Source organism: Magnolia sinica, chromosome 4 (genome assembly GCF_029962835.1).
Source record: "Magnolia sinica isolate HGM2019 chromosome 4, MsV1, whole genome shotgun sequence".
Lineage (NCBI taxonomy): Eukaryota > Viridiplantae > Streptophyta > Magnoliopsida > Magnoliales > Magnoliaceae > Magnolia > Magnolia sinica.
The window spans coordinates 78948729-79092907 of record NC_080576.1 but is presented as its reverse complement, the minus strand read 5'-3'; the positions used below and the strand labels follow the sequence as shown (position 1 = coordinate 79092907).

The following is a 144179-nucleotide window of genomic DNA, read 5'->3' as shown; positions in this document are numbered from 1 at the left end:
CGAGTGTTACCATGTAATTTAATTTAATATAAATATAAAGAATAATACAACCTAAATATATATACACTATGAAGTGTATATACTTTGTAAAGATTTAAAATTTCATGCTAAAATGATACATATGTATTTAATGTATATAAGACATTATGAAAATAATATTATATTAAATAAACACAATGAAAAATAATTTCACAACATAAAATCAAATTTTAAATAATAATGTAGCAGTGAATACTTTTATATCTGTATGTATACAAAAATCATTACATATTTTAATGAAATTTTATATTTAACAATATTATTAAATACAAATATAGTTTTAATTAAATATAATATTGTATATTAAGAATTATGTAGATTAATGAATGTGTGAACAGCAGCATGTAATTAGTGGTGTGTTAATATTAAAATTATATTTATATATATGTATGAGATTTTAAATATTGTAATTATAGGTAAGATACAAAAATAATAAAAAATTATATTAATATTAGCATCGGTTAGTAATATATGATAAAAGCCTTACAAATGGGCCATTAAGACCTTTTAACCATTGACGTCCAACATCGGGATGATCTGACTGTCAGATCAATGAAAACTCCCAATTTAGAGGCAAAATCCGCATGTATGGCCCACCTGAGACTTGGGTCAACCTGTTCTTTGGTCAGAGACATTATGTAGGCCCATCAAGCGAGATGGTCGGATCAGATCTCCCGCAGACATCATGATGGGGCCCACACAAGGGTGCGCATGCACCACAGCCAGCGTGCAGGACGTGCACTAGTCCGCTCGACCATTCAAACCGGGCGCTGACCCGCTATTTCCTTAAGCGGAGAGAGATTCTCTCTCCCTCTCGTTGCGCCAGCTGACGGACAACGTCCGTTTTGGACCCACCATGGCCCACAAATGTGGACCCACCTTGATGATCCAGACCGTCCATCGTGTGCACGGCATAGGTGCAACCAAAACCTAGCCTTTTCCACGTGCTGTAGAACGTTTGCGCGTGCACCATCTTCGACCCAATCAAGACCTTCAAATTCAACATTTTCAGAAATGGAAACTGTCTTCCTTCCAGCTCAGCGATCCGCGTGCCCTCTCCCCTTCCAATCCCAGCCATCCTTCCGCCCGTTCTAGCAGCGGTTTAGGGCTTCGAAACCACGACCGGTCTCCATTTTACCCATTGTTTTGGAGGCAGTTTCGGTTGGAGGAGATCCGGACCACTTGCTGCTGATCCGACGGCTTAGGGTAGTTTAGGGCGAGCATATAAGGCGTGCGAATCTAGGAACAGTAACTCATCCTCCATTTTCGCAGCCACAACCCAAAAACCGACTGTTTCCCTCCAACCTTCGAACCCACCAAGGAGACGTTGTTAGAGCTCCACTCCGACTATCCCCCAAGCTCCATTACACCCCTAGAAATTCTCTCATGCGGTCGGATTGAAGAAAGAAGCATTCATTAGAGATCCACCATTAATGGCGGCCATCTTCCCCGCTGTTCCAATTGAGTCAGACTCAGTTCTGGATGCTGTTTTCAGGCTCTCACCATCTGCTGATGGTGCTGGGAAAGGAGATTGGAGAAAAGAGAGGAAGAAAAGAGGAAGAAATGAAGAAGAAAGAATAAGGAGAGTGGTGCGGCAGTTGCACCGCACCCGACCAAGTTCAGGGCGAGCTGGCCGAGTTGGAGCCACGATCAGACCGACTTCAGCTCGGGTCTGGTTCATTCCAGGCCTCCTGAAAGACCAGGAAGAAAATGGAAGGAAGGAAGAAGAGAAAGAGAAAAGAAGAAAGAGAGAAGAAGAAGGAGAGGCGGCAATGGTAATGCAGGCAGGTTGCTGCACTCGTCCGAGTTCAAGGCAGACCCTGCTGGATGTCTGGTTATTTTCGCTGGATGTTCAACAGGCAAAAGAAAGGGACAAAGAAATAGAAAAGAAACAGAGGGAGAAGAATCGGAAGAAAAGATGGTGCGTTGTTGCACCGACTCGAACCGACCCGAATCGAGCCGCTGACTCGCTCAGACTCAGTCAGGATGAGTCCTGAACTGGTTGCAACTGACGTCAGAGAAAAGAGAATAGAAAAAGGAAGAAAATGAGAGGAGATAGAGAGAAAGAGAGGGAGAGTATGAGAAAGGTACGGATATTGTTGAGTGCGGCCCTCCTAGCCCGGCCTAGTTGACTCGCCGAGTCATGATGGACAGCTGGTGCGTCTGGGAAGTTTCATTTGGGCCTTGTATGGCCCATGGCTTGCAGGACTTTGTAAAGGAGAGAAAGAGGGAGAAGCAAGAAGGAGAAATGAGGGTGATCGAGTCAACTCGGTTTCAAACTGAGTCAACTCACTGAGTCAGGGCTGACCGAATTCCATGCCATTCAGGGACCTTTCTCGGTCAGCGGATCAACTACATTGGGGCTCTCAATCCCGAGCATAATGCTAGGCACCGTCATCAGGTAACCTTTCCAACTGAGTCCAAATCGACCGAGTCGACTCGATGAGTCAATGCTTTCTTTCTAAACTAGGCATGTCTCATTGTATTAATATACTTGTTACCACTCTTCTTTATTGGGATTGTTAAACATGTATGTTAGGACTAACTATTATACACAAGTTTCAATTATTAAATAATAGTATTTTATTTACTATTCTTAAATATTTGTTATTGGTAGGGGATTGTGCCAATTGGGGTCATCATAATGATTATTAACTAATATTAATTATAATGCTAATGTTAATAAATATTCTATAATGATTAAGTTAGCACTAAAATTAACTACACAAAATCTAGCCTAGACCTAGACTCTAAGATAGAATTTTAAACCTAAGTTACTCAAACCCTAGGCCTATACTTAAGACATAAAAGGTAGGTTAAAGTATGAATCTAACCGTAGAATTCCACAATTCATGGTAGATCATGGTATCCATTTTTATGATTGGGATTGATAGTTATGATTTAAAATCATTAGGAAATATTATCATTTCCCTTGTGGGATTAGTCAAATACTTAGTAATGTAATTAGTAGCGTTAGTCCTTATTGTATTATCATTAGAAAATACCCTATTATTATTACTTATATTATCTAAGAGATTATTAGTCATTATAAAGATATTAGATAATGTCGGTATATTTGAACATGAACTTGTGAACCATCGATATTGATATATAAATTATGACACTAACATTAATAGTTATCTTATAATTATTAAGATTAAATTGTAACTGATACACCAACTAAAGTTCAAATCCTAAAGTCTAAATTTAAAACTAAACTCTGAGGTGAAAACCCTAATTCCACATTAAAACCCTAAGATAGATAACTCAAACCCTAGGATATGATCTTAAACCTAGGTAGTGCGTGGAACTTGGATCTAATGGTACAAATTCATGAATTGTGTTAGGATTCAATTCTATAGGCGCAAGCACCTTGCGACACTAGTAGGCGATTCCAAGTATAAGGTGATGATTCTTCCCCTTGAGCTTTCCATCTTCTCATTAGCTTAAGTTATAGTTTTTATTAAAAATTATAATTGATATCTCTCTCTTATAATTACATGTGTTAGCTGGTAGAAATTGAATTGTTATATTGCCTGCTTAATGTTCATCCTGTATATTTGTTCATACTAGTGGATTATTTGTGTATTGCTTATGGACTTTAAACTGGTACATTAGTGGGAAACCCCCACCTATAAATGTACACCCATACTTGGGATGTAACCTGACTGGTTGTGATTAAAATGGACCTTCGACTTAGTGGTTATTGAGTGGTGGTCTAAATGGATCATTAATGTGGGCCTACCATCTAGGGTTGTTGTGTCCAATAGTTTTCAAGGATGGTCTTTTATCGCATGATTTTCATACTCGCCCTATGAGGCCTATTTTGATAATTGTCCTATGTGGCTTGTTTGATATCGCCCTATGTGGCTTTGTTCTGATATTTTCCCTATATGGGTTCGATGTTTTATACTGTGTAACCATACGATGGTAAGCCCCATATATTGTAATATGATTGGCCACTAGTCGACGGGTTTCCATTAAACATCCTAAGATGGTAGCCTCATGAGCCGGGGATGGTGGTAATGGGACACTATGCCCGAGCTGTCAGCCTACGCTGGGCCATGTGCTCCCCGTAGTGACCTTTGAGCTTATCTAAATTGGCTGGTTGTAAATGGACTAATAATGACTTGGCTAATCATGCATGCATGGCATACTACGACGGCTTGGATCATTATGCCCATGCGATTACGCTGCGAGTTGCGCTAATGACCAGCCGATCGATTTATGATGATGACTTGGATCACTCATGCCCATACGATTACGCTGCGTGTTGCGCTGATGACCACTCACATCTTTGGGTGACGACCCCATTGCCTGTCTGGATGTTTTTCCTGGGGCTCCGACCGTCCGGATGATTTACCCGGGTCGATGATTGCATTCATGCATCCATGCACCTAATAAGACTGCATTTACTCTGTTTTGGTTGTCTGGATGTTTTATACTATTTCTTACCTAATACGGTGGTGTGTAATCTTGAGGAGAATTCACACTGAGTTGGGCACTCATCCATCAAATATAAAACCATACAGGTAGGTGGCTTAAGTGATATGCATGTTCAGACTTGATAAGGAGTAGTGTACGATCACCAGGAATGCTTGACTGTATGCTTGGAGGAGCTGCATGATCTTGCGGCTTATATTTATATGCTTTCTATTATTTCTCATGTATTAGATCATGTAATTCTTGTATTTGTTAATTTTGGAGACATTGGTTTGTATAAGTCATTATGGGCAGCTTCTTGTAAATTTGAATGATAATGAAATTTTTCTTTATGTCGATTTGTCCACACTACGCTCATTTGCTTACTCTGATGAAGGAAAAAAAAATATACACTTGAATTTGACCATCCTTTAAAGTTAACACTCGGGTTTCTGGGACACGGGTCACATACTCTGAGTTATGGTTCAAGGAAGCAGAAGACTCTTCATCAACAAAGGAGGAGATCTTCGACAATGAGCTAAAAGGGACTCATCTGCTTATCTGTAAGTTATCAGAGTCCAGAGGACCCTTGTGATCATTCCTTTGTAGGATTGGGTCTAAGGTGTTTCTCACCCCTTGCAAGTCCTCTAGGAGGCATCCAGCGGGAGTGTACGTGGTGAGTGCTATGTGTTGACCCTTGCTCTGAGGGGAGCATAAACTTCCGGTTAAAGGTAAACCTATTTAAAACCTTGGGTTCGAGGTGAACTGTGTGAAACCTCTGTTAGGGTCCTGTAGAAGATCCTTAGCTAGTGTGCCTAAAAGTGGATGCGTTGTGTTGACACTTGCTCGTGAGAGCATAAACAGTCAGCCTAGGTGTAGGTTGTAAAGGTTAAAGGTGAACCTGATTTAAAACCTTGGGTTTGGGATGAAGCATGGGAAACCTCCTTACTGAAATCCGGTACACTCAAGGGTTGAGTGCGGTTACCGGGAGTGGAGTAAACAAGTAGTCGAACCACTATAAAAATGACTATGTTTGAGATTGCCATTCTTTTGTTTGTGTGATTTACTTTAATATTTTTATATCTGAATATCTGTGATCCCACCTCACACACTTATACAGTCATATCTATCATAAACTAGTTTGCATATTGTTTACTTCTTAAATAGTTTGTGATTGGATCCTCTACTGGGCTTGGAAGCCAGTAGAGTTACCCTTGAGTAATCCTAATATGTGCCTGTTGTTAGAATTTGTGTAATAGGATTTTAAATAAACCATAAAACTTTAAAAAGTCTTATTCACCCCCCTCTAGGACATATTGGCATATTCCTAATTCAACTAAAGCGGTCTTTACCGCTATTTCAATTAGTATCAGAGCGAGTCTCTCTTTAAGGGCTTCACCGCCTAGAGAGTGATGTTGACTGAAGTTGGGAATATGGCCAAAGGAGAGGGCTCATCAGTCACCAGGCCTCCAATTTTTTGATGGCTCAAATTACGCATATTGGAAGGCTAGGATGCACTACTTTCTAAGATCTTTGGATCATGATGTTTGGGAGATAGTTAAAAGTGGATATGTGCTACCAACTGAACAAATTGTACTTAACAGTGGCACAACCATCACAAAACCCAAACCCAAAGAAAAGTGGACGACGTTTGATAAAGAAAAATAGACAGCTGAAGCTAAGGCTATGAACGCCATCTACTGTGTTGTGTCCCAAGAAATATTCAATGAAATAAGTATGTGTGGGACATGCAAAGAAGCATGGGATCTATTGGAAACAACCCATGAAGGCACAAGCACTGTGAAGAGATCCAAACTACAACTCCTTACTTCACAGTTCGAAAGTCTCAGAATAGAAGAGCATGAGACCTTTATGGAGTTTTTCACAAAGTTGAATATCATTTGCAACTCCATGGGTGTATTGGGAGAGAAAGTTCCGGTACCAAAAATCTGTAAGAAAATTTTAAGATCATTACCGGAACGATTCAATCCTAAAGTAACAACCATTGAAGAATGTAGAAACATAGATGAAATGAAAGTAGAAGAACTAGTAGGTTCCCTACAAACATTTGAACTACACTTCAAACAAACCCCTAAATCCAAAACTACTGTCCTCAAAAGTTCAAAGAAAATAACAAATGAGGACATTGAAAGTGAAAGAGATGATGAAGATGAGGAAGTGGCTTTGTTAGCTCAGCGATTCAGAAAATTCTTTTAGAAAAATCATGGCCATCCACTTAAAGGAAGAAGGATGGATAACAGACAGTCTGTAGGCAAATCTGGTAAAAAGACTAAAGAACCACAATGTTATGCCTATCAGAAGTTTGGACATCTGTCTACTGAATGCCCACACAGAAAAACTAAGGGCAAGGCAATGGCTACCACATGGGATGATACGGAAGAGTCAAACTCAGAATCTAATGACTCTGAGAGCGATGGAGACCAGAAATCCTTGAAAATTCTTATGGTCTCCACAGCCTCAATTATTCCTACTGAAACTAAGAACGAGTCTGAACCGCAAGCCACTAAATCATTTCTGTCAGACAATGAGGAAACGGAAAAGGAAGAAGAAGAAGATCAAAACAAACTACAAGAAGCTTACAATCAACTTTATATCCATAGCATCAAAGTAGTTAAAAGACTTGGAATATCTGAGAACAAAAAGGAATTGTTGCAAAAAGATTTGGATAAAACCCTAGAAATTAATACACATCTAATCAATGATTTACAGCAATATCACTTAGATAATGATAAACTTGAGAGAATTAACTCCTTCCTTAAATCCAAGTCCAAAAAACTAAACAAGCAGATTGAGCAATTAAAAGACAAAAACATGCTCCTTCAAAATGAAAATCATACACTATTGGTTGATCTAGAAGAGTCCAAAAAATTTGCTAAGCTAAACTATAAGTTTTCCCGGAGTTGTGAGAAGTTAGAAAAACTTTTAGGTATGGGAAAATCTGGAAATAACAAAAATGGCTTAGGGTATGAGAAAGCTAGAGCAAAAACTGAGTATGGAACACAAATACTTGAAAAATCTGATGCCTCCAGTAGCAACACAGAAACTAATCAAGTAGTTGAATCAAATAAGAAAACTAAATCTACTATAAGTAAGAATCCTGTCACAAAGTGGGTAATTAAAGAAAAGAAAAATTGTCTTGCTACTCACTCAAATCACTTAACAGGCAATGACACTAAGTGGTACCTAGATAGTGGTTGCTCAAGACATGTCACAGGTAACAAGTCCCTTCTTTCAAACTATAAGAATCTTTATAATGTAATAGTCACCTACGGAGATGGAACCACTGCTAAAGTAATTGGACAGAGAATCATAAAAGGGATTAATTTACTTAAAAATGAGAATTCTTTCTGCATAAAAGGTTTGGCACATAATCTCCTAAGCATATCTCAAATCTGTGATAATGGGCATGTGGTCAAATTCAACAAACAAGAATCCAAAATCCTAAACCAATTAGGAAAATCTGTAATGAAGGGTCATCGCATAAACAATCACTGATACATTATCAGAGGCAAAGAAAGGGTTGATGCCTAGAAGTATTGAGCATAGAAAAACAAGTCTAGGTCATGCATTTAGATCTGGACACTTGCTGAAATGATGCAATTTTTGCTGAGCTCTAAATGAAATATCTGAGGTTCCTAACCTCAATCTTTTGTATTTAAACATTCAAATGTTTATAATTTTGATGTGTGCATTGATTGTACAAAATTTTACTGTGTATACTGTTGATACATAGATATACTAATAGTATACATGGAAGATTGTCTAAATGCTGAAAACTGAAAACATTCACCTTTAAGACACCTATCGATAAATCGAGTGAACAGTTCGATTGAATCGACCAAGAATCGATACCATCAAAGATCTCTCGAAAAGCTGAATCGTTGGGACGGTTGAACTTCTTTCTGATCTTCATTGAAAATATCATTAAGGTACCCTGATGTCATCGAAATGATGATCGATGATATCGACGGTTACTGGAAAATTAAAAACGAAAGAACGGAAAAAGAGACTCACTGGTTGATCTTGGAATGAGATTACATTTCTCAGAACAGGTTTCCTTTCAAACAAAAATGTCTAAAAATCTGGTTCTTCCACAACAACCCTCAATGAAGAGCAAGAAAGGAAAGAATAAAGCAACTGGCTCATCTCCACTTTTCAACCTAAACCTTGTGGCAGAACAGTCAGTTCAGAGGAAGAGCATTACACCTTTTGGGATCATTAATCTCTTAGAACTAATTGGATGGGGGAATGTCATGAATCTTGGTGGAGGATTTCAGCATAATTTGGTGCATCAATTTTTTAGTCTAATCTACAATGTTGACAATCATCCTCCAATTATTTCAGTAGCTGTCACAAATTGGACCGAGCACATCACTCCTAGACTGATAAGCCGATTGATTGGGGTAGAGGTCACTAGAATACCTGTATCAGAACAACATATGAATGGTCTTGGTGTATGGGGTGAAGTTACTCGAGCGCTGTGTGATGGTGCCACTATACCGAGAAATGTAAAGAATATTCTTCATGTTAAATATCTCAATCCTGCATACAAAATTCTTCACAACATTTGTCTATCCCTGTCAAGTCTCTGGTAACATGCTTTCTCCATACATGCTAAATGTTTTATAGGATGTTCATCTCAGTATTCACATCTGCCTACCTACTCTTATTCTACAACAATTAATTTGGGTGTCTTCAGATGAATCCATCATTGTACTATCATTCCCATGTCTTATATCCAAACTATCACGTCAATTTGGGCTGCCTCCTACTAATGATATCCCACACCCGTGTGCCTGGTTCAATCTAGAAGATATCCACAAAATCGTTGCCAACGCACCTCGTGGGGGAAAAATTGATTCAAGCTCAGACAAAGGATATCCTGTACTCTGTCCCGTCTTTGTTGAGAACACTCAGGCTGTCCCCGAACAAGATACTATCCAGGATCTGCTTGAGAGACAATCCTACATAATGAAGCGGCTGGATGACTGTGAATCCTGTCTATTGGAGATCAAAACCATGCTGGTAACTCAACAACATGCTACTTAACAAATTTTTGATGCCTTACCAGCACAGTAAAGGTTTTTTATTGTCTAACGTATGACCAATGCATCACATACCTAGAGTCTCCCTGAAATGTTAAGGGCATAAATGTCTTTTTGAATGCTCTTCGCTCATATATATGTGTGTTATGCATTACTAATCTACCAAGTGTGAATTTTTTTTTATATCCTCTAAGTAAAGAATATACTTCGGTGTTGGGGGCCCATGAAGTTTACTACTGTTTAGGGTAGTATAAGTATTGGATATTTTCTTAAATATGGCTGCTTATAATTTTACTGCCATAATTATGCTTTGAGATCTCCTGGTTCATCAAGTTTGTGGTGGGAAAAGCATATGATATTTTGATCATTATTTTATCTGCTTCTATCACTACTCTATGTAATCTGCTATGCATACCTACTTACTGCAAATGATGTCTGATTAATCAACTGTTTGACCATTATACATCTATCTGTTATGTGCATATTCCTCTGAATGTTGGTTCTCCCACATATCTATCTACTTCAGTCAATTTCAACTGCTATACATTTGCCAATAACTGACAAAAAGGGGGAGAACAATTCAAACACCCCAAACAAAAAATTGTATATCTGCTTGATTGGTGTTACAGGTGTTAGGGGGAGCAGCTGCACCACGATAAGGGGAGTTTGCAGTTAGGGGGAGCAGATACTGGGTTATGTACATGGTTTCTCTAGAAATTGTAAAATTGTGTAAAGTGCACGTACACACAATTTAGGATGTGCTTGTCTAATTACTGTTCTAGGATGTTTTGGTATTTTGTCAAGTAATTGACAAAGGGGGAGATTGAAAGTGCCTTGGTTTGTCAATTAGCGTGAGTGTTGAGTCACCTAGACTGCAGAGCCTCATAGGAAGATAAATTCAAAGCGTCTACCTCAACCGGATGTGTGCAAGCTCGCCACAGGTAAATCTAAGCCTCACATTCCATGTCCCAAAACACCAGGTATATAAAACCTTTAAAACAAACTAGAACATTATAGGGTTTTTAAGTTATGAAAACTTTTTCAAAAATTAGAAAATTCTATAAGTTTTCTTGCTTCATCGATTTTATCGATACACATCCCGATATGATCGACCTGTGCTGTCGATTTCCTTGATGCTTAAACGATATCATCGACATGAGGACAAAATACGTCCAGCAACCACATATATCTCTGGACGGATTTATCGATGTATTGATATACCTATTGATATCATCAATATTTGAATCTCGAGTCCATCGAAGGTGAATTGATAATATCGACAAATAGATTTTCGGTGCCCCTATTTTTACTTAAGAAAATCACATGTGCATCGATATATCGAAGCCCATCTCGATACCATCGAAGTTCAAATCTCAATAATATCGGAAGGCCCACGATGTTATAAATCATGGGCGCCTAGTCTTCCAGCAATTATTTCAGGATAGTTTATCTATGATCGAGGGTCACTCGATAGAATCGATATTCAAATATCGATGATATCAGTACGGTTTCAATGGCATCGAACAGGGACAGAAACTGTCTAACAAGCTTTAACGAAAATCCCCTGGATTTATCGATGCCTTGACACATCTATCGATATCATTGACATTCGAATTTCAATGATCTCAAAGGTCCCTCGATCATCCTTGTAAACCTGAAATATTTCATAGCAAGTCTCTCTCATTTTTCAAAGTATCGATGAATCGATCCTCTCATTGATGATATCGGAGTTCAAAATTCGGTGACATCGACATGTATTTCGATTCCATCGACCAGCTAGCAAAAGGGTTCAAAAGCGTATGACATTTGAGTTTATGTCATCGAGCGGCAAGTCGATGCAATCGAGAGTATACGCTTGATGATATCGACCCTGCTCGATGATATCGAACTTGTCATAAATGTGACCGTTTTATATCCATTGGAAACCTTTGCCTATATAAAGAGAACTTGTCTATTGTTGCTGGCAGAGAAAGAAGAGAGTGCTTTTGAGTGTTTAACCTTAGATCATATACCCAAAGCCCTTTCTCTCAAGGGAGTTCATCCTCCAATTCACCTTCATCATTGATATTCAATAGAGTAAATTTGGGAATGAACTTCTGCATTCAAGGATCCTCCAGCTATTATCTTAATGGCAAATCATTAAGCTGGGATGCCTTAAATGTATAGATGATTGGAATCACTCTATCTTCTTTATAAGAAATTATTTGAGAGTAGGATTCCATCACAACCTTGACCCAACCCGTCGCCATATATTAGTACATCTTCTGAGTTGTGGTTCAAGGAAGCAGAAGACTCTTCATCAAAAAAGGAGGAGATCTTAGACAACGAGTTAAAAGGGACTCATCTTCTTATTTGTATGCTATTAGAGTCCAGAGGACCCTTGTGATCATTCCTTTGTAGGATTGGGTCTAAGGTGTTTCTCACCCCTTGCAAGTCCTCTAGAAGGCCTCTAGTGGGAGTGTACGTGGTGGGTGCTATGTGTTGACCCTTGCTCTGTGTGGAGCATAAACTTTCGGTTAAAAGTGAACCTGTTTAAAACCTTGGGTTCGAGGTGAACCGTGTGAAACCTCTGTTAGGGTCTTGTAGAAGATCCGTGGCTAGTGTGCCTAAAAGTGGCTACGTTGTGTTGACCCTTGCACGTTAGAGCATAAACAGTCAGCCTAGGTGTAGGTTGTAAATGTTAAAAAGGTGAACCTGATTTAAAACCTTGGGTTTGAGGTGAACCGTGGTAAACCTCCTTAGTGAAATCCGGTACAATCAAGGGTTGAGTGTGGTTATCGGGAGTGGAGTAGACAAGTAGTCGAACCATTATAAAAATGACTGTGTTTGAGATTGTCATTCTTTTGTTTATGTGATTTGCTTTAATATTTTCAAACCTAAATATCTGTGATCCCACCTCACACACTTAACAGTCATATCCATCATAAACTAGTTTGTATATTGTTTACTTCTTAAATAGTTTGTGATTGGATCCTCTACTGGGCTTGGAAACTAGTAGAGTTACCCTTGAGTAATCCTAATATGTGTCTGTTGTTAGGATTTGTGTAATAGGATTTTAAATAAACCATAAAACTTTAAAAAGTCTTATTCACCCCCCTCTAGGACATATTGGCATATTCCTACTTTAACTAAAGTGGTCTTTACCGCTATTTCAAAACCATCCAAATTTCAGTTAAAAGAATGGACAAACGGCTAACCCACAAGAGGCCCTTACTTAATTTTTAAATCAAAAGAGGCCTCAAGAGGATATGGTTCAAAAATTTATGTAAAACAAAGAGCTATTCAACCAGAATATAGTACAGGCATTCCAGGATCTCAAAATAACAATGAGATTGTTTACATCATCCATTCAAAGGATTGAGTCACACTTAGCAAGCAGGGAGAAAAGGATGCTTCCAGCCCAACCTCTCCCCAATCTAAAACCACAATGTGAAATTAGTAACCTAAGCTCTTCAAATCATCTGGAGTAGGCTAAGTCTATCACCACTCTTAAGAGTGGGAAGATTATTAACAAAACCATTCTGGTGAGGGCTGAAAAGTCTAAGGACCCGAATTAAACTAAAAATGATAGACCTAGTAATGGCCCATATGGGTTAGGACTGGAACATTAAAGTAAGCCGATTGTGTCATTCCCTTAACGGTTGATTGCACAAAAACCTCTAGCTAACTCACAAGATATTCTAAAGGTGTTGAAACAAGTGAAAGCCAACATCCCTTTGCTAGACATCATGAAACAAATCCCTTCATTGCCAAATTTCAGAAAGATTTATGTACAACCAAGAGACGACAAAGTATTCAAAATAAAAATTTTCTGACAGAAAAGATGAGTGACATCTTCAAGCAAGATGTGTCATAGAAATATAAAGATCCTGGTAGCCCAACTATCACCTGTATAATTGGAAATCACCAGATTGAGTATACACTTCTTAACTTGGGAGCAATCGTTAATTTGATTCCCTTCTCGGTATATGAACAATTGGGGGTGAATTAAAATCCACACGGACCACATTACAACTTGCCAATCGCTCACTTCGTGTACCGAGAGGGATGATTGAGGATGTGTTGGTCCAGGTTGATAAATTTTAGTATCCAGTAGACTTTATTGTCTTGGATACTCAACCCACGTAGATATGAGCACTCAAATTCTCATCATTCTTGGTCGTTCATTCCTTACTACATCAAATGCAATCATTAATTGTAGGAATAAAATTATGAATTTATCTTTTAGAAATATGACATTGGAGCTCAATATCTTTTTCAACATGAAGAAACAGTCAGAGGATGTTGATGATATCCACGACATTACCTTGATAGATTCTTTCATAGAAGATAGAGAACTTTTAACTCCATACTCTGACCTTCTAGAGACGTGCTTGGCCCATTCCCCCAATTTACATGATAACATGATTAGGGAGATAGATGCCTTTCTTGATGTTATTCCGATACTTGAAGTTAACCGGTTGAGGCCACAATTTGAGAAATTGCCCTAAACTGATGTAGTGCCTCCACAGTCTAGCCTCAAAGCACCGAAGCTTAACCTAAAAAATTTTCCACTGATCTTAAATATATCTATTTAGGTCAAGACGAGACATACCCAGTGGTGATTTTTGCCCACCTTGAGAAAGAACAGGAGAGTCTGCTTATTTCCACACTCATTGAGCATAAAGGAGCCCTTATGATGGTCGATTGCAGACCTCAAGGGAATTGATCCTTTTTGTACTCACCACATTCATCTTGAGGATAATGCGAAAACCTCCCAGCAACCACAACGTCGATTAAATCTAAATATGAAGGAAGTGGTTAAAGGTGATATACTTAAATTGTTGGATGTGGGTATCATATACCCTATATCCGACAGTCGATGGGTGAGTCCAACTCAGGTGTTTTCTAAGAAATTCGAAATCACCATCGTAGCCAATGCTAATAATGAACTCGTGCCAACTAAAGTCAATACTGGTTGGAGAATGTGCATTGACTACAGGAAGTTGAATACCATCACAAGGAATGACCACTTTCCTTTTCCCTTCATTGATTAAATTTTAGAAAGGCTAGCTGGTCACTCTTACTATTGCTTCCTTGACGAATATTCAGGCTACAATCAGATAGAGATAGTACTTGAAGATCAAGAAAAGACAACATTCACATGTCCCTTTGGCACCTTTGCTTACTGAAGGATGCCATTCGAATTATGTAATGCCCCCGCCACGTTTCAGCGATGCATGTTGAGTATATTTTTTGACATGGTGGTCAATATTTAGAGGTCTTCATGAACGACTTCTCCGTCTTTGGTCCATCTTTTGGCGAGTGTTTGAAAAATCTTAAAAATGTGTTGAAGCTATATGAAGAAAAGAATTTGATTTTGAATTAGGAAAAATGTTATTTCATGATCCCAAGGGAATAGTTCTTTGACATATAATTTCATCTAAGGGAATTGAGGTAGACAAGGCTAAAATAGATCTTATCTCTAACCTATCTCCACCCAAGAGCAAACGTGATATGCAATCTTTCTTAGGACACGCCGGATTTTATAGATGATTCATAAAGGACTTTAGTCATCTTTCTCGTCTTTTATGTAATCAACTTGAGAAGAATGCACTATACAAGTGGAATAAGCAACGCCAAGAAGCTTTCACTCAACTTAAGGCTATGTTGACTACTGCACCTATCATGCAACCACCTGATTAGAGCATCTCTTTTGAGATTATGTGCGATACGTCTGACTATGCTATTGGGGCAGTGTTAGGCCAGAGAAAAGAGAAGAAGCCCTATGTGATTCACTATACAAGTAGAACTATAAATTCTACCCAAGTGACCTATTCTACTACGAAGAAGGAACTCTTAGCCGTAGTGTTCGCTTTGGACAAATTTAGGTCCTACTTGATCGGATCCAAGATTATCATCTACACAGACCATGCGACCCTAAAGTACCTTCTTTCTAAGAAGGATGGTAAGCCTTGCTTGATAAGATGGATCTTTCTACTCTAGGAATTCGATATAGAAATGCAAGACAAAAAGGGATTAGAGAACGTAGTGGATGACTACCTCTCTAGGCTTGATCTCCCCAATTCCCTTGAGCCGACACCTATAAATGATATATTCCCTGATAAACAATTGTTTAGACTCTCCTAATTATCTTGGTTTGCTGACATTGTGAATTATCTTGCGATAGGTTTCACAATGACACATTAGACTGCATAAGATAAGGAAAAAATCTTCACTGAGGTACATAAGTTTTTTTGGTATAATCCTTATCTATTTAAATATTACCCAGACCAAATTCTAAAGAGATGTGTGCCAAATAATGAATATCAGAGTGTCATCTCCTTTTGTCACTCTCTGGCATATGGTGGTCACTTTTCTGCTAAAAGTCCACACCAAAATTCTACAGTGCAGCTTTTACTGGCCCGCTATGTTTAAAAATACTCATGAGTTTTGCAAAGCTTGTGTCAGAAATTGGGAGGATTGTCCCATCGAAATATGATGCCACTAAACCCAATTCTTATCACTAAAACATTCGATTATTAAGGCATCGATTTCATGGGACCATTCCCCCAATCATTTGGTAATAATTACATCTTATTGGCAGTAGACTAGGTCACTAAGTGGGTTGAAGCAATCCCCATGCCGGAACAATGATCATCAAACGGTCATTAGATTCTTAAAAGAAAATATCTTTCTCAGTTTGGAATGCCTCGAGCCATCATTAGTGATGGAGGTTCGTACTTTTGTAATAGGTCATTCGAGACTTAATGAAGAAATATGATATCTCTCACAAAGTGAGCACTCCGTACCACCCGCAAACAAGCGGGCAAGCTGAGATTTCTAGCAAGGAAATATAAAAAAAATTCTAGAAAAAATGTTAACCTTGACCGTAAGGACTGGTCAATTCGCTTGACCGATGCTTTATGGGCTTACCGTATAACTTTTAAGACCCCCATTGGAATGTCTCCCTTTAAACTCGTCTATGCAAAAACTTGCCACTTGCTTGCCGAGCTAAAGCATAGAGTCTACTAGGCTATCAAAAATCTAAATTTTAACTTGGACAATGCTGGCTCGCTGTGCAAACTTCAATTGAACGAACTCGAGCAAATCTAGAATGATGCATACAAGAACTCAAGAATTTATAAGGACAAGATGAAGGTATTCCAGATCGGAATATCCTTCGAAAAATCATTCACACCTGGTCAAAAAGTCATTATGTACAATCCTCGCTTACATCTTTTTCTGGGTATGCTGCGATCTCGTTGGACTGGCCCTTTTATTATTACGAACGTTTATCCTCATGGGGCCATCAAGATATAAAAAAATCTGACAAATGATAATGTTTTTAAAGTAAACAGTCATCGTCACAAGCTATTTGTTGAGAAGTTCAATTCAGAAGATATGTCCATACCTCTGATTGATCCTGTGTATCAGAATTAACTTCCTAGTCTGATGGAGGTGTAGCTAGGTTTATTGCTTTCGTAGGATTTAAGATTAGGGTAGTTTGTTTTTCAGTAAGTTTAATCTTCATGCTAACCCATCTACATGTTGAGAACTTTGGAAAAGCTTTAATTCTCCTTCTTCAAGTACTATCTTTCTATCACTTCTCCTTTCTTTTCGTTGTCTCATGTGCATTGGATGCTCCTATCTTTTATATTGAGGACAATGTAAATTTTAGGTTAGGGGTGTGGGTTAGGTAAACTAATCAGTGTTTTTCTTAGTCGTTGAGCAAAAATTTTGAAAATTTTCAATTTCTCAAATTAAAAACCTATTTGGAAAGTGATAGGCTGTGTAATTAGGAATGCCTTGAGTATAATGATAAGATGGATATTAAACTTTAAATTGTTAGAGTTTGATCGATTGAGTAAACTATCAATTAAGTTCTTGTGCTTAATTGATTAAGAGGAAGTTTGAATATTATGTTAATCTAAGTCACAAGCCACATTCAAATTGCTCTTTGTGAATTGTACTAGAATTTCTCATTGTTAATATGTGTATCATTGATAGATATTGAGAATTAAGTCTAAAGAATTTTATCCACTTTGAAAAGATGAAAAGAACCAGTTAAAAAATAGTGAGATCGACAAAAAGGTCATGAATAATGAAAAGACTGGAAAAGAATAAAAAGACAGAAAAGAATAAATAAATAAAAAGGACCATCGATATAAAATTAAAAACTGAAAAAAAAAATGGCATAAGTTCAGAATCAACACTTGATTATTCAAGTAATCCTGAGGTGATGAGCATGGCTAACATTATGAAATAATAGTATGGAAAGTAAGTTGAAATTCACTAAGCACATTGAGAAAACTTGATATATGAACTTATGCTTTTAAATGATCGATGAAGAACATACCTGATTGATTGCTCGTGTGATTTGGCTCTAGGTTTTCAATTTTTCACTCTCACCTCTTTGGATTATACTTATTTATACTTGTTTACACAAAAGATTGTTTTCTGAAAGAGGATTGCAATTCGAGAATTGAAAATTATGTAACGCATGTTTTGCTCGGGACTAGCAAAATGTTGGTTGGGGTGTTTGTTAAGACTCAAATATTGTATATTTAACCCTTCAATTATATTAGTTTTCTTAGCATTTAATTGATAATTTGATTTAATTATATACTTTTTTAACATGTGAGGTGATTCAGAAGCTTATGATAAATATGCACTTAAAAGATTGGATTTAAAGCTTTAAAGAAAACAATGAAGAACTGTAGATTTGGAAGTCATTAATGAAGAATTTACATGCCAAAGATCCAAGGAAACTGAGCAAGGAATGAAGAGAATCAAAGATATGAAGTGAAGAAAAAGAATCCTAAAAATTGTCCTGAAAAAAATATTCTGAAATTCCGGGGCCAGAAAAACATAGTTATGAAAAAGTGCCAGAATAAAATTCGATGGCATCGAAGGTCCAATCGAACTATCTTCGATGACATCGATAAATTGAGGAATTTCAGGCTAACTCGTTGGACAGTTCTAGATGATTTTTGATGATATCAAAGGTGTCATCGAAGGTTACGCAGATTTTACGCGAAGTGCGTAAATATGAGGCAGTTTGCCGATTTTTCCAATTCGGTGCAAAAGTTTGAGTTGTAAAACTATATAAAGGAGTCCCTATGCTATTCCAAACCATCTTTTAGGGTTTGGAAAGGGAGAGGAGGCCTAGGTGGAGTGCCAATGATGTCCTTTTACTTCAATTTCTTCATGAGTTCTAGTAGATTTTCTTATTTTTCTTATGTTTTTAGTTAGCTATGACTATCTAATCTCTTAGTTAAGGCTAAGAGGTAAAGCTTGTAACGTGTTGGGATGTTTATTTTTCTTTGATTCTTGTTTTGTTGAACTTTATTGATTTCTAGTTTGAATTTAATGAATATTTTTAGCTTTTTATGGTTTATTGTGACTCAAATTACAATAGACGCTGCAATAGCTTTGAATATCTTCTTTTTCCATTATGAGATTGTGAGATTGGTAAATCTTGTTGTTCACCATCGTCTCGTGGGCATGGTAGGATAATAGAATCCCTTCCAATTATCAAAATACTCCTTCATGTGTGACTAGGTCAATGAAAAGTTCAGATTTGGTTTAATTGCTTCATCTTCCAATTGGACAGGATAGGACTCCAATTCTAGTTATGTTTCTTGAATCAAGTGAGGTAGCAACCTAATAGTTACAAGTGGATCCTTGGCGCTCTAGTTCCCTTTTGATATTTGATACCTTATTCACAATTACTCTTGATTATTCTGGATTTATATTTTGATCTTCTTCTAGTTCTAGTTCTAATTATTTTCAGAATACGCACAAGTCTAGTCCCTGTGGATTCGACCTCGGTCTCGTCGAGTTATTACTACATCGCGACCCTACACTTGGGGTTGTGAACACCTTACAAGCCGTCCGTCTTGGGATAGGACGTTGGTGAGCCATCAGGATTGGAAACCCTCTTTCATTTCCATCATTTCTCGAAAACCCTAATACTAAGGTTTAATCATGTTAGGACTTGGGGTCTCAGAAATGGATTAGAAGCAACTCATGCTATTGTGAGAGCCATATTTGGGCATGGCCCCGCGTGAATGTCATAGTAAGTCAATCCCGGGCCCTTATTCGTCGAATTGAGTTGGGATTTGCTCGAACTAAGTTAGGTAAAACCCTTAACCCTTGGTTAAAACCTAATTATATTAAAGTTCACATCACTAATAATGAAATTGTCAATAAATTAGGGTTTGTAGCATTTTCTCCAAATTCTCAACGCTAGAGCCGCATCCGAGTTAAGCATTTTAACTCTATGGTGAAGATCTACTCCTAAGCTTCTACTTGGCATTTTAAAATAATTAAATACATTTATTTTCTATTTGATTGATAACACGTTCAATGAAATGCTTGAATAACATGAAGCTCTTAATATTATAAAATTATTGGATATGGAATACTTAGAAATATTAGGATTATTGAATTATATTGTTACGGTGGATCGATCTTCGCAAATTATATAAATATGCAGATAGCCCGCTTTAAGGAGGTTATCCCATGCTTATACGACCGACCAAAGTTGAACACAGACGATCGATAGTAGTTGGAGCTACATGGGATGCTTTGCACTCAATGCTAGTTTGCCCAAGGTCCTTCGTAGTCAATCACATCAGTCTAATGTAAGCTCGATCATTCTTATACCTGATTATTGTATAACATTCAATAGAATCTGGGATACTAATGTTACCATTGATTTAGTTTACTTATAACCATTAGTGTGTTACGATCCCCAAAGACTCATGAGTCGAGCATGGTGGTATGAGATATCATGTTCGAGTTGTCTGCCTATGCGGAGGTGACGAGCCTCCTCATAGTGACCATTGAGCACTGATAGAGGTGATAGTATATTTTTCAAATGGCCCCCATCAAATTACCCTATTGATGGTTCCATGCCAGAGTACCGTTCGAATGACCGAGCATGAATGGAATTGGGTGACAAGCCCTTTCATTTGTATTGATTTAGTTTTAAGTGACAAACCCGCACCTCTAAATTGATGGTTCATACTCGGTATTGGGTGACAACCCGTACCTTTTTATGCTTTAATTTGGATTAAGGGACACTGGTGAGGAGCCGCCACATGCCGCAACAAACCACGTGATCCAGATAGTGACTCGTGATATAATGGTAGTATCCTAGCTTCGCCAACCTGCTATATGAACTGGGACTAATAATCACTTGGCTAATCATGCATATTTTAGGATAGGTTGCGATTTGGCGTTAGAGTCGCTTGTGAGGGAGTGTTAGCATTTGCGAAATAGGCGTGGAAGTTGCTTGTGAGGGAGTGTTGGATTGTAAGCAGCATGCATCATTTCATCATCGCATTAATATACTTACCAAATATATTAAGAAGCTGTTTGTTTATTATGTTATTATTACTTGCACTCTGTTATGTTGGTAATATGTGTAACTTGTTAATAATTATGTGTTAAAGATAACATGCTTGAGTATATAAAATGTATTTATTGTGAACCTGCTAATCACTAAAATGTCTCAAGTAACAATCTTGAAAATATTTCTTCACTATGTTGGTGTTTGACGCCTCCTATTTGACATATACAGATAACTCAGGAATATGACCAGTCGGTTGTGCACTCGGGGTGCCCAGTAGATCTCTAGCTTCTTCCCGATTAGTAGTTGTTCTTCTGACCATACTGTAATAATTGTGATTTATATAATTCTCACATGGGTGGTCGCCACTTTTAGAACTATAACTCCTAGGTATTAGCCATATATTATTGGATATTGCTTTCTCTACCTTGCTTTGGTTCCGCTAAATTGAAATGCATTGCTCTGATTATTTATGTGTAAAATAAATGTGAATTTGAATTAGGACACATGTGAATTTTATTAAGTTAACACCCATAAATCGGGATCAGAGTCTATGTACTTGGGTGCCGATTGTCGAGGTGTTACACTCGGGAAGCGGAGCCACGACGTATCAGTTGGTGCCGCGTAGTACTAGAGTGGTTGAAAGCAAAGAGGTCAAGTTCGAATGATCGTGTAACGGATAGCGTAGAAAAAGGCAGTCAAGCTTGAGTGATCTAATGACAGATGGCACAAGCAAAACGTAGGAAGCATCCAGAAGCCAAGTAATGGAGAGCGGTGACAGCAACCGTTGGAACGTGGGAAGGATCCAGAACGGCTGGATCAGAACTATAAATAAAAGAGAATTACAGCAGAAAAAATTGTCTCATACCAACCCAAACAAGCCAAATCTATCTTTCCATTACCAATCAATTTATATTCCATAGTGTAATCCTTTACTTTCCCTGTCAAGCAAATTACATTTCTTAGTGTAATCCTTTACTTTCCAGCCTGTTGTTTACATTCCGTAGTATAATCCAAAGTGGTAATCAAATAGCTGATAATCTTCAGCTGTAATTTGAGTTCATGCCCACGTGCTGGATTCAGTTCATCTATTGGAAAGGAGTTATGTAGCTTCTCTTTGCGACCGACTGTAAGTATTTCTTTCTCATTTAATTTCATCTGTATTGAAAATTCCTTTCGTACGGAAGGCAATGAGTAACCCATCATCAGAGGATAAACCCCACCCTCTAAAAATCGCCTGATCTAATTTACACATCGAGCGGGTGGCTAAATAGGTGACCGATCTCCTCAGACCTCGATCATCCACTACGTGTCTGCCTACCTTGGCGCTTAGGGTCATAGTCGTTCGATTCGAATTGGAGCCACAAATTCAATTCTGACACGCCTACATACTAGTGTAGAAAACAACATCGAACACCAGCTACATTTGAAGAGAGAAAAGGTTGAGACTACTCACCGTCATATGTTGTGGCCTACCGATATAGGGTAATTGAGCGAGGAGAAATTTCATCCATCAATAGGTTTCTCTATGGAGAAATTTTTGGTTATAGGATAATAAGAAATAACTCCCTCTAAATTAGTAAACTATACTTCTCTTTAATTCAAATGTGTCTTCATATCCTTTAACTGTTAGAAGTTCAATGCTCTCAAAACTAATCGTGTAGGTAAAATTGACCCTGCTACTCCCCTTATAGTAGAGATGCAAGCCCTACATCATAGCTCCCATGCAAGGACGCACATGCATCCAAGATTCAGGCCATCGATTCCATGGTGTGCATGGTGAACAAGCCATTTAGAAAACTATAGTAATTAGTTGTGTGGGCCACACTTTGAATATCACGTAGGGTCTAAAATCTGCTTGACCCAAGTCAACAAATGGGCAACTTGACCCAACCAAATTGGCTTAGGGTTAAGGATCTCATATCCCTAGTTGGGCTCCACTTGGACAACTTATACTAGGTCAGGCTTATTCTTAAGGATGGGTTCAACTTGGATAACCCTCAACCTAGCTCGACCTACCCAAGTTGCATTAATGTGATTCTTGTGGTGCCCTGTGAAGAGACTAATCTAATACAATCAGAAGTAGCCAAAGCAATGTGTGGTAATGATCCAAGAAATTAGGTAGCATAACGGCTTAGCCCAAGGCTCATGAATGAAGCACGGGCGTAGAACACCATAAAATGCATGGAGTGAGCCGAGATTAAGGCGAGTAGGCCAAGTTTTGAGGTAGTCCGCCAACTTTAGAAGACAAGAATGCCAAATTCAGAAGGTAGTACACCAAGTTCTAAACTTGGTGTGTTGGTACCAAAATGCGGTGCACCGACTTTTTAAGTGCAATTCGGCAAAACTTCAGAATCACCCAGATTTTTATAGTTTTAATTTATAATTATTAAATATCTAGTCGAGTCAGGTTTATTCTTCGAGTTGACCTGACCTAGATGAACATCAAGTTGAGTTGAGCTTTCAGGCTTTTAAACCATGAGCAGGGTAACCATGCAGTAATGAAAATCCAAATCGCATGGTTCTGAGTTGTCATCCAACTTACCCTATCAAGCCAATAGACCGTGCGAGGATGAAGAGCCCGTTTAGGTATCCAATTTCGATTATCTCGTCAATCTCTTGCTTGTTGAACATCCCACTGCCGGCTAGGGCTGAAAGTCAGGGCCCGTGATTGACCCGACATTGGGTTAGGCTCGGGCCTGGGCTATACAAACACCAACCCGATAAAACTTGGGTCGAGCTTGTGTTGAGGTCTTGGGTTGCCCGACCCAACCCGAACTCGATTGATATATAAGTTACTTATAAATTATAATTGAGTGTGGATTGTCTGTGTTAAAGTAACGGGAAATTCTAGTGTCATCGGGTCTCATTGGTCTACATAATTTCCGATGACTCGAGCTAACAAGATATGCCGGATTTCTCTCTCCCAAATAGATTGTGTCTTATATTTTAGCTTGTTTTTTTAGAAAAAATAAAGTTATATACAATAAATAACTACATATATAATTAATAAAATCATAGGTATAAAAAATAAGATGTGTATTGAAATATAATAGATTAATGTAATAATGAAAATATTAGCATGTATCCACCTGACCAACCCGACCAACCCCGCTTGAGTTGAGAATTCCCAACCCGAGGTTGGGTTGGGCTGGATTAGAGTTGAGGTACAGTAACCTTGAGTTGGGCTAGGGTTGAGCACTAACACGACCCAACCTCCCCGACATTCAGCCCTACTAACAGCGAGAAGATCCAAGAAAAGCAACCTTATCGCACAGGTTATTTGCCTTCAACAGAGTGTAGGTCTCAACCTGAAATGCATATTCCATGTACTTCATGAATGGGAAATGTGTGTGGCGTATTTCTGGAGCAGCTCTACCCTCTTGTCCCTGTTGTCTAAATGTGTGTGGGCGTATTTCTATAGCAGCTCTACCCTCTTGTCCCTCTTGTCTCCTCTCTTGTCCCTGTTGTCTAAATGTGTGTGGGCGTATTTCTAGAGCAACTCTACCCTCTTGTCCCTGTTGTCTCCTCTCTTGATCCTTCCAGCAAAAAGCAGTGAACATTCCAGATATTAGAAAAAAAGATGTTTCAAGACTCAAAAGGAAAAGATAGAATTCCAATATACAACTGACAGATCATATAGAAAATCAGTCATATCATACAAGTAATTCAAAATAAATTTTCTGAATTATGGGCCTAAGTTAAGAGTGCATTGAATAAAAATTATGTTTATTTGATTATCTCACTGTCAGATTGGTGGACAATTATTTGACGGTTAAAAATGAAAAAATATCCAATGATTCTCATCCCAACAAGTGTCCACGAATCAGAGGTTGTTCAACCAATATGATTATGGGACAATGCTTAGTGTTAGTGGGTTCCACAATTTAGTCCCTTTAACTCAAGTTAATATGCTAGGTGGACGATTTCTGAGTGCCTGAATATCAAGCATCATACTCTGCTAGAGTATCAAATAACTTCCCATGCACATATACCTAACAATTTAGTCAATGATACACGTGGCTTTGTGATTCAAATTTCATTTTACAACAGGTTTTGAAATTATTCGTAAAGTTATATACATGTGTCCAATTATGGGTACACAAATGCCCTTCTTTTTCATACCCTCCACAAATTCGCAAGGATTAAGACACTGAGAACAAAACAGAGTTGCAAACATGTTTTAAAGAGTCCATATTTCAAAGTCACCAAAAGAGCACATATCCTCTCTTAGATCTTGGATATGGCCATGAAAAATCATCCATGTTGACCCAACTCACCGTGTCATAGAATATGAGGCTTAGGATGTGAGATATGATCGAGGATTCACCAAAGCTTCAATTGAACCAAAAACACTTCAAAATGCTCAAAGACCGGATATCATTTATAAAGGAATCGAGTTCCAATGATCATAAAATGGGCAAAAATGACTAGTCTTTGGTCACACCATATTTAGGTTTGGTCACACTAAATTAGACAGGAAAGTCATTTGACAGACTTGGACACTTTCAGTTGTACCGAAGGTGGTCTTCGATTACATCGAAATGGTCTTCGGTAAGACTGAAGATGTCACTCAGTTGTAAGCAAATTACTCAGAATGCTACCTTAGCATGTTGTCATGTTTTAGCCATTTTTTGTTGTACTGAAGGTGGGTTTGATGGGGCCGAAGGTTGCTGAAATTGTGCAGTTTTTCCAGTAACACGAGATCTTTAAAGCCAATCTAATGATGGTCAATTTAGGCTCTTATATATTAAGGGATGATCAATAAAATGTTTACTTATTAGGTTTAAGATCATCCAGAGATTTGAATTGTTTTGGGTCAATGGTTAGCGTCACCAAGGCACCGCATTTGCTTGTTTTTTGTTATTTAATGTTCCATTGCATCTTCTGTCTTCAGCTTCTAAGGGCTCAATTGATTACATGACATAAAAACTCATGTGATTAACAAATATGGTATATAAACTTAGTACACTAACATAAATGATAGAGAAAAACATTAATTTTATAAGAGATGATTTTTGCACAGGGCTTAAGCCCCCTATCAGGGGTATGGGAATTTGTTTTAATAGGGAGCTATGTCACTAGTAGGGGTGTACATCGAGTCGAACCGAGTTGAGCTGGCCTTAGCTCGACTCGGCTCGATCACTAGTTGACCTCAGCTCGAACTCGACTCGACTTGACTCGGTCCTTGAGCCTGACTGGCCAGCTCGGCTCAGTTCGGTTAGCAGCTCAGGCCAGTTCGAGCCAAGATCGAGCCGAGTTCGCCATTGCAGCATTTCCACAAACACCTGGACTGCACCTTCAAAATCCCACTATTTGTAAAATAGAAACAATGGTTTTACAGGTATTTTATCAAACACCTTCTAAGTAACATAAAAACCAAGAAAAAAAAAAGGTATTTGTTTTATGTACATACCTTCCTTACCACCAGCCACACTTCATTGAGTCATTTCATCAAACACTTGGTGAACAACATCAATAGCAAAGTAATCAAGTCACCGAACTGGTTCGATTCGAGTTCAATTCGAGCTGGGGTCAACTCGAACTCGGCTCGAACTCATTTTCGAGCTAAAAAAAATCAGCTCAACTCGGCTCGAACTCAGCTTCGAACTGAGTCAAATCAAGCTTTTTCAAGTCGAGTCAAGTGAGCTACCGTTGTGATGCGGTTCACGTAGGGCGGATTTGGTCTTAAGCCGAGTGACTAGTCACATCTAGACTCAAACATATTAGTGATATGTACTTCTAAATTTTCTATTTTATTCAATATTCTGTTTTTGAATATTATCTACTATTTTACAGGCACATGTTTTCTAACCTTACACCATGCGAAATGGTAGTGATAGAATATCCACAAATAAAAACTTCCTAGGGGCCACCAGATAGTTTATTTGCCATCCAACCTATTGGTAAGGTCACAAAGACCTTACTTCAGGATCACACAAATATCAGCTTGGTGCAAAACTTTCGTGGCCCGTAAGAAACTTTCAATGGTCAATCAGCACTATTTTATGTGGTGTGGTCCACGCGAGATTTAGATATTTTTCATTTTTGGGACCATGCCCTAAAATTGAGCTGTAAAAAACGAATGAACGGAGTGGATGGAAGGTACATAGATCAGGGTGGGCCCCACAGGGATCCAAAGCTGTGCCCGTTTTAAGCGCAGTGTAAAACAGGTACCGTAGGCGATTCCGGTCCTCTAATCTTCGGTGGGACTCAACAAACCAATCCTTCAGATTGCCAAACAGTGGGCCCCACTTATCATAAATTTCATCTCTTTCAGGGGGACAAAATGGTCATTTCCAGAAAGTGACTCTTCACATGAGTCATGACCCTCTCCTCCCTCCACCATCCGAGTCTGAAACGCAAACGGTAGACCAGACTCTCTCTGATATGATTTTAAACCCCATTTCCCGCCAAAATCAAACCCTCTTCTCTTTACCATCTTTTCTCATTTCTCACCTTCGCATCTCTTCATCTCTTCCACTCTCCTCAAACCTCAAACACGCCCCTAAAAACCCTAACCCTAATCCCAGCAACAGCAAGAAGCAGAAACCCTCGTGTCACCCTCCATCATCGCTCGATCGGACGGCCACAAAGCCTCTCCATTCGGACCTCCCCTTTGATTTCAGGTACAGCTACACGGAGAGCGGACCGCTGCCGTTGACGAGGCCGATCCGACTGCGGGAGCCCAAGTACTCCCCGTTCGGGCCTGGGCGGATCGACCGGGTCTGGGACGGAGCGTGCGCCCCGGTCCTTGTGGACCCGGCTGTGAAATCCGTCGGCGGGGATCCGAATTTGGATGATGCGGATTCGGCTCGGAAATCAAGGGAGAAGATCCTCGGGGAGCCGCTCTCTGACGCGGAGAGGAGAGTTTTGGTGGAGAGGAGTCAGAGGAATAAGACTAAGCAGCAAGTTAATTTAGGTAATTACTTTTGCTCTTTGATGTAAAATGGTTGATTGGATTGTTTCTTTTATGTGGAGATATTTTGGGGCCCACATGGCGTGTGCATCAGATCCACCCTGTCCATTAGGTGTGCCCTTCGATGTTAGGCCATGTCAAAAGCTCAGGTGGGCTGCACCACAGGGAACAGTTGGGAGGAGATGCCCAAGCAATTAAACCTTCCAGATTGTATGTGGATCCACAGTCTTGTGTATATGCCATCCAGTTCATTCATCAGACATCGCCCACTATGATGTTTGTGGATGAAATGTCAGCTAAAAAACTTACACTGGTTGGATGATCTTAACCATTCTAGTTCCCACCTGTTGGATTTGACCTGCCCATTTGTTGCCCTCTGGTTGGATGTTGAGGATCATTGCATCAGTGGGATCTTTTGGGCTATGCTTCATCTGTGATGGTTCCCATTGATTTGAACTATTTTTTTTTTTTTTGAAGACACATGGTGTCCCCACCTCTTTTTTGAAGTGAGATTAATCCTTACGGATACACGCAATCACCCACAACCACGTGTATCGGGTAAAGCCAAGGAGGGGAATCGAACCCTCACCTATGGGGAGCAAACCTATGGTGAAGACCATTCGCCCAAACCTCGTTGGGTTCTTGATTTGAACTATTTGGAAGCTGGATTGACATAAAAGCATGCATGTGTATTGTAGATATGTAGCATTGCTCCTTTAGGGCATGTTTGGATGCCTGTAAGTTCTTTTAAGTTATAAGTGATTTTGATGCATGACATATGATTTAATCCTAGCATGCAACATGGAAATTATAAAAGAGTCCATAAAGTAATTCAATTGACAAAAGAAGCTAACCCAGTAAATAATAGAAAATAAAATCCGGTTTAACTTAAATCACATGCCTGCATGCTAATAAATCACATAAATCAATTAAAATTAGGCCCGATGGAAGGATAGAACTTTCAATTTAGGATAGACACGTTTCACACTTAAGGGACTGACTTTTAGGCTCTATAATTAGGGTTAGGAATGGGAAAATCTGAAATTTGAAAAAATAGGGTTCATGGGAATTGAGAAATTTTGAATTAGGATTTTTTAGAATTTGGTGAAAAGATGAAATTAGGAATAAATTGGGTGAATTGGTTAAGGGGGCTGATGGATTTAGGTATTGGTAGAGGAGAATTAAGGTTTTGGATGAAGGGAGGTTATGGAACACGCTGTAAGGGCCACCTCAAGCTGGAATATATAGAGGCTTCTTCCTCACCCCATTACTCGACACTTGGAAGAAACCAGAGGGTAAAGAGGGGACCGACGACAACCAGGTTGCCGCTAGTCCCCCTTTTGCTGAAATGACTTGGCCCAACTCTCTTCCCTTGGGAAGAGAGACCTTAGGAAGACCTCCTTGCAAGGAATCTTGCACAGATTGTCCATGGTGAAGTGATTGAAAAGAGAAAAGAGAGTAAATGATGAAAATGGTGGGAAAAATTCAAATTTTAATCTAAAATCCAATAACTTATCAAAAATTGGAAGGATGATGTGGAGTAGAGAGAAAATCCCATGCATTTTCAAAAGTTTCACAAAATTCCAATAAAAACCAACATCGATTGCGACCATCAACTTGCAATCCGATGGACTGGATCCTTTTCAAAAATCCCAAAAAAATAGCATCAATCGCAATCGTTGATTCGCGATCCGATGGACTGGATCAGTGAGGGTTGAAGTTGGATGATGAAAAGTTGAAGAAGAAGATGATTTACATGGTTTTGAATAGGAATGGAAGAAGAAAGATGAAGTTTTTGGGAAAATACCTCCTTTGGATAGAAAGAAAGAGATGGAAGATGATAGATGGAAGCCTTAAACCTCCGTTGAATGGGGAATAAAATCATACCACACTCAAGCTCCAAGTCACATGGAGTATTCTTCAAATCACATGAAGAAAGAGAGAACGCAATGTTTTTTTTTCCCTTCAAAATAATGGCATTAGGGCTCCACACACCCCCTTTTCTCTTTTATAGTCTCAGAAAAGACTTTTTACAAAAAGGTGCTCTCAAATAAGATTCTCAACATAAATACGCTTAATAAATTAAAAGTTGTTCTTAACTCCATAACGTCAACACAATTATAAGGTATACAAAAAATAACGAAACATGTAAATAATCTAAACAACTAAATTATTTCGTGGCCCACGGGGTTCACGATCAAGATGTCCGATGATGATGATCCAACGGTCTGATCATCGTTTCCATCAAGCTCCTATATGCAACCCATGTGCATCTTCCCAATGTGGGGTCTTCAAAGATGCATGGACATGCACACGGGGTTTTCAACATGGCTAGGAATGTGAATTGGGCCAAGTGGGCCCCATGTAATGGTCGTTTAGCCATAAGGAGATTGGCTCAACCCTCCTCTAGCATGGTACTCGCATGTCCTCATTAGATTTACCTGTAAGTCACTTACATGTAACCTGCTTGGCTGTGAGTTGTAAGTAACTTACAGGTAAGTTAGTTTTTTGTTTGGGTAACTTGTAAGTACTTACAGGTAAAAAGTTGTATATTCACACTGAGCAGAGCTTGGACTAGGGAAAATATTATGATCATATAAAAAGCATGGGATCAAATATGTCATTTTGTTAGGCCCATCAAGATGAATATTTGAGCTAATTCTTAGGCCAAACTAATCATCAAGTGGGCCATAAAAGTGGGCCCACGAATTCAAAATATATATGATATGGAGCAGTAACTCAAATTAAGCATTGAGAAGAAACTTAAAACATTAATATCAAATCTAATAATCAAAGTACATTAACAATGCCTTCTTTAACTATAGGAAGTACATTTGAAAATTATCACTTAGGAATCATCCTCTCTAACCATTCATTCATTTGGATAGGACTTACATGATCAAGGAATGTAGATGCAAAATGCGGTATTTTCGTAAAGAATGTGTAGGCCCGATACATCATGTTGGAATCAATGGTTGTCATATTCTCCAACTCGTCCCACAATCTCCCTGTCATTTTAGTTTTGAATAAGACATTTATTTACTATTTCTTGAATGCTTTCAAACTTTTCAATAACAGTCGATGTGAGAGAGGCATTCTTCTTCTTCTTAGGTGGCCTTGGAGCGGAGGTTCTCACATTCCTTTGACCACTTCATCATATTGATATTGAAATTGTATTCCGTTGGAATATGCATCATCGGGTGGTGCAAATAGTGTATATGATCCAGAGAGGTATGGGGACAATGGGATGTCATCCATGTAATTACATGAATGGAGAACTTCTTCCTCAAGATCGGTTGTAGTTCGTGCTGCATTCCCTGTAGTAGAATAGTCCCCATATATTATATCAAACTAAGCTAGCAGTGGGAATGACTTGTTTATGATATGAATAGCTTCAAGTTTTGTCTATAAAATAAAAAGAATTCAGTTAGTTTTCACTGTATATGAATGGCTTCGGGTTTTGAATGAACTTCACCTTAATGAATTCATCCCAAATTCCTGGCTTAGCAGTCACACATTTCTTTTCTTCATCCCAACCGAAGCCACTTTTGCTAAGTTCAAGCTTTGTCAAGTTATATTTCTTTTTAAGCATTCGTAATTGATTCCTGCACTTTTCGCCATCCACTTACACAGAAAATGTCTCCACCACTATTTATGCTTTCACTACTCCAAAAGCTCATTTTATAGCATTCCGCAATGAGGAATGTCGGAAATTAAACAACTCCTCATTCGTCCTAGGTTAACAACCTTGCCTAAATTCTTTTAGATGATACCGAACTCCATGGAATGATGCTAAAAAATTATGCGCATTCGCAAAACTAGTATCTACTAAGTAATATTTTCCTATAAAAAACACAGATTGAAAGTTATTTAAATTTAATATACTTATTAATGAATAAATACATATCTATAGGTCTACTTAGATTAGTACCTCTCGGGACAATCAATGTGTAGTTGGTTGAGAGCGTCTGCTAGTATTCGTGAATCTGACGCTGATCCCTCCTACCTCACTAGTATATATTGAAATGTTAAATCAAAAGAGCAGCTTGTCAACACATTTTGGGAAATAAAGCCCTTTTGATTATGCCACTTGGCATGCTCCTTTACGTTGATTATTGCTGGAATATGTGAGCAGTATATGGCTTCAACACAATCCTTAAAGTACAGGAAAAACTTCGTACCATTCATTATTTTAGGTGATACATTAGTTTTTGGGTGGTTTTATGATATCGCGTTGTGGAAGTACAATTGCATTAAGCATTCTGTTAAAGTGACGACTAATTGTTTCGCCGAAATGGTTAAAATAATGTTGCATAGCCCGATTCTTAATATTATGGTTAATTATATGAAGAAAAATTACTAACTCTTCTTCTAGTGATACACTAAATGTGCCTCGTAGGTTACTGTTTTTTTTGTCTCATGTCGCGAGGGCGAAAGAAAGCATCTTTGTGCATATGAATGTAGTCGAAGCACGTTGGCCCCGTTCCATTAATAATTGCATTAGTTGCTTGTGCGCCTGTATAGTTTCATTGTTGTTGTTGTGATTCTTCTAACATATTGTTTTTATCAAGCCAAATAGTCATTAATGCACAAGCCATGGTCATTGTAGACATCATATGAAAATCCATATTGGAATTCGAATCCATTTCGCAAACAGATTTAAAAATCGAGGAATTATTAAGTCAAAGAATATGAATCCATTTCTCAAATAGATCTAAAAATCAAGGAATTATTAAGTCAAGAAATATAAAAGCAAAATAAAATAGCATAATTTCATCAAGTAATAAGGGTACGAGAGATATGAATGGTTTTCAATCCTTTATTACCTAATATGCTAAGTGTATGAAAACCTTCCCATGCATGTAGGTGCAATTAGATTTATTGGATAGTTTAGATCATTGGATCTCAAGGCAGTCTATGTAGAGTGCATTGGACCTAATTGATGGTCCAAATAGATAATGTGGATGCCACAAAATCCAAACAAAACTATATGCATGGATAGTTCCCATACATTCATAGCCTAATCAATTTAGCATTTGCCATTGAATTCAATGTAGCAATTGATGCAGGACAATTAACCACCTGCTCTAAAAGCTCAAACTGATAGAGCATGGCAAATCAATCCCTTCGCCTCACACTGGCCGCCCACCCCGAGTGTGCCCCTGCATTCCACAGGCCACTCCACTCGAGCCCGGTGTGAAAATGCTCTTGCATTAATCACCCTCGATGAGGAGTCTCGAACACGAGACCTCCTACTTTGATACCACTTTGATGCGGGATAATTAACCACTTGCTCTAAAAGTTCGAACTGATAAAGCATGGCGAATCAATCCCTTTATCTCATAGCCCAGGCCCCACATCCAATGGATTAAGACCTCAGCTGAACCCTCCTCGTGGGGCCCACTTCACATGGGTTTTGCTTCACACAAGCCACCCGCCTCACAGGGGTGGGGCCCACCTCACACGAGCCACCCACCTCACACGGGCGGGCCGCCCACCCCAAGTGTGCCCTTGCATCCCACAGGCCACCCTACTCAAACCTAGTGTGAAAATGCTCCTGCATTAGCAATGTAGCAATGGTCATCTACTCATATGTCAGTTCAGCGTTTGAGAAGATAATACCCTCTTATTAAGTGCTCTGCATCATACGGCACACAATTGGTGCCTAGCCCATCCACACGTAAGCACACATTCTAATATGGCACGTGTGTATGATATTGGAGGTTTCATCAGGTGGGCCACATTGTTGAGATCTTCTGATAAAAAAATAAAGGCATTTTGTTCCTCAGGTGGGCCACAGTTATAAAATAAATGGTCTGGATCACTTAGCTGTGAGGCTCACTCGTCCATATTCACTGTCGGAGGACTTTTCCTTTGTACTTCCTACCGTGGAAAGACCTTTACCTCGAGCATAACTTGATCATGCAAAGTGGGCAACTGGTGACGGTGATCCAAACCATTCATCAGGAATGTCCTAGCGTGGATGGTCTGTATACATGAGAAAACATTGTGGGACCATCGTGACAATACTAACGCATCAAGTGTGTGCAAAATCTATGTCATCCATTTGGTGAGCCAACTGGTTTGATTTTTCAACTAACGAGACAAATAGAGTGGGACCCACCAGATGAGGGCTCCAAAAATCTCCCAGGTGGGAAAATCCTAACCATTCAAGGTGAGGCCCATCATGTGATATCAACGTTTGTACCATTGAACATAAATGTTCCATATAAAATTCTCAAACATATATAATAAAAAACGAAAAAAGAAAAAATAACAACAACATTATGCACACAATAGTAATAAAAGGATGCATGCAATTTTCACTCACCATCAAAATTACGTCTACTCTCCATTTTTTAGAATCCAAATGCATGAATAAAAAATTAAAAAAATAAATGCATTAAAAGAATCCAAGGGAGCAAATTAGTTGTTACCTGGGTGTTTCCTAACCATGTGTGGCCCAACTTAATATATTTTTTGTATATCCAGGCCGACCATCTATTTTCCACCTCATTTTAGGATGAGATCCCAAAACTTAAGCAGATCCAAATCTCAAGTGGACCACACTATTAGAAATAGCCTATGGCTCCTTTAAGCTAGTCACAACTGTTTCCTGTGGTGGGGTCCACTTGAGATTTGGATCTGCTTAATTTTTGGGATCACATCCTAAAATGGGTTGGAGAAATAGATGGATGGAGTGGATATATAACACATAGTCAAGGTGGGGCACCCACTAAAGCGTTATCCGAATAACACTTTTTTTTTGGGGGGGGGGGCGCATGTAGGAAATGGTCTAGCAATGCTAGGATATTGTATTTCCATGAGAAAACAGAAATTGAATATTTTCTGCAGCTTGATTTATTGATTTTAATGTCTTAGATAGGATTCATAGGAATGGCTGGCAAAACAGAATTTGTGAAGCTGAGATCTCAAGGCCATGATGATGATGATTTTATTGAACTAGCATTGGCAATGTGCTTTGTATAGGAAGGGATGGCCTGACTCACAACATGTTGAATCTTATTCACAATCACTGGAAGCATGCTGAGGCTATCAGGATAAAGTGTATGGGTGTACCTACAGTTGACATGGAAAATGTATGCACGCAGCTTGAGGTATTTCTCTTCATGCTTTATCTTCTTGTTGAAACCATTTACATAAGAACATATACTAGAGAAGGACCATCAAACTGATAGAACATGATATCTGCTTATCGTTTGATTGTAACTGCTTCCTTTCTATTAGAGTTTCTTGAAAACCATGTACTTAGATGGATATTAAGCAAGGACTCATTAGATTTTATCATGACACCAAAGAGTAGGGTTTTGTGCTGAATATTTGTACTTAGGGCTTTCCTCTTAGTCTTCATCATGGTTATGCACCATATTCATTGGGAGAAAAATAGTTTGATTACAATTTCATGAGGTTCTACAGTTTGGAAAATCATGGTCCCTTGATCCCTCTGTTGTGCACCCCTGTTGTTACTTGTTGCTTCTTGTAACCAATAGCATGATTAATGGGGCTATAGAGTTGGGCTCTGTGTCATGATGGTATGCAAGTAAGTTGCAGAATTTGGGTAATTTGTAGGATAAGAAATTATTTTCCTTTAGCTGTTTGATGGATTTGTAGACATTTTTTCAGCATAAAACTGGTGGTCAGATAATCTATATGCAAGGTGGTTTAATTGTGCTGTACAGAGGCAGACATTACAGTCCCAAGAAAAGACCTGTGATTCCACTTATGCTGTGGAAACCCAGTGAACCTATTTATCCAAGGTTGATCGGGATACTAATTGATGGCCTAACCACTGAACAAACCAAGGAAATGAGGAAGAAAGGCCTTGCAGTTCCTGCCTTAACAGCACTTGGTAATGTTCCCTTCTTAGAACCCAATTGTTCCCAACACTATTTGTTTGCATGGATCTAATTGAATGAACCAAACTTGCAGCAAAGAATGGTTCTATGGTAATCTGGTACCAATGGTCCAAGGCGCTTTTCTCACTGATGAGTTGGTTCGTATAGATTGCAAGAGCCTGGATAAGAGTGACTACAGGAAAATAGGCTGTAAGCTCAGGGTAAGATTTTAACTTATGTCTGTCCTTGCTTGAGGTCCATTTGTTTTATTTATTTATTTATTTATTACCAATGTGAGAAGTGTTACTATGTTTTTGAGGAATGTGATGGCAACTCACAAGAGTAAGATTTTACATCTTGCTCCCTGCTTTTGTGTGAACATGGTCCAGTCATCAGGTGGGCCATGTGTATGAAAAATACGAAGGTTTGAAAGGGATTGACAAACAGGCCACACTTGACATAAGTGGCTCATCTGATGGAGGGGAGGGCCCACCTGATGAGCAGTGGGATCTCGCACAGCATCAAAATTTACATGAGAGTAGGATTTTCTATTCAAAATCCTATGCTTGTTAGAGAGAGAGAGAGAGAGAGAGAGGGAAGCTTTCGAGGGAAGCTTTCCATGTGTGTAGAGGCCATGCATGTAGAGCAGTGGAGGAGCACATCTCTCTCTCTCTAGATAGTATCAAACTCGGAACAATACTACAACTACTGCATGTATGACTTGGACATAACAACAAGGCTTGGGGTGGGTTCTTTCCTCTTCTTGTTGGTGAGCCATGCCCTCATGATGGTCGCTAGCAAGCGCTACTGCGGTCATGATGGGGACATCACCCGTACACGCACGCCCCCCCTACGCACGTACGCAAGGAGGAGGATGGCCCCACCATCGATCTGGATCGATGACGACGTCCAAGGAGGGCCTCCTAGTTAGAGGACTACGTTTTGGTTCATTGGAGTGGACTTGATAGTCATTTGAATCTCACCATGGGTTCTCATGATCGTGGCCCACTATTCCAATTAATCTAGTACTTTGGGTTTTACTTATTATTGTTATTAGGAATATCATGGACGGTTTAGATTGCTTTGATTAATTGTTATTTTTTATTACTTCGTCTCCAAGTAATAGGTTTGCGCACATGGCGCAAGTTTTGGGGTATAAGGTTTTATTATAATTAGGCACCCCTTGTATTCTTTTTTCTCATTGAAGATTAATAAAATTTCTGCGTTTTTTTGCTCCTCTAAATTCCTAAGTTGTGGACATTCAATTGGGTGTGAAACTCTCCCTTCATCGAAGGGCTGACTACAGTGGTGCGAAGCCACACCTATCCCGAGTTGCCCCCACCTTCTACCATCCATATTTCTCTTCTCCTACAATCATCTATGCTTCAAATCCATCCTCTATTGCAGCCGTTTTTCTCTCTACAGCAGATTTCCAGAATCTGGCCCTGTAGGAGGGCTGAAACTTCGGCGAAGCACCATGCACAGACCGTGCATAGGATCAGGTTGAAATTTGGAGGTTTTGTGGCCCACCCCTAGCTAACCAAGGCCAAGCTGGCTGTTTTCCAATTTGTGGGCCCCACACACATGCGGGACACCTCCAGCGCACGTGCGTCTGGGCCTTCACCGCTGTCCACGCGTGCGACACTTCTCTGGTTCGTCTCTCTCCTCTCTTTCACCCCTCTTTCACCCCAAATCCCTAACCCTAACCCTCAATCACTCAAATCTCCAATTTTGTGCCCTTTCTTCAACCTTAGGGTTTCTTAGACTGAAATCTATGAACCCGTTGAATTGAGGAATTATTTTTGTGCGTGTGTGGATGAATTTACCCTCCTTTGATATTCTTTGATCTATAATTTTGATTGATCCAACCTTAGCTTGTGTAGGCATGAGCCTGCATAGATTCTGCTTGATTGAATGCTTGAACTTTTGCGTGGGATATGGAATTTTGCGTAATTGTTTTTGAACTAACGTGATCTAAAGCCTGAAAATCTTGCACATCATATTTGAATTTCATGTCCTGCATCAGGTCATGGTTTGATTCCTGGTGGTTCATGTGCTTGGGCCATCAACCTCTTCATCACCTGCTGGCACTCTCTCTCTCTCTGTGGGAATGGCCAGGTCTCGTATATGCATCCCAGGCCAGGCTTGGGCTCGACTAGTCTGGCCCTTTGGATACCTTGCAAAATACTGGTCGGGCTTGGACAGAGCTTGGCTAGCCCTAACCCAGCTCGTTGGCACTCCTAACCGTCTTGCACCTAATTATGTACACCTCCCCTCTCTTCTCGCATTACACGCACAAACACCTTATCTTCCCCCACTATGATGCAGATCCACTTTGGAATCGGCAACTGCTTGTTCCTCCTAATACATATTATGGTAGCCAGGAGCTCCTCACATCCTTCTGTGTCTGGGTCGATGGCGATTACTTCCTCGATGCATGATCCCAACGTTGTGAAAACTTCCTGGATCTAGAACTCCAGCGGAAGCTCCCAGATCTAGAACCAAACATCTTACCCAAATGCCATCCACTTAACTTATTTATAGATTAATGAAGAGATTTGCTAGCGAGAATGATGCTATCTATATTTACCTATGACCGAAGTGATATCCACATCTCTGTCCCACTGAGGTGTTTGAGGACCTTGTCTTCTTCCTCCAAAACATTGTTTTGTACCACCCACTCTTCCACCTAGGATCTCTTCCTGCAAATGCCTCGTTAACTCATCCATAGGCAATGCAAAAAGGTACAGGCTTAATGTTGACCCTCGGTGTAAGCCTAGTAATGCAGGGGCATTTTCACACTAGGCCCGAGTGGGGTCGCCTGTGGGATGCAGGGGCATACTCAAGGTGGGTGACCCATGTGATTTGGGGCCCACGAGAGAGGTCTCGTGTTCGAGACTCCTCACCAGGGGTGATTAATGCACATTTCACACCGGGCTCGAGTGGGGTAGCCCGTGGGATGCAGGGACACACTTGGGGTGGGCGGCCTATGTGATTTGGGGCCCACGAAGGGAGTTCAGCCAAGGTCCTAAACCCATGAGATGTGGGGCTTGGGCTATGAGATAAAAGGATTAATTCGCCATACTCTAACAGTTCGAGCTTTTAGAGCAAGTGGTTAATTGTCCTGCATCACCTACAGTAATTGGGAACTCATTTATTTCTCCGCTAGTGGTTCTTACATTTGTTACCACTCGTATGTATACTTAATCATGTCAATATATCCTCTTGAAAATCTTTTCTTTCCCAACACCTTTTAGATTAATTGTCTAGGGACCTTATTATATGCTTTCTCTAAGTCAACAAAGACCATGTGGAGATCCTTCCTCTCTTTATATTTCTCTATCAATTGTCTAAGTAGAAAAATAATTTCAGTGGTATACCTCCCAGTCAAACTAATACATTCCTCTCATGGCTTAGTTTTTGCTCAATTACTCTCCCAAAGTTCCATAGTATGGCTTATAAGTTTAATCTCATGATAGTTACTGCAATTTCGTATGTCTTCTTGATTCTTATAAATAGGTACTATGGTACTTTTTTGTCTATTCATATGGCATTTTCTTCAATTTTACGATCTTGATGAACAACTTTGTCAACCAAAATAACCCAGTATCTCTCATACACTTTCAAACCTTTATTAGTATACCACATGGTCCAAGATTCTTTCTTGTTTTCATCTTTCCCAAAGCTTCTTTCGTTTTAGATATCCTAATCCTACGAAAGTATCTACAATATTCAATATTATTTTAGTTCATGGTTCCTTCTATCCCCAAGTTCTTAGAGTGGCTATGATACAGGACATGAAATTTTAAACATGATATGCGAGATTCCAGGCTTTAGATCATACTAGTTCAAAACAATCACACAAAATTCCACATCTCACATAAAGTCAAGCACTCGATCAAGGGGAATCTATGCGGGTCCAAGCCTACACATGCTAGGGCTGGATCAATTAAAATTATAGACCAAACAACACTCAAAGGAGAGTAGATTCAGCCACACATGCACAAGAATAATTTCCCCAATCCAAGGGATTCACAAGTTTCAATTCGGGAAACCCTATGGTTGAAAAAAAGGGCAAAGAAATTGAGAGTTTAAGACAATCTAGGGTTAAGGTTAGGGAAATCAGGTAAGAGAGGAGTGAAAGAGAGGAGAGAGTAAACCTGAAGACCGCCCTCACGTGTTGACAGGAGGCCACGCCGGACGCATGTGCTTGGATGGTGGCCCGCACATGTGTGGGGCCCATGAATCTCAAATCGGCCAGCTAGGGCCTGGTCGGCCAGGGATGGGCCACCTTCCCTCCAAATTTCAGGCCAAACGGATGATCGGTTTGAACACGGTGCTCCGCCAAAATTTCAACCCTCTTGCAGGGTCAGATTCTAGAAATCTGCTGTTGGGGAAAGATTAACTGCAAACGTGGGTGGATTTGATGAGGAGATGGTTGTAGGAGATGAGGAATATGGAGGGTAAGAGATGAGGGTGATTTGGGATGGGTGTGGCTTCGCACCACGGTAGTTAGCCATTCAAAGAATAGAGGGTTTTGCACCCAATTAGGTTTTCCACAACTCATCTTTGCGTTTGGGGCAATGACGCAACTAGTGAGGTTATAACTGAAGCGCGTCAATTGCTAGTTGAAAACTATTTCCAAACCCCCTCTTTGGCCTAGGTTCAGCTTAGTGCCATGGAGAATTTCTGGAAGGGCTCCCTCTAATCAAGGTTTCCACAACTCAGAGAATTAGATAAGCAGGAAAACACAGAATTTTATTAATCATCTTCAATCAGAAAAAGACTACAAGGGGTGCCTATTTATAATAAAATCTTATACTCCAAAACTCGCGCCATGTGTGCAACCTATTACTTAGAGACAAAGTAATCATAAATAACAACTAATCAAAGTAATCTAAACCGTCCATGATGTTCCTAATAACCAAAACTTAAAGTACTAGATCGTTTGGAATAGTGGGTCACGATCATGAGAACCCATGGTGAGATTCACATAACGATCGGGTTCACTCTAAGGAATCAAAACGCAGTCCTCTGACTAGGAGGCCCTCCCTGGACGTCGTCATCGATCCAGATCGATGGTGGGACCCTCTTCTTTGTGTAGGAGGGGCGTGCGTGTGCGCACGATGTCTCCATCTGTCATCTAACAAGTTTTGAAAATAATTTCTCCACCTTTTGTTAATCACATTGTCCTTTACTATTACCCTTTGGTTATTGCTCTTAATGTATCTAACATGATATGACTCCCCTACCTATCCTCTCTCATTTTTGCAAGTTTGAAGGCATCTTTCTCACCTTCTCGTCCCCAATCTATAATTGTAAGCCTTAAGTTTAGCATCGCCACTAGGCAATTTTTTATTGGTGTTTCTATGTTCAAAATTGTCATTGTTTCTAATCCCTTACTAGGCTTTGGAACATGGACATTTCTCATGAATAGCTTTTTGTATACAATCATTTCACCACCAAGTTTCCTCATATAAATTGGCTTTTTACCTCTAGATACTTTTAAAACATCTTTTGCCACTTTCCTAATGCAATCAGCCATCTTATTCCTTATACTTCTTCCTCAGCATTCCACCATCCTTCTATCAATCTATTTCTGAATGACATTGTTTTCTCTTGTTTTAAATTTCTCATAATTTTTGGGCACCTATGAATTTCATTTCTTCCATCTCTTAATGTAAACATCAATAATCATCAACCTATGTTGCGCAATCAAACTCTCCCGGTATAACCTGTGTAACCCTTACATAAGAAGTCTATTTGCCTGTTTATGATCCATGTTTGAAAGTTATTCTCTCTCCACATATATAGTTCATTAATTCCACCGCCTTCTTGTCTTAGTTGAAGACAAGATATTCAAATGGTTTTGGGGTTTCCTTGCAGGACTTGGTTCCCTGTGTCTTAGTGACATTTGAGGAGCAGCAGATTGTGATATGGAGAGGGAAGAACTGTCCTAGTAGAGCAGAGCTAATTTCCGAGGATGGATAATTCTTCTGTGGCTGTACAGTGAGATTGTGCTGCAGAGATTTTAAAAAAAAGCTCAAGTATCAACCGACAAAGCTAGGGCGATGGATTGCTTTGTGCACGCCGGAGGAATGCCAACACCATTTGGGGAAAGAAAAATGCATGGAACAAAAACACATGGAAATCTTGTATTCTGAAACACATGCCTGCGGCTTCATTGGTGGAAAGAGTAAACAGGTTGCGGGCGGTGGTGGCTTCTGAGTGATTGGACAGGGAGTTGCATACATGCATGTTTTATCTTCTTTTTAAATATCTACACAACACACTGGTTCTATACCTATGTTATAGAATTTTGTACGTGTGTACAAGAAACAGGATGAAAATGTCTCTAGTTTAAAACATCAGCTGAAACAAGAGCTTTAGTACAACTAACAACAATATTGATTGCTCATGTGATTTGTATTAATCGAGGAGAAACATTGATGACTTGAGTGGGATTTGATAGAAATTTGTATCTGCTGGCCCCCACTTTGGATGGGTCATATACTAGAAAACAGATTGGACCATCCTAAACTCCCATAACCGTTTGGAATTTTAAAAAAATTTCATTTTTTGATTTCTCATTTTGCCTGTCCATTTATGGCCTGTTTGATTTTCCAAATCCTCTACAAGTAGCTAGTAAATAACCAATTATTACTTTATCACCCTGTTTGAAAATACGTTTGTATTTCTGTTTCAAAAACCAGTCAAATGGACCGGTTTAAATTTGTGGGCCCCACCATGATATATATAACATACATGCGCCAGCCATCTGTTTTACCAGATCATTTTGAGGCATGAGCCAAAAAATGAGGCAGATCCAACATTCAAGTGGCCCATACCAAAGGGAACAGTGGCCCCAGGAAGTTTTTAACGGTAGGTGTTTGATTCCCTTTTTCCTGTGGTGTGGTGCACTTGAGGTTTGGATCTGCTTCATTTTTGTGGCTCATGCCATAAATTCAAATGTCACAGCAGATGACTGTGGATAAGCCACATACATCACTGGTGGGCCCCACATACATTTCACAGCATACTCAGTTTTAGCATTCAAAAAGTAGGCTGTTAAATCAAGCATCGGGAACGATGTGGTAATTACTAAAGGAAATAATTATTACCCATTTGCAGTGTATTTACAATGGATTTGGAAAATCAAATAGACCCTTAATGGGCTGCAGATAGGGAAATTAAGATCCACTGTGGCATGTACTTTTTATGCATGCTAATACAGCAAACATGTACACTTAAATGGATTGTTGCCCTGCTGGAGTAACATCGCTAATCAACGGCTAACAGCACCTCAGTTGCCATTGACAATTAATGGTTGGCAAGAAGAATGCCCTTGATCCCTACTTTGGAAAATCTCTCGCTAATCAGATTCTTTTTTATGTAATAAAAGAAATGAACATATACCATGTTGTATGTTAACTTAAGATGCACCATTTTTTTCTGCTCATAGCATCTGGCTGTGCAAAAGGTGGGACGCCATCATGAAGATCACCTGAGATGAAAGCCAGGGTTGGTCCATTAATCAGACTGGCTACACCATTGGATCAATGTGGCAGATGGTCCAAATCAACAAGTGGCCTACCTGATTAGTGGACTTTCAATTTCTACTTCACATGATCTTCATAGTATGCTCCACCCTCTTCACGGATCGGATAATCCACTGAAGCGGCACATAAAAGAATAATGTCATATTAATACAATTTAATGACCAAAGAGATTTCTGTTTAACCAACCCATATTCACCTTCCGCTGACAGAGGCATGCCGCATTCCTATATCACTGAAATCAGTGGATATTTTGGAATGTTGCAAGTGCAAGATCTCAGTTTACTCCAGATTGCAGTGATGGTTCAGAGAACTTCCAATTTTGTAACACATCAGCCAGCTTTCTCTTCGTCATCTCAAAGATCACTGCAGAAATATTCAGTTGCTAATCCAAATATCAAATGCCACGAGGGACAGTCAATATGAGAAAATAATAATACTCTTTGATTGAAACATATGATCATCTTTATGGAACCAAATTTCACCATGTAAATAGAGATGCATGCTGCTGGGATTCCAATGCCCCATTTGTTATTACAACACTCATACTCTCCTCCATAGCAAATTCAGCAAACTACTGAAGAAAGGCCCTCAACACCCGTGAAAAGGACTAAAAAAATACCCTCCAAATTGTTTACATGGCAACTATTTCTCTGGCATTTTTTTTATTTTTTATTTTTTCCAATTTTACAATCTTGATGAACAACTTTGCCAACTAAAATAACTAAGTATCTCTCATACACTTCCAAACCTCTATTAGTATATCATATGGTCCAAGAGCCTTTCCTGTTTTCATCTTTCTCAAAGCTTCTTTCATTTTAAATATTGTTATCCTATGAAAGTATCTATAATATTCAATGTTATTTGAGTTTATGGTTCCTTCTATCCCTAAGTTCTCATAGCACTTGTCATCGAACAAGATCTGAAAATAGTTTCTCCACCTTATGTTAATCACATTGTCCTTTATTATTACCCTTTGGTTATTGCTCTTAATTCATATAACATGATCCAACACCCTACCCATCCTCTCTCTTAATTTTGCAAGTTGCATCTTTCCCACCTCCTATCCCGAATCTATTGCATAGATCATTGTAAACCTCACTGCTAAACAATATATATATATATATATATATATATATATATATATATATATATTTGGTGTTTCTATGTTGTTCAAAATTTTCATGAGGTTTCCTCATATGAATTGACTTTTTCTTCTATATACTTTTAAAACATTTTTTGCCACTTTCTTAATGCAGTCAGCCATCTTATTCCATATAACATTACTTCTTCCTCGGCATTCCACTATCCTTCTATCAATCTATTTCTGAATGGCACTGTTTTCTCTCATTTTAAATTTCACATAAATTTTGGGCACCTATGAATTTCATTTCTTCCATTTCTTAATGTAAAACATTCATAATCATCAACCTATGTTGCACAGTCAAACTCCCTTCGTTTAACCTTGTAACCCTTACATATTGATAGTTATGTTTTCTGAAGTCGAAAGAAATCTATTTAGCATGTATATAATCCATGTTATTAAATGTTCATCTCTCCCCACATATGTAGTTCATTAATTTCACCTTCTAGTCTTAGTTGAAGATGGAGATATTCGAATGGTTTTGGGGTTTCCTTGCAGGACTTAGTTCCTTGTGTCTTAGTGACATTTGGTGAGAAACAGATTGTGATATGGAGAGGGAAGAACTGTATTATTAGAGCGATGGACAATTCTTCTGTGGCCGTATAGTTAGATTGTGCTGCAGAAAAAGAAAACTATAGTAATATCAGCTGACAAAGCTAGGATGATGAATTGCTGCGTGTGTGCCAGAGGAATGCTAACACCATTTGGGGGAAGGAAAATTTATGGAACAAAAACACACGAAAATCTTGTAATTTGAAACGCATGCCTCGGCTTCATTGGTGGAAAGAGAAGCAAACAGTTTGCAGGAGATGGTGGCTTCTGAGTGATTGGACAGGGAGTTGCATCCATGCATGTTTATCCTCTTTTTAAATATCTACACAACAAAGTGGTTCCATTCCCATGTTATAGAATTTTGTACATGCATACAAGAATAGGATGAGAATGTCACTACGAGTTTAAAACTTCAGCTGAAACAAGAGGTTTAGTACAACTAACGACAGTATTGATTGCCCACGTGATTTGTATTAATTGAGGAGAAACATTGATGACTTGATGACTTGAGTGGGGATTTGATAGAAATTTATATCTGCTGGCCCCCACTTTGTATGGGTCATATACCAGAAAATAGATTGGATCATCCTATATTCCCATCAATGGATATCCTCATGGAATTTGGATTTTATATATATATATATATATATATTATTGATTTCTCATTTTGCCTGTCCATCGGATGGGCTGCAAATAGGGAAATTAAGATCCTCTGTGGCATGTATTTTTTATGCATGCCAATATGGCAAACCTGTGCACACTTGAATGTATTGTTGCCCTGCTGGAGTACCAAATAAGTCCATCTTTTCACAGTGCCTCAGTTGCCATTGACAATTAATGGTAGGGAAGGAGATGCCCTTCTTCCCTACTTTGAAAAACCTCTCACTATTCGGATTCTTTTTAATCTAATCACGGAAATGATCGTAGACAATGTTGTATGTTAACTTAAGATGCAACATTTTTATTTTTTTATTTTTTTTTTCTGCTCATAACATCTGGCTGTGCAAAAGGTGGACCCCAACATGAAGATCGCCTGGGATGAAAACCAGGGTTGGTCAATTCATCAGATGGGCTATAATATTGGATCAATGTGGCAGATGGTCCAAATCAACATGTAGCCTACTTGATGAGTGGACTTTCAATTTTTTACTTCACATGATCCTCATAGTATGCTCCACCCTCTTCATGGCTTGGATATTCCACTGGAGTGGCACATAAAGAATAATGTCATATTAATACAATTTAATCACCCAAGAGATTTTCTGTCTAACCAACCCATATTCACCTTCAGCTGACAGAGGCAACCCCGGATTCCTAGATCACTGAAATCAGTGAATATTTTGGAATGTTGCAAGTGCAAGATCTCAGTTTGCTCCAGATTGCAGTGCCGGGTCAGAGTACTTAGAATATTGTAAAACACATCAGCCTGCTTTCTCTCAGTCATCTCAAAGATCACTGCAGGAATATTCAGTTGCTAATCCAAATATCAAATGCCATGTGAGAGTCAATATGAGAAAATAATACTCATTGACTGAAACATAAGATCATCTTTATGGAACCAAATTTCACCATGTAAATGGAGATGCATGCTGCTGGGATTCCAATGCCCCACTTGTTATTACAACACTCATACTCTCCTTCATAGCACACTTAGCAAACTACTGAACAAAAGGCCCTCAACGCCTGCCAAAAGGACTAAAAAAAACACCCTCCAAATTGTTTACATAGCCAAGCAAAGTACCAAGGTTCTTTTTTACTCCCTTAGCATCAGGCGTGTTACTACAAACCCCACCCATCCCTGTCGCATCAGCCATGACTAGACTGCCTTCTTGCTTGAGGTGGTCTGCTTGAGTCTGCAGACCACCTCCTGTGTTAAGGTAACTGCCACATGGCATCCCTTAAACAATACACATAATCAAGAAATGATTGCAGATTATACAATGGCCTGCAGATTCATATATACACAGATTTTCTCAACTTGTTGGGCACAGATGGGCTTTTATAGATGGCACAGGATGCAAGTGAAGAAAAATAACATGGGTAAATAATTCCCCTTGCCTTCTTCTGTGGTGGCGATGTTACCTTGGGCCGGATAACTCGAAGGCTCGAAGATCATTGGTGGAGTCGATGATCCACTCAGAATGGTTCCGGTTGGGGAGCAGCTCGACTTCCTGGCGAACCACCTCCACCTTCTGCCATTCCTCCCATCTCTCTGCCAATCCATCACCTTCAAGCATCCTCACCACGTCCGACATTTTGGGGCGGTCAACTGGGGAGCCCTGAGTGCAGAGCAATGCGACCTGGATCAGCTGCTCCACCTCGGCTTCCACATAGATGCCTTGAAGATCAGGGTCGACTAACTTCTCCAACTGCTTCTCTTTCAGAAGACTTTTCACCTGCAAACAACACTCAGTTGGGCAAGCAGCAATCAATTTATGAAACTTTTTTTTTTTTCTCCAGTTCTTTTGTTGATATGCACTGCTACAAGTGCCAACCTAGCATCCGTGTGGGGACATCCACAATGTGCATCAGGTGAGCCCACCATGCATGTGGCCTGGCAAAAAGAGTATGGCAGGTCCACATGTAGGTTGAATGTGAAAATGGCCAATTTTTCTAAGTGAATCCACTGTTTTAGAAGTGATCCCACTTCGCCAGTCTTCACGAAATTCAGGGTATCCACTGAAATCAGCTACACAACTTGAATAATGATTTTTTTAAGGACCCGAAACAACTTACCCTTGGAAATAATTCAAAGCATAGAAAGGCTAGCCTTAATTGCAGTAGATGAAAGATAAAGTTCACAACAAAAGCATGGCCAATATATATGGGGTGAGCTCCAGTGGTACCAGTACCACCATAGCCTTGCAGTGGTACTGGTAGCTGTACCAACTAGATGAGAGGTCTAGTAATGTGTTCGGGGGATCCAACCCATTTGTCGGATGTGTCACATAAAAAATAAGAAAAACCCAGAAAAAGCAGCCTGATCCAAAACTAAGGTGGGCCAATAGCACATGGAACACGTTAGGAGGGCATGCCCATTGTTGATTATAGTGAGGGCCTACTGTGCTGTGTATATAGAATATAGGCTGTTCAGACCCTTCATCCGGGTCAGATGAAGGGTAAGGCCAAAATGATCCTGTTTTACTGCTCAGGTGTGCCCCTGTGAAATTCAAGGGTTGGAGTTCCCTCCCTAGTTGTTTCATTTTCCGTAGCCCAATTCAGATCTGGACTGGGCTGAGTATTGGGATTTAGGTTTTTTTTTTTAAATTTTTTTTTTTTTTAATTGTTATTAATGAGGTGATGCATTTGATGGATGTGTTGGATGGTGTGAATACATCACGTAGGCCCCACATGTGGCTGTTACCACCATAAGGTTATGGTAGTACCAGTACCACCAGAGCAGGCCCCATGTAAAAGTGGGAAGAAAGGCTAATGAGATCCTTCTATCGGTTCTTGTGCTCGGGTAAGGATCATTTTGACATTCCGACAACAGCATCCCTTTGGCATTATGGTGTTCCTATGAAGCCAGCGGCTTTTGGTTGGCTACTAGGCAGAAACAAAGTGCTAACAATAGATGACCTTTGTAAGTGAAACATGTATCTCCCAACTGTTTGCTTGATGTGCTTCAAAGATGCGGAATTTGCAGATCATCTATTCATCCATTGTGTATTTGCTAGGGAGGTTTGGTATCTTCTTCTACAATTTTTTGGAGTTCTTTGGGTGTTCCTGAAGATGATTGATGAGTTTCTCACAAGTTTGCATGGAGGGGGGGATAAGTTAAAGGCAATGACGTTTAAGTTTATTAGCGACTTTATGGGCTTTATGATTGGAAAGGAACCAACGCTGCTTCAACAACAAAATGAGTGGGCTGGTGCAAGTTTTCAGTAGGGTAATTCTTAATATCAAGGATTGGGTGGAAGCTTAGATTTTTAAATCTTCTCTTCCTTTGCATTTGGGGGAGTTCTGCTGGGAGGGGTTGTACTTTTTTGTATTTTTGTATAGTTGTCTCCTTTGGCTTCGGCCTTTTTAATATATTCATCATCGTTCAAAAAAAAGAAAGAGTTTAGTGTGGTACCCAGTCAAGAAGCATAACATCGTCATCATTTGCAAGCCGAGCAAGATCAAATGCTCTCTGTCCAGTGATCAGTTCCAGAAGCATGATCCCGTAGCCAAAAACATCAGTCTTCTCTGAAGACTTCCCTGTGGAGAGGTACTCAGGGGCGATATGCCCAATTGTGCCACGGACAGCAGTTGTCACGTGGGTATCCTTGTAGTCCATAAGTTTAGCCAAGCCAAAGTCACCAACAACCGCCTCATACTCCTCATCCAATAAGATATTTGCAGCTTTCACATCTCGGTGAATGATCTTTGGATCACAGTGATCATGCAGGTACGAAAGCCCTCTTGCAGATCCCAACGCAATCCGCTTACGGTTTGGCCAATCAAGTGGTGGTTCTGATTCCGGACGCTCTACAATAAAACATGAATGTAAACAGTTTCAATTAGAGCATCTACAGACACAAGCACAATGATCACAGCTGTCCTGTTTCAAAGTCACAGTTCCAACCAGCTGTTTAGATTAATTCTCCAGTAACAAGAAGGATTAGGCATCGCAAAAGGCAATAAGAAAGTATATCATATTAAGGGTGTCAGAAAACATAGTAAATACCTCTTAAACATGATGCAACACTTCCCTTGGCCATATATGGATAGACAAGCAAGCGTTCCGTGGGTGTCATGCAAAAACCTCGTAGCCTGAGGAGGTTCCGATGAACAGCCATGCTGATCATCTCTACCTCTGTCTGAAATTGTAGCTCCCCACCCGGTGTACGCTCTTCCTTGAGCCGCTTCACGGCAACAAGCGACCCATCTGCCAGCCGTCCCTTGTACACCTTCCCAAATCCACCTCTGCCCAAAATGTTCTTGTTGCTGAAACTATCAGTTGCAACTTGTAGTTCTCGTAGAGAAAATCTTTTGAGCTGGCCCAGATGAACTTCTGGATCCTCTTCAGCTGCAAACAGAAAATATGATTGAGGTTACTGATGCAGGACAATTAACCACTTGCTCTAAAAGCTCGAACTATTAGAGCATGACAAATTAATCCTTTTATCTCATAGCCCAGGCCCCACATCTCATGGGCTAGGACCTCGGCCGAACCCCCCTCGTGGGCCCCAAATCCATGGGTACTGCCTCACACGGGCCGCCTACCCCGAGTGTCCCCGCATCCCACAGGCTACCCCACTCGAGCCTGGTTTGAAATGTGCATTAATCACCCCCGGTGAGGAGTCTCGAACACGAGACCTCCCCTGTGGGCCCCGCCCACCCCGAGTGTGCCCCTGCATCCCACGGAGACCCCACTCGAGCTTGGTGTGAAAATGCCCCTACATTAGTTACCACAAAGAAATATCTGGTCTATCCATTCTTGGTTGACCTACTAACCGGGCACATCGAAGAAATGCTCTTGCGGCTTCCGACGTCGCCACCATGCGAATGCAATTGCAGGCGCAGCAAACAGTAGAGCAGCACCTGCCGCCACTCCCCCAGCAATTGCTCCAGTGGAGGCACTATTTCCTCCTGAATTGATATTCAACAACATGAGGTTAGGAGATGATAAATCTTCTTTTGCATTGATCTTGTATCATAAACACAAATAAAGCATCTCCCAGTACAATTCAATCAGATCACAACTAGGTAAACAGTGTTTAAAGCAAAAATTTATGGGGTTCCTGGAGCAACTAGACTGCAGGAAGATCATTTACCAGTCCTATTTAAATCCCAAAACTGGAATTGATAGTTTTATCCATTTCCACCCGGAAACTTCTAGAAATGTAACAAACAAAATTACAAGACCAGTGCATGGAATAATTCACCACATGCATCTCCCCAAACAAAATGGAAAGCAAGTGCTTGATGCTTGTGCATTAGGGGGCATCGGGGTTAAAGCATGGTACGAAGTCTTGGTTGGTTGTGAAGCTGGGAATATCCCATACGAAAACACTTTCATTTTAGCAAATGAACTATCCTAGCATACAGAGGTTACAACTGGGTCAATAGAAAAAAATAGGGCAGAGGTGGCACAGAATGTGTAAAAGAATGACTAAAGGTGAATTAGGTATTAAATAAACCTGGAAAAACCAATCCGAGCTCAGCCAGGTAAGAGAGGGCCAAGATAGGCTGAGCAAGAAAGATATTTCCATAACATGAACTAGGGCTGCAACTTGGGTTTGGCTCCAAAGCCGATTGACCCAACCCAAGTTTGGGTCGCATTATCAAAATCCCCTGGTCATGTTAGGGTTGGAAAATTCCAACCTGATTTGAAATCAGGTTGCAGGTTGAGCGAATTCAGTTGGGTTGGGAATAATCACATGTATTTGGGTCGGTTTGGGTGGGTTCTAGTAGGGTTGGGTTGGTTTAGGATTAAGTATGGATGATTCAAGTTGGAATTCAGGTCGGGTCAGGTTATCGTTTGGGTCGTCTTGAGGTTGGTCGTGCTTGGGTTGACCCTCAGCCTAGCCCGACCTGCCCGAGTTGCACCCCTAACAACCAGGAGAGGTTGAAAATAAAGGTCATCACCTTGAGATGAAATTGGCGGTGGTGGAACAAATGGAGGAGGTGGAGAAAAAGGAGGAGCTCCTGGGCAAGCTTTTCCAGCAACCGCGCCACATAACTTGTTATTATTAAAACTGTGAAACAATAGATTTTCAATCAATACCATTCTTAATCATAGTTACGCAGCTCCTATAACTCCTACAATAAAACATCAAGAGACCTGATGGGGGTGAACAGTGAGAAGGAGCCATTTGATGGAACTTCTCCCGTCAACTGATTGTTGGATAGATCCCTGCACACCACATTACAAATGGTTAATGGTAAGATCCTATCAAGCTAGGGCATCTTCAAACTAATAACCACATATTTTATGTATGAAACAACAGCGATGTACTTACAGAACTTGCAGTGCAGTAATCGCCGTTAAAGACATAGGAATTAGACCCGACAGGCTATTGTTATTAAGCCGGCTATCCTTCCACAGACATGTCACGGAGCAAGAAAATATTAAGTTCAGCAATCATTAGTATGATAAGATATGATGTGCATATAAAACCCTCTCTTTTAGAAATACAGTATATATATATATATAAACCCTCTGAACTCATCATATTTGTAAATCACCCCATTCCTTTTTTTTAAAAAAGTTCAGCAATCTTAGTATGATAAGATATAATTTGTATAACCCCTCCCTTTTAGCACCCGTGATGTTAAATTCCATCAGAGGATGACACCATAATGTGCGATGGATGCTACTTTCAAGTTGTTAGCTTTTGTAACTGAGCACTTTTCCCTCAATTTGATGACATGCTTTACCCTATACATGGCACATTGATGTTGTGCCAAGCTTTAGGTGACCCATCGAAGGCAATGTGGCATGTGTGGATGCGATCTGACTGCTCATCTGGTGGCCCCGCTTTGTAGTTTTATGTTTCATTTCCAAATATAGGCAGGTGAGCAGGTCAGAGAAAAACAACCATACACACGGCACATGTGTCCCACCTTTTGACTACGCCGGTCTGATTTCTCGACCACAACACATACGCAGTAGGGCCCACCTGATAAACCAAATTGTGGCCCACAAAGTGTGGGATGGACATTAGTTCAGCTGAGTAGGATTGTTCAACCAGTGTCATGTTTATCCATTAGCCCGTCTACAAGAGGGTTCAACAGCTGAATAATTCAGATCATAGTTTAAGAGCCACAATAGAATTTGCTCATAACTGTATTCCCACTTTGAAGATTATGCAGCCCCACAAATCAGGCCGTTCTACTCATAAATTTTTCCTCATGTGAACAAAAGGAAATAAAGTGTTAAAAGAGATTCATCTATGATCCACATTCAAGTTACATGTATGGCCCACCAGGTATGAAGCAATACCATGATTTTTTATCCATAACACACACAAACACAGAACACACACACACACACACACACACAAACAGAGAGAGAGAGAGAGAGAGAGAGAGAGAGAGAGAGAGAGATATCTGGCCCATGTGATGAATAGCTACCAGAAAAGTGCACTCACAAGTCACAACTGCCTTTCTTGCATGGGTATCAATATTGTTGGAAGTGTTAGAAAATAGGGTTGGGAGATGATGCAATGCTCTCGGAGCAACTCAAATTATAGTCTTCTTAGGTGCATCAAGACACTAGGACAGTCTGGATGATTTGATGAGCTGTCCAGTAAGTCTAGAACATACCTCAGGGATATCATGTAAAAAATCACATCGAGGCCTAACCAAGAGAAATCTATTTGCTGCGACCCATCATGGATTAGTTATTAGTCTAATAGTCAAATAAGTCAAAGAATCCTAACCATCCAATCCATGGGTTGGAAAATGGACACTATAAAAATAAGGCCAACTTATGGATGATTGGATTGCTTTCTCTGAGTTTCAGGTTGTGGCCCATGAAATGTATGCTGAATATATTGGACAGTCTGTATCGAAAGAACAGGCTGTCCAAGTGTCCTGATGGAACTAGACCACAACTTATAGTACTCCTAATCGCAATTGATCATTTCTCATAAATGTTAGAGTGTAAAATGCAAAATTGTGCACTGCCATCTCTCAATTTAAAATGAGTTCTTGTCCGCCTCTACGGATTCAATTCATTCTTAGGGATGTTATTTGATACTCTTCCAGATGCTCCATAAGCCTGTTCCCAGAAATTGTATAGGGCATAACGTTAATTCAAATTAAATTGACTAAATTGTAGAACCATAGTCTGTCAGTCCCAAAATCAGATTTGCTTGAATAATCCTCACACTAGATTCATGGACACTTGTACCTTGAAACAGGACCATTGGATATTTTTCATTTGTAATCATCCAATCAATGTCCACCAATCTGGTACTCGGATAATCAAATAAATTTAATTTTTGGTTCATGATAATTGATACATCTAAACTAGGACCCATAAGTTCGACAGTTTAATTTGAATTACTTGGATACTGTGTATGGTGAGAGTATCAAAGTTCTCATCCTCAAAACGGTTGTGATTCACATAGTCCACATATTCCACCTCCTCAGATGAGGGGCTCTCACTGAATCATGAACCATCTTTCTTTTTGGGGACACATTGCTCAAGAAAATTGCAGAGATGTTATTTGATTGTTGAGCTTTGCTATGCCAACACACATGCACAAGGTAGCTCACGTACATGCCACCACATGTGCCAGCGTGGCAAATAAACATGAGGTCCAATCTATCCATCAGGGGGGATCCATCTATGTGGATACATTGTCTCAAGAACCAGGCTAGACCAGTAATCAGGTTTGCAACAGTTCAAGAACAGAATATGGAAGGAAGAAATTAGCTGGTGCGGTCCGCTTGATGAGTGAACTGGCATGATTATTAGCTCAAAACATCTTCAAGGTCGAACAAACTTGGTGGATGGCTTGGATATTGCACCTATCTACCAAGGTGGCACTTGTGATGGTGTGCAGATGGTGTCCCTTGTATATGCATGTGTGGGCTTAGCAAACCTGTCGGTTGTCTAGATTAAGGGATTAGAAAGACATATCACTTTTAGCCTAACCACAGTTAATGATTTGTGATGGAATGGGCTCTTTTTATAACATTGAAAAAATGTGAGGAGTTGTTGACGATTATGAGTGAGGGGTTTCTTTATTGTATAGCATTGGAGAACAATGTTAATAAAATCATACGATTTACAATCCAAATTTTACGATTTGGATCATATCGTACACATGTACGATTCAAATCATACATGAAAATCGCAACTGGGTATGAATCGTACGATTCATGCTTGAATTGTCGACAACACTTGAAAAAAAAAAAAAATCTTTAGAAAACAGTACTTACGATGGAAAAAATCATTTTTTTTTCTTTTTTTGTGAAATTCTTTAGTTCTTTTGTTTTTAAAACCTATTTAGGGCACACATACATTAGAATATCACTCGTTTTGCTTCTTTTGAGGGAGTTCGTAGACTTTTGAAGATTGTGGGGCATAGAAAGCCTAGAAAAAAAAAAGGTTGACATATCTTTTTTGTCGCTAAATGGAATCGAATGCCGCTTGTTGGATTTGATTTCTACATTAAAATAGGTAAGAATACATATAAATAGTCCTTTAATCTTTTCTATTAATTTTTTTTTTAAGAGGTGACAAATTTTATTGAGAAACTCACCACAACAAGAAAAGAATACAAAGCCCAGAAAAAAGAGCAACAGCAAAGCCCCACAAGAAACAAGAAGGAAACAACACCGCTAGCCTAATTGAGCTGGCATTGCCAATTCCATAACAAGACCACTGACTTTACAAATGACCTCATTGACTCCCATGTCCACATTCCTAAAGCATCTAGCATTTTCAAGCTTCCTAGATCATCCAAAGGCCTGCCATGAGAGTTAGTCTCCAAAGGATTTTCCTGGACTAGTCTGGGCTCCCACCATGCCAAGCCCAAAGCAGCTCCCCAACTGATCCCGGGTCTAGATCACTAGAATCCCTAGTGTCTACTGAAAGATCCCTACACATCATCATGCGTGCATGGGATATTGTGTCCCCTGCTTTGGTTTTTGGGTGGCTGCCTAGGTGCCTTACTCTTGAGCAATGTTTTAAGTATTGATGATATCGGCCGATATATCCCATGATATATCTTTTATCCCACTTGTGCAATACGAAATGCACAAGTAGTGGGATATGTCTCACATGTTTGATCTGGTGAGCATTTTTTATCATTTTTTTCTGTAAATCATGTTAAATTAGTGTCCAATTGTTACAAATCCATGATTTTTCGTGTTTTGCATGAAAAATTATGGATTGGGAGCTTCAATTTCGAGATTTGGAGGAAATGGGCCGAGTTGCGGAAAATTGAAAAAATAAAAATAAAAATTTCCCAATTTCCCGCAAATCAGTTGCAATCTGTGTCCAAACATAAAAATCAAACATGTATGTAACTTGATCTAGTGATTCTTCTTTTGTTTTTGAATGTATTGCTTGTGTTTCCACACGTCTTCTTACATTTATAAATTATATGAATAGACTTTGAATATACTTCCATCAATTCAGTTAGATAGCGTATAGATTAGGACCCCATACAAAGAAAACCTATTATGTGCACTTGTTTTTTGTAATGTTTTGAATTATAAGTGTGTATTGATGTCTTTTTTAACAATCATTGAAGTTTCATTGAAAAATTTGACCAATTTCCCAATGTTTTCCCATGTTTGCAACAACAACAATACAATAAACGATACAACCGATATATCTCAAGTGATAACCAATAATTATCCATATCCAAAGGGTGCAATACGTGATGCGATACTGATATTTCAAACACTGCCCTTGAGAAGTATTGGTGATGCTACAACCTATAGGTTTCGGTAGCCGGGGATATGGAAACAATATGGTTATCATCGATTCCCAAAAATGTGGGGAAACATGGGGGAAATGGTGGATTTTTTCAGTGAAACTTCAAGAGATGCAAAAATACACATATTTGTATATTTAAGAATCAAATGATACCGAAAAAGACGCATATTTGCATATTTAGGAATCAAATAATAAGTTACCCTTTAATGGAACCTAAAGCATGCATTGTTGACTTAGGGAAACATTGGGGAAACATGGGGAAAATGGTGGATCCAACCATCCATCCATGGATGCACATACATACATACAAACACAAATGCATGATCCATCCACCCATCCATGCATGCATGCACACACACACATCCATCCATTCATCCAACCAACCATCTAACCATCCATCCATCCATGCATGCATAATATGCACACATACAAACATGCATTTCATCATACAACCATGCATCTATAAAAAAATTTGAAATGATTTTTTTTTTTTTTAATAAACAAATTTTTGGCGATATCGAATATTAGAGATACATTGGCGATATTATCGAATATATCACCAATGCACCAGGGATGCAAGGGACACATGGAATTTACACGGTTGAAAATATTGGCAATGCAATGGCGATACAAGAGACACTTGGAATTTACACAGTCAAAAATATTGCCAATACTTGGTGATATATTGCTGATACCTGGAATTTCTGATACTACCAGTATTATTGGCATCGCTACCAGTGTTATTGGCATCAGCGAGCTGGAGATACGGATAATATCAGGGATATTTCGATAATATCGAAGAAACTCTGAACAATGCCCTTGACAACACAATCCTAAAGAATTTTCACTGATAGCAAATTCCATTTATGAAAGCCGCATCTATAGCTCCATCCTATTAAATAATTATGATCCCAAAAATAAAAGCTAGTTAGTTATTTCTTCCATTCATATTTGCTCAAAGAACTATCCTTGGGATGTTAGTTGGGAAAATGTAAATTGGTGTGAATGCATTTTGTGAACATGTAATTCTCCTGAACATCAACCACAAGGAGCAGCAGCCAAATTACTGAGAGAACCTAATTAATGATAATAAAACAACAAATTCCAAAACAAAACCATGTTTAATGTAGTTGCTCTGGAAAACAGTGATTAAATATATAAATAACAGAACGTATCAAAACTATCTTACCTGCTACCTGCTGATCATGCCTTCTACTAAAAGTAGAGCCAAATCAAAAGACCAAGAACATGCAGAAGTAAACTACAATATCAAGGGAATAAGGAAAAGGATGATTATTCGTACAGGAAACGGAGCATTGTTAGCTTGCCCAATGTATCAGGTATGACACCAGTGAATTTGTTTAAATACAGATCCAAGCTCACCAAGTTGGTCAAATTTCCAAGCTCAGTAGGAATTATCCCACTTATGTTGTTGCTATAAAGTTCCCTGTTAAGACAAAATTAAATCATAAGTTGTAACTTGACATGGATTACTTCATGATACAAAACAACATAGTTGACTAAAGAAGAAACTAATTTTTCTTGATTTCTCTAACCATATGCATTTTTTCCTTTTTGATCAATAACGATTTCATTAATGAAGACAAATGCTTAAAGTTTAGAAATAACACACCCATGTATGTTTATGGTAAAAATGTTCCTTTGATATTATACATATACAAAGCATAAAAGAAAGCAAGATTTATTTTAAATACAAAGTTTCAGACATAAGAACATAAATTGTATAAGCAGTGTCATAAGGTGTGGAGTTTGCTTATGCAATTTCATGACTGTCATTAATATGTTTATGATAAAAATCTTCCTTCCATATTATACATATACAGAGCATAAAAGAAAGCAAGATTTATTTTCAATACAAAGTTTTAGACATGAGAACATAAATTGTATAAGCAGTGTCATAAGGTGTGGAGTTTGCTTATGCATGTTCATGATTGCCATTAATCCCTTTAGTTATAAACTGTTATTTTGTCTATCATGTTAGGTAAACAATTATTTGCTATGAAAAAATGACCATTATGACAGCGCTTTTTTTTTTTTGGGAGAGGAAGTAACTCTTCTTACATTTGATAAGACCAATTATCCTAATGGCACTGCTTTTCTAGAAGACATTTTGATGAGATAGTCTTGAAAAAGGGACCCATGCCAAAGATCACATACAGGCAATCAAATTTGTAGGTGTAGATAAAGCTAAATCCCATCCAGAAGCACCCATCTAAAGATCTAATATAAAGGACAAACCAAGGTCACCTAAATCATTGGTCATTCCAGTACATGGCACGAGAATGGTTTGGCAGAACACTACGTCCTCTAGTACATGGTTGCTAGAGGTAGGATCATGTGGGTTGGCCTAGAACATCTACATATACATTATATATCCAAATCAATATATGAAGTGATATTATTCTAGAAATCTCTCACGTGTGGTATTATATTGTATATGCCTGATATTAGAAAATCAAATAATAAATCTCTCTACATTTTTTAATATAAATTTAAATTAAGACCTAATACAATAAGATTGACCATAATATCATGTTTTAAAAAACAATGATTTGGATAAAGGTATCCCGTATCGGTATCAGTTGGCGTAACGGTGCCCTCTGATACCGATGTAGATACGGGGGTGTAATGGCGATATGGGAGTGTAACAGCCCATAACGGTGCAATTTTATTTTATTTTATTTTTTTACCAAAAAAATATGAAAAAATATGGATTAAATCCAGAATATTCTAAGCATTCCAAATATGCATTCATTTATAAATTGGAACATGTTTATGGTAGCGTAACGATCTACGCTTTGGTGAGAAGTTGTATCGGACTGTCTGATGAATTTATGAACCAGATAACCTGAATTTGACTACAAATTTCATATATTTAATTTTCTAAATATATAATTTATATACTTGACAATTCGATATTATTTCTCCCAATAGTTCTTTAAAAAAATGAAATTAAATTCAGGTAGATGGCGTTGCCAATTTGGGGCTGACTTGGAGGACCAATCCATGCCTTAAATCAGCCTCAAATTCATGCAATTTATCGGCATTATCCCACTTATGAATTGGTGGACATTTATTGGATAGTGAATCATGAAAAAAAATCAAAAGGCCCTATTTTAAAAAATAAGCATCTACAAATTAACAATTAAAACTATTCCAACAATTTGATTTTGGCATTGTGAGTTAGCAACTACAGTTCATAATTTAATTGGTAAATTTTAAGTTAATGCATGTCTCGTGTACATTTTTTAAAGGGCCCGAATTAGGCGGGACTCGGATTGTGGAGTGTAGCAAACGAGTGTCAAAGTTTTTTGGGCCCCATTGTGATGAATGTGCTATATCCACGCCGTCCATCCATTTTGCCAAATAATTTTATGGCATGAGCCCAAAAATGAGGCAGATCCAAAGCTCAGGTGGACCACACCATAAGAAACAATAATAATTAAATGTCCACCATTAAAAATTTATTGGGAGCTTCAAAAGTTTTAGATCAAGCTGACGTGTGTTTTCCCTTCATCCACGTCAGTGTGACCCAATTAACAGGTTAGATGAAAAATAAACATTACAGTGGACCGTGTAACAAAATAGTGCAAGCACATTGTTCATGGGGTTGCTGTCGAGTTGGCTCGTGGACTTGGGACGAATCGCTGACTCGTTTGGAGCTGCTTGAGCCTAGTCGAATCAGGGCGAGCTGGCTGGACCCACCAGTAATGAGAAAGAAAGAAAGAAAAGAGGGAAAGAAGAGGGAGAGAGAGAGAGAGAGAGAGAGAGAGAGAGAAGAAGAAGAAGAAGAAGAAGAAGAATCCGCAGCTGCGGCCGCAGCCACAGCAGTCCAAGAAGAAGAAGAAGAGGAAGAAGAAGAAGAAGAAGGAAGAGGAGAAGAAGAAAAGAAAAAAAAAAAAGTATGTTTTTTTTTTCCCTTTTTTTTTTTTTTTTTTTCTTTTTTGCCCATAACAACCGTTACAGGGAGGGGAGTGCCCGTTTCGACCCTGTATCACGTAACGGTGTCGGCCATTACCATTACGTATCGGCCGATACAGCCGTATCGTAACGGATACAGGACACCCTGATTTGGATCCATAATCTAGATCATGCAATTTAGGACGGAAAATGTACATGATTGGTTATTTAGGTTACCTTTGTATAAATTCCCCAATACAAATACAACCAACACAAGCACCGATCATGTTGCCTCAACTCTAAGGAACTTTGCGCACATTGTGTGAAATGGTTTTGAACTCCCATCAGCAAGGAATTCCATAAGACGGCTGTAACCAGGGTGTGCCGTTTTGGTTTCTGTGGGAGTATTGGTGCCCACCAAAACCAATAAGCATATCAACAGTGTGAAGGCTGTTATGCCCCCTGTAATGGTTGTTTTTTTTTTTTAAAGAAGAAGAAGAAAAAACTCCAGAAAAATATCAGATAATTTTAAAATATTTAGAGGATTCCAAATATTATTCTTTTTGTGGTTTCCAACATGTTTATGATGGTGTAATAGTCCACTCTTTAGTAAGAATGTTACCTCGGCATGTTTGATGATTTTATTGACTTAACAAGCTTGATTTACCCCTCAAATTGGCCTGAAATTCATGCAATAAATGGCACTCATCCCACTAATGCATATCCCTAAGCATTTGACATCATTCCACCCCCAAGTAACTATAAGAAAAAATTAAAATTAAATTAAATGAAGAGTTTGATGATTTTATTGACTTAACAAGCTTGATTTACCCCTCAAATTGGCCTGAAATTCATGCAATAAATGGCACTCATCCCACTAATGCATATCCCTAAGCATTTGACATCATTCCACCCCCAAGTAACTATAAGAAAAAATTAAAATTAAATTAAATGAAGAGTCCCCAACTTGAGGACCACTCACAAGCCCCCAAATCGACCCTAAATTCATGCAAATATGACATTCATCCCACTAATGCATGCCCCTAAGCAGTTGACATCATTCCCCCTAGAAATTTTAGAAAAGAAAAATCCCTGGAAAAGATTACCATTAAAGGGGGTTATCACCCAACCAGTACTAATCACATCGAGTCAACTCCAATAGAGATCTGAGTAGAAGTGGGCCCCATGTGATGTGTGAACGACATCCAATCCATTCATCAGACATGTCCTCTGATGTTGACTCCTAAGGAAAAAAATCAGTCCAATCCATGACCCAAGTGGACCACACCACCGGGAAGAGTTGAGAGGGGATGCCTATTGTTCACACTTTAGGGTTCATCGTGCTATTTATATGGCCACCATTCCATTCATATGACCCGTCCACCCTAGATGAAAGTACAGCCAAAAAATCAGGTCATTCCAACACTCAAGTGGGCCCCTAATGCAATCAAGGGTGGACATACCCTCTCAACTGTTTCCCCATGGTGTGGCCCAGTTGAATCATGTAACTGCTTGAATTTTGGGCCTCTAGCGAAATACAGGAGTAATTGTTTAATGGATAAATTAGATGTCATGGATATCGCATAGGGCCCACTTTTGCTGACTCCATAGAACCTCTAGTGGAGTTATCTCCATGTGATCATTCCTACACACATACAATAACCTGCAGTGCTGTTGAGTTGTGTGGGCCTCGACCAAGGTATTTCCTGACAGAAACGGTGGCCATAACGGCCACCACTGTTACCATTACGATATGGGCCGTAATGGGACAGCCTTTTTTGTTTTTTGTAAGAAAGCCTGTATCAGCCCCATAACAGACCATTACAGCCACTACAGGTCATTTTTTTCCATAATGGCCATTAAGACCTAGTAACACAACAGTTGCCACCATTACTGTCATGTAACGGCCATTATGGTACATCATGGCCTCAACGTGATGTGTCTACGGATGCGCGCACCCTTAGGTTCACCTTGGAGCCCAACAATCAGACCAATCCAAAACTCAGGTTGGCCACACCATAGGAGAAAATGTAAAATCATGCCTGACCCTCTATATTCACATGGTGTGGCACACCATCCACCTATGTTCTGAAATGGTTTGATTTTTTGGATGTCCCTTCAATAGTGTAAAGTGTCTGATGAACGGATTACATGGCATATACACACCATGTTGGACCCTACACACAATCGAGAAAGTTTTAATGGGTGGGTATCTCCTTACAACACTTCTTGAGTTTTGAATTAACCAAAATTTTGGGCATTGGGCCAAACATAGGATGCGGCGCATGTGATGGTCGAAGTGGATGTGATGCATAGACTCCAAATTGCTAGACACTACTGCCCAAACAGTGGATAAGTTCTAACCTACCACGTGTGTGATATCCAAGCCTTTGAATAGATGGCTCCACCATGAGTACCATCTAGTGCAAAAATTACCACGATCCAATCATTAGGTGGGTCATACCATAGAAAACAATGCATAACCACTAATATAATAAGAAGATATGGGTGTGGCCTACAGAACAAATGAATTGAACTGATATTTGCATTAGGTGATCCTCATGATAGGAAAACTTTTGGATGCATCTCTCTCTCTCTCTCTCTCTCTCTCTCTCTCTCTCTCTCTCTCTCTCACACACACACACACACACACACACACACACCTCTGCATGTGTGTGTTTGTATCTAAAATTCTATTTAATTAAACTAAATAGAAAGGGAAGATATATATTTCTTAGATATGCACATTAAATATAGAGAACCGATTGCTTACAACTAGTCATAGGTTAAGTAAAATTGGAAGCAAAAATTCAGAAGGCACAAAAATGGATTGGTTATAGCTAATCATTCACGTCTCTACTATATATAACAACAATTTTGAGGGACAAAAATGTAATGCAATTAATAATTCGAAAGAGATAAGCCATGCAACATTAAAGTAATGCAATTTTATTTTATTTTTCTTTTACAAAATTAAAAGAGCATTTAGGTAATGTAACAGAAGCCACGGTAAGCCAATCCACAACTCCTCTCCCCAGTCCCCACCAATTGAAACCTACTTTCTACAACCACTTTCTTTCACCTCTCATTCTCCCAAGACCAACCATCTCCTTTATTAGCACATGAATTGTGCATGCCATCATTTTTACTTGTGTGTGTGTGTGTGCACAGTATGTGGGTATGCAAATTAATTTCTCATCCTCTTTCTAAAATATTGTCATTAAAAAATCAAACAGATCAGATCAAATATCATTACACAAAAGTACAACTTACAAGTATTGCAAATTTTTAAGCAGGCCAAGGTCCGAGACCAGTGTACCAGATAAATCTGCATTTCCTAGATCACTGGAGAAAGATGGTAAATACTGTCAAATAATCTGTCATTCAATGAGCATCTAGGGTCCAAAAATTAAGCAGAAGGGATCCACTTACACTCTTATAACACTATTTTCATTGTTGCAAGTGACATGGAACCATGTGCATGGATTGACAAGGGTTGGATCCCAACTTTGCAGCACATTATTAGGATCACTTAAACTGGAGCGTAGCTTATGCAAAGCATCACCTGTTGTAAAAGCATTGAACTAAAATTAGTATCCAGCAAATTCAAGAATAAGTAGACTAGAAGTAGAATCCAGCAAAGTCAAGAATAAGTAGAGGTAAATAGTCGTAAATCTTGGAGGTAAAGATACATAACATTGACAGAATCCATTGCGATAAATAGATAAGCTTATCATATTCTTTCAGCAAGGTCCCATGATAATTACTATCTAACGACAACATATGGCTAGTTTGTAACTTCCAACTAATGGGATGATGCCCCCTGTCTGGAAACAGAGAATTACCACATGATTGCCCAATGCCCACAAATGGGAGGAAAAAGTAAAAGTTGGGGTGAACAGCACACGGTACTTTTTTCCACTTTTCTCGGAATTTCATTAATATAAGTCCAACCAGTGTTTTTTTTTTTTTTTTAAGACAATGAAAATTCAGTAAAAGAGGCCGAAACCAGAATATACAAATATACAAGAATACAGCACTGCCAAGAAAACGAAAGGCAAGGAAACTATGTTTCCGCCCACTCCTTCAAGTTGTGAAGAGCTGAAAAGAACACTTGAAGAGGACCATTCTTTTTGTTCCTAAAACACCGCTTGTTTCTTTCCCTCCATAAAGCCCAGAAAATCGCTAGCATGCCTAATCTCCACAACCTTTTCCCTGATTTCCCTATCCCCCCACCAGGCCAAGCAATGATAAATTCGCCTAGTGTTTGGAAACACCCATAGAACCCCCAAAATCTGTAGAAAATGATCCCAAACCTCCCTATTGAAAGCACAATGAATAAATAAATGGTCCATCGATTCCGCATCCATTAGACACATCAAGCAAGCGTTTGGAAGGATCATCTTCCTCTTACAGAGATTATAAATAGTTAGCACTTTATTCCTTCCTGCCAACCAACCAAAAGCCGCCCACCTCCTAAGGAGCTCCATAATGCCAAAGATATGCCGTTGGAGAAACCGAAAATTTTCAACTTCAGCTCACAAAAACTGATAACATGCCTTGACTAAGAAGGAGCCTGACTTTGCCTTTAACCACAATATAGAATCCTCCTCTGATAGCACTAGAGAAACATTTGCTGACACCTCAAACAAAAGAAGAATCTCTCCGACCTCTTCATCTGAAAATTTCTTCTAAAGACTGGAGCCCATACCAGCACCCCATCCCTGACTAAATAACAGCTACCCACCTTCACCCCTTAGAACCCCATTCTCGGATCCCGACACCCATTTACCAGGTTCCGATCCTGGGATACTACAAGGAGGGTTTCAAATCATTAGTCTGATTCATAATGAGCATAACAAAAGCATAACCCACAAACAATAAGCACAAGAACACCACTACAAAATCCACTATGATCAAAAACTTTTTAGTACAATGCGACAGAAAGGGGAAATACAATGTAACAAAAGAAGCAAAACTCCAGAAGCTCAGCTGCACGCTCCAACTACGGCGAGACTATAGCTGCGGCTGCGTCCTGGCGTCACCTGCACGCATCAATCGTGCATAAGCTTATGGAAAGCTTAGAGGGTGGTGTAAGTGTGTGCGCAATATAAACGTGCTCAAAATACAAGGTCAGAGTGATGCGAAAACATGGTAATGAGCACATGAATGCAATCAGCCGTACCAAGGCTATGCGGTGCAAGATATGAATGCCATCGCCATAACCACGGCCACGCGATGTGAAATGCAACTCAAGCATGCCAATCCTCAACATGTATCGGTACAGTTCTCATTCGGGATAATCAGGGGTTCAATACACTCCAAATGGCACTGTCGCTCTCCTAGCCGCACGCCCAAGTGAGCGTAAGAAACCTCACTATCCGCCTAGCCAATAGTCGCCAATACCTATCCGGAGCACGTCGATAGCGAACCCATTCGCGAGTTGGTTAAACTCGACCTAGTATTACCCCTACCCTCGGGCGAGTAAGGCCACACTCCTTTTCCAACCGACCACGACACGGTGGGAGACGCGGCCTCCCGGTATTCGGCCCTCATGCGCTCGTACATCCACTCGGTCTCGGCGTTGGAGTCATCCTCCGGTACCATCGGGTTTAGGGATTTTCACCCGGGGACGTCTATGGCGCCGTATGCTAGAACCAAATATTTCGGTATCCCATCCGACCATCCACGATGTGTCTATGGAGGCTATGGCCATGATGTCGTTAGGGCATACGGTAACTACAATCACACAAATGCAAATGCATGAGTCACACTATCATTCATACAATCCTGTATATACCATGCACTTATACGAGGCAACTCCGCCTATCAGGGAGCCCATAAATAGTCTATCCAAAGATATATGCTATGATCGGTCACCCTCACATCAGGCATACATATGGTGCGAATGATCATGAATCATGGATCTATACTAAACATGTATAAAGAGATGGGCTCTAGATATAATGGAGATGGGCCTAGACGGCCTACTTACCACAAGTTTGGGCCTATCAGTGGGCCTTAGGGAGAGTTATAATGCGGACATTTAACCAACATTATCCGTTCAATGTGGACATCAAACCAACATTGCTCCCAAGGCACTATCGCTATAGGGGTCAACACATAAATCAAGAAATGGGCCTCATGTACATCCCATTGGGCCTCTAATACATCGAATGGGCCCCATGCATGGGTCTCGTATGCATATATCAAGGTAGGCCTCAATGACGGGCCACAAATGCATCCACGTGGGCCTAGTCACATGGGCCTGCATACATCACAATGGGCCTCATAAAATGGGCCTTAAATTATCTCCAAAAATGGATGGACAGTTGGATGAAACACATGCATCATGATGGAGCCCAGTCTAATGGAGGGTATGGTTTACAACACATACATCAGTGGGTCCCATGAGGGGCCTACCATAATGTTTATTTCCCATCCAACCCATTGTTAAGGTCATTCAGACCGGGGCCCACAGAAATGTTTATTTTTCCAAGCAACCTAGGGCCCAACGTAATGTTTATTTTCCAACCAACTGTTCATATGGTCATGTGGACCCGGGTAGGGCCCACTACAATTTTTATTTATCACCCAATCTATTCATAAGGTCACGTGGGCCCGGATCATTTGACATCCAAACTATTCATGAGGTGATATGGGCCTGGATAGGCCCACTGAAATATTTATTTTCCATACAACGTGTTGAGGGGTTGTGTGGGCCAAGGGCCCACTGAAATACTTATTTTCCATACAACCTGTTGAGGGGTTCACGTGGGCAGCGAGCCCACTGCAATAATTATTTCACGTCCAACCTGTTGAAGAGGTCATTGGACCTTGGGGCAGATGTGGGGCCCACCGAAATGTGGTTCACAAATCCAGCCCATCCATTATGTGAGTCCCACCTAACTGACGGTCCATGCCAAGTTTCAGCGACATCCAAAACTCAGGTAGGCCCCACCAAGCGATTTTATATGTTTAGACATGTCTTCACATGATTCTAGATGGTATGGCCCGCCTGAGTTCTGTTTACGGCTGATTTTTGAGATGGATGGGTGGTACGTGGGGACCCACCGAATGCATGGCCTTGATGTTCGAAACACATCACGTGGGGCCCACAACTGGAGCCGTGAGGCCCCAGCGTCCGCCCGCTCGTCGCTGCTGCAGCAGCAGCACTGCTACTTTGAAAAAAAATTTTATTACTATATATATTTTTTTGTTTTGAGGCCCACCGAGATGTGATTCACAATCCAGCCCACCCATCATGTGTATCCCACTGTTCTACCCGTCCAGAACTAGTTTCACCTGCATCCGAACTTCAAGTGAGTCCCACCGAGTACTTTTTTATGATCTGGCATGTCTTTACATAGTTTTAGATGCTATGGCCCACCTGATGATCAGATCGCATTAAAATTTTGGTTCAACGCCTAAAGAAGACTGGAGAATAGATTGGACGGTGTGGATCACATACATACATCAAGGTGGGGCCTGCATGAGCAGTCCACTAAAAAGTAACCTTTTCTTCCTTTGCTTTTTTTTTTGTTTTTTTTTTTTTTTTTTGCTAGCCATGCCATACGCCTACGTCCAGCGTCTCTGGACGCTGGACGGTTTGGGTATACACTGCCTCATGGTGGGTCCCACGCGTGAGTGGCCCATGTTCATCAAGGTAGGTCCCACATGATCATGGCCTACCATATATATAAATATTAATAAAATATTATAATATATCATTTACTCTAAATAGGGGGGGGGGTGGATCTTTCCTAAAATGAGGTGGGCCACCCTATTTGATGGATAGAGTAGATTTAATATATTGGTGGGGCCCACTTCATTCTAAGGAAGAGAGAAAGAGAGGGAAAGAGAGAGAAATAGAGAGAGCTACACGGTGAGATAGAGGAGGGACCCCGCCACTATGGGCCCTCCATTTCATACATGCATACATCAAACGGGTCCCACCACATGTGGCCCAAAAATATAGGAGAAATGACGGTGGATCACCCACCTTTAAGCCTCCTCCTTGCTCCCTTGGCTTCAAATGCACCTTTCCTATACCTTGGATGGTGGATGATGGGGGATTAATGGTGTGGATGAGAGATGGGAGGGTGTAGATGGATGATGGAAGGTGGACCACACTTGTGGTTTGGGAGAGGAGTGTTGGACGTGAGAGGCTTGGTTGCTTGGAGAGATTTGAGAAAATGAGAGAGAAAATGAGAGGATGGGAGTGATATGAGGTGATGGAGTGATGGGTGTAATTAATGAAGCATGGGTTTGTTTGAAAAGTGTGTAAAAGAGGGATGGGTGAAGAGAGAGAGAGAGTTGACTTTGGAGAAAGAGGGATGGGTTGTTGTACTTGAGATAAGGTTGCATTTAATGTTGATTGATGGGACTTATTGTGTAGAGATTCCCTCGATATCCGCAACGCGCGGTGTTTCTTCGGAATAAACGCTGATCGGCATCTTCTTGCCTGGGTATCGGTTCGGTGCGCAAGTCACGGCGTTGAAACCGCGGCGATGACGCGATCGCCAAGACATAAGTTTCGGATTGAGCCGACGTCGGTGCGCGGGACCTGGCCTAGGATCGTGCGCAAACACCGAATACGGTGCGAAGGTTGCCGAAATTTGACCTGAAAATTTCTTCTAAAGACTGGAGCCCATACCAGCACCCCATCCCTGACTAAATAACAGCTACCCACCTTCACCCCTACTTCTCTAGCTAAACCTGCTAATGATGGGAACCTATCTTCCGATTTGACCTCTCTCATCCACATATCCTCCCAAAATCTAATCATCTTACCATCCCCCAAATGAAAGCCTATACCCTCCCATACTCTTTCTTTAAGGGTTGTTATGGACTTCCACAAGTAAGATGATTGATACAAAGAAGAGGCCTTTGTCCACCACCCCCCTTCCTCTACCCCATATTTTCTCGAAATCACTTCCCTCCATCTCGCCTTTTCCTCCACCCCAAACCTCCACACCTATTTTCCCAACAAAGCTAGATTCATCTTTTCCAAGGTATTCTGTATCGGTAACGGTGGCCATAATAGTCACCATCATAACTAACACGGGTATTAGCCGTAACGGCCAATATGGGGGTGTAACAACTATTACGACCCCGTAGCGGTTGGAAATTTTCTTTTGCCCAAAAATTTTTGAAAAAAAAATCTAGAAAACCCAGAATAATGTAGATATTCCAAATATGTATTCATTTTTTGTTTTGTAAACATTTATGGTAGTGTAATGGTCCACTATTTGGTGAAAGTGTTGTATCGGGCTGTCTAGTGAATTTGTGAACATGATTATATGCCTCTAATGTTTACACATCACAATCAAGCATTGAAACTAGAAATCATTAAAAAATAAAAAAATAATAATAAAAAGAAGAAGAAGCATAAATACTACTTCAATTTTTATTTTATTTTTTTAAAAAAAAAAGGCCACCGGGAGCTTCTATTCACTCAAATTACTTCAATTTACGGTTTTAATTTTAAAAACTATGGTAAGAGTGGTTGAAATCTATTATAAAATGATCTAGGAGAGTTTTTGGAAAAGTGGAAAAGAAAAAAGAAAAAAAAAGAAAAGAAAAAAGGATTTGAATAGAAATAAAAAAGTGTTATTTTTCGACTGTTACCGTTATGCCCCGTAATGACTTTTACAGCCACTACAACAGTCGATACGGTCCCAAAAAACCAACTGCCCAATTTCACTCCCATATTGCGTAATGGTCATTGCCATTACGTATATGTATCGGCCTTCACGGGCGTATCATAACGGATATGAAACACCTTGTCAAGGTGTACCGTTACGGTAACGATGCCCACCATTACTAATACAATTACAGGCCATATCGACCGTTATGACCTTGTAACAATTGATATGCCCCACAAAATGCTCAGAAATTTTTTTGTTCTAAAAAAAATTCAAAAAAGTATCTATTAAATCCAAAAAATTCTAAATATTCCAAATATGCATTCATTTATAATTTTGAACATGTTTATGGTGGTGTAACGGTTCACTCTTTGATAAGAAAGTTGTATTGGGTGGTTTGACGAATTTATGAACCTGACAGCCTGAAATTGACTGCAAAACTCATAGATTTAATTTTTTAACTATCTAATACTATATATATATATATATATATATTAGAATGAATTTAATATCAAAATATCTCACAAGTGTAGGTGTTTGTTAATTTTAAAAAATTGATCAAAAATAGTTTGAAAATAAAATTAAAAAATAACGAAAAAAAAAAAAATCAGTTGCATAATCTGTAAAATGCATATTCATATGTTCTAATTTGAATAGCGCATCATATTCAACCTTAACAACAGAGATTATAAAAAGAAGGTAAAATACCTATTTTTTAAGATTTTTTCGAAAAATGGTCCATAAAGCTTCGATTCAACAAAATCCTTAAATAACTTATTTTGATCCTCAAATTCAAGCTGAGAGTAGTCAAAATTTGCAATAGAACAGTTTAGGAAAAAATATGGAAGAGAATTGCTAAAAATGAGAAAAATTGCGACTTAAAAAGAAAAAGAAAAAGAAAAACTAGTCATTTATGACTATTACATCCTGACCGTTACGAGATAGTAATGGCCATTATGGGCATAGCAGCTGTACGGCCCCGTAATGGCCGATCTGAGAAAAAAATTGATGGGTCATTGTTTCAACCCCTGTACCGCATAACGGACTCGGTCGTTATCATGGTGTGCTGTAAAGGCCGTTACATAAAGGTAACAGTGGCAGCCGTTACGTAAAATGGCCGTAACAACCGTTATGGAAAAAAATGACCTGTAATTGCCGCCAACAGCATGTTACATCCCCTATAAAGGCCATAATAGACATATACAGGTTTTTCATACTTTTTAATCAAACATTATGGGGTAGTATAGGTTTTTCGGGGGTTTTTTCAATAAATAAAAAATATATTTTAAAAAAAAAGAGAGACCGTAACGGCCATTACGAGACCGTAATAGTCATTATGCCCCATATCATAAAGGTAACAGTGGTGGCCGTTACAGCCACCGTTACCGTTACGAAACACCTTGGCCATTACCATTACGTATCGAACGTTACAACCAATATGTAACCGATTAGGTACACCTTGATGCTATAAACCTTTATAAAATAATTCACCTTCATCAAAAAATTCTTGCATGAAAGGAACCACATCTCCCTTAACACTCCTAAAATTTCTGGAAAAAAAAAAACTAACGGAAAACCATCTGGCCGTGGAGCTTTATCACTACCCAATTATGCAACTGCTTTCTTAATTTCATCTTCCGAAAATGCTTGCTCTAACGAAGCCACCTCTTCTCCCAAGATTGTTTCAAATTGCAAATTATCAAGAGTCAACCTAGAACCCCTTTCCTTAGATGATAGATCTTTGTAGAATTGGACCACGAGGTCGCAAATTTGATCTTTCCCCTCGATCCTTTGCCCTTTCACTACCAACAGGATCTTATTCACACGAGCTCTAGCACTCATTGTCTCATGGAAGAACTTGGTATTTCTATTGCCCGCTTTTAGCCATATTGACCTAGATCTTTGTCGCCATTTAATCTCTTCGTCCCTCAACCTTGCGTTATATTTTTCTTTATGAATTTCCCTCCAAGCCGTTTCCTTTTCTGAAGATCTTCTTCCTCTTCTTTGGAATCTAGCCTTTGAATATCTCGGAGCATGTCATTCTTTTCCTTCTCCCAGCTATTGAAAACCTCTTTTTTACCATTCCCCTATCTTTTGTTTGAGCATCTTTAACTTTTGAAATAGAACAAACCCAACACCCCCTTGAACTGAAAAGGATGATCACCAATCGACAATCTTTGAAATAGGCCAACCAGTGGTTCTCTATCGTCTCCAATCAAATCAGTTACTAAGCACGATGGCCACGGAGACAAGTGGAAATGTGCAGCTTCAACAAGCTGAACAACATTCATTGACTCATAATAGAGGTGGGATTTATTTATTTTTAAGATCAGAAGATAAGAGGTGGATGGTACCACAAATAAGACAATGCCCACCTACGATGAGTGCTTATTGAAGCAACCCCACTGCACGGTACATATTTCCACAACATCACACTTTTCCATAGGTTGCCCCCTCCGTGAATCACCAGGCTTTTCCATATACGCACTTGGTGCATCTGGGACGTGAAATTAGTGCACCATCAATTTATTCATTGTAGGTTCTCATTGTTTGCTTGGTGGAGGTTCTTCAACCTTTTGAAGGTTAAATGGTCAATGATTTGCTTGATTGAGGATTTCTTTGGGGCATGGCATAAGGGTTGTAGTGGTCATAGACTCATAAAAGGAAGGTTTTATGGAGGCTAGCTTTACCTACTGGACTTTGGTTGATGTGGTATATGCATGACACCAGGACATTTCAAAATAAATAGAGCTTGCCAGATGAGGTGTTTATGAAATCAAGTTGAAGTTGGTCAGTTGGGCCGAGTATACTCATGTATTAGCTAATTGGCCTGAAGGTGCTTTTGATGGCCAATGGGGAGAGAAATCAATGAATTTTCATAGATATCAACAAATTCTATTAAAAGAGAAGGAAAAAAGAAACAAAACAGTTGAAGTAAAACACAAGGGCTTGAAGCACCTAAACCCAAGAGCCCAAAATAACCCACTCTACAAAGGGTTACATAATAGGGGCATAGGTTGTAAAGAGATCAAGCTAGGGGCCTATTCAAATCCATGTTGCTTTGCTTGGCCCTAGTTCCTGCACATTGACAGCCCTAGACGTAGATCTAGACAAAAACTCGACTCCTACATCTAAGGCCTCTAAGTTACAAGAATATCCACTCTCAAAATTGTCTTTTGCTAGCCTATCCGCTTCTACATTTGGCTCCCAATGAATATGAGAAAATACCACATTACGGCCCATGCAACAATCGTGAACTCTTTCATAAAATTGGTCACCTTGCAAGCACAAACACCCAATTTGGCTTAGCTAATGGCATTTGTCAAATCCCTTCGATAATCAAAGAATAAATTTTTTTTATCCCCTAGCAATAGTTATCTTGTGGAGCATAGTAGTAGCTTTTGGAACATTAGACAAACAAACTCCCGAGTCCCAAAGATAGGCACTCACATGGTTCCACCCACTTGAATGGATAGACTAGATCACACATACATGTGCTGGTTTGACGTTGTTGTGTCTTGGCAAACCTCATTTTGCTTCTAGAATAACCAATTTATACTAAAAATTTATAATTTTACTGATACAGAACCTCATTTTACTTGGGTCTTGGATGGTGGACACGGACCTAGACCCAGAAACCCAACCCAATTGTTAAACGAGTCTAAGAAATTGGACCCACAGGTATTAAAATCAGGTTGGGTCCGTCGGGTACCTGCAAGCCCTGAATTGCCAGCGAACTTCAAGAAAAATTCAACTTAAACCAGCCTTCAAGGGGAGTGAACCTTCTTTCCTTCATGTTTATGGAGCCAAATAGCCAAAGCACACTTGGATACTTCTAGTAGTTCTAATCACCTGCTTAGAAACACCATTGAATTTCTGATCCACCCTGCTCTAGTCCAAAGTCAGCTCACGTGCCTGCTCGAAGACTTTCCACGCACTTGTAGATTTAGCACAAAAGATTTTATGCTTATGTTCTAAGCAACTATGCCTACATTCTAAGCAAATGGACCATAAATTTGAATATCGAGCTATTCTCTAAAGACAATAACTGATGGGGCCAACTGCACTATTACGCCAACAAGAAAATACCAAGTCTATTGAAATTGAATCATCCCAGACACCAAACCGATTGAACATCATTGCTTCATATTTTCCTTGCAAAATCACAATGTAACATTAGATAGGGAATCGATTCTTCCTACTTGTACACGTTGAACCATGTTTGGGGAAGGAGTCATCATATTTTTTAGATGGTTGAGCATGTGTGGATTTTGTTCATGGCTGCAGTCCAAAAAAAAAGCATTAATTTTTTACAAGATCGATGTGTATCATATCTGGGCAAACATAGCATCTTTAGAGTGAGAGTCAGTTACTTGCACCTCAAATAAGGAACAGACAAAAATGACTCCATTCGCTTCAAGCTCCTAAATCACACTATCATCACCCCAATTCAGAATATAAACTACTTCAAGCATGGCCAAAAGTTGATTCAACAATGGGAGTTCCTCATTGAGTAAATTTCTTCTATACTAGGGAGATCAAATAACTTTTCCTACTATATTGAAGAGGCCACGCACCACAACTTCCCTATCACCCGCAACATCATAAAGCTCTTGATATTTTATGGGAAGTGTCATATCACTGCACCACCTACCTTCCCAAAAAATTAACTCTATCCCCTTTCTTCACTATGAATTTGATAAGATTTCTAAAGAATCTCTCGCCTTATGAAATGGTCTCCAAATCACAGTCCCTTTCTACAATTTGCACAATTTATCCCACAACCATGAGTTGGTTTCCTGTATTTATATACAAGGATGTCCTTCCAAAGTGTCGTTCGACCAACCCGTTATCTCCACAACCGATGTGGCCCAAAAAGGAAAACTTTAATTTGCTTTGAGTCTTTAACTCACAAGCCACCATTCTTCTTAGGCTTAACACTTGATTCAGCACAACCAAGTAGTATTTGTGACTTTATCCTTGTCATTCTAAAGGAACTTTTGAATAGATTCCAATCTATTCAACACTTTTATTGGGTGTAAAATTCTATTGTCAAGAGAGCAGAACTTGAGGAAAGAAAAAGTGAAGCACGAGAGAGAGAAAGAGATGAGAAGAGGAGATTTGGGACAGAGATGATAGGAGGCATTCTAGGGTTAGAAGTCTCCTCCCTCTTTTTATTAAACCCAAAAGAGAGGAACAATGCCAGCTTAGCTGGGCCCAAGCCCAAATAATGTATTCATACATATCTAACCCATTTATGTGCTTACTACAACTTAATACAAGACTTTCAACACTCCCCCTAAAGCTAGTGTATATTAGTCAATCATGCCCAGCTTCTTACTGATGAATGAACCTTGAGAATGAGACAGTGGCTTGGTGAAGATGTTTACCAAGCTTTAGAAGGCATGTGCCAAGTGATGACTTCCTTAGATGCAAACTTTTCTCTAATGAAATGACAATTACCTCTAAATGCTTCATTCTTTCATGGAAGACTAGATTGGTGTCTATGTGAGTACTTGCTTGATTATCACAATAAAGGGTCATTGGCCCACACCACATAACTAAAGCTCCTAAATAAGTGATTGGCCCACAACAATTCCCAGACTGCGTGACCCATAGCCCTGTACTCTGCCTCTGCACTGGACCTAGCAACTACGGTCTGTTTTTTTATCTTCAAGGTTACTAAGTTTCCTCCAATAAACATACAATACCTAGATGTAGATTTCATATCTGTCATTGAGCCAGCCCAATCTACATCTATGTAGGACTCGACACAGAGATGTCCATAAGATCTATAAACAAGTCCTTGTCCTAGAGCCTTCTTCACATAATGAAGGATATGCAAAACCACATCCTAGTACGGTACCCTTGGTAGATGCATAAACATGCTCACTACCCCAACTGCAAAGGACATATCTAGTCCATAATATAGTCAAGTAAATAAGCTTAGCAACTAGTTTCCTATACTTACTGGGGTTGCCAAGCAATTCACCTTGATCCTCAGACAATTTGCTATTGGGGTCCATTGGGGTTTCACAAGGTTTACACCCCATTAATCCAGTTTCTTCCAACATGTCTAGCGCAAATTTCCTTTGAGATAAGTTGATCCCCACGGCAGACCAGGCTACTTCAGTCCCAAGGAAATACCTTGGAGCTCCAAGATCCTTGGCTTGGAATTATTCCTTAATGTGACTTTTGACTTCCAATATGCCCCCTTCATCATTTCTTGTAATGACCATGTCATCTACATAGACAACTAAGGTCACCATTATTTTAGAGTTTTGCTTTACAAATACAGAGTGATCCACATGACACCTGTGAAAGCCAAAGTCCGCCAATGCTTGGCTGAATTTCTCAAACCATGCCCTAGGAGATTGCTTCATTATGTAAATTGTTGTCTAAAGTTTGCACACTTTCCAACTCTCCCCCTGAGCAATAAGCGTAGGAGGTTGCTCCATGTAGAATTCTTTAATTAGTTCACTATTGAGGAAGACATTCTTGACATCCGATTGGTAGATTGGCCATGACTTGTTAGTTGCCACAAAAATTAAACCTCGCACTGGATTTAGTTTAACAATAAGAGAAAAGGTCTCTTCATATCTAGGCGGGTGGTTTTGGTTACCCTTTTGCTACGAGTTTCGCTTTGAAGCATTAAATTGACACATCAGGTTGGTATTTGACCATTGACAACCATTTTTTCGCTTATCGAGAGAGAGAGAGAGAGAGAGAGAGAGAGAGAGAGAGAGAGAGAGAGAGAGAGACCAACGTCCATGTCCCAGTACAGTGCGTTGCCGAGATCTCTTCTTCCATGACTTTCCACCACCCATGATGACCCAACACATCATGGTGTGAATTGGGGACCACTTCCGGTGCATGGCGAAAGCATAAGTGTGGGAGGTAAGGCTTAGACAATGGTATGGCTTAAATAGTGGTAGGAAACGAAGTTAGATATAGGATACCAGGTGCAAGAGCAGATACCTTTCCCGAGAGCAATAGGTAGATTAATATCTGAGGAGTGAGGATGAATGTGTCTATGCAGCAACCTCGTTTAAGGGTGAGAGTGGTGAACATGAATTGGATGTTCTTTCATCGTCATCTTGGATGTTGAGCAAAAGTGGAGACAAGAGTGACTAATGGTCAAGGAGCTTCCCGATAATTTTCAAACACTAACTCCCCCTCACTAAAAGAGGTAGAGAAATAAGGAGTGTCTTCGAAAAGGTTACATCAGCACTAGTGTGAAGTTGATTGGTTATTAGTTCAAAACATCCATAGCCTTTTGTGTGTGGGAGTAACTAAGAAAGACACGCTTGACAGCACGTGTAACTTATTTGCCTTCAGGCTACTTTTTCTAGACAAAGACTGCAACTGACATGAATCCATAACGGGAATGGTGAAGCATAAGAAAACGGCACGGAAATAGGTCTTTGACCTTTTAGGATAGTTGACGATTGTGGATTAATTAGATGACAAGCTATAAGGATTGCATAACTCCAATAGTCAGACATCGATGCGTTGGGACTTTTTCTTTTTCTTTGCTTACTTTTCTCCCTTTTTGCCAACCTATGCAACTGCATAAGCCACAATTATGTGACTATGCCCTCGCATATGTCCCAATAGTTAGATTTCAAATCGTTGGGACTTTTTTACCTTTTGCTTTGCTTACTTTTCTCCCTTTTTGTCAACCTATGCAAATAAAATCTTTGCTCTCTCTTTCTAATACTCTCATACTCTTACTCTCTCTCACTCTAATACTCCTATTCTCTCTTAGTCTTAATAATCTCTTTCAACTTTCTAATAGTCTAATCAATGTAATAAAGAGAACTACTATTTAATAAAATTGGTAATAAACTATAGAAAAACAATTTCCTACACTTGTAGCATTTTTACATAATTTTTTTCCAATTTCCCTTGATTTTTCCGATATATATATTTTTTAAATGGGGAACATGTAATCGCATATGTGCACAACCCCTTTGGGTCCCATGCGATAGATGCTATGCCATCGCATAAGCCACAATTATGTGACTATGCCATTGCATATGTCCCATTAGTTAGATTTCACAGCGTTGGGACTCTTTTTTTTTCTTTTTTCTTTTTTTTTTCTTTTGCTTTGCTTACTTTTCTCCCTTTTTGCGACCCCCCACCACCCCCAAGCGAAAAAATTTTAAAAAATCCTTGCTCTCTCCTTAATATTCTCATATTCTCCCTCACTCTAATACTCCTGTTCTCTCTTAGTCTTAATACTCTCTCTCAACTTTCTAATAGTCTAATCGATGTAATAAAGAGAACAAATATTTAATAAAATTGGAAATAAACTATAAAAAACAATTTCCTACACTTGTAGTATTTTTACATAATTTTTTCCATTTTCCCTTGATTTTTCCAATATATATATATATATATATATATGGGAAAAGGTACTATGCGCTCGACCTCACGATAAGCTCCCGTGAGGTTGAGTTGTGTGGGCCCCACCGTGATGCGTGTCGACCATCAACACCGTGCATTTGATGGGTCCCCTTTAAATTATGGGATATCCCAAAAATCAGCCGTATACGGAACTCAGGTGGGCCATACCATCTAAAATCACATGAAGACACCGTTAAAACATATAAAAGCACTTGGTGGGGCCCACCTAAGTTTTGAATGCTGCTGAAACTTGGTCTGGACCCTCATCCAAGTGGGACACACATAATGGATGGGCTGGATTTGCAAACCACATCTCGGTGGGCCCAAAAAATGATTACGAATGTTTTAATGGTGCACAGCCCCTCCCCACTTTTGTATGTGATGTGGCCCACACAAGTCACGAATTGACTTGATTTTTGAGACCTAGGCCCACGATGGAATGGTGCATCTGACTGATGGGGTAGATGTTCGAAACGCATCACGATGCGGCCCACACAGCTCGACCTCATGGGACGGACTCGTGAGGTCGAGCGCATAGTACCTTTTCCCTATATATATATATATATATAATGGGGAACATGCGATCACATATGTGCACAACCCCCTTGGGTCGCATACAATATCTTATGCTATTTGACAACATTAGCCCCTAAGAACCATTTTTTGTCTAGTTAAAAATACTCTAGTAAAGATCTCATAGAGATTCCATACCAAACTAATTAGTCTGAAGTCCTTAACTTCCTCTACTCAAATTTTTTGATAAGAGCGGTGAAGGCAACATTAATGTCTTTACTTATGATTTCGCAGGACATATTTGATACGCGAGAAGCAAGAAAAGAAAGGAAAAGAAAGAGTTTTTCCATGGACAAGACATTTCAAACTATTGATATGCAAAGAAAACTGTGGACAATCTTCAAAAAGAAAAAAGAAAACCATGGACTCCACAAAGCAATCATTAGCCTTATATGTACCCACATTTCCTGGGCACAAGAAACAAGATCATCATTGTCTAATGAATATAAGATTTTCACTTGTAGAACAAACCCAAAGAAAAAAAAAATTGTAATCCATTTTGTAATAGTACCAATGGAAATCATAATTAAATAATTATTATGATTTCCTTTCTTTCACCATGGATTCCTCCATATCAAATAGGTCCCCAGTAGAAGTCATCAAAAACACTCATAAGGCCTTCATGGATCACATCCCAACATACTTGGTAGAATGTTGATGAGAAAACCATTAGGGCCAGGTGCATTTTCCCCTTTAGCATTCAAGACCACTTCTTTTATCTCTTTCAAGCAAAATCTCTCTTCTAAAATGATTACACCAAGGTTGGACAACACAAAATTCTAACCCACTAATAGAATTTTTTTATTTATTTTTTATTTTATTTTATTTTATTTTTTTGTGAAAGGTAACAAAATTTTATTAAGAGGTCACCCCTCAAAAGGGAACACAGAATTACAAGCCAACAAGGCCAAAAAATTACAAGTGTCCATAGAATTTAAGTCAGATTCCCACACCACTATATCTATACTAATTCTCCTAACAACCTCACTTACTGAATCCCAACGGTTGCAAAAGTACCATTCCTTTCCCCCTAAATGGCCTAAAGCAATGCCACAAGAACAAGACGCCACAAAACCTTTTGCCTCTTTGCTAACACTGTCACCATGCCAAGCCCAGAGGAAACCTTCAATAGAATCCAGCATCACCCACGCTTCCACGTGCTCCAACTTTGGTCTTAGGATTCCCTCCATGCAGGAGCTCTCCTACTTGATTAGTAAGATTGCCTACAAAATGCATGAGTTAATCTACTCGTTCTATTTGTGTGCGGATCAATTAAGCTACTTGCGCGAACTCTTCCTGTGTCACCCGACTCAACCCTTTGGATGTCATTAAAAGATAAGGTGGAGTCAAAAATCCCCAAAGATGACCCGCTTTGATACCAAAATGGTGCAACTCAATTATTGAATCAATGAGATATCAACACCAAATCATAAAAAAAGTGGATAAGAATTACACTCATAGGAATATTTGAGTAGATAGGGAGAAATAACTTTATTGATATCAAACTTCTTCTTACAATACTTAAGAAAACTCATACTTGGAAAAACTTAGAATAACTACTTCCTACAGCACCTTCCATTTCTAAAAACTCTTAAGTGAATCTCTAACACCCACCAACTAAGAGATTGATTCCAAATCAATCTAGTCTATTTAAGATGGTAAAAGCCCAATAATAGTAAAAGCAAATATAGAAAATAATCCCAATTACATCTTTAAATCAACTCCATATCTTTAATCACAATCCCCTCATATCTTCAATCATATCTTTAAATCAGGCCCCATATCTTCCAAAACTAGTAAATTGCAATCCTTGATTTAGGCCCCCAAATATATAAATAAACAGTCCAAAAATCAACACATGTTAAGCCTTGTGGTGGGTTGTGGGCCTATGTTGTTGTTGGGACCAACAACGGGCCTAGGTGAGCTGTGGGCCTGTGTCAAAATAAGACTCCAATTGGAACTCTACAAGCAAGCTCTTCTTTGACGGGGAGTGGAATTGCTCTTGGGTTGGACATCAACACCGTGTCAACAACCCCCAAGATTCGTTTTCATGCATAGATTTAGGCCACACGTATGAAAATCACTTCCTACCTCTGGAAATGGGCCATGAGGTCCACCAACCCATCCATACATATCACGTCCTGCCTTTCGAATTGATTCATAGAGTCCGCCAGCAGTTTGCAGTGTCTAATCAGTGTGGAAGTTAGTCACTCCCACCTATGAATGTTTGTCCTTCTAGTTGTCCTTCAATCAGGTCAAATGTGTGGGACCCACTGACTCGACATAGCACAATGGAGACAATGATCTAGCTAGCTTGGATTGTTTCATTCGATCAAGATAGTGGACCACATCAATATCCTCCCCACACGGCCTGTGGTGGTCATGTTGGGAGAAAATTCGATGATGATCCGAATTGATGATCTCATTATTTGTTCCTTAATTATCTCTTTTGCATATCCCCTTGCTAGTCTTTGATAAAATTTTAGTTTCCTGTCAAAGAAAAAGAAAGAAGAAGAAGCATGTCATTTCTCCAGGCAGAAAGCATCACTTGACTAAAGGTGCAGTTACCCAAGGTTGACTTCTTTGGAATGAAGAAGAAGGCGAGATGGGAGGAGCAATTGGTGGTGACAGGAACAGACTTCCACAACATACAAAGTCATCCCCAAATGTCCACGATAAAAACAGACCTCCAACAACATCACCAGTCCAGGACACAATTACCTAGTTCTTGGACACTTAAGTTTATGCTGTTCACAGCTTGCTGCATTCCGAGGGAAATGAAGAGGAAGCAGCCTAAACTGCATCATTTGATTGCCTTATTTAGTAGGTCAGAGTGGATAGGAGGTGGACTATAGGAAACTTAGTACATATGGTTCATGAAACCTAAAAGTATTACACATCCCAAGGTAAACCCCATATGCTACGGTCATCAAACAGAAAGTTATTGATTATGGAATCTTTCTTGGAGTATCCCTTAAAATAAGCAATGGTTACTAATTCAATTACCAGTCTCACTTATCAATGTGCCAACCAAATAATGAGTTAGCTGAATGATCAAAGTGCATAAACACAATTATGAAAGCTGCTTCATCAAAGTGATCTCATACAACTTTTACATCATGCCACTCAATACCTCCTCTCTGAGTTCAATGTCATGGTTAACATCACACAAGATGTAATGCTATCAGCATCTAATCTTTGAGTCTGCTAAACCCAATTATTTCATTTTCTCTCATTTAATCTTGACCTAGGAAATAATAATAATAATAATAAAGTTTGCTGTGTTTTGGAGATGACCCAGTTCTTGGGTCCAAGTTAGCACGAAATCAACAAAAACCAAAGAAATGAAACCAAGCAAACAAATCAGACAAGTAATCATCTAACCAAATCTTGGCATTTGAAGCTCTTATAATCTTATTCCCTCAATACAAATCATTCAAAAGTAAGCCGGCGGCACACCTAAAATACCTACACCTTTTTTTTTTTTCTTTAATCACATTACAACAAGTCTAACTTCACATGGTATAATCAGTCACATACACATAATTTCCTCAAATCAACACCGGAAAAAACATAGAAACGGCAATCTAAAAGCATGAAAAGCATGCATACCTTCAACGTTCGCATGAATCTTCGTAAGAGGATCAAAAACCAGGATCAACCAGACGAGAACGGAAGCAACAATCTCCCTTTCCATCTCTACTTCTACTTCATCAACCTCCTCAGATCCATAGAAAATTCAGCTCAAAAAACGCGTCGGAGAAACCCTAATCTAAGAAAACCTAGCTCGAGCTCAAAACCCACCAAATCCTCCACCATTTCTCTTCCGAAGAAAATCAACCGGATCAAAATCTCTGGCGGATATCATCAAAAGCAAACGGATTCGAGAAAAGAAAACAGCGCAGTTTGAGGATATTCAAGAGCATCTACCGCTCTGCTTCTTCTCTTCGTCTTTGTCCTCTCTCACTCTCTCTCATCTGTCTGCTGCGAAAATCCTTTTGCTGCCTTTCTGGTCATTTTAAGTGAAGCGAGGCTGGCGTGCACAGGTCTCCGCTACCCGATAACAGCTGCCCGCTGCCCCGCCCTCCTAGTCAAAATCCCCCCACACACGGAGTAATTACTTGGAATAACTCGATAGTTTCACCACTACAGAAATTCGCACACCACATACCTGACGTGGCATAACACGAATAAAATATCACGGATCAGTACCGTCCATATATTATAAAATATTCCTGATGGAAAGATAGTTGAAAACCATATCATGTTACAATGTATTTATATCTACAGGGAAATGAGTGTGTTTTTCTGTACATTCAGAAGGAAGATATAATGCATACCATGTTCTCATCATTTTTCGTTTTCAGAATGCATTGTAGTGAAATTTTATGAAGGGTCCTGTTTGATTTCTATCCCTAATACGTGTAAAGCTAAGGTAGGATGTATGGAAGTTACAGTACGTACGAATCTACTGAATGTTTTCCTGCAATGGCCCCGGATAGAAAGTGACCTAACTGCGAACGGGGAGCCGTTCGGTCATGGACACACGGGCCCACAACTCGCCACTATGTCCAGTCAAAGCCACGCCCTTGCCTGCCGTAATATTCAACGGAGGATAATATGATACTCGGGCAGCATATGGCGCTTGATACCCAGGCATTCGGGATTGTACACGTGCCATAGATTAACTAAACTAAAACAACTAATTTGTGAAACAGGTATACCAAGTTACGGTCCATTGGTTCAACCACCCTAACCTCTCACTCGGGAAAATTTATTTGCTGAAATAAGATTATTGGGCGTTTTCATTTTTAATCGCCCAATAAATGCCCACCACTAAGAAGTTTAGATTTTTAAATAGCGTGTTTTTTTTTTCATTTTTAAAAAATTATTATACCTCTCAACTGGACTGAAATTCATTTAAACGTGGAAGTGGATTTGCACGGTGCCACCAATGTAGCCAGATTTAATTGGGCGACATGTCGTTGTCTGATAACAGCCTCGCAAACGACTTACTTGACTTGACGGCCATTTGGGCGCTTCTATTTGGAATGTACTAGATTCCATATAAAATGTGATTCTAAATTCTCAGTTATGTTTAGCAACTCGTAATCTTAATAGGCAAGAATCTAATAATAGGAATATAATGAAATTCTATAATATATTAATGAGAATTTAAATTTAATCACAAGATAAACTTTAATATCTCTAATATACATATATGATCAATTGATAGAATGGTCATAAGAATCCTACTGCAGTATACTTTGGCAAACAAATAATAAAATTCTGTGCCACCAATCAGCACAAGCATAGGATCATCACCAGGGGCCAATGTATTTTACATGTTAATTTACAAGGCCAATGTTTGGATTGCTTAATTCACTCTATTGTTGTAACTTTAAGGATGCAACTGATAATTTATTTGTTTTGGAGTATAATTAGAATGTGACATGCACAATCAGGGGAGTACATGAACTAAGCTAGCTTGGTTAGCTCGCTCGACTTGACTCGAAAAAGCTTGATTCGACTCGATTCAAAGTTGAGTTCGAGTTGAGTCGAGCTGATTTTTTAGCTTGAAAATAAGTGCAAGCCGAGTTCGAGCTGGCCCCAACTCAACTCGACTCGAATCGAACCCAACTCAAATCGAACTCGAATCGAACCAGTTCGATGAATCAGTTACTTTGATATTGATGTTGCTCACCAAGTGTTCGATGAAATGACTCAACAAATTGTGGTTGATGGAAAGGAAGGTATGTATATGAAATAAATACCATTTTTTTTCTTGGTTTTTATATTGCTTAGAAGGTGTTTGAGAAAATACTTATAAAACCATTGCTGTTATTTTACATACAGTGAGATTTTGAACGTGTAATCCATGTATTTGTGAAAATGTTATGTAAGCGAACTCGGCTCAATCTTGGCTCGAACTCAGCTCAAACTTGTAAGCCCCGTATCCTAAACCGTACAGTTCCGTAGACTTCCGCGGTTTTTCCAGTCGAATTCCGACAACCGTCGACCCTTAATCAGTATTTGTGCGCAACCCTGAGTCACACGCCGTCAACCCGAGTCAACTCAACCCTAGACTTGTACCCTAGCGACCGCGCCGTTATCGCGGTTCAGATGCCGCGTCTCGAGCGTCGAGGTGATACCCAGGCCAGGAGATGTGGGCCCGCATTCGGTTCAAAGAAAACGTTGCGCGTTGCAAAACTCAAGAGAATCTCTACAACATGTCACTCAATCCATCAATCAATCCTATTAAGGGTCAAGTACATGTCAAGTACACATCACCTCTCACCCTTCCCCAAGCAACCCCTAAAGTCAAAAGTTTCTTACAAGCCCATACTTTTCTTACACCATCTACCACAAAAGTAAAAAAAACTTCTTACACATCCATCACCCATCTCTCACTTTCTCTCTTTACAACCCTCTCTCTCTCATTTTCATTTCTCAAACTATCTTTTCCAAGCAAGAAAACACCACACGTCCAAGCTCTTTCTCCTCCAAGAGAGCTTTGTGTATGGCCCACTTCTCGCCCTCTCATCTCCCATCTCAACCATCCAAACTCCATCTCCTCCATTAGGATCGAAGCTAAGGAGCAAAAGAAGTCAAGGGAGCAAGAAGAAGGCGGTGGGTGATTTAAATTTTTGTCTCGCATTCATTTGTTTGATTTAAGGGTCCATATATGTGGGACCCACATTGATGTACGCCTTGTAACAAGAGGGACCCATAGTGGCGGGGCCCCTCCGTTATCTTCGATTTTTCTTTCGCTCTTTCCATCTTCCTCTCTCTCTCTCTCTCTCTCTCTCTCTCTCTCTCTCTCTCTTTCCTTGATCATGGCCCACTATGATGTGTGTATTTTAGCCATGCCATCCAAAACGGTGCGGCCCACCTTGATCGTACCCTTTTAATCGGAGCCGTCCATCTATTTTATCCAGGCCATCCAGTGGGCCTAAATGATGAGCAAACACAAATATCAGGTTGTTTTAAAATAGGTGGGCCATGTGGGACCCCACTTGATGAGGTGTACATCCACACCATCCGTCCAAGGGTGCTGGATGTAACCGACAGTGGGGGGTGCTAACAGTGAAGTATGGACTGACAATGGGGTTGCTAGCAATGAAGTAAGGACTGACAATGGGTGTCCTAATAGTGGAGGTGTATTGAAGGTGGGTGTGTGCTAGCGTTAGGTGTGTGCTGATGGTGGGGTCCATGTGACCCATCCATGCCGACCACCCTTTTTGATGGGCCACACATGGTGTATGTGCTTTATCTAGACCGTCCACCACCCCAGGACGGTGGGACCCACGTCCGTGTGGGGCCCTCCCTGACACACACAGATCCATAGCTCAAGTGACAGGCTGAGTGAAAGATACCTCGTTTCAACGTTGGGACCCACCCAGCTCCATGTCTCACGTGGTAGGCTGAGTGGAAGATACCTCATTTCAACACTTAAGGTCTTGGTATCGATCCCTGTGGAGGTGGCTAACATGGAGTTTGTGTACTGACGTGGAGTGTTGACTAACGGTGGGGTCCATGGGACCCATCCACGCCGTCCATACATTTTGGTGGGCCACACCATCACGTATGTGATGTCCACCGTCCAAGGACGGTGGGACCCACCCCACGTGTGGGGCAACACCATGATGAATGTCATTGTCCAGGGCGTTCAAGGCCTGGACGTTAGATATATATAATATATATTATATCATATTATATATATTATATGTATATGATATATTATATTATATAATATATATATTATATATATGTTGTTGTGGTGGGCCCTACGTGGAACCCACCTCTGCTTCTCTTAAATAGCAGCAAAAGCTACCTATACTATGTTGTATATACACATATATTATATTATATACAAATATATAAGGGTGGGCCCTACATGGGACCCACCTCTGCTTTCTTAAAAGCAGCCAAGCCGCATGTACGACAGCTATATATATAGCTGCCTACTAGACGTCAGCAGGTCTAAGGACCGGCTACTGTTCACGATAGTAAGTGGGCCCACCACCAGCTGTTGTACAGGGCAGCAAGTTCCATGGGTCCCACCTGTTCCATCCACACTGGCAATCTATGGGACCCACCATGATATATGTGTTGTATCCAAATCGTCCAACTATTTGTGAGATCATTTGATGGCATGGGGTAAATGAGTGAGATCCAAAGTTCAAGTGGACCCCACCATTTGCAATAGTAATGGGGTATAATGACATCCACCGTTTAAAACTTCTTAGGAGCCACAGTGGTTCCCACCCAAGCTGATATTTGGTTTTCACTTCATCTATCTCTATGTAACTTATGAATAGGTCGGATCTCAAAATACATAAGGGTGGGCCCGATTTGATATACATAAGGACCATTTGAGTCGGCCCATTCGACTTGGCCCATTGATCGGCCCATTTGATTTGGCCCACTGGTTTGGCCCATTGATTCGGCCCATTGATCGACCCATTTGATTAAGATTCCGCCATGATGTATGTGATGATGTTTTTGGTGGTCATGCCTTAGGAGCAATGCTGGTTTGACATCCACATTGATGGGCAATGATGGTTAGATGTCCTCATTGTGACCTTCTCTTAGGCCTTGTTAGGCCTATTCTCTGTGTGGGTTAACCAAAATAAGTGGGCCCCATTCGCCGTATGTGATTATTGATTTCGATTTTTGATTTTGATTATGAGTATATAACAACATAACATCATGATACATGTTCATACACATCATCTGCATGCTTGTGATGAAATGAGTGATTGATCATTGCACATGTCATTAGGCAGATTGTTATAGACTCCCTGGTAAGGGAAGTTGCCCGCACAAGCGCACGGTACGCACATGTTTGCTGTGTGATTGGATTGCGTGATTCATGCATCTTGCATTGCGTGACATGGTTACTGTACGCCCTAGCGATATCAGGGTCGTAGTGGCCACAGGCATATCGTGGTTGGCAGGATTGGATATCAAAAATCTTGTTCTACATGGGGTGCTATAGATATCCCTGGGTGAAAGTCCCTAAACCCTTATGGTACCAGGAGGTTGCTCCAATATTTAGACCGAGTGGGTACATGAGCGCCGAGTGCCGATTACCAGGAGGTCGCGCTTTCCACTATGTTATGGTCGGTTGGAAGGAGGTGCGTCCTTACCGCCCGAGAGGAGGGGGCAAAGCTAGGTTGAGTTTGACTAGCTCGAGGAATGGGTCCACTATCGAAGAGCCGAGTCCAATATTGGCAGGTAGATAGTGAGGTCTTTTCTACTCACCTTATTGAGCGCGATGGGGGCGGCAATCTGGCTTGGAGTGTACTAGACACCGGTAATATTCCAGATTTGAGCTGTATTAATATGTGGACTTAGATGAGGATTTGTATGCTTGAGTTACATCTCGCATCGCATGGCCTTGATACGGCCGACATCATTCATGCCTTGCATCGCATAGCCTTGGTACGGCTAACGGTATTCATGGATTCATCAGTATGTTTCGCATTACTCTGATACTGCATAACTGTATTACTACCTTGCGCACACACTCTCACCACCTTATAAGCTTTCCAGAAGCTTATGTACGACCGTTGGGTGCAGGTGACGTTGAACCGTAGTAGTGCTGAGGCAGGAGTGCATAACAGATCATCTTGGAGCTTTTGTCCATTATCATTGTATTTCCCTTTATACTCATTGTACTTATAAAGTTTTTGATCATAGTAGAAATGTAATGAAGTTTTTAGTTATTGTTTGTAGGTTATGCCTTTGGTTATGCTTATTACGAATCAAACTTGAAAATCCTCTTCGTAGCATCCTAGGATCGGAACCTGGTGAATGGGCACTGGGAGCCGAGAATGGGGTACTATGGAGGATGTCGGTGCCGAATTCGGCGATCAGGAATTTTGTGAGCCCATTTTCTGAGTTTGGAGCGTAATAGAAGTTGGTATCAGAACATAAGTTGGGAATAACTAAGAACAACATTACATGACTGCTATGAATGATTAAGTCCTAAGTTCGGATAGCCTAGTAATCTTTTATTACAGACCCTTAACGTGGGTGCCTTCGAGAGTTTTCAAAGTTAATAGGCGCCTTTGCTCTTTTCTGTAGGATAAGATGCCTAGGAGAGTGACCCGATCGACTCCTGTACCACCACCTAAGACTCCTGCACCACCACCTAAGACCCCCAAACTACCACCTACGATCCTCGCTCCACTATTAGAGATTCCTATTGCCTAGCCTATGGATGCTGCTCCTCTACCAGAGACCGGTGTAGATCCAACCGTATCCGTGAGTGCCTCCCAGTTACAGCAGATGTTGCAGGCTGTGACGGCCGCACTTCAGGGGCAGGGCAGGCACCCTGTTGTTTCACCTGACCAGGCCGAGCAAGAGTGCGCAAACGCCCTTCTTAAAGAGTTTCGACGGCTCAATCCCCCGCTTTTCCAGGGTGAGCCAGACTCGACGGCAGCTGAGAGATGGCGCGTCGATGTGGAGAAGATATTCAATACGGTGGGATGTACGACCCAGTGGTGAGTCCGATTAACAGTATTTTTTCTCCATGGTGAGGCTGAGCACTGGTGGACATCAGTCTCTCGAGCAACAGGCGTCGATTTTGTATGGACCTGGGAGGATTTTGTGGATCGATTTGATCAACAGTACTTTCCTGATCACATCCGATGACAGCGAGCGTTAGAGTTTGAGGCCCTGGTGCGGGGTGATATTGTAAGACCCGTATCCTAGTCCATACTGTTCCGTCGACTGTCGCGATCCTTCCTGTCGAATTCCGGTAACCTGCGACCTATAATCGACATTTGCACGCGATCTTAGGTCATATCTTGTAGATTTGAGTCAGCTTAACCCGAGACCCATACCATGGCGATCGCACCTTCGCCGTGGTTTCAACGCCGCGTCTCGTGCGCTAATCCGACGCTTAGATCATAAGATGTGGACCATGCATTATAATGGCCATGGACCGCATATTGCAGGACCCACCCATCCCATGTGGCACCAATCTCTAGGTAATCATGAGGGTGATGGATGACATCACCCTAGCTATACCCACCCTACCCTAGCCTTAGCCACCCTACCCTAGCTATAGCCACCCTACTCTAGCCTTAGCCACCCTACCTTAGCTATAGCCACCCTACCCTAGCTATAGCCACCCTACCCCCTAGCCTTCTTACAAGCATTTATTGTTAGCCACCCTCCCTTACAAGTAATCATGGCCTACCTAAGCTGCCTCTCTCTCTCTTTATAACCCTCTCTCTCTCCCATTTCTCATCACTTTTTCCAAGCAAGGAAAATCCCACGTCCAAGCCTTCCCATGGAGAGAAAAATGTGATTTGGTGGCCCACTTTCCAACCCAAAAATCCTTCATCCAAGCCATCCACTTCTCATCTCCCTTCATCAAAGTGAAGCACAAGGAGATCGGCTGTCCAACGAACCAAGAAGATCGACGGTGGGTGCTTGTTAGGATAGATTTTTCATGTTTTTGATGATGGGCCAAGTGAGGCCTACCGATTGATGGTATGGTTCTCACTTTGGACCCTAGGTGTGGCCAATGGCCCACCTTGATGCTCATGATCATTCCCTGATGGGGCCATTCTCCATGGACCCCATCATGATGTTTATTTTCCTTACATGAAAAGAGGTCATCTAGACCTTACATTTGGTGGAGAAAGGATCTCCACCATTGATTTTTATTTTAGTGGGCCTACATGTATTAGGACCCCACTTGATGTATGATTGAATGCAAGGAGGGCTCATAGTATCGGGGTCCCTCCATCACACGTGTGTCCCACTCTTTCTCTCTCTCCCTCTCTCTTTCATTTTCTTTATTTCTATTTTATGTGATGATGTGGCCTTTGGCCCACCCGGATGGACCCCACCATGAGGCGTGACTTTTACCCAAGCCATTTATAAGTGGGGCCCACCTTACATGTGTTGCACCCACACCATCCTCCACGTGGTGGCCCACCTAAGCCGGGCCCACCTCGAATGTATGTGTTTCGTCCAACCATCCAGCGTCCAGGGACGCTGGACGTGGTCTGGGAAAAGCACAAATATTAGCTTGGTTCACACCATTTTGGGGTGGTCCACTTGTGTAAGCTCCACATTAATGTATGAGTTCAATCCATGCCATCCATCCTATTTACCAACTCATTTTAGGCGTTGAGCTAAAATGTGAAGTCCATCCGATCTTCTTACGGGCCATAATATGTAAAACATTGGTTTTTACCGTTGAAAGTCACCCGACAATTTTTATGCGCCAAAAAACATCAGATATTGGACTCATTGGAACGGTCTTGAGCCATAGAGAGCAATGGACGGGCTAGATTCAGTTGATGCGGGTCCCATATACGAAAAACCGCAGAAATACTCGGTTTCAAATATATATATATATATATATATATATATATATATATATATATATATATATATATATATCATATGATATATTAATATCAGGCAGCGCCTGCTGTTGTTGGGCGAGTGGACGAGAGCAGACCCACGGCCCTAGCCGTGGGCCCCACCATGGTGTATATTTGTCATCTAATCCTTTCATTAGGTGGGCCCCTGCTTGAAGTGGGCTCCCTCCAAAAATCGGCCCGATCTGAAACTCAGGTGGCCCACATCACGGGAAACAATGGAATTGAACGTCTGCCCTTGAAACTCATTTTCTGGGCCACAGAAGTGTTGGATCAAGATGAATTTTGTTTTCCTCTTCATTCCAGGTCCGTATGACCTTCTCAATGGATTGGATGGCTAGTAAACATGATGGCGGGCCCCACGTGGGACCCACAGTGATGTATGAGTTTCATTCTCATCGGTGAAACCCACTTTGCTTACGTGTTTTATCCGCACCATCCACCTTGGACGGTGGGACCCACCCCACGTATGGCTGTGTTGTGTGTTTGTGTGTGTGTGTGTGTGTATACATACATACATTATATTATAGTGTATATATTATATATATCATATATAGATTATATATTACATTATATATAATATATACATGATGGTGGGCCTTCATGTGGACCCCCACCATGATACATGTGTTGCATCCAATCTGTCTAACCATTTTGAAAGCTTGTTTTAGGGCTTGAGGCTAAAAATAAGACATATATAGTTCAAGTGGACCCCACTTGATAAATATAAGGCCCATATAATGTAGCCCATTTGATGTACTTATGGGGCTCAATTGGTGTGGCCCATCTGATATACATAAGGCCCACCTTAATATGAATATAAGGCCCATGTTATAAGGCCCATTGTGATGTATTCAAGGCCCATGGGTTGTGGCCCATTGCAATGTGCACAAGGCCCATTGATGCGGCCCACTTGATTTATATAAGGCCCATATGAGGTAGCCCACTTGATATATTTAAGGCCTATGGGTCGAGGCCCAATAAGATGTATATAGGTCCATTGTAATGTGTGATTCCCTATGGGTTGGGTAATGATATTTTAAGGTGGGCCTTGCCTTGGGAGCAATGTTGGTTTGACGTCCACGTTGTAAGAATAATGTTGGTTAAATGTCCCCATTATAACTCTCCCTAGGGCCCATTGGTAGGCCCATACTTGTTGATGGTTCATCACTTTGTAACATGTTTAGTATATCTCCATGATTCATACCCATACGCATCATATGTATGCTTGATATGAGGAATGTTTGATCATTGCACAAGTCGTTGGGCTGAGACATTTACGGGACTCCTTATGAGATGGAGTGCCCCACGTGAGCGCGTGGTATGCGTGAGATTGCATGACTAACGATGTGACCCATGTATTTCGCATTGTGTGTCGTGATTCACTGCATGCCCTAGCGACATCAGGGCCGTGGCCTCCACAGGCACATCGTGGATGGTCGTATGGGATACCGAAAATATTGGCTTTAGCATTGTGGGCACTTAGGATGTCCTTGGGTGAAAATTCAAGAACCTTTTTGGTACCAGGAGATGCTCCAACGTCGAGACTGAGTGGATACACGAGCGCCCGAGTGCCGAATACTAGTAGGCCGCGTCTCCCACTGTGTCGTGGTCGGTTTAAAGGGGGTGTGGCTTTATCCGCCTGAGTGAGGGGGCTATAAGCTAGGCTGAGTTTGACCAGCTCGCAAATGAGTCCACTATCGACGAGTCGGGTAGGTATTGGCAGACTACTGGTCAGGCGGATGGTGTGGTCTCTTCCACTTGCTTGACTGTGCAGCTAGGGAGGAGGCAGTCAGTGTGAGGTGTATTAGACCCCGGTGATATCCAGAGAGGAACTGTACTGATATGTGTACTTGATGAGTACTAGCATGCTTGCTTTACATATCGTATATGACATTTGGCTACATAGGCCTCGCATCACATGGCCTTGGTATGGCCGATAGCATTCATACCTTGCATCATATAGCTTTAGTACAGCTGATTGTATTCATGGACTTATTGTATACTTCCGCATTACTCTGATATTGTACACTTGGCGCTTGCCTTGCGCACACACTTATACCACCCTCTAAGCTTTTGTAAGCTTATGCACGATCATTGCGTGCAGGTGTCGTTGGACAGTAGCAGCGCTGAGGCAGGAGTGCACACCTGATCATTTTGGAGCTTTTTGATCATCTTGTATTTCCTTTTCCGTATTGTACTTAGAAGTTTTTGATATAGTGGATATGTGGTGATGTTGTTTTGTGACTTGATTATGCTTGTGGTTATGCTCTATTACAAAAAAAAAAATTATACTGAAAATCCTCCTTGTAGGATCCCAGGATCGGAATCTGGCATGCGAGTGCCGGGATCCGAGAATGGGACACTACGGAGGCTGTCAGCGCTGGATTCGGTGATCTGAAATTTTGTGAGCCCATTTTTCGAGTTTGGGTCGTGACAGATATGACGATGGCTTAGTACGCCGCTCATTTTGTAGCACTATCCAGATTTGCACCATACTTGGTAGATGATGAGGAGTGGAGAGCCCGCCGATTCGAGGACGGCTTGCGTTACGGTCTTGGAAACCGTGTTATTGGGCATGAGCTTCTGACTTTCGAGGGGGTGGTACGAAAGGCTCAGATTTATGAGGTTGAGTTGGCCGGTTCTCAGTCTGATCGTGGTAAGAGGAGAGACTCTAAGAGGTAGGCTCCTTCCATTGACTCCTAGCAGCGTCGACCACAACAGCAGAGGCGCACAGGTTGTCCAGCCTTCCTAGCGCCAGCAGCACCTCCAACACCACCTCCGAGGCAGTTCACTGGCACCTATTTTAGGTGCGGTGTGACAGAGCACCGTATATGGGAGTGTCCCCACCCCCAGTAGTAGCAGCAGCAGTTGAGAGGTCCACAGTAGCCTCCACCGCAACAGCACTAAAGACCCCTAAAGCAGTAGTGACAGCAGCCCCCACTACCGAGGCCACCTCAGCAGCAGCATCAGCACCAGCCTCCGAGGTCGCAACAACAGAGAGCAGTTTTGACCGCCTCAGCGACCCCAGCAGTAAAAGAACGCTTAGAGGGGACAGGCACCTCCCTAGCCGGCTCAGGCTAGATTTTATACGGCTTAGCAGGATCCACAGTCATCTGGAGGAGTTGTTGAGGGTACACTTCCAGTCTCTACATACATCGCTTGGGTTCTATTTGATTCCGGTGCTTCGCACTCGTTTATGTTCGAGGGATTCTATCATTCGACTGGATTGCCGACAGAATCTGCTCGAGAGGGGTTAACCATATCGACACCCTTGGGGAAGACTATAGTATTAGGCCGCTTCTATTCGTCTTGCATCGTGTTAGTAGGAGAGATTTTCTTACCTGCTGACTTGTACGTGCTGCCGATGTCAGATTTCGACGTTATCTTGAGCATGGATTGGCTTGCCGAGTACCACATCATCTTGGTCTGCTCCGCGAGGACAGTCACTTCTGTATACAAGGCTTGCCACAGTTTTAGTTCGTTGCAGAGCCCCGAAGAGAGCCATTGTCTTGCTTGATGTCCTGCGCCATTGAGGAGCCTATTGCTGCTTGTATTAATCTGTTGCCTGTGGTTTGCGATTTTCCCGATGTGTTCCAGGAGATTCCGGGATTGCTGCCTCACCGACTCACCGAGTTTTAGATTGATCTCGTACCCGGTACCGCGCCTATTTCGAAGGCCCTGTATTGTATAATACCATTGGAGTTGTGGGAATTGCAGAAGTAGTTGGACGAGTTACGCGAGTTGAGCTTTATCCGTTCGAGTAGTTTGCCGTGGGAAGCGCTGATACTCTTCGTGAAGAAGAAGGATGGCTCGTTGAGGCTTTGCGTAGACTACCGCGAGCTCAACAAAGTCACGATCAAGAATAAGTACCCGCTCTGGATTGATGATTTGTTTGATCAGCTGCAGGGTGCACAGTTCTTTTCGAAGATTGACCTGCATTCCGGCTATTATCAGATTCAGGTCCGAGAGGAGGACATTCCGAAGATGGCTTTCAGGACGCGTTACAGTCATTTTGAGTTCCAGGTCATGTCCTTTGGACTGACCAATGCACCCGCGGTCTTCATGCAGTTGATGAACGAGGTCTTTCGCCCTTATCTCGATCAGTTTGTTGTAGTCTTCATCGACGACATTCTGATTTATTCGAGGACCCGTGAGGAGCACGAACAACATCTGAAGGTTAAGTTGCAGACCCTCCATGCACACCAGCTGCATGCGAAGCTGGAGAAGTGCGAGTTTTGGCAAGAGGAGGTAAAGTTCCTTGGTCACGTGGTGACGAGAGAGGGCGTCGCAGTGGACCCCTCGAAGGTTAAGGCAGTGCGTCAGTGGGGCCAGCCCACGAACGTGTCTGAGATCCACAGTTTCCTTGGTTTGGCGGGCTATTACTGGCGTTTCATTGAGGGCTTCTCTCGTATTGCAGCCCCACTGAACAGAATGACTCGGAAGGGCGCGGAGTTTATTTGGAGCGATGCCTACGAGCAAGCATTTATGGAGTTAAAGGACCGTCTGACGTCTGCTCCTGTCCTCACTCTTCCTTCTGGAAGTGATGGATTTATTGTATTTACCGATGCCTCGCATATTGGTTTGGGTGCTGTCCTGATGCAGCACGGGAGACCACTGGCCTTCGCGTCTTGTCAGCTCAAGGTCCATGAGCTGAACTACCCCACGCATGATTTGGAGCTGGCTGCAGTTGTCTTCGTACTGAAGGTGTGGAGGCACTATCTCTATGGGGTTAGGTTCGAGCTCTTCTCCGACCATAAGAGCTTGAAGTACCTCTTCTCACAGTCTGAGTTGAACATGAGGCAGAGGCACTGGATGGAACTCCTGAAGAACTATGATTTCGACCTCCAGTACCACCCAAGCAAGGCGAATGTGGTGGCGGATGCCTTTATCTGTCAGCCACGAGGCCTGGTGGCGCAATGATGATTCAGGAGTGACGGATGCTTGAGGATATAATAGATTATGACTTTGAGTTTAGTCTGCAGTCTTCTATCGTACAGTTATTGAGCCTGTCGATTCAACCCTCTCTTGTCGTGAGGGTAATCGAGGCTTAGCAGACAGACGAGTCATTATAGGATTACCGAGCAGAGGCAGCATCTGAGATTCAGACAAATTGGCAGATTGGTTTAGACGGTGGACTTCACTTCAGAGGCTGATTATGTGTCCCGGATATTCCTGAGTTACGCAAAGATCTTATGACCGAGGCACATCGATCGCAGTTTTCTATCCACCCTGGCTCAACGAAGATGTATCATTATATGAGGCGATCATATTTTTGGGTAGGGATAAAGCGCCAGATCGCCATTTTTATGGCCGAGTGTGACACATGCCAGCATGTCAAGGCCGATCATCAGAGACCTCCTAGTCTATTGCAGCCATTGAGCATCCCGATGTGGAAGTGGGAGCACATGTTGACAGATTTCATTATGGGCTTACCGAGGAATCAGCGCGGTCATGACGCCATTTGGGTCGTCGTTGATTGTCCGACGAAGTCATACATTTTCTTCCGATTCGTGTGACTTGGCCTTTGGACCGGCTTGCGAGGTTATTTATCGAGGAGATTGTGAGACTGCATGGCGTTCCAGTCTCGATCGTTTTTGACAGAGACCCAAGGTTCATGTCTCAGTTTTGGAGGAGCTTTTAGAAAGCGATGGGGACTGATTTAGCTCAGCACTGCCTACCATCCGCAGACCAATGGCCAGACCGAGAGGGTCAACCAGATCCTTGAGGATATGCTTCGGGCCTACACGATTGATTTCGGGGATAGCTGGGATAAGCATCTACAATTGGCTCAGTTCGCATACAATAACAGCTATCAGACGACCATCGGCATGATTCCTTTTGAGGCACTATATGGTAGACCATGCAGATCACCAAGTTGTTGGACCAAGGTTGGAGAGCGTCGTCTCCTAGGTCCCGAGCTTGTGTAGGAGACGTCAGAGGCTATTGATATCATCAGGCAGAGGATGCGCATAGCTCAGATCTGGCAGAAGAGTTTTGCTGATCGCCGGCATCGTCCCTTAGAGTTTGATGTAGGGGACCATGTGTATCTCAAGGTCTCGCCCATGAAGGGCGTAGTTTGATTTGGAGCAAAGGACAAGCTTACCCCAAGATTCATAGGAACTTTTGAGATCACTAGGCGCGTTGGTACCGTGACCTATCGGCTTGCCTTGTCATTTCATTTATCTGACGTCCACAACATTTTTCATGTCTCTATGTTGAGGAAGTGTGGGTCAGACACCGTTCCTATTATTAATTGGCAGCCGTTAGAGGTTCGAGAGGATGCTTCCTATATTAAGCAGCTAGTCTGTATCCTTAATCAGAAGGAGCAGGTCCTCTGGACCAAGGTCATTCTGTTGGTGAAGGTTCAGTGGGGTCACCATTCTGTTGAGGAGGCTTCTTGGGAGCGCGAGGCCGAGATTCGAGAGCACTATCTCCATCTCTTTGATGATTGATTATGTGTTGTATTTTGTATATTGTCTCTGATTTTATATGATGATGTTATGTTTCTTCTTCCTCATGAGTTATGACTAGTTGCGATGATTGTGTAAATTTTGAGGATGAAATTTTTATTAGGAGGGGAGAGTTGTAAGCCCCGTATCTTAGATCGTACCGTTCCGTAGACTTCCGCGGTCTTTCCGGTCGAATTCCGGCAACCTTCGACCCTTAGCCGGTATTTGCACGCGACCCTGAGTCACACGCCATCAACCCGAGTTGACTCAACCCAAGACTTGTACCTTAGTGACCGCGCCGTCACCGCAGTTCTGATGTCGCATCTCGCGCGTCGAGGCGATACCCAGGCCAGGAGATGTGGGCCCGTATTCAGTCCGAGGAAAACGTCACGCATTGCAAAACCCAAGAAAATCTTTACAACATATTACCTCAATCCATTAATCAATCTCATTAAGGACAAGTACATGTCAAGTACACATCACCTCTCACCCTTCCCCAAGCAACCCCTAAAGTCAAAAGTTTCTTACAAGCCCATACTTTTCTTACGCCATCTACCACAAAAGTCAAAAAGCTTCTTACACATCCATCACTCATTTCTCAGTTTCTCTCTTTACAACCCTCTCTCTCTCATTTTCATTTCTCAAACTCTCTTTCCCAAGCAAGAAAACACCACATGTCCAAGCTCTTTCTCCTCCAAGAGAGCTTTGTGTATGGCCCACTTCCCACCCTCTCATCTCCCATCTCAACCATCCAAACTCCATCTCCTCCGTTAGGATCGAAGCTAAGGAGCAAAGGAAGCCAAGGGAGCAAGCGGTGGCTGATTTGGATTTTTATCTTTCATTCATTTGTTTGATTTAAGGGTCCATATATGTGGGACCCACCTTGATGTATGCCTTGTAACAAGAGGGACCCATAGTGGCGGGGCCCCTCCGTTATCTCTAATTTTTCTTTCCCTCTTTCCATCTTCCTCTCTTCTCTCTCTCTCTCTCTCTTTCCTTGATCATGGCCCACTATGATGTGTGTATTTTAGCCATGCCGTCCAAAACGGTGCGGCCCACCTTGATCATACCCTTTTAATCGCCGTCCATCTATTTTATCCAGGCCATCCAGTGGGCCTAGATGATGAGCAAACACAAATATCAGGTTGTTTCAAAATAGGTGGGCCATGTGGGACCCCACTTGATGAGGTGTACATCCACACCATCTGTCCAAGGGTGCTGGACGTAACCGACAGTGGGGGGGTGCTAACAGTGAAGTACGGACTGATAGTGGGGTTGCTAGCAGTGAAGTATGGACTGACAATGGGTGTGCTAATAGTGGAGGTGTATTGAAGGTGGGTGGGTGTGTGCTGACGGTGGGGTCCATCGGACCCATCCATGCCGTCCACCCTTTTTGATGGGCCACACATAGTGTATGTGCTTTATCCAGACCGTCCACCACCCCAGGACGGTGGGACCCACGTTCGTGTGGGGCCCTCCCTGACACACACAGATCCATAGCTCAAGTGACAGGCTGAGTGAAAGATACCTCGTTTCAATGCTGGGACCCACCCAGCTCCATGGATCACGTGGTAGGCTGAGTGGAAGATACCTCATTTCAACACTTGAGGTCTTGGTATCGATCCCTGTGGAGGTGGCTAACATGGAGTTTGTGTACTGACGTGGAGTGTTGATTAACGGTGGGGTCCATGGTACCCATCCATGCCGTCCATCCATTTTGGTGGGCCACACCATCACGTATGTGATGTCCACCGTCCAAGGACGGTGGGACCCACCCCACGTGTGGGGCAACACCATGATGAATGTCATTGTCCAGGCCTTAGACGTTAGATATATATAATATATATTATATCATATTATATATATTATATATTATATTATATTATATATATATGATATATTATATTATATAATATATATATTATATATATGCTATTGCAGTGGGCCCTACGTGGAACCCACCTCTGCTTCTCTTAAATAGTGGTAAAAGCTGCCTGTACTATGTTGTATATACACATATATTATATTATATACAAATATATGTGGGTGGGCCTTACATGGGACCCACCTCTGCTTTCTTAAAAGCAGCCAAGCTCATTGAATAGCAAATTTGTGTATTATAAATACCTCTAAATCCATGCTCAAAGGCTTGTTGAATTCAAAATGTACTCAAATATGCACAAATTCTACCTTTAACTACTTTCAAACATGTATTGCATGGGCTCATCTTTGACCGTGGATGTGACCCAATCAAATCCTACCAACTCATGTCACCATGGAGGTCCATGTTGTCAGGGTCGCCACGCAATATGCATCAGTTTAATGTACCTTATATCTATGCCTAGGACAGAATTCCTAATTGCCTGCACATGTTATCCTTCACACTATCCTAGGGTATCGAATTTTTTATTTGTTACAACCTCCAAATGAAAATGCTTGCACAATATTCACTTCACTAACATGGAGAGATCAACTTCATGTGATGAGATCCCATCAGGTGGGCCACTGTGTGTTTGGACTAGAGCATAACAATCATGATAACTCAAAAATTAGGTGGGCAACACTATGGGTACCAGTTAATATAGGAAATCCCGCTATTATAGTCGTCCAAATTGCGTGGGGTCCATTGTCTTATTTATATTCCATCTAATCCTCTCATCTAATGCTACACACCAAGATGGATGGATTACCCTAAAGTTAGCACATTCAAAGTCTCAGAGGTGGATTGCCTACAATGATAGTCTTTGGGAAGGTCCTTGGAGTAGGACATGGCCCTAGCTTGGTGGAGCCAACAGTGACATTGTTTGCACCTATTTTTGATGCCTTGATGTAGTTTAATACAGAACTGCCATGTGTTGACACTAGGTGTTTGGTGTGCACCAAAGTCGTACTTGCACCCAAAGAGATCTTTGATTAATCTTCCTTCAATGTTATGCATCTCGTTATTAATATGATGGCACAGACCCCTATGCATACCATTAAGGGGATGAATCATCACATGCGATGTGGTCATGATCAATGAGCCCATTAATAAGGCAACATACTAGGCATGTTTATAAAAGACCCACCAAGAGACTGATCTAATCATGAATATGGCCATGATATTCTCGGTAAGGTCATCTCTCACAGTCATTCTAAAATGGGAGATTTTCCTGGATATGTTCAAAGAACTAATAGCGCTTGAGAAGGTTCTGAAGATCGGGGGGTCAAACCATTGTCCAAGCCAATCTGGCTTTGGTTCGAACCTGAGTCAGGAGATTCAAACACATTGATTTGGTCATGTTCCCCATTATTTACGTTAATCAAAATTAAGAGAATGAGAAAACTATATCCATCTTGGCCCAATAATAAATCAATATCAGGTGTCAAATCCCATTTCATTCAAGGCCATCACCTTATAGATGGTTAAATGTAAGAGGTGGTTTGATTTGAACCGTCCAACACCTTGAAGTTAACAAGGTGGGCTATCGGTAGAGATGTTGATTAACCATACATGATCGATCCAAGTCTATCCATTGAGGTTCACAGATTTTGATATGGTTGTCTTCATCCGAGGAACTTTGGTGGTTCCAAGCTTGATCTTTAGTGGGCCACAAATATCTCTCCAAATGATCAGCCACAAGAAGAAGATTTGAGAAGCCAACAGGTTCAAATCTATCTAGAGTCATTTCTTTCTAATGTAAGCTACGAGTTCTAAATCAATCAAGGATATTCTTTTATCCAGAATTATGACATGAGTAAGAAAAGATCCAAAAGCAATAAGGAAGCCCAGCGATGGGTTTCACCTCCTTGACAAGCAATAAAAGGAGAATACGAAGAAGAGCTCGAGGCCCCATGCCAACCACATCTATTTACTTTACACTTAGTTTAGCCTAATCTAACATAGTAGCTACTGCATAGCAACTTCCGCTACAATATCTTAGGAGTAGGAGTAAATATCCTCAACCTTAAGTTGTTGGATCATGTTTAACTGAGTTCTAATTCAGTTGTTATATCAATCTGGTCATATCTTGCTAACTACCTGCCTCAATCATCTGTTATAATGGACGTTCACATATTTATCTTTGTTTTACTTTCTTTTGTTTATCTTTCTGGTTGATTATTACTTTGTTGATTTTAATGGACCATATATTTTAAATATCAATAAAGTCGATATTGTTTATCCTTATTTTGTTTACTTGTATATTCTTGTTCATTTGAGAGGCATACAAACTAAAGACCACTGAAAGAAGAAGTCCTTAAGGTTGTATGCTCACGTCTATTATCATAAGGAAAAAAAAACTCATTCGGAGGGGCTAACTCCTAACCATTCACAAATCTCCTTAATAGAGCGCAAACCAGTGGTTGAGAGGATAACTGCATCTCGATCTAATCTCTAATCTATCCACCTTGTCGCAAGGTACACTAACGATTCAATCAAAACCTCTAAGTCAAGAAGACTCTGTCATGCTCATGCATCTTACTCTCATATAAACAACGAATTCAGGCCCCCGCTTACATGTGTGGCTCAGTTTGATTTAATTTGCAACTACACTCTTTTAGCACGCCCGGTGGGACCCAGTAAGGTTTTGTATATCTCTTAAATAGAATAGAATGCCTTTTAAATTGAAAAGGCTAATACTGTGGTTGATGCTGCAGAAGGGCAATAAGACCTGGCTCAACATTATGAGCTTATAGTTGATGTTGAAGTAGGATCATCATCCACCAGCATTTCTCTAGTACTTTGTTGTATTCTTTGAACAATTCATGTAATGTATGCAATAAGTCACTAAAGTACCTACGTGACAAATCGAAGCAAATGAGAAAATAACCCAGAGTCTTCTTATGAGACTTGAAGAAATTAATAAACATTCTCCCATAGTTCACGACTCGTTGAGCTTTAACCAGAGCTAGCGAAGTCAAGCTACGAGGTTGTCGTCACCACTTCTACCGGTGACAAGGAATGACTAAGATGGACGACCTTATAACCAATGAAATACCATGACCAATAGAATTACCATCCTCGTGAGAATCAATACCCAATCGGACCAAGTAACTTTAGGGGACAACCATCTACCTAACCACTAACATATAGCCGTTTCGCCAACTTGCTTTGGGGGCATTCCTTCGATGAATCAGTTGTCCATAGTGGATTCCAGAGGACCGAACACTAAGGAGGGGAACCTCAAATCTACTTGCCCTTTATCAAGGGTACTACATGACACATGTGCTTGGGGGGCAACCTGCAGTCGCGCCCCAGTACCATAACGACAACCATAAGACTGAGGAGCTTAGGGGGAAACCTTTGGCCATGCTCACATTCTACTAAGGATAGTATGAGACATAGGTACCCAGGGGGCAACTTCCGACCGCACCTTTGGTCCCTGACAACCATCAAAGAGTAGAGGCGCCCGAGGGAAACGACCGACCACACCTCTCCTAGCGGTCATACCCTATGCGGCCTAGGAACCAATTCTAGAGTTGTCGCCAAGACATCTTGGCCAAGAGAATCTGCTAGGCCAACAACGACCACTCAGCCAAATAATATCATAACACTCATCTAGGAGGACGGTTCCCAACTGAATGGCCAACAATTCCTTCGGCCGACCTATAGAAAATAGTACCTAGAGTGATTCAACCGGAATTATGAATTCTCTATAGGTTTTAGGTTTTTTAAGTTTGCTTTATTCTCAGAAGATAGTGAGACCTTTATGATTGAACACATTGGCCGCTTTACCATGTAATACAGTGAAATATCCTATGACAATTCTTGAAGCTAAACCTTTATTTAGGAACTCTTTGACATGAGTTTCCTTCACCTAGTACATAAACCTACTAGCCAACTCAGTTTAGACTTGAGATGAGATGGAAGAGTAATTTCATATGTAATTCCATTGGGCCAACCTTTCCAAGCTAAGAATGTTGCATGAGGAAATGACCAAGCAATTTATTACCTGATTCAAGGTTGCTAAAAATTACTACTCATCTTACCAGGAGCAAAGTTTGCTCGGCTTGCCCTCAAAGGAATGGGCTTTGAGCTTCACAAGAAATTTGAAGGTTCATACTTTGGCGACCCGTTTGACTTATCAACCAGGGCCACTAGGTATAAGAAAATCCTCAAGGAGGAACAATAACTGATGAACACATCCAAGGGCACCTTCTATTGTGACCCAAATTATGAGTTGGTCATCACAGACATTGTGCCCCATGCTTCTAGGCAAAGATTATGATGCTTGTTATGAGGCGGTCACGATCACGGTCGAGATAGTTGGCACACGACCATGTGAATGTCCAACCTTAAAAAAAGGTCAAGTATAGAGCCTCGACAATGATAAGCACAAGGAAGGGTAAAATTAGGTCTTCAATTCGGTATACTTTTGATATCTCCAAAGTCGAGGAAATATTTGATACCCTGCTGGAGAGAATTTATCAAACTCCAGGCCCATCAGAAAATGCCATCTACTAAGGAACTAAAAAAGGGCATTTATTCAAATGGCATAACACTAGGACGCAATCGACTAAGAATTATGTCATGTTTAGAAACTTAGTATAGGAACATATTGACAAAGGTCTCCTCAAGTTTCCCAAAAAGGAGGTAATTGGTGTCCAGCAAGACACATCAAAAAAACCATCTTACTAGAAAAAATACCAAATTACATGAAGAGTCATTCCCAATCATCCCATGGAAAACTCACCTTAACACAGAGACAATGTTCTACTAGCTTACCTCCCACGAGGGAGATCAAGAAGGTAAACTCCCAAGCTAACGCTAAGGGTTAAGCAGCCTTATGTGGTCGATGCGCTAGAAGACCTAAAAAGTGCAAAAAGCATAGAGATTAGACAAACCAACTCAACACCTTGCCACCAACCATCGAGAGGCCGACTACGAGGTAAGTACCCATACTACAACACCTGAGGATGGCGAACAAATGCGAGGAATTAAGTGGTTGATTTGGACCAACATCCAAGTGTAAAAATAGACTTGTTGAGGTACAAAAATATTCCATTGCAGTGGTCAGACAATTCCATGGTGCAGATCTTTTCCAGGGTCATTTACTCCTTATTTTGGTAAAAATCAGCGTCCGGGGGTATTTTGGGTATTTTGGTAAAAATCAGCGTCCAGAGGTATTTTGGGTAAAATCAGCGCCCAGGGCTATTTTGGGTGTTTTGGTAAAAGGCAGTGAAGGTTTTGGTAAAATGGGTGCATAGGTGTCATTTTAATGGAGAAAGGATGTACACCGCCATTTAAGGGAGAGGTTGGTGAATGCCACTATGTAAGGAAAGAGATGGAAGATTGTATGAGGAAAGAAGTGGTGGTAAACACCACTGTATAAGGGAGGAATGCCTATAAATACTCCCTCGCATGCCTCATTTGGACAGGAGACAAGAAAGAGATAATAAAGAGACAAGAAGGAAGGAAGATAAGAAGGAAGGAAGACAAGAAGGAAGGGAGACAGGAGAGGTAGAGGAAAGAGGGGGTTGCGCGAACGCGCGTAACTAAAATGGGAGGAAAAAAGATGCATGCGCCACTTCTCTCTCTGCTTGTCTTGAAGACAGCCTTTTCATGTCTTGACAAATACTCTTTGCACAACTACTTATGAAGGAACCCTTTGCGCGAACCCGCACAATCACATTTATAAGAAGGCAGAAGCCATTTGCACTACTTTATATGAAAGCTTGTCCTAAGACAAGCCATATGTTGTCTTAAAGGAAATTCCATGCGCCACATCAAGAGGAGCTTGTCCCAAGACAAGCCTTATGTTGTCTTAAAGGATACTCCATGCGCCACATCAAGAGGAGCTTGTCCTAAAGGAAGCCTTATGTTGTCTTAAAGGAAACTCCATACGCCACCCTGTGAGGGAACTTGTCTTAATGCATGGCTTTTGTCCTAAAGTAAGCTCCATGCACTTTACATTTCAAGGGATCGCCGCTCCACATTTCAAGGGACCGCTCCACATTTCAAGGGATCGCGGCTCCACATTTCAAGGGACCACTCCACATTTCAAGGGATGATTATCGCTCCAACGGAAAGATGATCGAAACTAATCTCAATGGTCAAATTAAGGAAGAATGAATGGAAAGATGATCGGGACTGATCTCAACGGTCAGATCAAGGAAGAATGAACGAAAAGATGATCGGGACTGGTCTCAATGGTCAGATTAAGGAAGAATGAATGGAAAGATGACCGGGACTGATCTCAATAGTCAGATCAAGGAAGAATGAACGAAAAGATGATCGGAACTAATCTCAACAGTCTGATCAAGGAAGAATGAACGGAAAGATGATCAGAACTAATCTCAATGGTTAGAAAAAGGGTTTCAAGCCCGCACAACCCATCTCCCTAGAGATGTGATCAAAAAGCGTCGAAATGCTACCGAAATTGTCATCGAACTGTCTTCTATTTCATTCGTTGCTTTGATTGATTATACTCTGTTTTTAGAATCAAGGAAATCTGAGGATGTAAATGAACTCAGAATAAATGTGATCATTGTTCTCTCATTGAATTCTTTATTATCATTGAATAAATTCCCCAAATCAAATGCATTTCTTTTCTTGTCGAAACAAAATGGCGACTCTGCTAGGGACTCTTTTTCAATGATAACTTAGAAAATATTCAGATAACATTTATCACTTTTTGGCGTCTATATAGACGCCAAAATGACGACTCTCAGTGGGAACATCCTCCCCTTCATCTCTGAGATAGAATGTTTTATCACTTAAAGACTAATTGCGATTTTATATTTTTTGTCTCCAGGTAAGTAGAAAGTGTTAGAGAAAGCAAAGTCAGCTGTGATCAAGAGTAAGGAATTTCATGTAATAGATGAAATGATCTCTGTTTCATCAGTAGCTCAACAAGATGAGGGAAGATGGAGGATAGTAACCTCCAAAAGACGAAAAGTTCGATATACTTCCACAAGAAGCATCATCTCGCCAAGTACTGGGTCAATTATGCAAAGTGTCGTGAGACATAGTCCTGCTTCGGTTATACAGTCATCTCATTTGAGAAAACTAGAAAGGCCCGTCACTCCAATAGGTCTTTCGATACCATCAACTATGACCATAAAGACATCTTCCACAGAATCATTGCGAGTTTAAAAAAATAAAGGGAAGGTGACTGTACCAGTGAATGTTCACTCACAACACCTCCCACAAAATATTTCAAGCAAACTCATGCATTAAGAATGCCACGATTTGCGTCAGCTAGTCCTTCGAAGCGACAGTATGCTAGTTTCAAATCAAATAATAGTTCATCTTCTTCAACAGCGTCAGCAGCGCGATACTCGCTTCCTCCTTCAATATCAAAACAATCGAAGTATAAAGAAACAGAAAGCTCATCAACAGATATTAATCTGCTTGATCAGTTTTCTCTAGATGATCATGTGGTTGAAGAAGTCCCTAATATTTTGATAGTGATTGCCGTGAACAACGTTGAACCACAAGTAGGAAGGCCACAACCGTAAGTGGTTAGATTTCAAGAGCCTATGCATGATATTACTCAGAATTTCACGCAGGAAGAAATCTGGCAAATGGCTATCGAATCTATTCATCTAGAGAATGAACGAAGTTAGAATAAAAGGTTTCGACATCAGACGTTGTATCCTCCTAAAAGAGAAGAAATGCCATTTTCCGTCGACTTCAAACACCCAGACTTTCAGAAATTTAACGGAAACAGATCACCAGAAGAGCATATGATGCATTTCATAGCAAAGATGTAAAATTTCTCTAGAATTCCTCAATATTATCTACGATTATTCGGATCTTCTCTGACAAGAAGAGCTTTTAGATGGCATTCAGGTTTAATCCCAGGATTTATTTATACCTGGGAACAGATGCAGGATGCTTTTATGTTAAACTTTTTCTTTTTGGACCGAGAAGTTAGTTTGACCGAACTGGCCTCTACTCACCAACAAGAAAATGAATCAGTTGAAGAATTCATCAGTCGATGGAAGGACTTGGCAGCATCATGTCAACATCGTCTACAGGAATTAGAACAAGTAGAACTATGTTTAGAAGGCATGAGACCAGAACTGGCATGCCATTTGATTAGTAAAGATTGAAAAACCTTTCGTGATCTTGCTACAAAGGCCTATGCTCTTGAAAAGATGATTGGAAGAGTATCTGCTTTTCAGCCAACATCAGCCATCACCACTCGAAAAGAAGAAACTAAAGAAGATTATCAGGATGTTGAAAGAGATAGCGATGAAGAAGATAGAAATGGTCGTGCGGTTATAATGACATATAAAATGTCCAGGCAAAATAAAGATCATATGAAGTATTCGTTTGTAAGAAAAGATATACTTCCTATGCTGAATTAATTGTTGGCTATGAAGAGTATTGAATTACCTCGGCTAAGACACCTCGAAGAAATTAAACATACAAGAGGAATGGATTATTGCCGTTATCACCGTAAATTTGGACATCATACAAAAAATAGTAATTCCCTTAGGAAAAAGCTACAAAAGATGATCAATAAGGGGGAAATTGTAATGAAAGAGCATGACAGAAAGGGAAAAATGGAGAAAAAATGACCAAAACTTGATAAAGAAAATTTTGGGGGCATCCGCGTTAAAAGACGATAACATGCTTCGTATGGTGAACCATCAGTAATTGACAAGATTGAGCCATCATAGCCTAAATACTCGAATGAAAAGAAGCAAGTGAGACAAAAGATATAAAGCTGTGATGTAAAGCATATTCGTTGCAGATATGCATTACAATACGTACCAGTTCAGAAGATGGCCGCTATTTTGATTTCGAAAGGTATCGGTATGATACTTCCAAAATCAAAAGGGGGCAAGACAGGTGAGTAAAAAACTGTGAAATGTATTTCTCACCATAGAATGTATTTCTTTTATGTATATGAATGAAATGCAGGCTTTCAAGCATATCAAGTCATCGCTAAATGCGAAGCACAGATGACAATTGTCAAATGAAAAGCGTCAATGATTATCGCCAAAATTAGCAACTATCGCCAAAATTAGCAACTATCACTGTCGTCATCAATCGCTGATACAAATTATCTTATTGCACCTTATTGAAATTGTTATCATCGCCAAGCTGATACACTATTCTAACCATAAGCATTGTCAGAACATATCAGTAGTGACGATGTATCAATTATTGATTCACCATTCATGGCATGAAATAAGCAGTGGAATAAGCTTATATGGCCAACCATATAAATTTTACGACAGCAATGGCAGCTTATCATTTAAGGCAGCCTAGCAAAACCTATATGGCCAACTACGCATAAGACCTATCATCATCGGCAATATACAAAGCTTCAATGACTTAAAAAGCCTAAAATTGGCGGTAAACTAGAATTGCTCTTTGAGCCCAGCCCGAAATTGGTAGTAAACTAGAATTGCTCTTTGAGCCTAGCCCGAAATTGGCTGTAATCTATCTTACTCTTTGAGCCTAATGTCAAGTCCAGTTCAGTCAAGTCTAGTCGAGTCAAGTTCAGTAAAGTCCAGTCAAGTCAGGTCGTGTCCAGTCAAGGTATGATCAGTCAAAGTATGCTAGCTCCATCAAGAGCTTAAACTATGTAGCATTCAAAATGCTGTTGATATATATTTCACTTTAGATATGCTTAAATATGCAATTGCCTGATGAAAATTTTAAATATTGAGTAAACAACATGCAAAAATGCGTTTCTCTTGAATCATGTTCAAATTACAACAACAGTAAATGCCTTCAAGATATTGGCAATTATCTACACAAAAGTTTAAAATTTCAAGATCAATTAATATATTGACAAGAGCAGTGAGGTCAAGTTCAAATCTTCAAGATCAATTAATATATTGACAAGAGTTGTGAGGTCTTTTTGTCTCTTGCTTTCTTGATGATAGACAAATATTATCGCACAAGATTTTTAAAGGTGGCAGAGAATAAACTAGTGAATTATCATTCTCTCCCAGATAATTTAAAGATTCAAATATATTCTTTAGATTCTTTAAAGGAGCAGCAGAGATTATCTATCCTTTAAGGGTATAAGCAGCCTTCACTTCGGAAGTATTATCTTCTGAAGAAATTTTTATGCAAAGTTGACCTAGAAAGGAGGCATGATCTATGTCTTTAAAGTAATTTATGCCTTGGTCTTTTAATAATCTCTTATGCATAGCAGAGGAATTCATATGCCGAGAATTATGAATAACGATATCGCAAGACTACAAGTACTAGATCTGATGGAGACAAGGAACAAACAAGATCATCATCAGTAACTTCTATGTCCTTTGGAAAGTTATTTGGAAACTAAAAGAAGTCTTACCTATTTTTCAAAATCAGCAAAAATCTAAGGAAAAGTCTATGAATAAATGCCAAGAAGCACAAACTAGTAGAGACTCAACAAAAGACTCAGTGGTTAAACCTTTGGAGCTGAAGATGAAATCTCCAAAAGCGCGATATAATGAGTAAAGAATATAATGCGAAGCACGATGACAGAGCGAATATCACAATCAGCCTAAAAAAGAGAGGAGAAGTTTTTAATATATTCCAAAATTATCAATGCTCTAAGAAGCTAAAATTACAATGTATTGAGATACTAATTCCGATTAATTTCACAGCAAAGACTATCATTCGGAAGCTTGGGTTATGCAGATCATGAATGAAGAAAACAATCGAAAAAGTTATTGCAGCAGGAGCAGCATTAAAGAACAACTCCCTAAACACGGAATTCAAAGAAAGAATCGCAGGAGTTGATTAAAGAGACCGTTGCAACAGCAGCAACATTGAAAGATAGTTCTCTGACCAAGATACTCAGGGATGAAGTCGTCATAGCTGTTACAGTGGCAAGTTTTGATAAAAAGAGAATTTTATCCTCTCTAGTGAAGCATCCGCTCGATGCTGCTGGTAAGGGGCATTCAAGTCTTCCGTTCGAGCGTGATCATTCAAATCTTCTGTTCGAGCGCGATCATTCAAGTCTTCCGTTCAAGCGCGATCATTCAAATCTTCTGTTCGAGTGCGATCATCTAAATCTTCTGTTCAAGCGCGATCATTCAAATCTTCTGTTTAAGCGCGATCATCCAAATCTTCCATTCAAGCGCGATCATCCAAATCTTCCGTTTGAGCGCGATCATTCAAATCTTCCGTTTGAGCATGATCATTCAAGTCTTCTGTTCAAGCGCAATAATTCAAATCTTCCGTTTTGAGTGTGATCATTCAAGTCTTTTGTTCAAGCGTGATCATTCAAATCTTCTATTCAAGTGCGATCATCCAAATCTTCTGTTCAAGCGCAATCATTCAAGTCTTCTGTTCAAGCGCGATCATTCGTTCTTTTAGGCAAGCTTGATCATGTAGTCATCCTTCAGTTGCAGTTCATTTAGTTCTTTGGTCGGAAGAAGATCAATCCTCCATTTGATTTCATGAATCAATCAAAGAATGATCGAGGGCGCATCTATTGAGGCACAAAAATATTCCATTGCAGTGGTCAGAGAATTCCATGGTGTAGATCTTTCCCAGGGTCATTCACTCCTTATTTTGGTAAAAATCAGCATCTGGGGTATTTTGGTAAAAATCAGCATCCGGGGGTATTTTGGTAAAAATCAGCGTCCGGGGTATTTTGGGTACTTTAGTAAAAATCAGCGTCCGGGGGTATTTTGGTAAAAATCAACATCCGGGGTATTTTGGTAAAAATCAGCGTCCGAGGGTATTTTGGTAAAAGGCAGTGAAGAGGGTATTTTGGTAAAAAAGGATGCACAGGTGTCATTTTAATGGCGAAGGGATGTACACCGCCATTTAAGGGAGAGGTTGGTCAATACCATTATGTAAGGAAAGAGATGGAAGATTGTATGAGGAAGAAGTGGTGAACACCACTGTATAAGGGAGGAATGCCTATAAATACTCCCTTCCATGCCTCATTTGGACAGGGGACAAGAAAGAGATAAGAAAGAGACAAGAAGGAAGGGAGACAAGAGAGATAGAGGAAAGAGGGGGGTTGCACGAACCCGTGCAACTGAAATGGGAGGAAAAAAGATGCATGCGCCACTTCTCTCTTTGCTTGTCCTGAAGACAGCCTTTTCATGTCTTGACGGATACTCTTTGCACAATTACTTATGAAGGAACCCTTTGCTCGAACCCGCGCAATCACATTTGCAAGAAAACCCTTTGTGTGAACCCGCGCAATCACATTTGCAAGAAAACCCTTTACGCGAACCCGCGTAATCACTTTTGTAAGAAAACCCTTTACGTGGGTCACGCAACTCACTTTTGCAAGAAGCCCTTTATGCCACTTTATATGAAAGCTTGTCCGAAGACAAGCCATATGTTGTCTTAAAGGAAATTCCATGTGCCACATCAAGAGGAGCTTGTCTTAAGACAAGCCTTATGTTATCTTAACGGATACTCCATGCGCCACATTAAGAGGAGCTTGTCCTAAAGGAAGCCTTATGTTGTCTTAAAGGAAGCTCCATACACCACCCTGTGAGGGAACTTGTCTTGATGCATGGCTTTTGTCCTAAAGTAAGCTCCATGCACTTTACATTCCTTATCTAGGCCTGTGTACTCCTACCCTCAGGGACAGCTCCACATTTCAAGGGATCGCCGCTCTACATTTCAAGGGACCGCTCTATATTTCAAGGGATCGCTGCTCCACATTTCAAGGGATGATCATCGCTCCAACGGAAAGATGATCGGAACTAATCTTAACGGTCAAATCAAGGAAGAATGAACGGAAATATAATCAAAACTAATCTCAATAATCAGATCAAGGAAGAATGAATGGAAAGATGATCGGAACTGATCTCAATGGTCAGATCAAGGAGGAATGAACGGAAAGATGATCAGAATTGATCTCAACGGTCAGATCAATGAAGAATGAACGGAAAGATGATCGAAACTGATCTCCACAGTCAGATCAAGGAAGAATGAACATAAGGATGATCAGAACTAATCTCAACAGTCAGATCAAAGGTTTCAAGCCCGCACAACCCATCTCCTCTAGAGATGTGATAAAAAAATGTCAAAATGCTACCGAAATTGCCATCGAACTGTCTTCTATTTCATTCGTTGCTTTGATTGATTGTACTCTGTTTTCAGAATCAAGGGAATCTGAGAACGTAAATGAACTCAGAATAAATGTGATCATTGTTCTCTCATTGAATTCTTTGTTATCATTGAATAAATCCCCTAAATCAAACGCATTTGTTTTCTTGTCGAAACAAGACTACAGACAAATTGAGGTTTGCTCCTTAAGAACCATGATCCTAAAATTCTTGACTTCCCACTCGCTGCACGAAAACGATGAATAGAGATACGACCTCAACAAGAGCCTTTTGCCATGCTTAGATGGTTTTGCCGACAGAGGCATTTTTTGAAAGATGAACAATTGCTATTCATTGAAAGTTCCCTCAGCCTCCCCAAGGTCTGATGCACACTTACCGACGCCAACTGCAACGACACGGAGCAGTTACTAGGGCATTAGCTATTATTGTTAAAATGAAATAGAGAAATATGCATCCAGTGAGATAAAGGCTCGGGCTACAAACCACTCCAACATGTTCTCACCAAAGCACTCCCATCGAGAATGACTTGGTGAATTGTTGCACTACTATAGAGCAACCTACAATGGTCATGCAGACATTCCAAGGATCACCAAGCTTGAAAAACTTCATATAGGAAGTCGACCTAGGTGTTGTAACTACCTTAAGGAAGAATATGTTCGAAACAAAGGTGACATTTGGAACTTTACCACCCATTACTTTTAGTTGCAACATGACATTTATTCTCTCGAGGAAGTTCCAAGCATAGCTTGGGCAGCTGAACCACATTGAGGGAGATGTAAAAGAACAAGTGTAAGCTTAAGCAATATTCGATGTCAAAGCTTACGCACTAGCCAAGGATCGGGAATGCATGGAGCTAACCACTGTTAAGGAGGAAGGAAACCAAGCCGAACCTAGTACAACCCCAAGAAGGTCTGAGGCTTCAACGTCTAGCCAATATTATATGGACAGTAAGTCCATCTTCATCGATGAGACTAGAGGTGTTAAAAGAGTCATCTTTACAAGACTTACATATGTATTAGCTAAACACCTTAAACCCCTCCACGTGTCCACACACATGGATGGGTATTTTGTGTCTCGGGGCCGCGGTCAATATCATGTTGATGGCAATGGTCAAGAAATTCCAGAAAACAATTGATGAGTTATTACTAACGGAGGTGTCCATTTTAGGATTCATAGGATCCGTCACCAACATAAAAGGAATACTTAGCGTTGAGTTACAGGTCGACTCTAGCAAGGTCATGGCAACATTTTTCATTATAGAGCCAACCACCAACTAAAAGTGCCCTCCTTGGGAGGGATTAGTGTAATGACCCAGAAAATTTTGTGCCAAGGCCCGAGTACTACCTCTATTTTCCTTAGAAGCTATTTGTAGGTTAATTAGCGTTAAACTCGATTGCTTGTGAAATTAGCATCAATCACTTTAAATTTGATCTGCAGAACTCAAAACCTGTAGAATCGTAAGCGCTATGTTACTCTGAAATCTGGGATTCAACGCTAAATCCAGTTGCTCTTGGAAATTTTTAGAAGCTTTGGATCGGACCTGAACCACGCTTCGAAAGTCCGCTAACGATGATCTTAGACATTTATGGTCACCATGTTGGACTTGACCATCACCTCAAAAATCAAGTCCAGATGATGTCCTGGGTCGATTTGATTGAGTCCGGAGTGAAGAGTGTGAGAACAGTGAGAAATTAAATATGATTTTATGAAATCTGAGTCGTGTCGCTTGCGCGATGATTTTAAGTAATCTGACTGTTGGATTTTGACCCAATTTCACCCTCAGATCAGGGAAGATGGCCCAGGCATGTCATAGTGCTTGTGGACCTGATCGAGTTTCGGTGACCGTTGAATTGAGTGTGGTCCGCCAATCGGTACGAAAACTCAGCCTGACCTAGATCCATGGTCAATGAGCTTAAGTCCGACCGCACATGGAAAAAGGACCACCGGAAGTGCTCCGTTGGATCAAGAGAGGCCTGCTTTGGTTATAACCTAAGTATACCTTGGTCCTGGGGCTATTTTCATCAATATTAGGCCTATATAAAGACCTTAAAACCCTCACTCTCTTTTCCATACGAATTTCCTAACCCTAGCTAAGAAAGAGAGAGGAAAAGAGAGAGAAAGTAAGAGAGAAGTTGGTGAATCATTGAAGATTCTTTCCTGTTACTCTACATCCTTAAACCATCATTTTTGAATCGTTATTCCGGCGATTCTAAGTTCCTTCTTGAGTAAGTTAATCTAACCCTAATCTATTTTAGAACTTAGAATAGTCTATGTGTTGATGTAACTCATTTCTATTCTTACCTTAGGTTATCTTGTCACCGTTGACGAAGACATATCGTCTGAATCAGTTCGGTGTGCTTTTTCTGGTTTAAGGTGCGGACTATATTCGTATAGGTTATGGTTTTCAAGGCTTTCAATGTCAGTTAATGGTTTATTGTTGTTATGGATGCAATTTCACATGCCAAATGCTATGTTTATTTTGTATTCCTGATATGTATGTGTTATGTTGAGATTTGTGCATTCTATGTATATGTAGGAAGTATCGTATACATATAACATATGATCTTGTGTTTGCCATGATTATTTGTCGTGTATTTATGCTAATTGTATGTGTGTCAACTCCTTGGCAAAAGGAATTGTCCAAATGCGTGTATTCCAACATACGTCATGTATGTTGAACTATGTAGTCTAAGTGTTTGTAGAAATGTCTGAATGGTCTAAAGTGTAATATATTATCCTATTTGCGGGCGTTGAGAAGCGATTCTCAACTCTCCTATTGATGTGTATGCTTTCCTACATGCAAGTCACATTCTTTGTTGTTTAACTTCCAGTATTACTTATGTGTAAATCCATTGTAAGTTGATATTCTTCAATTGCTCACATACTACATGATTTAAATTGTTGTTCCATTACTGTTCCAAATTGTATATGAATATCTGTTGTAGTGGAATATGTTTAGGACTATGGAATAGTCTAGGAAATCGATAATCGGCCTTGAGTTCGTGGCTGAAGTTGCTTTCGCCATGAAGGATGTGATTTGATGAACCCGAGTCGTATTAGAGTTGGCGGCAGTGGTTTAGCCACACGGAGTGTTTGCGCACTCTATGTCGTTCAACCCAACGTGCGCTCGTGCTAGTCGAGTTTGTCAAGTAACCCGATTGTCCGATGTATGTTAACCATGTATGACGCTATTGCTTGAATCTAGGTACCAAACTTACATCGATGAGAAGTACCTTAGCTTCAATGCCTTGATTGAAAGACTCATGAGCACGGAATCATGGTAGTCATGGGACACATGTGGTCGAGCTTCGTCTGCCGGGTGACGAGCCTCCCGTAGCGAGGATGAAGAAGCCGAGGGAGTAAGGCGAGGGCATGCATCATTCTCCATACATCCTTGCATTAACAAGAGTAATTAGGACATGTTTAATTGTTCTGCTTTATCATTACTGCTTGATTGAATTGATAACATGTTAACCTTTACTTTATTGTTCCACTGAGTTGATCACTCACTCCCACGTTTTGGGATGGTGTTTAAACACCAACCAGACTCTGTTGTAGTTTCAGATGATGGCATAGCCTGCGAGGTGGATCCGGAGTTCGAGGATGATAAGGCTGCATTTTCTTTTATGCAGTTCTCAGGTCGATTCTTGTGAGCCATGTCCTGATGTGCGAGGATTCTGGATTTTCTTTTGGGAATAGATGAATGTCATTTAATGCTTGTATTTTTTAATAGCAACACTTGTAAGTATGACCTGGCATGTATACGTATTTCAGGGACTTGCACATGTACATTTATGTTTCTTTAAGTCTTCCGCTTGCGTCTATCACTTATCCATGAATTATGTTTGCAGTTTGGCTTAATCTATTCCATGTTTTATGTACTCTTACAAACAACATACATCCATCATTAAATATGTTGCATAAGTGATGTTTTGAAACTCGGGAGCTGAGTTATGCTCGACCCCCGAATTTCAGGGCGTTACAATTAGATCCATTCCAATCGATGCATTCCTTCATCTTTGCATTAGTTCATAATCCTGTGAAATGAACCCTGTAAGTGCATTTGTTTGTCAATCACGTGGGTCAGTGTGTCAATAAGTCGGTTGAGCCCTTAAAAGCTGAATACCGAAGACACATGAAGACTTGGAGCATTAAGGAGTGAAGAAACAAGTAAATTGAGGAGTCTTGGTGACCCTAACCTTAGACACATTTAGGTCTAAAACTACCTTAGCCTCTAAATGATCTATTCCCTGATAGACAAACCTTTATTTGATCATCCCATAGACTTATGAGCCTTTATTTGATCATGATAAGTTAGGCTTTAAAGGTGTGAATCTACTGATAAACAAACAATCCAAATCAGTAGTTTCGAGTGGATTTTGATCCTATCGATAGGTCGTCGATTGGACTTGATATGATCAAAGATCTCCTTGATATCATCGAAGAAACAATCTAGCAACCAAACTATACATTTTTGGATTTTCTTAATCAGATCAAAGGCCAATTCAACCTATCGAAGGACCTTCGATCATTTTGAAGTCTCACTTGATCCTATCAACAGTGCCGTTAAACTAGCAATTTTATACCAGCTGTAAATCTTTATATATATATAAAATGACATTTGATCCTTAGGCAAATTGATGGGTTTTTAGTGCAAATAGACTATATGTGATTCCCCACTCATTATCTCTCTCCTACACCCCAAACTAAAGAGATTCATGAAACCCTTCTTGTGATTAATCACTCTAATGAGTATTCCAAGCTCCATTATGAAGGTGTTCATCTTCTCTCCTATTCTCCATAGATTAGACATAATCCTATAGGTAAATCCTTATCTAAATTTTCTAAAATACACATATAGATGAATTCCCTTATTAGAACCAACTATCCACTCATAGGTACATCAAATGCAAGGTAATCGATCATAGGATCTGAAGCATCTGCATCAAAGATTAGGGGAGCACTGTAATGCCCCGAACTTTTTAATACCAAGTATTGAAAGTTCTCGAGCGTTACCGTAAGATTCAACGTAACATATACGTGTGTACGTTACCAATTTAACTATCTTAGCCTTACATCCATGCCCTAACACAAACCTAACCATAGGGAATTACCTCCATTCAATAGATTTAACCATCTAATAGTTGATTTCAAGATAAGACCATCCATCACGTGATTTGACATAAGTGTTTTTCCATGAATGACATGACGAATAACTCTCTATCTGTAATGATTTAGATATAAATTCTTTTATAAGTATTTCTTAGAAACGTGCCTATAACCATGTGGAGCCTTTGGATTTCCAAAACTCACAAATCAACAATAATTACGAAAAATGCCATTACACTAAACCCCTGCGTTCAAGATCACATGATTACCACGATCCTTTTAGTATAGAACCGTGTATGAAGCCCAAGTATCACAATTTAACCATACACGTCGAATTGCAACCTTTAGATCTTCATAAAAGTGTCCCAATATATAAATTAACCATAAACCCTTGATTTTAGGGGCCCACCTGAGCCTTAGATATGTTTTAAATTTGGGCTCAAGCCCTTAAATTTGCCAGAGAAACAAATGGACTGTACAGATTTAACAACACACATCACTGTGGGCCCCACGATCATGGCCGTGTGTATACAGTGCATGTGCACTTGCAGTGCACCGAACCACTAGCATGGTCAAACCGAGTTTGACTCGTGCTTTCCAAAGAGGGAGAGAGCTCTCCCTGTTTTCTCGTCGTAAGACGCTCCATTTGAGTGATATTGTGGGCCACCATGATCATCACTTAGGATGATCCAAACCGTCCATACTGTTTGGGGCCCACTTTCGTCCAAACCCTAGTCATCCGTACGTGAGACTAAACACGTGCAAGCACAGTCTCCAGCAACAGAAGGGCCTCTACACAGCAACTTCAAACGGACAACGTCCGAATTTGAGTTTGGTGGGCCACCATGATCGACCAGATAAACTGATCATAATCATCAGAGCCAAGGGGAAGTACTTCTGATCCCATCCAAGGAGACCAGAGAAAAGGAAGCAGAATAGAAGGAGGACTTTTCACCGTTGTTCACATGGAAAACGCGTGAACGGAACTCTTTTCGCTTGCCTGTCCGTACATCTGATCACAATGTGATAAGGCCAGGAAATTGTAAGGACGAAGAACGTCCCTTCAGAGACGATCAAGACCATCTAGGAAAGATCTACCGACCGGATTGATGATCATCCCACTTTTCCCACGACGTTCTGATCCGCTGCACAAAAACCGGTAGAGAAAACTACGTTGTTTTCTCTCCTTTACGCAGACGAATCTGCGTAAGGTTACGCAGGTAGGGTCTGGAAGGTCCACACCCCTATAAATACGTCCCTATCCGACGTTTGGAGGAAAACAAAATAAGAAACGTGAGAGAGAGGGAGCTCCAGCCAATCAGCGGCAGCAGGGAGATATCCCAGCAAAACAGAGAGTGCGGATGAGAGTCTGGTTCGTCCAGACCCTCTGTCCGATCAGCAAGAAAGGGAGGAACTCTGTCCGATCAGCAAAGAAAAGAAATGAAAGAAAAGAAAAGGAAAAGAAGCTGAAGAAGAAGATCCGGAGTGAGGAAATCCAGGGAGAAACCGCAGCTACCTTGGTTGCTCTCAGCCAAGACAACTCAGCCTCGCCAACAGTTCATGTTGGGTCTGTTCTAGCAGGCCCCTGATCCGGCAGACGAAGATAATGGAGAAGGATAAGAGAGAGTTAGAAAGAAAAGAAGAAAGAAAGAAAGAAAGAAAGGAAGAAAGAAAGAAAAGGAAAGGAGGGAGAGTCAAACCGAGTTGACTCAAGATGACTCAGTGAGTCAACCGACTGATCTGGGCCGACTCGATAGGTAAATTCTGCCTGAATTTGAGTTTTACTGATTGAGGTTAGGGTAAATTTCTCATATGCTAATGACCCTATATTAGGTTCAGGTCTAAAATCATCCCCACTTTAAGCCTAAACCTAGATCTTAGGCAAAATCCTAACCTCTTGAATTGTTTTAGAATTCAATCATGTGTCATAAACACAAGAGCTATAACGACAAAGAATTCAATCATGTATCGTAAACACAAGAGCTATAAAGACAAATGAGGGCAATTCGACATCAAAGGTGAGGGTTTTATTCTTTAAGCTTACACCAATTTAAGTTATTACATTTATTCTGCGCTTTTCATGCCTTGATGTTATTTTATATTACCTTTTCATGCCTTTAAGGATGGGACTTATCATGTCTTTCATGTTTATATGTTTTATGAGAATTATCCTATCAATTGATTTGATTAATATCATTACAACTATTGGCTCTTTTGGGATTATGACATGATATCAAATACAAGTGATTTCTCTAAATTTATGTGAGGCCATAGATACAAGCCTTGCCCCTGCCTCGTCTCTTTATTTGAGTTGGCCCTGTTACTCGTCTCTATATTGAGTTGGCTATTGCCACTATCCTTATTATTGAGTTGACTATTGTCATTCTTCTCTTATTATGTTAGCCATTGCTACTTTTGTTGAGTTGACATTGTCACCCATCTAACTTTACGGCTTGGTCTTGTGTCTTGTTATTCCAGAACCTCCATAATTCAGTTGACATTCTTTATGATTCAGATTCAGTTATATTCGTTATGATTCAATTATATTATCTATAAGTGCAAGTGATGTGTAAGATGTATCACGACTAGTGATTCAAATATTATATTATGGACATAATGCGCTCTGGGTAGAGACCCTCTTAGGGCACGTAAGTCCTTGAGCCTTCGAGTAGTGGTGCATAAATTGATGTGTATAATTCGCAAATGCAGTGTCACATTACTCCGGGATTGAACGTCGCAAATAGTCACTCCATGAACAAATCGTGTCATGTAAATCACCCAGCCCATGTGTTGTGCGCTCTAAGGAGTTCTCGTAAATCCACGGTAGTGTTGACTATGACGGCGAATATCCGTATAGTGAGAGTGCAAGTCGAGTCGGTTATCTATAAATCGTATTCCACATTGTGATGATCACTACATACTTTGCTAGGCATGCATCTCATGTAGGTTGTTTGTGCATGCTGATACCCTCGTGTTAGTAGAGCATAGGACATATCAGACCCTTTACTTTTATGAGTACTCTTGAATTATTATTAATCTTAAAGGATAACCTTCACTATGAGTAGGACATTAACCCTCTCTCAACTGTATATGCAGGTGACGTATAGGTTGAAGACTTAGAGGACTACTTCCCTATAGAAGATTATCTTGAAAGACTAAAAATGTAGTTTTACTATTTAATTTTATACTTCCGCTGTGAACTCTGATGGTGTAATAAACCTCCCATTATGAGGCCATTTGATTATTCTTTTTACTCTGATGAAATATAATCAATACAGTTGATTTTGTTCTCATGAATGAGTACCTTCATGAATGTATCTGGATGTAATCAAATGAAAAAATAAGGTGCGATTTTACTAAAGCATCCCACTTTATACATCATTAACACTCAGTTTCATCGGGCACGAGTACAAACTTTGGTTGTGAAAATTCGGGCTGTTATAAGCACTTTGAGAAGCTGATTCAAGTATAAATGAGCATTGATCAAGCATATCAAGAAGGCGCTATAACGAGGCTCAATCCGACCACAAAGTATGGGTATTTTATTAGAGTCCAAGTATACTCTTTCCATGTATATGATTAAGTATAGAGTTTTGTTGAGTGTCAAATATTGCATATTTTCCCCTGCTTATCTTGGTTTTATAAACATGATACTGTTTAATGGTATATTTTATACATGTTTGTACTGCAAGGTAAATCTGAGAGCTTGGATTAAAAAGAATGTTAAACGCATGAATTTGATGCTCAAGAATCACCAAAGCAAATGATGGATCTTAGGAGACCAAGATTTAAGAATTCACAGGCCAAAGATCTAAGGAAACTAAGTGAGGAATGGAGAAAGTCAAAGATTTGAACGAATTTACATGATCCTCGACAAGCCTAAGTCCTCCATCAACCAGTCTAAGCTCTGCCTCGACTAATTGAAGAAACTTCGGCTCAAACTCCAGCAATATAAACTTTTAAATTCATGCAATCCTCGACTCGTCGAAGATTGCCTTCGACTCATATAAGGTTACGCAGATTTTACGCAGACTGCGTAACTTTGAGGCGGTTTCCAGATTTTTCCAACTTGGTGCGAAAGTTGGAGTTTCACAACTATAAATAGGAGTCCCTAGGATGTTCTTAGATATCTTCTAGAGTTTAAGGAGTGGAACAAAAGCATGGAGAGCCGCCGCCAAGAGTCTTTCTTCTTCTTCATTAGTTGTTTTTGTGCTTTCTTAAGAGATTTTAGTTTAATCATGTCTTTGGTTGGCTAAACCTCTTAGCTAAGGCTAAGAGGTGAAGCTTGTAGCGTGATTGAGATATTTATTTTTCTTTGATTTATAGTTTTATGTTGAACTTCATTGATTTCTAGTTGATTTTAAGGAATACTTTCAGTTTTTAATGGTTTGTTGTGACTCAAATTACAATAGACCTGTGATAGCTTTGAGTATCTTTTTTCTTATTTGAGATTGTAGGATTGGTAAATCCTATTATTTGCCATCGTCCCTTGGGCATCATTTGGTGACAAAATCCCTTCTGACTTTGCACAATCTTCTTCTATTGAGGCTAGATCAATGAGAAGTTCAGAGATATGATCATCTCCCTTTCTTCAACTGGATAAGATAGGACTCTAATTCCAGTTGGATTTATTGAATCAAGTAAGGTAGCATCCCAATAGCTACAAGTGGATCCTTGGCACCTTCTTTCTCACCTTTAAATTTACAAGTTTTAATCAACAATATTCAAAATTACTCTTTTACCTAGATTTTTAATTTAGATCTTCTTCTATTTCTAATTCTAGTTATTTCTAGAAAATGCACGAGTTTAGTCCCAATGGATTCGACCTCGGCCTTACCGAGATTATTACTACATCGCGACCCTACACTTCGGGTTGTGAACAAGTTTTTAGCACTGTTGTCGGGGACTAATGGTTACGTTTTTTTGAATTTTATTAGGTTTAAAATTAGGTTAAGATTATGGTTAACTTTCTATTTTATTTTTAGGTTAAGAATTTTTATGCTTTGTTTTTAGAAACTAACTTGGTTTTTTGTTTTATAGGATTCTAACCTTGCAACTCATATCTGGTAACTTCGTTCTAAACTCTCCTTTTCTTTTAGATCTCTTAATTGCTGTAGTTTTCAATTCTTAGATCTTAGGTCAAAAATTCTGAAATTGAGGGCTAAGAGTGTTTCTTGCCCAAGTGGGTTTGTGACAACACTCGACATCTCTTGAGTGAAGGAGGATTGGTTGAGGGGTTATCTATCCATTACAGGATTAGGCACCACCTGAGATCCTCAAAGTCAATTGAAGTGATGGTTGCTAATCAACCGGCCAATTAACCTGCAATTCAACCTCAACTTTCGATTTAGGAAGTTGAGGATGAGAATGAGGTACATTAAGCACCCCCGCCTCGTACTTTATGAGATTATTTAAAACCGGCGGGGGTGAACACACCTTCCTGTATGGTTTTTTCAGAAAATACAGGAAACATGGATATTAAGCTAGGAGTGATCCAACTCCATCCAAAGTTCCATAGACTTGAATATGAAAGTTCATATTTACATACGAAAGAGTTTGATGAGATTATAGCCACTTTATATTTTCTTAACGTGTTTGAGGACACGGTCAGGCTGAAACTCTTTCCCTTCTCCTTAAAAGAGAAAGCTAAGACGTGGTTGCACTCACTACGTCCACAATCTATTGGTAGATGGAACGACATGATAAGGGAGTTCATTAAGAAAATTTTCCCATATTATAAAACAAACACCCTTAGAAAGTCGATCATGAATTTTGCCCAAAAGGAAGATGAAACATTCTTCTAATATTGGGAGCGGTTCAAGGATCTTGTCAGTTCATGCCCACAACACGGTTTTGAAATGTGGCTCATTACAAGTTTTTTCTATGATGGACTGACATCTTCCATGCGCCAAATGGTTGAGACAATGTGCAATGGGGAATTCATAAACAAATATGTCAATGATGTGTGACATTATTTTGACAAACTTGCTGAAAACACACAATCATGGGACATCTCCCTAAGACCAAACACTACATCTAAGCCTACTCAACCAAGGAGAGGGGTGGAATCTACTTGTTGAAAGAGGAAGATGATATAAATGCAAAAGTGCCTAGTCTGACAAGGAAACTCGAGGCCATGGACCTTAAGAAGGATAAGGCTAAGGAAACTATTTGCAGTATTTGTACTTGCAATGTTCCTACAATTGAAAATTGTCCAACATACCTGCTTTTCAAGAAGTTCTGAATGAGCAATCGAATGCCGTAAACAACTACCAGAGGCCTTTTAAAGGAACCTCCTCAAATACATACAATTCCAACTGGAGAAATCATCCAAATTTTAGTTGGAGGAATGGACAAACTGCCACTCCTCAAGGGATCCTTAACCAATTTTTGGATCAAAGGAAACCTCAAGAGGATCTGGTTCTAAAACATATTCAAAATCAAGAGCTTTTTAACCAAGGTATGCTACAAGCCCTTCTAGACCTTACAAAGGCCATACAAGGACTTGAGACAAAAAATACAATTGGGGAGAAAGGGATGCTTCCGGCTCAACCTCTCCCCAACCTAAAGCCACAATGTGAAATTAGCAACCCAAGCTCTTTACATCAGATGGAGCAACCTAAGTCTATCACCACTATTAGGAGTGGGAAAACAATTGACAAATTTATTCCAGTAAGGGCTGAAAAGCCTAAGGACCCAGAAGTAGATGAAACTGATAGACCTAGCAATGCTCCACATAAGATAGAACTGAAACTTCAAATTAAACCAGTTGCTCCATTTCCCCAACGGTTGATTGTACCAAAACCTCTTTCTAACTGTCAGGACATTCTAGAGGTGCTTAGACAAGTAAAGGTTAACATTCCTTTACTGAATGTTGTTAAACAAATACCTTCATATGTAAAATTTTTAAAAGATCTGTGCACGACCAAAAGACGGCAAAATATTCAAAAGAAAATCTTTTTGACAGAAAAAGTGAGTGCCATCTTAAAACAAGATGTGCCATAAAAATACAAAGATCCCGGTAGCCCAACTATTGCTTGTGTAATTGGGAATTACTAGATTGATGACGCACTTCCTGACCTAGGAGAGAGCGTAAATTTGATTCCTTACTCAGTCTACGAACAATTGGGTCATGGTGAATTAAAACCCACCCGGACCATGTTACAACTTGTTAATCGATCAGTTCATGTGCTGAGAGGGATAATTAAAGATATGTTGGTCCGTGTTGACAAATTCTACTATCTAGTAGATTTTATCTTCCTGGATACTCAACCCATCATTGATAGGAGCACTCAAATTCCTGTCATTCTTAGTTTCCCATTCCTTACCACATCAAATGCAATCATTAATTGTAAGAATAGAGTCATGAATTTATCTTTCAAAAATATGACATTGGAGCTCTATATATATGTATATATATATATATATATATATATATATATATATATATTTAATACGAGCAAATAGACAGAGGATGATGATGATACCCACGACATTAACATGATTGATTCTTTCATGGAAGATAGAACTCTTTTCACTCTATGCTCTGACCCTCTAGAAACGTACTTGGCCCACTCCTATGATTTAGACGATGACACAATTAAGGAGATGGGTGCCATACTTGATACTGTGCCTGTACTTAAAGTTAACCGGTGGAGGCCATAATTTGAAGAATTGCCCCGAACTGATGTAGTGCCTTTGTTGTCTAACCTCAAGGCACAGAAGCTTGACCTAAAACCTTTGCACTTTGATTTGAAATATGTCTATTTAGGTCAAGATGAGACATACTCGGTGGTGATTTCTTCCCACCTAGAGTAAGAACATGAGAGTATACTTATCTCTACTCTCATTGAGCACAAAGGGGGCCCTTGGATGGTCGATTACGGACCTCAAGGGAATTGACCCTTTGATTTGTACTCATCGCATTCATCTTGAGGATAATGCGAAGACCTCCCGACAACCACAACGTCGATTAAATCCAAATATGAAAGAAGTGGTTAAGACTGAGGTCCTTAAGTTGTTAGATGTGGGTATCATCTACCCTATATCTGATAGTCAATGGGTGAGTCCAACTTGGGTGGTTCCCAAGAAGTCCGGAATCACCATCGTAGCTAGTGCTGATAATGAACTCGTGTCAACTAGGGTCACCACCAGTTGGAGAATGCGCATTGACTATAATAAGTTGAATACTGTCATGAGAAAGGACCACTTTCCTTTGCCCTTCATTGATCAAATCTTGAAAATGCTAGATGGTCACTCTTACTATTGCTTCCTTAACGGATATTTGGGCTATAACCAAATAGAGATAACCCTTGAAGATCAAGAAAAGACCACATTCACATATCCCTTTGGCACCTCTGTTTATCGAATGATACTATTTGGATTGCGCAATGACCCACTACTTTTCAGCGATGTATATTGAGTATTTTTTCTAATATGGTGGGGCAATATTTTGAGGTATTCATAGATGATTTCTCTGTCTTTAGTTCATCCTTCAACGATTGTTTGAAAAATCTGAAAAATGTGCTAAAGTGATGTGAAGAAAAGAATTTAGTACTAAATTGGTAGAAGAGCCATTTCATGGTTCGTAAGGGAATTGTTCTTCGACATATCATCTCGTCTGAGGTAATTGAGGTATATAAAGCTAAAATTGATCTTATCTCTAACCTACCTCCACCCAAGTGCATACGAGACATGCGATCCTTCTTAGGACACGCCAGATTCTATAGGAGATTCATAAAGGACTTTAGTCACCTCTCTCGTCCTTTGTGCAATCTACTTCAAAAGGATGTACCATATGAGTGGACTGAGCAATGTCAAGAAGCTTTCTCTAAGCTCAAATGCATGTTAACTACAACACCTATCATGTAGCCACCCGACTGGAACATGCCTTTTGAAATTATGTGTGATGCGTCTGACTATGCTATTAGGGTGGTGTTAGGTCAGCGAAAAGAAAGGAAGCCCTACGTCATTCATTATGCAAGTAGAACTCTAAATCCTGCCCAAGTGAATTATTCTACTACAGAAAAGGAACTCTTAGCCGTAGTATTCGCTTTGGATAGATTTAGATTCTACTTGATTGGGTCTAAAATCATCATCTATACTGATCATGCCGTGCTTAAGTACCTTCTTTCTAAGAATGATGCTAAGCCCCGCTTGATAAGATGGATCCTCCTACTCCAGGAATTTGATTTAGAAATAAAAGACAAAAAAGGAGTAGAGAATGTAGCAGCTGACCATCTTTCACGACTTGATCTTCCTGATTCCCTTGAGATGACACCCATAAATGACATGTTCCCTGACGAACAATTGTTTAAACTCTCCCACTTACCTTGGTTTCCTGATATTACTAATTATCTTGTCACAGGTTTCACTCCAACACATTAGACTGTACAAGATAAGAAAAAAATATTTGCTGAGGTCCACAAATTCTTTTGGAATGATCCATATTTGTTTAAATATCGCCTAGATCAAATTCTAAGGAGATATGTGCCAGACAATTAACACCAAAGTATCATCTTCTTCTGTCACTCTCAGGCCTGTGGTGGTTACTTTTCTGCTAAAAAGATCACGACCAAAATTCTGTAGTGCAGCTTTTACTGGCCCACTATGTTCAAGGACACTCATGAGTTTTGTAAAACCTGTGAACATTATCAGAAATTGAGAGCATTGTCCCGTCAAAATATGATGCCTTTAAACCCCATTCTCATCCTTGAATCATTTGATTGCTGGAGTATCGATTTCATGGGACCATTCCCCGAATCTTTTAAGAATTTATACATCTTGCTAGTAGTAGACTATGTCACTAAATGGGTTGAAGTGATCCTGTGTCAAAATAATGACCATCAAATGGTCATTAAATTTTTTTAAAGAAAATATCCTTTCCCGGTTTAGAAGGCCTCGAGCCATCATTAGTGATGGAGGTTCACATTTCTATAATAGGCCATTTACAAACTTAGTGAAGAAATATGACATCTCTCACAAGGTAAGCACTCCATACCACCCACAAACAAGTGGGTAAGCTGAGATTTCTAACAGGGAGATTAAACACATTTTAGAGAAAACAGTTAACCTTGATCGTAAGGATTCGTCAATTCGTTTGACCGATGCTTTATGAGCTTGCCATACTGCATTTAAGACCCCTAATAGAATGTCTCCCTTTAGACTTGTCTATGGGAAGGCTTGCCACTTACCTATGGAGTTGGAACATAGAGCCTATTGGGTCATTAAAAATTTAAACTTTAATTTAGACAACGCTAGCTCGCTACGCAAACTTCAATTAAATGAACTCGAGGAAATCCAGAATGATGCATATGAGAACTCGAGAATTTACAAAGATATGATGAAGGTGTTCCATGACAAGAACATCCTTCGAAATCATTCTTGACTAGTCAAAATGTCCTTTTGTACAATTCTAGGTTACATCTTTTTCCGAGTAAACTCCAATCTCGTTGGACCGGTCTTTTCACTGTTACGAATGTATATCCTCATGGGGCTATTAAGATAAAAAATTCGAACAATTGCAATGCTTTTAAAGTGAATGGACATCATTTAAAGCCATTTGTTGAGAAATTTGATTCAGAGGACATGTCTATACCTTTAATTGATCCTGTGTATTAGGATTGACCTCTTAGTCTGACGGAGGTGTTGTTAGGTTTACTGCTTTCATAAAATTTAGGACTAGGATAGTTTGCTTTCAACTTGTTTTAGTGTTTGTGCTAACCCATCTTCATATTGAGATCCTTGAAAAAACCTAAAAAATTCCTTATTCAGGTACCTTTCCATCACTTCTCATTTCTTTTTGTTGCCTCTTTTGCATTACATGGCTATATATATATATTTTACATTGAAGATAATGTAGATTTTAGGTTGGGGGTGTGGATTAGGTTAACTAATCAGTGTTTTCTTAGTTTTGTGGTTTTGAGTAAAATTTGTGGAATTTTTTCAATTTTTCCAGATAAAACCTAATTGAAAATTGATAATTTGTGTATTTAAGAATGCTTTGAGTATGATGAGAAGATAGGAAGTGAATTTTGAATCATTGGAGTTAGATCAACTAAGTAGCCTATCACTTACGGTTCTTACACTCTATTAATTAAGATGAAGTTTAAATATCATGATTAATCCAAATCACGAAGACACGTTCAATTTACTTTCTGTGGGTTGTGGTAGAATTTCTGATTGTTAGCATGTAAATCATTGAAAGATGTTGGGAATTAAGTCTGAAGAATTTTATCCACCTTAAAAGATGAAAAAAATCAGTTAAAAAATAGGAGATCGATAAAAAGGTCATGAATGAAGAAAAAGAATGAAAAGAATAAAGAATGACAATGTCTCTGAAGAGAATAAAAAAAAGTCTTTGAAAATAATATAAAGTCTGAAAAAGAATGAATAAGAGTGACTGTCGATATGAAATCAAAAACTGGAAACAGAAGGAAAAGAGGATATGTTCGGAATCAGTACTTGAGTTTTCAACTAATCCTTATATGATGAACATGACTAACATTATGAAATGATAATATGTTGATATTCACTAAGCACATTGGAAAAACTTGATATATGAACTTATGATCTTAAATAATTAATAAAGAACCTATTTGATTGATTGCTTATGTGATTCGGCTCTAGGTTTTTAAAATCTCACTTTCTCATCTTGACTTTACTCATTCATACTTGATTGTATAAAAGATTGTTTTCTGAAAAAGCTTTGCAACTTTGAAGATGGAAGATTATTTCATGTATGTTTTGCTCGGGACTAGCAAAATGTTGGTTGAGGACTATGTTGAGTGTCAAATATTACATATTTTTCTCTACTTATATCTTGGTTTTATGAACATGATACTGCTTAATGTATATTTTATACATGTTTGTGTTGCAAGGTGAATCTGAGAGCTTGGATTACAAAGAATGTTAAACGCATGGATTTGATGTTCAAGAATCACTAAAGCAAAGGATGGATCTTATGAGACCAAGATTGAAGAATTCACAGGCCAAAGATCCAAGAAAACCAAGTGAGGAATGAAGAAAATCGAAGATTTGAAGTGAATTTACGTGATCCTCGACTAACCTAAGCCCTCCTTCGAATAGTCTAAGCTCTGCCTCGACTAGTCGAAGAAACTTCTGCTTGAACTCTAACAACATAAACTTTTAAATTTGCACGATCCTCGACTCGTCGAAGATTGCCTTCGACTGGTCGAATATGACCTTCGACTCATCTAAGGTTACACAAATTTTGCGCAGACTACGTAAATTTGAGGCATTTTCCAAAATTTTCTAACTCGGTGCGAAAGTTAGAGTTTCACAACTATAAATAGGAGTCCCTAGGATGTTCCTAAGCATCTTCTAGGGTTTAAGGAGTGGAACAAAGGCATGGAGAGCCGTTGCTAAGAGTTTTTCTTTTTCTTCATTAGTTATTTTTATGTTTTTCTTAAGAGATTTTAGTTCAATCATGTCTATGGTTGGCTAAACCTCCTAGCTAGGGCTAAGAGTTGAAGCTTGTAGTGTGATTGAGATGTTTATTTTGCTTTGATTCATAGTTTTATGTTGAACTTCATTGATTTCTAGTTGATTTTAAGGAATACTTTCAGTTTTAATGGTTTATTGTGACTCAAATTACAATAGATCTACCATAGCTTTGAGTATCTTCTTTTCTTATTTGAGATTGTAGGATTGGTAAATCCTGTTGTTTGCCAACGTCCCTTGGGTTTGGTGATGGAATCCCTTTTGACTCTGCACAATCTTCTTCTATTGAGGCTAGATCAATGAGAAGTTCAGAGATTTGATCATCTCCCTTTCTTCAACTGGATAAGATACGACTTTGATTCTAATTGGATTTATTGAATCAAGTAAGGTAGCATCCAGTTACAAGTGGATCCTTGGCACCCTACTTCCCATCTTTAAATTTACAAGTTTTAATTAACAATATTCAAAATTACTCTTTTACCCAGATTTCTAATTTAGATCTTCTTCTATTTCTAATTCTAGTTATTTCCAGAATACGCAAGAGTTTAGTCCCTGTGGATTTGACCTTGGTCTTACCGAGATTATTACTACATCACGACCCTAAACTTGGGGTTGTGAACAAGTTTGCGAACCAAACTCGATTAAGTCTTCTTGTAGGTCCCGATTGGAGTGGACATGTCTAAGTCTTTGTGCAGGTCTCCGACAAGAGTGTACACGTATAAGTCGTTATGTAGGCCTCCAATGGGAGTGTAATATGTAAGACCTTGTATAGGCCTCTAACAAGAGTGTAGTGTGTAAGACCTTGTGTAGGTCTCCAATAAGAGTATACGTGTGTAAAGGTTAGAAGTGAACCTATTGGAAACCTCTGAGATATTGAAATCTGGTACACTCGAGGAGAGTATATTTGTGCACCTTATTTATCAATCATGTGAGATCATCTGTCAGGTAGTCAGTTAAGCCCTTAGAAGTTGAAGACCAAAGATAAAAGTGGATGTGGAACATCATAGAGCAAAGAATAGGTATATGAAGTGCCTTCGTGTCCCTAACCCTTAACTCAAAATAACCTAAACCTCTTAATGATCTTAATCCTAATAGGCAAACATTTTATTAATCATCACTTAGCCTTAGGAGCCTTGATTGAACATGCTTAGATTAGCTTTAAAGGTCTCAAGTTACAATCGAATGCCACATTTGATTCAACCAAAGACCATGTTTGGTTTGACCGAAGACCATATTCGGTCCGACCAAATGTGCCAAAATTTGTTCAATGACTTTTCCCGTCTAATTTGGTGCGACCAAAGTTCAATTTGTTCTGACTAAACACTAACCATTTATGCCCATTTTATGACCGTTAGAACTAGATTCCTTTATATAGAGCATCTGGTCTTTAGGCATTTAGAGGGGCTTTTGGTGTAATAAAAGGCTATGTGATTCCATATTGTAAGGCCCGTATCCTAGTCTGTACTGTTCCGTCGACTCCCATGATCATTCCCGATGAATTTCGGTAACCCGTGACTTATAATCGATGTTTGTGCATGACCCTAAGTCGTATCTCGTAGATCTGAGTTGGCTCAATCCGAGACTTGTACCCTAGCGACTGCATTGTCACCATAGTTTCGATGCCGCGTATTACGCGCCAAGGCGATACCCGGGCACGGATATGTGGGCCCACGTTCAGTTCGAGGAAAAAAATGTCGCGCGTTGCAAATCCCAAGAGAGCATCACATCAATCCCATCAATCAGGTACACATCACACATTAATCAGGTACAACCACCTCTCCTCTAAGTCAACTCCTTCTTACAATAAGTACACACCCTCACCCATCAGCATCCCTCTCCCCATCACTCACATTACCTCACTCTCTCTCTTACACATCTCTCTCATCTCTCTCATTCTCCAAAAAAAAAACAAGCAACCCTCCATGAGAAAACTTGGTGTGGCTCACCTTTCTACCATCCTATCCCACCCTCCATGATCAATCTCAACCATTGAAGTCCATCCATTGGGGTTTTAGCATGCATTGGCGGAAGAAGGAAGGGAAGATCTAACTTGGGTGCTTCTTTCTCTCTCTCTCTCTCTCTCTCTCCTTCCTTTATTTTGTGGCCCACTCAATGAGTTATGTGATGTCCAACCGTCCATCAAATGGACCCCATGACCGTCCAAGCCATGTGGGCCCTACCTTCTGGGTGATGGGAAAACACAAATATCAGATTGATCTTGATCAAGTGGGCCATGTCCATGTGGGACCCACCTTGATTCACGTCGTCTGTGAAGTGTGAACAGACCATGGGACGTGCTAACAGCCTCTGGACGTTACACATGAAAAAAAAATGTCAGCTTGATTCAAAGTTTTGGGAGGGCTGCTCATGTAGGTCCCACCTTGATGTATAAACCAAATCCATGCCGTCCATCCTATTTCTCTGCTCATTTTAGGCGTTGAGCTGAAAAATGAAGCTAATCTGACTTTTTGGCGGGCCATTGCATAGAGGATAGTATTTTTTTATCATTGAAATACACCCTGATGTTTTTATACACCAAAATACCTCAGATATTGGGCTTGTTTGGCTTGTCTTGAACCGTAGGAGCCAGTGGATGGGGTGGATTCACCTGATGCGGGCCCCACCTAGGAAAAACCATGGAAAAACACCTTTTTTTTATAAAAAAATTTACAAAGCTAAGGCAGCAGCGCCTGTTGTTGACATCCTCAGTAGCATCCTCTGTGCTGAGGATGGGCCAGGGATGTGGGTCCCACTTGTAGGACCCACCGCGATATGTGTTGGGTATCAACACCATGCATTTGATGGAGGCCCTTACGGCAGCAGGCTACCCCTAAAATCAACCATATTTGGAACTCAGGTGGCCCACGCCATAGGAAACAGTTGAGTTGAACATCTACCATTGAAAATCCTTTTGGGTGTCACAGGAGTTTTGGATCATTGTGAAATTTGGTTTCCCTCTTCATCTAGGTCTGCGTGACCTTATCAATAGATTGGATGGGAAGTTAATGTTATGGTGGACCCCACGTGGGACCCACCTTTAAAGGAAGCTGATTGGCCGGTGTATCTGTAGCAGCTATATAGCTACTGTATTGCTGTCAGCAAGTGTGAGGTCCACCTTATATATTATCCACGCCAACCCATCCATCTACGGGCCCTATCATGAGGAGTGTGTTAAATCCAAATCGTCCAGCATTCTGGACAGGTGGGACCTACCCACGTACGTTAAATCCAATCCGTCCATCTGGACACTGATGCATGGCCTCCCTTGATCTATGTGCTGTATATGTCCTACGTGGGACCCACCTTTAATTTACGTTATCTGCATTGTCTAGATGTATCTAGACGGTGGATTTAGAGGGTATATATATAATATTATATTATAGTATATAATATAAAATACATTAAAATATGTGATTATGGTGGGCTATGTACGTGGGACCAACGTGATATATGTGATTTGCATCCAGGCCATTAGTCCACGGCCTGGACGCTGGTCCTATTAAAAGGATATAATATAATATTATATTTATATATATATGATGTGCATATATCATTATAATATATTATATTATATTATATATACATGTGTGTGGTGGGCCCCATGTGGGACCCACCTGCCAGACAGATTGGCGTGCCAAGCACGACCCCCACCATGATGCACATGTTGTAATCCCTACCGTCCATCCATTCATGTGGTGCCACCGTGATTTTGGGTCTTAGCTGCACCGTCCAGATGGTTGGACAGTGGGCCCCACAATCTGATGCATATGTTGCATCCTAACCATCCATCTAGTTGGTTGAATGCGAAGACGTCAGCAAGTCCAATGGGTCCCATACATGATGTATGTGATGTTAATCTGCACCGTCTAGTTGTTTGGATAGTGGATACCACTATGATATTTGTGTTTTATCCTCACCATCCATCTGGACATTGGGATCCACCCTGTTATACGTGTTTTAACCATACCGTCCATTTGGGACGTGGACCCACCACTAATGCATGTATTACATCTAAACCATCCATCCATTTAGCAACTCATCTCAAGGCTTGAGACTAAAAATAAGACAAATCCATTATCACTTGGACCACACTGCAGAATAGTGGGGTTAAACATCTACCCTTGCAACCCTTGGGTCACAGAAGTTTTGGACCAATATGAAATTTATTTTTCCTCTCAGTCCAGGTTTTTGTGACATTATGAACTGACTGGATGGACAATAAACGCTATGGTGGGCCCCTTTAAATTTTAACAGTGGAAATCATTATCACCACTGTTATTTGTGGTATGGTTCAGACGATCTTTTGATCCGATTCATTATTTGGATAATGCTTTAAAATTATCTTTATCGATGGATGAGTAGTGCGGCCCATTCGATGTTTATGAGGCCCATTGGTGCGGCCCAAGTAGTATGGCTACTCGATGTTTATGAGGCCCATTGGTGTGGCCCAAGTAGTGCGGCCCACTCAATGTTTATGAGGCCCATTGGTGCGGCCTGTTGATGCAGCCCATTCGCTGTTTATGAGGCCTATTGGTGTGGCCCAAGTGGTGCGGCTCACTCGATGTTTATAAGGACCATTGGTGCGGCCCGTTGATGCAGCCCGTTTGATGTTTATGAGGCCCATTGGTGCAACCCGTTGATGCGGCCCACTTAATGTATATGAGGCTTGATGTGATGTATTTATGGCCAATGTGCCAAGGCTCATTATGATGTATGTGCGGCCTATGAGTGAGGCCCATAAGTGTGTGTATTAGGCCATTGTATGAGGCCATGGGCCCACTATATATTATATTTGGCTCTATGTGGGCCACTCCTTCGGAGCAATGTTAGTTAAATGGCCATATTGTTGGGCAATAATGGTTTAATGTCCACGTTATGACCTTCCCTTAGGCCTTATTCGGCCCATTCTCATCGAGGCTGATTATCTATCGATTTCGATTATTGGCTGATTGCCGATTCTGATTGTCGTGGCTGATTGATCGATTAGCGATCGAGGCCGATTATCGTGACCGATTGCTGATTCCGAGTATCGAGGCCGATTATCGATCGATTCTGATTGTCGTGGCCGATTGTCGATTCTGATTGTCGTGGCCGATTAAACTGATTAGCGATCGAGGCCGATTATCGTGACCGATTGCTAATTCTGAGTATTGAGGCCGATTATCAATCGCTTCCGATTGTCGTGGCTGATTGTCGATTCTGATTGTCGTGACCGATTGACTGATTAGCGATCGAGACCGATTATCGTGACCGATTGCCGATTCTGATTATCGAGGCCAATTATCGATCGATTTCGATTGTCAAGGCTGATTGTTGAGGCCAGATATCTAGGCTTATTGTCGAGGCCAAATGCGATGTATATGTGGCCCGTATTTGAGGCTCGTTGTGATGTGTATTCAACCCATGTTTAAGGCCCAATGTGATGTATATAAGGTCTATGTGATGAGGCCCATTCTGATACATTTGAGGGTCAGGCGATGGAGCTCATTGTGCTGTATATTAGGCTCATGTGAGAGGCCCATCGTGATGTGTATTAAGCTCTTGAGTGAGACCCATGATGTCATATATTAGGTCCTTGTGTGAGGCCATGGGTCCACTATATGTTAGGCTCTATGTGGGCCGTTCCTTGGGGGCAATGTTGGTTAAATGTCCACATTGTCAAGGTCGATTGTTGATGCTGATTATTGATACTAATTATGAGTATGTGATAATATAACATCATGATACATGCCATACGCATCATCTGCATGTTTGTTATGAGATGTGGTTGATCATTACATATGTCGTTGGGCAGATTCTTATGACACTCCCTGATAGGCGGAGTTATCTCACATGAGTACACAGTATGCGCAGGATTGATGCATGAATAGATTGTATGACTCATGCATCTAGCATTATGTGTTGTGATTACTGTATGCCCTAGCGACATCAGGGTCGTAGCCTCCACAGGTATATCGTGGATGGCCAGATGGGACACCAAAAACCTGTTACTAGCATTGGGTTGCCATAGGCTAGGCGGATAGTGAGGTTTGTTACGCTCACTTGGACTATGCTGCTGGGAGAGGGGCAGTGCCATTTTGAGTGTACTAAACCCCGATGATGATCCTAAAAAGGAACCGTATTGATATGTGGACTTATTGAGCAGGAGTTGCATACTCATTCATTCATTCATTCACTATCCACTAAGGCTGGTGGTACGCAACTATTTGTTACGTGTACCTTCACAATGACCAGGATTTTGGTTGGGGCGCACGACTAACTTGAGATCAGGAGTTTACCACATTGAGTCTGACTATCCAAATTTAGGTATGACACTGGTTTGGATAGAAGCCCTTTGTGATAGGCTCCATAGCCTGCGATACTACGTACTATCATCCCGACTTCACACCCTAGCGTGGTCATTCCATTCACACCGCATATTGCATTACATCTGCAGCATATGACATTTTGGGTTACTGTGTTTCTGCATTTATATGGTTTAGAAATGGTTGACGGTATTCTTGAATTCATAAGGAATTGTATATTACATTGCATTCTCAACATTTGATATTTGACTCTTTATGACTTCTCATTTGCATAACTGATCTGTATTGCGTACTCTGATATTGTTTGACTAATGATCTTACCACTATTTCTGATATTGTATGATTATAACATTGTATTGAATACTTGGCACTTACCTTGTGCACACACTTACACCACCCTCTAAGCTTTTTATAAGCTTATGCACGATAGATGTATGCAGGTGATGTTAGGTTGTAGCAGCGTGGAGCTTGGAGCATGTAGCTGACTTATGGAGCTTTGATTTTATTTGACATATGTATTTTCCCTTTCAGTATTGTATTCAAAATTTATATTAGTGGATATGTGATGATGATGTCGCTTTTGTGATTTGGGTAAACTTGTGGTTATGCTTCTTACAAGATAAATGTATGTTGAAAAATAATAAAAAGAAATCCTCCTTGTAGGATCTCAGGATCGGAACCTGGCATATGAGCGCTGGGAGTCGAGAATGGGGTATTACGGAAGTGGTTGACACCGGATTCGGTGATCAAAATTTCCTGTGAATCCAATTTTCGGGTTTGGAGCGTGACAGATATCTAACATTCTAGACCTCTAATCTCATGAGTTTCAAGTCATATTCCTTAAGATTTTCACTATAATGAGGATTTCAACATCCACCTTGAAGCTGATCTTGAACTCCACTACTTGCTAGAGATTAGACACTTATCTTATAGGCAAATCCATGTCTAAATACTCTAGAAGACCATTCTAGGTGAATTCCCTAGGATTATAGAGCTTTGAAGAAGTGACTCAAGATTGATGCATTAAATGGTCTTAATTCAACAAGTGTCATTCAGTGAGTCAATATTCTCTTTCCTTATGTAGGATCGAGGGTAAGAGTTTGTGACCAAAACTTAAATAGATTTTTGTATAAGACATTGGCTCTTGTATATGGTCGAATTCATCGGACACATTTGTGTATGTGTTAGTCTTCATGGGAGCCTCCGGCGGGAGTAAACGTGGGTCCTTGGACTAGGACCATAGTGGTTGGTTGGCTTATTGAAAACCAACTAAAGTCTCTTGTGAGAGCCTTCGACGGGAGTGTATGCTAGGTAGGTTATTGTATAAGATCGTGGTCTTTATGTAGAGCTATAAAGGTTAGAGGTGAACCTGATTTAAAACCCTCAATAGTGAAATCTAGTATACATGGGTTGAGTGCGTCTACCGGGAGTGGAGTAGGGAAATAAAACCACTATACATGCTTGTATTTGGGATTGCCTTTTGAGCACTTATTTAATTATATGTATGTGATTAATTGATGAATTATATGTATGTGTGATTAGATGAATGTTAGGATATGATAATTAGCACATTTCACACACACATACATTATCATATTTATATACTGGTTGCTTAGCATGTTGCATCTTTTGAAGTCTTTAAGTAAGCAATAATGCGTGTTTAATCGGTAAAATTTTTATTTGGTCGTAATCACTCCCTAGGACAACCATCATTCTATAGTTCCGTCAAGCTTTTGCATGCATAACCCATGGGCTCACCACACGCAATTTCAATTAGTATCAAAGAAGGGTTTCTCCTCAAAAGCTTAACTGCCCAAAGTGAGATCCGAAGAAGTTTTACAATGATGTTTACCTTTAAGGGGATATGAGGGCATAAATGGAAAATCAAAGGGTTAAGCCTCATTTGTTGAGGTAATTATTAAATCTAAGGATTTCAGCCTTATCTTGAGCTTAGTGTTAAATTCAAGGATTATAGCTTCATTGTGAGCTTATAGTTAAATCAGAGAATTTTAGTCTCATATGTGAGCTTATTGAAAAATTAGAGGATTTCAGCATATTTAGTGAGCACCATAGGAAAATATGAGGATTTTAGCCTCAATTTGTACTTTATAGTTAAAATTGAGGATTTTGCCTTTTTTTTTATACTTTAGCTTTAAAGTTGCTTAACTTTAAGTATCATATTTTTATTGCTAAACTATCATTGGTCATTCCTGCTTTCTATTGGTATATCTCTTGAATTACCATAATAAGCATGCTTCATGTTTTGAACTTTATATGCACTCTATTTCCTTATTACTATATGCTTATAGTAACATGTATGACTTATAGAGTTTATTTTTATTTTATATTTTTATTAGTATATTCATGGAACTAACTCTTCGTCTAATACTAACAATAATGGAGAGAAAAATCAAGTCCCACCAAAATAAGTTTAATTCTGTTTTGCAGGATTGATTTGTTGTTATAGGAATTGATGGGATAAGAGAACAATTTAGGGAGAGAATGCTAATGTTATATGTCTCAAGTCATATATTTAATTTTATAAATCATTGTAATCTTAGACATGTAATATTTTGTGTTATTTTGGTATGTCATTGGTATGGACCATGACATGGTTTAGGTTAGGTTTTTGTCACGCAATTAATAAAGGGAGAGATTTCTAATGCATTGACTTATACACCTTATTTATCAATTCCGTAAGTCAATGTGTCAGGGAGTTGGTTGCGACCTTGGAAGCTAAAGACCAAAGACACAAGTGGACATAAAGCATCATGGAGCAAAGAACATGTATATGAGGTGCCTTGATGTCCCTAACCCTTGACCCATAACAACTTAAACCTCTAGATGATCTTAACCTTAATAGGTAAACGTTTTATTGATCATCCCTTAGCCTTATGAGCCTTAATTAAATATGCTTAAATTGGTTTTGGAGGTCTCAAGTTGTAAAAACTGTTTAATTTCAGCAACCTTCGTTCCCATCGAATCCACCTTTGGTTCGACCGATATTGGCTAAAATAGGTCAATGTGCTTGGACAGAAATTAAAGATAATTCGGCTCCATCAAATGCCACATTCGGTCCATCCGAGAACTATATTTGGTCAAACTGAATGTGCCAAAATATGTCCAGCGGCATTTCCTATTTAATTCGGTGTGACTGAAGCTCAATTTGGTTCAACCGAATACTAGACAATTTTACTCGTTTTATGATCGTTGAAACTTGATTCTTTTATATAGATCATCCAACCTTTAGGCATTTAGAGTGATTTTTTGTGCAATTGAAGGCTAAGTGATTGTATATTGATATCCTACATTATAAATCTCTAATCCCATGAGTTTGAAGTCATCTTCCTTGAGATTTTCATTCTAATGAGGATTCTAACCTCCACCTTGAAGATGATCTTGAACTCCACCACTTGCTAGAGATTGGACATTGAGCCTATAGTCAGATCCTTATCTAAATACTCTAGAAGACTCTTCTAAGTGAATCCCCTAGGATTATAAAATTGCCATGAGTTGTAGGAGATTCACCCATCCTCCCTTGTCTTGGTCATCTCATTGGCACTTCATATGTAAGGAAAACGATCGTAGGAGCTGAAGCATTGGCAACGAATTGACATCAATGATCGGGGGAGAAATTAATGAGTTAATTCAAGCACGGGAGAGCTTTGAAAAAATGACTCAAGATCGACATATCAAAGGGGCTTAATTGAATAAGTGTCATTCATTGAGTCTATACTCTCTTTCCTTGTGTAGGATTAAGGTAAGAGTTTGTAACCCAAATTTGAATAAGTTCTTATATCGGACCTAGGCTCTTATGTAGGGCCGAATTCACCGGACATGGGCGTGTATGTGTTAGTATCCGTGGGAGTCTCTAGTGGGAGTAAATGTAGGTCCTTGGACTTGGACCGCAGTTATTGGTTCGCTGATTAAAAACCAACCAAAGTCTCTAGCGGGAGCCTCCGGCGGGAGTGTACGCTAGGTAGGTCCTTGTGTAGGATTATGGTCCTTATGTAGGTTGTAAAGGTTAGAGGTGAACTTGATTTAAAACCTCCGATAGTGAAATCCTGTATACTCATGGGTTGAGTACATCCGCTGGGAGTGGAGTAGGAAAACCGAACCACTATTCGTGCTTGTGTTTAAGATTCTCTTGAGCACTTATTTAATTATGGTAATTAATTATGATTATACTTTTATTTGGGATTGTGTTGATGAATTATATATGCATAATTAGATAAATGTTAGGATTTGATAGTAGTACATCCCACACATGCATGTACACTATCATGTTCATAGACTAGTTGTTTAGCATATTGCATCTTTTATAGTTTATGTGATTGGACCTTCTATTAGCTTGAAAGCCATAGAGTTAACTGCTTAGCTTAAATTATCTTACTAATTATGTCAAGCCTGTGTCCTAGTACCATTCTCTTCCTAAGGATCTCGCGATCCTCTCCGTCGAATTCCTGCGACCCCGACCTGTAGATAGTATTTACGCGCGACCTTAAGTCACACCTTGTCAACCCCAGTTGATTCGACCCGAGACCTATGCTATTGCGACCACATCATCACAGCGGTTCCAACACCGCGTCTCGTGCGCCAATGCGATGCTTAGATTGAGAGATCCGGCCCGTGCATTATTTTGGCAGTTGATCGCTTGTTAATGGACCCGAGGTGTCCAAGTAGATTCCCTAGCAACCGTCATGATGGTGACATCACCCTAGCCCACCTAGGCTAGGATGACATCACCCTAGCTCTAGTCACCCATGCTTCTTACAAGCTATGGCTGCTAGCCCCATGCCTCTCTTACATGTAATCATGGTAAGCTAGCCATGCCTTCTTACACTCTCATGATTACATATTTACATCCCTCTCTCTCCCTCCCTTTCTCCCTCATTTATCATCTTCCCTAGCAAGAGAAAGAGGCTTGGACGTGCCACCTTGGAGAGAAAATTCAGCCCTCTTCCACCTACATTCCCCACCAATCCAACCCTTAGATCATCATCTCCACCATTAAAAGAGCATCATAGGAGCCTTAGAGCACTAGGGAGGAAGAAGAAGGAGAGGTGGGGTGTTTCCTTAACTTAGATTTGTTTATTTTGTGCATGGGACAAGTGGGACCCACCAATCAATGGTGGAGATCCCATCTTGGTCCCTAGGTGTGGCCAATGGCCCACTAAGGTTGCATGCATGTACCTTGAAGGAGCCATTCTCCATGTACCCCATCATGATGTTTCTTTAATATCCATCATGTAAGGGATCATTTAGACCCTTAATTTGTGGTGGGGATGACATCCCCACCTTGATATGTCGATTTGAGGCCCCACCTAATCATGAGACCCATCTTGATGAATGTATGATGTATGTATGACGCATGTATTGATGGAGCTCATAGTATCGGAGCCCTTCCATCACACGTTTCTCTCTCCCCCCCCCCCCTCTCTCTCTCTCTTTCTATGGTGATGATGTGTATGTGGCCCACCTGATGTGATCAGCAAATCCAAACTGTCCAGATTTTTCTGGACGTCCAGCAAGTTCTAGATGGGCTGAACATCTAGTTAATGGAGCCCACCTTGCTGCCCATTTTTGGGCCAGCCCGGATGGAGGAAACACAAATATTGGCTTGATCCTCGAGGCCATGTGGCCGCCCTGGTGGACCCTACCGTAATGTGTGTATTTTATATCCACACAAGTTGGGCCCACCTTGCTATCTGTCCGTTTGGATAGGCCTAGATGAAGGAAAACATAAATATCAGTTTGATTTAGACTGGTGGGTCACACTTACGTGCACCCCACCCAGATATATGTGTTGTATTCCACACTGTCCAACATTCTGGACAGTGGGACCCACTAGATGTATATGCCTTATCCACACCGTCCAGAGGACGATGGGTCTCAATGTGATTTATGTGTTGTCCTCACCATCCAGCACAGGACGGTGAGACCCACTTGATGTATGCGTTTTATGTCCACTCTGTCTAGATGGGCTAGACGTGGGACCACCTTGATGTATGTATCTGTCCCACCGTCCAAATGGGCTGGACGTGGGACCACCATGATGTAAGTGTTTCATCCTTGCCATCCATTCCATTGGACGTGGACCTCACCATATGTATGTGTTTCATCCATACCGTCCAACGGTATTCTGAACGCTGCTGGACAATAGTGATTAAATGCCCAGCGTTTAAATCTTCAGGGCCCCACTATGATGTTTGTGAGAAGGGGGCCCAACAACTGGCCCATTTTTCTGGGTGGCCCACATCCAATGGGACCCACTGTGATGAATATTTTATCCAGAACGTCCATCAGTGGGTCGTCCCTTGTAACACCCAGTAGGCCCATTTTGTGATGCATAAGGCTCACCTTGATGTGTGTGCTGTAAGCCCACTGTCCATCTTTTTCTGGACCTTAGGGTTGACCTGTGAGGCCCACATTGATGTATATGTTATTCATATTGCCCATCTAGTTTTTTGAACTATAGGCTGCCCCATAAGGACCACTATGATGTGTGTGTTACACACACCATCCTCCTATTGTGCTTAGATCATGGGTTGTTTCATGAGGCCTAATGTGATATATATGAGGCCCTTGTATGTGGCCCATGATGATGTATATGAGGCCTTTGTGTGAGGCCCAATATGATGTATATGAGGCCTTTGTGTAAGGCCCAAAATGATGTAGATGAGGCCTTTGTGTGAGGCCTAATGTGATGTATATGAGGCTCTTGTGTGAGGCCCAATGTGATGTATGTGAGGCCCTTGTGTGAGGCCCATTGTGATGTGTATGAGGCCCTTGTGATGAGGCTCATTGTGGTGCATATGAGGCCTATGTGATAAGGCCCAATTGTGATGTGTGATTCCACCATGATGTATGTGATGATGTTATGATGCCCATCCATTTTCCTAGTTAATATAAAGACCATGGACCCTATTATAGGATAAGTTCTAAATGGGCCACACCTTGGGAGCAATGGTGGTTAAATGTCTACATTGTAGTCGCCCTAAGGCCCATTGTTAGGCCCATTCTCATCTCCTCTTATTGGGCTATCCCAAATCATTGGGCTCCCATTGATATTAGCATGACCAATCTCACCTTATTAGGCTAATCCCAAACCGTTGGGCTCCCATTATTGTTGGTACTTCCACCATGACTTAGCCCTGAAGCCCACCTTGTGTGCTTATCGGGCCTCCATGGAGGAGCTCACTTCATGACATGATAAAGTGGATGAGGAAGCCCACTCCATGTTCTTAGGCCCATTCTTGATATGAGTAGGCCATCTACGCCCATCCTTAATATGAGGAGAGTACATCATCACCATAGATGGAAGGATTTATGACATCAGATTTAGTATTTCCACAGTTGAGGACTGATTGTGATATTTTGGTCTATATATACTGTCCTTCTATAGGCCCCATCATGTATTTGGGACGATTAATGTGCTTATTTACTTAAGCTAGTAGGACACAGTGAGTATGTGCTAGCATAGCATTATGATACATGCCCATACACATCATTTGTATGCTTGGGGAGTGATTGATAATAACATAAGTCATTGGGCTGATTGTTATGGGACTCCTTAAGAGATGGAGTTGCCCCACATGAGCACACGGTACATGCAGGATTGATGTACGATTGGA

The 144179-nt window shown here is 40.3% G+C and overlaps 1 protein-coding gene, 2 non-coding genes and 1 pseudogene across 3 annotated transcripts; 2 read left to right on the top strand and 2 right to left on the bottom strand.

Annotated features, from left to right (window-relative positions):
• Positions 1 to 27157: 27157 nt before the first annotated feature.
• Positions 27158 to 42095, top strand: LOC131243262 (CRS2-associated factor 1, mitochondrial-like; annotated as a pseudogene).
• LOC131244866 (U4 spliceosomal RNA) lies at positions 40206 to 40356 on the top strand. Its single transcript, XR_009170638.1, has one exon. It is a non-coding gene; the product is annotated as a U4 spliceosomal RNA (small nuclear RNA).
• Positions 42096 to 46402: 4307 nt separating the features above from the next.
• LOC131243261 (LRR receptor kinase BAK1-like) lies at positions 46403 to 82839 on the bottom strand. Its single transcript, XM_058242469.1, has 11 exons — positions 82441 to 82839; positions 63632 to 63764; positions 63473 to 63544; positions 57582 to 57725; positions 51840 to 51911; positions 51662 to 51733; positions 51466 to 51575; positions 50332 to 50466; positions 49562 to 49903; positions 48968 to 49362; positions 46403 to 47288 (listed from the first exon to the last, which is right to left on the bottom strand). The coding sequence occupies exons 1-11, from the start codon at positions 82523 to 82525 to the stop codon at positions 46971 to 46973; spliced, it is 1878 nt and encodes a 625-aa protein (XP_058098452.1). The 5' UTR covers positions 82526 to 82839; the 3' UTR covers positions 46403 to 46970.
• Positions 82840 to 123525: 40686 nt separating this feature from the next.
• LOC131244706 (small nucleolar RNA R71) lies at positions 123526 to 123632 on the bottom strand. The gene has a single exon (XR_009170483.1). It is a non-coding gene; the product is annotated as a small nucleolar RNA R71 (small nucleolar RNA).
• Between the last annotated feature and the right edge of the window lie 20547 nt (positions 123633 to 144179).

Bases quoted from the DNA above. Each gene is read 5' to 3' on its own strand.
- LOC131243261 (XM_058242469.1), bottom strand. From the start codon at position 82,525: ATGGAAAGGGAGATTGTTGCTTCCGTTCTCGTCTGGTTGATCCTGGTT. The intron at 51,912-57,581 runs GTACGAATAATC...GTGGAAGGATAG, and splicing joins CTAACAATGCTCCGTTTCCT to CCGGCTTAATAACAATAGCC. The intron at 50,467-51,465 runs GTGATGACCTTT...ATATCAATTCAG, and splicing joins ACCGCCAATTTCATCTCAAG to GAGGAAATAGTGCCTCCACT.